Raw genomic sequence first — 128,816 nt, 5'->3', positions numbered from 1 at the left:
TCTTAGGATGATCTGGTTTTGCAGAATGAATGGGACAGAGACCAGATGAGAGTAGTTTGAAGAAGAAACACAAGAAGTGGTATTAGGTGCACTATGTATAGAAGATCATCTTGGGAAGCTTGTTTGTGGTGTTAGGAAATAGGGTGACACCTGGAGGAGAGTGTAGGTTAACATTGCCATGCATATTTTTCAAATGTTTTCTGAGCATCATTTTCAAAGAATAGCTGAATTTGAGTAAAACCTTTAATATTTCTTTACTGAGATATGATTAAAATATATTATTTAAAATGTAAAACATAGTGATTAGGTATAAATATACCTTGTGTAATGATTTCTACACATTACATAATCCACAGCTAATTAACACATTCATCAGCTGACATAGTTAACAGTTTCGTTTTTGTATGCATGCTGAGAACACTAAAGATTTACTCACATTTAAATCTTTAATCCACCTTGAGTTAATTTTTGTATGTGGTGAAAGGTAGGGGTCCAGTTTTATTCTTCTGCATATGGCTACTCAGCTATCCCAGCACCATTTATTGAATAGGGAGTCTTTTCCCTATTGCTTATTTTTGTCGACTTTGTAAAAGATCAGATGGCTGTAGGCATGTGGCTCTATTTATGAGTTCTCTATTTTGTTTCATTGGTCTATGTGTCTGTTTTTGGTTGCTGTCATCTTATAGTATAGTTTGAAGTCCAGTAACGTGATGCCTCTTGCTTTGTTCTTTTTGTTTAGAATTGCTTTAGTTATTTGGACTCTTTTTGGTTACATATGAATTTTAGAATAGTATTTTTCTAGTTTTGTGAAAATGACATTGGTCATTTGAATAGCACCAAATCTGTAGATTGCCTTGGGCAGTATGGCCATTTTAACAATATTGATTCTTCTAATCCATGAACATGGAATGTTTTTCCATTTGTTTGTCTCATCTATGATTTCTTTCAGCAGTGTTTTGTAGTTCTCCTTGCAAATATATTTCACCTCATTTATTAAATATATTCCTAGGTGTTTTATTTTTGTGTGGCTACATGGATTGCATTCTTGATTTGACTCTCAGCTTGAACATTATTGATGTCTAGAAATTCTACTGATTTTTGTACATTGATTTGTATCCTGTAACATTAGTGAAGTCGTTTATCAGCTTGAGGAGCCTTTTCGCAAAGTCTTTAGGGCTTTCTAGGTATAGGATTATATCTTCCACTCAGAGAGGTAGTTTGACTTCTTCCTTTCCTATGCCATTTCTTTCTTTCTCTTACCTGATTGCTCTAGCTAGAAGTTCTAGCACTATTTTGAATAGGAGTGGTGAGAGTGGACATCCTTGTCTTGCTCTAGTTCTCAAGGGGAATGCTTCCAGGTTTTGCCCATTCAGTTTGATGTTAGCTGTGGGTTTGTCATAGATGGCTCTTATTGTTTTGAGGAATGTTCCTTCGATGCCTAGTTTCTTGAGAGTTTTTAGCATGAAGGGATGGTGGATTCTATTGAAAATTTTTTCCATGTCTATTGAGGCTATTATATGGTTTTGCTTTTAATTCTATTTATGTGATGAATAACATTTATTAATTTCTGTATGTTGAACCAAATTTACTTCCCAGGAGCAAAGCCTACTTGATCATGCTGAATTAACTTGTTGATATACTGTTGAATTCGGTTTGCTAGTATTTTCTAGAGGATTTTTGCACCTATGTTCTTCAGGGATATTGGCCTGTTGTTTGTGTTTTTCACTGTCTTTGCCAGGTTTTGGTATTAGGGTGATGTTGGCTTCACAGAACGAATTAGGGAGGAGTCCCTCCTCTTATTTATTTATTTATTTATTTATTTTTGGGAAATAGTTTCACTAGAATTGGTACCACCTCTTCTTTGAATTTGGCTGTGAAGCCATCTGGTCTGGGGCTTTTTGTGGTTGGTAAGTTACTTTTTTTTTTTTTTCCTGTTGCCCAGGCTGGAGTGCAGTGGCACAATCTTGGCTTACTGCAACCTCCACCTCCCAGGTTCAAGTGATTCTCCTGCCTCAGCCTCCTGAGTAGCTGGTATTACAGTCATGCGCCACCATGCCCAGCTAATTTTTGTATTTTTAGTAGAGATGGGGTTTCACTATGTTGGCCAGGCTGGTCTCAAACTCCTGACCTCAGGAGATCCACCCGCCTTAGCCTCCCAAAGTGCTGGGATTACAGGTGTGAGCCACAATGCCCAGCCACATGTAGCTTTATAACACAGTGATTTATATTTTGGGGGGTATATATCTGGTAATGGGATTGCTGGGTCAAATGATCTTTCTGGTTCTAAATCTTTGAGGAATCGCCACACCATCTTCCACAATGGTTGAACTAATTTACATTCCCACCAACAGTGTAAAAGTGTTCCTATTTCTCTGCAACCTCACCAGCATCTCTTGTTTCTTGACTTTTTAATAATTGTCATTCTGACTGGTGTGAGATGGTATCTCATTTTGGTTTTGATTTGCATTTCTCTAAAGATCAGTGATGCTGAGCTTTTTTCATGTTTGTTGGCTGTATATATGTCTTATTTTGAGAAGTGTCTATTCATGTCTTTTGCCCACCTTTCAATGTGTTTCTTTTTTTTATTTTTCTTGTAAATTTGCTTAAGTTCCTTGAAGATTCTAGATATTAGACCTTTGTCAGATGGATTGATTGCAAACTTTTTCTCCCATTCTGTAGTTTGTCTGTTCACTCTGATGACAGTTTCTTTTGTGCAGAAGCTCTTTAATTTAATTAGATCCCATCTGTCAATTTTTGCTTTCCTTGCAATTGCTTTTGGCCAATTTCATCATAAAACCTTTGGCCATGCCTGTGTCCTGATTTTCTTCTAGGGTTTTTATAGTTTTGGGTTTTACATTTAAGTCTTTAATCCATCTTGAGTTAAATTTTGTGTAAGGTGTAAGGAAGAGGTTCAGTTTCAATTTTCTGCATATGGCTAGCTAGTTCTCCCAGCACCATTTGTTAAATAGGGATTCCTTTCCACATGGCTTATTTTTGTCAGGTTTGTCAAAGATCAGATGCTTTTAGATGTGTGGTTTTATTTCTGAGTTCTCTATTTTGTTCCATTGGTCTATGTACCTGTTTGTGTATCAATACTATGCTCTTTTGGTTACTGTAGCCTTATAGTATAGTTAGAAGTCAGGTAGCATGATGCCTCTGGCTTTGTTCTTTTTGCTTAGGATTGACCTGGCTATATGAGCTCTTTTTTGATTCCATATGAATTTTAAAATAGTTTTTTCTAATTCTGGAAGAATCTCAATGGTAATTTAATGGGAATAGCATTGGATCTATAAATTGCTTTGGTCAGTATGGCCATTTTCACGATATTGATTCTTCCTATCCATGAGCATGGAAATGTTTTTCCATCTGCTTGTGTCCTCTCTGATATCCTTGAGCAGTGGTTTGTAGTTCTCCTTGAAGAGGTTATTCACTTCCCTTGTTAGCTGTATTCCTAGGTATTTTATTCTCTTTGTAACAATTGTGAATGGCAGTTCATTCATGATTGCACTCTCTTCTTGTATGTTATTGGTGTAAAGAAATGCTTGTGATTTCTGCACATTGATTTTGTATCCTGAGACTTTGCTGAAGTTGCTTATCAGCTTAAGAAGCTTTTGGGCTGAGGTGACGTAATTTTCTAGATATAGGATCATGTCATCTGCAAACAAAGACAATTTGAGTTCCTCTCTTCCTATTTTAATACACTTCATTTTTTTTTTTATTGCCTGCTTGCCCTGGCTAGAACATCCAATACTATGTTGAATAAGAGCGGTGAGAGAGGGCATCCTTGTCTTGTGTTGGTTTTCAAGGGGAATGCTATAAGCTTTTGCCAATTCAGTATTATAGTGGCTGTGGGTTTATCATATTTGGCTCTTATTATTTTGAGATATGTTCCTTCAATTCCTAGTTTATTGAGAGTTTTTAACATGAAGTGATATTGAATTTTATCAAAGTCCTTTTCTGCATCTATTGAGATAATCATGTGGTTTTTGTCTTTAGTTCTGTTTATGTGATGAATTACATTTATTGATTTGAGTATGTTGAACCAGCCTTGCATCCCAGGGATATAGCCGACTTGATCGTGGAGGATAAGCTTTTTGATGTGCTTCTGGATTCAGTTTGCCAGTATTTTATTCCTCAGTATTTTTGCATTGATGTTCATCAGGGATATTGGCCTGAAGTTTTCTTTTTTGTTGTATCTCTGCCAGGTTTTGGTATCAGGATGGTGCTGGCCTCATAAAATGAGTTAGGGAGGAGTCTGTCCTTTTCAACTGTTTGGAAGAGTTTCAGAAGAAATGGTACCAGCTCCTCTTTGTACCTCTGGTAGAATTGATCTGTAAATCCATCTGGACCTGGGCTTTTTTTGGTTGGTAAGCTATGTATTACTGCCTCAATTTTTTAACTTTTTATTGGTCTTTTCAGGGATTCAACTTCTTCCTGGTTCAGTCTTAGGAGGGTGTATGTGCCCAGGAATTTATCCATTTCTTACAGATTTTCAAGTTTATTTGCACAGAGGTGTATGTAGTATTCTCTGATGGTTGTTTCTATTTTTGTGGGATCAGTGGTTGTATCCCCCTTATCATTTCTGATTGTGTTTATTTGAATCTTCTCTCTTTTCTTCTTTATTAGTGTAGACAGTGGTATATTTTATTGTATTTTTTTTGTTTTTTGTTTTTAAATCCAGCTCCTAGATTCATTGATTTTTTGAAGGGTTTTTCATGTCTCTAGCCCCTTCAGTTCTGCTCAGAGCTTGGTTATTTCTTGTCTCCTGCTAGCTCTGGAGTTTGTTTGTTCTTGGTTCTCTAGTTCTTTTCATCATGATATTAGGCTGTTGATTTGAGATATTTCTAGTTTTTTGATGTGGGCACTTAGTGCTAAAAATTTCTCTCTTAACACTGCTTTAGCTGTGTCCCAGATATTCTGGTACATTTTCTCTTTGTTCTCATTGGTTTCAAAGAACTTCTTGGTTTCTGCCTATATTTCATTATTTACCCAGAAGTCATTCAGAAGCAGGTTGTTTACTTTCCATGAAGTTGTGTTGTTTTGAGTGGGCTTCTCAATCTTGAGTTCTAATTTGATTGTGTTGTGGTCTGAGATAGTCTCTGTTAGGATTTCCGTTCTTTTGCATTTTCTGAGGAGTGTTTTACTTCCAATTATGTGATCAAATTTAGAGTAAGTACAATGTGGTGTCAATAAAAATGTATATTCTGTTGTTGTTCGGTGGAGAGTTCTGTAGATACCTATCAGGTCCACTTGATCCAAAGCTGAGTTCAAGTCCTGAATATCTTTGTTAATTTTCTGTCTCAGTGATCTGTCTAATACTGACAGTGAGGTATTAAAGTCTCTCGCTGTCATTGTGTGGGGATCTAAGTCTCTTTGTAGGTCTTTAAGAACTTGTTTTATGAATCTGGGTGCTTCTGCATTGGGTGCATATTTTTTAGGATAGTTAGCTCTTCAAGTTGAATTGTACCTTTTACAATTATATAATGCCCTTCTTTGTCTTTTCTGACCTTTGTTGGTTTAAGGTCTATTTTGTCAGAAACTAGGATTGCAACCCCTACTTTTTTCTGTTTTCCATTTGCTTGGTAAATTTTCCTCCATGCCTTTATTTTGAACTATTCGTGTCTTTGCATGTGAGATGTGTCTTCTGAATACAGCACAATGATGGGTCTTGTCTTTTTATCCAGCTTGCCATTCTGTGTCTTTTAATTGGGGTATTTATCCCATTTACATTTAAGGTTAACATTGTTATATCTGAATTTGATCCTGTCATCATAATGCTGGCTGGTTAATTTTGCAGACTTGTTAATGTAGTTGCTTCATAGTGTCATTGGTCTGTGTACTTCAGTGTGTTTTTGTAGTGGCTGGTTTTTCCTTTTCATGTTATTGCTTCCTTCAGGAAGTCAGTGCAAGTCAGGCCTGGTGGTGATGAAATTCCTCAGCATTTGCATGTCTAAAAGGAATTTATTTATCCTTTGTTTATAAAGCTTGTTTTGCTTGATTTGAAATTCTGGGTTGAAAATTATTTTCTTTATGAATGTGGAATATTGCCCCCTAATCTCTTCTGGCTTGTAGGGTTTCCACTGAGAAGTGTGCTGTTAGTCTGATGGGCTTCCCTTTGTAGATGACTTGGCCTTTCTCTCTGTCTGCCCTTAACACTTTTTCCATCATTTTGACCTTGATAAATTGATAATTATGTTTCTTCGAGTTGTTCTTCTTGTGGAGTATTTTATTGGGATTCTCTGGATGTCCTGAATTTGAATGTTGGCCTGTCTTGCTAGGTTGGGGAAGTTCTCCTGGATGATATCCTAAAGTGTGTTTTCCAACTTGGTTTTATTCTCCTCATCTCTTTCAGGTACTCCAATCAGTTGTAGGTTTGGACTTTTTACATAGTCCCATTGTTCTCAGAGATTTTGTCCATTTCTTTTCATTCTCTTTTCCCTAATCTTATCTGCCTGCCTTATTTCAGCAAGACAGGCTTCAAGCTCTAATATTACTTCTTCCACTTCTTGAATTTGGCTATCGATACTTGTATTTGCATCAGTACAGCTGCTTCCTGTTCCAGTGTGGTTCCTGGCTATTAATTTTCAACTGAAAGCAAATGTTGAGTGAAAGTTTTTGGTTTTGCAGAAACTTCCATACGAGAGACCTTTCTTTTTCTTCTCCTGGTGAATATTTTTTGGAAATGAGAGAATGCTCCCATTACAATGTAACCTTTGCTGTAGCAGAAAGGACAAAGAATGCAAGATCCATTTTACTCTGGAGGCTGTTAAAATATTTACAGAGGATGAGAGATACCTACTGGCCAAGATGACAAAGACATACTCCAAGTCTGTGGAGAGCAAGCTTTTCTGTTCTATGCAGTATGCTGTCTCCTTGCAGGTGATTTTTCTCCAGAGGTAAAAGGGGCTCTTTCTCAGAAAGAATTGACTCTATTGTTGGAAAAAGACTGTTTCCATGGCTTTTGTATTGTAGAAGGGGAAAACACTTCCAGCTTCAGGCAGGACATGTCTGTTGGGCAAAGAACAGCTATGTGGCGAAAGGGTGAGAATATGTCCCTTGCCTCCATCCTGTAGAGCCTCCCCGGACCTCCTGAATCATCCCTCCCTCTCTGTATTGTCCTAAACTAGGAATCAGCACAGCCTGCCAATCTGGGTGTAGAATTGCAAGGGAAATGAAGAAAAAATCTCCTGTTTGAAGGTACATTAGTTCTTTCTTAATAATGAGTCGCTAATTTTACAAATTTAATCCTTAGATTTTTACAAATTTATTCCTTAACTTTATAATTAGGAGAATATTCTCTGTCATTTTGAATAACGACTCAACTTGCATTCTTTCTACTTTTAGTAGTAAGAGAGAGCAGAGACATTTGCAAAGGGATCAGAGGATACAATTCTTGCAAATGTCAGCCAGCAGAGGTATCTATTTCGGTAGAATTTGGGAAGTTTAAAGTAATCTGCAAAATAATGTAATTCAAGAAGTTAATCAGGAAGTGTGTGTGTGTGTGTGTGTGTGTGTGTGTGTGTTAGAATTGCTGAAGTAGTAGGAAAGGGCCTCAATTTAGAAGGAATTTCACAAATCTTTGCTCAGTTATACACTCAACCTTTAGATTGCTCTTCGTAAGTGGGAGAGGAGAGGGATTGGAGAACTCAGTTATATTTTGCCACATATTTTTCACTTTCCTTTCTTTTTTCTCCCCAGTTTAAGAGCATAGAAAAACATTAAAAATTTTGAATTTACCTGGTCCCCTCTCTCTCTCTCCCTGTCTTAGTGATTGCTTAACACTTTTCAGATGTTACTATCTCTTCTATTCTTTTACTGATTTTTATGCTGCTAATTTCTCTAGTGTGGTTTTACTTTTTGTTGTTTCTAATGTTATGTTCAGTCAGCATAAATTATATTATATGGCTCTGCATTTTCATCTTACCCTGAAAAATCTCTTTAATCATATCCTGAGTTAATTTTTTGTGTATCCTAAAGTAATGGAGAACTGAAGCGAGGGGGTGGCAGAGTTGGCAGTGAGGGCTCTATCACAGGCTGCCCTGCACAGGTGCCTGGGAAGCACCCCTCAAGAGGGACACATGGAGCCTTGATTCTTTCCCTGGATCCCTTGGAGGAGTAACAAAGATCGTGGTGCAGCACTGGAGACACTGGGGCTTTGTCAGGTCAGGGAGTGAGTGAGAGTGTGAATGTGGCCATGCCTGAACTCTCCCTGCCTGCCAACCTCAGGACTGCAGAAGTCAAGGATGTCCCACTGGGCACAGAAACACTGAATAGAGGGGGTCCTGCCCACAGACTATACCCAATGAGCTGGTAAAGAATCCAGGAGCAAATCTATTCCTGTTTAGGCACTCTCATGTTTTAATTCTCCTAGGAGGAGACTGCACAAGGCTCAGGACTCTCATTTGTTCAAAAAAGCAGAGCCCACATGTAATATGAAGAAGTTGAAAGAACCAGCCACAGCTTGAGAACATGGAAGGAGAACAGAGACTGGAACAGCAACAGGTCCTCAGGAGATGGAACACTTCCAATGAGAGCACTAAGTCAACTGTTCAGATTATTCTAATTAGAGGGAGAGAAGATTGAAGTGGATGCTGAGAGCAGAGTTCTCCTATGGAGATGTGGCCAACATCAGCGTCCCAGGATGGATGACACTGATGCCACAGGAGCCTGTAGTGTACTGGAAAGGATGAGGTATTTGACTACCTGCTGCCTCTTGTGGTTTCTTCCTTGGAGCCAACAAGTCATTCCACTGCAGGGAAAATTTTTCATGCGGCCAATGCAATCAAAGGAAACTCTTAAATTCAGGTCTTGATACAGCTTCCCTTGAAAACAAAATAAATGAAATAATATTTGAGCAGAAGAGATACAGGTAGGTATTTGAATACATTTAGCAACAATTGGAGCAGAGCTTTCCCAGCAAGACAGATACTAGTAATGTGGGTATTTGGTGATCACAACTGCTAATGGCAGCAAAGACCATTATTAAAATTTATTTAACTCAATTGAAAATAGATCATTGGTGGCTCAATTCTTTTTTTTTTCCCAGTGGATGCCTTCTACACTTGGCTGGCACATTTAAAGTGCCTACTTTCCACTTCCTGAGGATTAGGTTCCAAAGAACATGTTTGGTAAAATAATAATGCTTTTATCATTTTATCAATTAGTGCTGATTTTAATGATATGTTTATTTCAATACTACAATTTTATTTTATGATTTTTAATAAGATGAGGTTATAAATTAAATAAAAACCACCATATTAGGTAGGTGGGCTGAGTTTGTCACTAAAGCCAGACTCATTGGTAAGCTGCCCTATAAAAGCATTCACTGCCTCTGTGCAGGAAATGGAAAATATTTTTCCATCTTGGTCATACAAAACATCTGGTGGCATGATGCCTCCAGCTGTTCTTTTTGCTCAGGATCATTTTTTCTATTCGAAGTCTTTTGTGGTTCCATACAAATTTTAATATATTGTTTACCATTTCTATGAAGAATCATTGGTATTTTCACAGGGATTGCATTGAATCTGTAGATTGCTTTGGGTAATATAGACATTTAATGATACTAATTCTTTCAATCCATGAGCACGGGATTTCTTTCCATTTGTTTGTATTTTTCTCAATTTCTTTCATTAGTGTTTTATAGTTTTCCTTGTAGAGCTCTTTAATCTTGTTGGTTAAATGTACTCCTAGGTATTTTATTGTATTTGCAGCTGTTGTCAATGGGATTGCCTTCTGGATTTCTTTTTTAGCTAGTTCGTTGCTTGTATATAGAAATGTGATGGCTTTTTGTATATTAATTTTGTATCTTGAAATTTTTCTGCATTAGTTTATCAGTTCTAAGAGTTTTTTGGTAGAGCCTTTAGGTTTTTCTACATATAAGAACATATTGTCTGCAAACAGAGACAATTTGACTTCCTCCTTTCCAGTTTGGATGCCCTGTGCTTGAGTCCCTGGCCTGAGAAACAACCCCATGGGCCACCCCTGGCAGACACATCCCCAGGATGGCTGAGCAGCTGTGTGACCATATCCCAGGCCTGAATTAATATTTGTGAAGATCTTAGAATAGTGTATCATTCATTGCAAGCATGCAATCTTGGTTTTTTTTTAATTTTTTTAATCTACTTTTTTTAAAAAAATCACAATTATTACTAGCCAGGTTAAGAGCAGAATCTTCTGGGATAATCTAATTCCCTCTCTTTTAACTGTAGATTTATGGAAGAAATTTTTTTATTGTCTTTCCTTGCCTGAGTAGATTTATTAACTTGGTAGAGCGTTCAGGCAAGGCTAATATCCATTACGCTGCCAGAGAGGATTGGAGTTATAACAACTGGGGTCTGATTGCCTGTCTCTTGGGAGGTAGTTGGTGTGACTCCTCCCTTTTCTCCTCAGAGCTGACCACATGTATGCATACAGTTAGATAGAAAAAAATAAGTTTTAATGTTAGATACCATGGTAGGGTGACTATAGTTAAAAACAATGTATCATATATTTAAAAAATAGCTAGAAGAGAGGAGTTGAAATGTTCCCAACATGAAGAAAGAATATAAATACTAAAAGTGATAGGTATCCTAAATACTCTGACTTGATCATTATATATCCTATGCATGTATTAAAATAGCACATATACCCCATAAATATGTACAAATATTATGTATTGGAAAAATAAAAAATACATATTATAATAAAAAGCAAAGGAATAAGTAATGTGGACTCAATGAAAGAAATGTCATGTAGCTGGTTTTGCAAAACTGAGGGCAGTTCATTGACCCAGGAGTTGCTCTTCTTGGAGCCTCTGGCAGAAGCTGCCATTTCCCTGCCTTTGTATACCTCAACATTGGCCTTCATTCTTCTTCTTTGCCAGAGCACCTACTCAATTTTGTTGCATTGAATTTTGCTAGCTTACACTTTGCAATTTCATCACTAGAAAGTCACTTCCCTCTTTCACTTTCATGACATTTGTACTTACATTTGTTTTCTTTTTGCTCACAAATAATGTCATGTTTTGCTTTTTAGGAAAGTTCAAATGAGAAACTAAAAATCTGAAATCTTGAAAAGTACAGAGAAAAACTATGTGGCTTATTTGCCTTTTAATTCTTTTTATTTGTGTTACTTCATCTTGAATTAGAATGTAATACAGAAAGAGTAAGACAAACTTTGCCCAGTAAGTAAATCATGTGAACAGAAATTATGCAAAAATTTAAAATGAAAAACCACAAATGAGTAAAGGAAAGAAGGCTATTTCTCCCTGACATAATAGCCTAGGCCTAACTGCCTTGCATTACCAGGGTGAGACAGAGTAACAAAGAACCCTAAGAGAATCATGCTGAGTGGATGAACAACTGAAAGTCACTAGTTTCTGTCATATTAGTTTCTATGAGAGACAAAATCATCATTGAATCCCCTGTGCCTAGCTCTGAAAGGTCAAATATAACAAGCATTCAGTAGTTTTAAGTATTGGATAATAAAAATAAGACTGGAGCAATAAAAGCTATACTTGGCAAAATACAAATTGTTTGCTTACTTGAGTAAAAATTATTGCAATTGAATAATTCTTCCACCTATTTAGACAAAACAAATTTTGCTATCAGCATCTGAGCACTGTGGACACATTTGATACCTAGGGATATGGGTTCAGGACAGGAGAAGGTAACCACTGAGAAGCAGAGTCCTTCACACAAACACTCTAGGGGAAAGGGCGAGGGTCTTAGAGGACTAATTATTTTGGCTCGAGGAAATAGGCCCCTCCTTAGTAAAAGAGTTCAAAAGTTGTCTGCCTGCCTCAGGAATGAGTTGGGAAGAGCTTGAGTTGAGGACATTGTCACTCTAGAGGAAAGGGTGTTACTGGATGTGATAAAAACTTTGTGAGTGAAGTGATGGTGGGAAAATACAATTATCTTAAAATTTGAATCTCCATATCCCCATGCACCTGGAAAAGACCAGGATTCTTGCTAGGGATATTGTTGGGAACAAGCCCCCCAAAATCTGGCCATAAACTGGCCCTAAAACTGGCCATAAACAAAATCTCTGCAGCACTGTGACATGTTCATGATGGCCATAACGCCTATGCTGGAAGGTTGTGGGTTTACCAGAATGAGGGAAAGGAACACCTGGCCCACCCAGGGCAGAAAACTGCTTAAAGGGATTCTTAAGCCACAAACAATAGCATGAGTGATCTGTGCCATAAGGACATGCTCCTCCTGCAGTTAACTAGCCCAACATATTCCTTTAATTCGGCGCATCCCTTCATTTCCCATAAGGGATACTTTTAGTTAATTTAATATCTATAGAAACAATGCTAATGACTGGCTTGCTGTAAAAATACGTGGGTAAATCTCTGTTCAAGGCTCTCAGCTCTGAATGCTGTGAGACCCCTGATTTCCCACTTCACACCTCTGTATTTCTGTGTGTGTGTCTTTAATTCCTCTAGTGCCCCTGGGTTAGGGTCTCCCTGACCGGGCTGGTCTTGGCAGGGTATTATCACAGCCTGAGGAGCACTGTAGACCTCCAGTAAGAACATTATGGGAAAAAAGGGCTATGTCTATAGTAATCTTGACCTGGTGGCCCCAGTGAGGTGTAATCATATGGACCCGCATGAATGTATTTTAGAAGAAAGAGAAACATGATCACAGCTTCTACTGTGAATAAAAGAGTTAACAAAACCCAATTATTGGCTTTAAAGAGCTTATTGTCACAGATGGTCTGGTAAATTGCCAACCAAATACAGAAACCTATCAGGTAGAGGGCGCCTGATTTCCTATGTAAAGCATGGAGAGTAAAATGTAGCTTAGGATCAGGGCAAAAGTTTTGCTCCTGACATAGAAGAGAATAATATTTATATATGAAAAAAAGTACGTGAGCATTTTCGTGTATGAGTATTCACATTTCTACATACACTTCAGTTTTCTAGGAAAAAAGATATTTCTAATTTAATTAATAAAAAAATCTGATATCAAATCCTCATCCCACGCACTCAATATATAATTACCCTGGTTTGCCTTTAGAAAGAATTATGTTCAGGTTAGCAAGGATCCCCCTACCTGATGTCTCCTTTTAGTGATTTTCTATCCACTGACCCCCTCATTCTGCTTGTTGGGTATAAACCCCAGGCTGCCTTTGCTGATTTTTGAGCTGAGCACCAACTGACCTCTCTCCCATATTGATATGGTTTGGGTCAGCATCTCCATCCAAATCTCACATGCAATTGTAATCCCGTGTTGAAGGTGGGGCCTGGTGGGAGGTGATTGGATCATGGGGTGGTTTCTCATGGTTTAACACCATCCCCCTGGTGGTGTCATGGTAAGAGTGAGTTATTGCAAGATCCGGTTGTTTAAAATTGTGCAGCACCTCCCCTGCTTCTCTCCTCCTGCTCCGGTCATGCAGGACATGCCTGCTTCCCTTTAGCCTTCTGCCATGATTGTAAGTGTCCTGAGGCCTCCCAAGCCATGCTTCCTGTAGAGTCTGCAGAATCGTGAACCAATTAAACCTCTTTTCTTTCTAAATTACCCAGCCTCAGGTTTTTCTGTATAGTAATGCAAGAACTAATACACCTATCATGATAGTTTTGACACCTGTTGCAATACTTTTAAATAAAGCCTTCCTTACTGTTATACCAAGTGTCAGCATAAATTTTTCTTTACCAGATCCTTAAATTAAGGCAGTACAATCAACCCTGCAGCATACTCTGGTGACCTACAACATAAAAGGCATCAACCAGCTGGCAAGTCAGGTGACTCAGGGTCTTTTGTCATCTCAGTCCTCATCCTCTAATGCCATGGACTCTCGTCATTTCTCCAGAAGTGTTTCCATTTCCACACCTTTAATAATCCCTTTAATTTAGGTAACCTTTCCAGGTGTGCTCTCCCTGAGCTCTGAGCCTTAGTTCATTGGTTTAGTTCTGATTTAGCTCATGTCTGTAGCCTGACAATGACTTGTTCTTTCTTAAATTTGTGCTACACAGGTGGAAATCTAAAGTATGGTGCATATTTGATTAAAAGAATAGTACTATGTAGAATTTCAAATGGATAGAAATATATAGGGTTTATGAATACATTTACTGAGGTGAACAACATGTTTTACAAATACACTCATGTTTATGGTAGGGTATCCTCAAGAAGACAAAACTAGAATATAACATATACACTCCTTTACCAGAAGTGTAAGTAAAGCGGGGCCCAATTTCATTGTAATGTTGGCATGAGCAAATGGGGCATTACAGTGAAGGAGACAAATGGAAACTGAAGAGAAAGACCCTTTCATTACGTAGGCAGGACTCTACTAGGAAAGGATTGACTGGTCTAGAAATCAGCTCTGGTTCTTATGGCCAGAAATATTTCCAGAGAGCATGTAAGAGCTAAGACTTCAGAGTTGAATTTTCTGCATCCAAACTGTAGCTCCACAACTTAATAGCTTCCTGTGCTTTCATTGTTTCTTTTGTAAATGGAGACAATAGTAAAATCTATCACTGTGTGCCTTCCTCAGTAATATCTCCAGTGAATAAATGGGGTTAGGGACATGGTAGATGTTCAGTAAATATGAAAAACAAAAGTATTCTTTATTGGCTAAGTGAGCATTAATTATGCAAGTGCTGAAAACAGTGTCTGACTGAAAATAAAGACTTTCTAGAGTTTAGATATCTCATTCCTCTTATTAATATTATCTTTATTATATAGCTCTATTAAGTTGGGGAAGTGTCCTTTGAAATTATCAACTCTCTTGTTTCTTATTAGAAATATAACAAGAAAAAAATTGACCTTTGGAGTGTACTTATCCACTAGTGGAGAGCTTGGTGCAATGAACACTTAACTATTTTCCAGAGAGAATATTGTACTTTCTAAAATCTGCCTTTCTTGTGTATAAACGCTTGCAGTTGGTGTGTTTGCAAGATGGGCCTCAGTAAATCTGAAAACACCCTGTGGACCAGGAGTAATTACTTTTCTTCCAGCCCATACTTATTTGCTACCTTTGACCTATATCCCTTCTGTGATTTTGCTTCTGTTCTTTCCCACCCCTTAACCTCCATCATGGCTGGGCTGAATGCAGCTAAGGTACATTTTGTCATTGTTTTTTCTTAGTGGGATATTACTTCCATTTACATTTTAATCACATTTAGATATACTTTTGTTTTCCTTTGGCCCCATTCATTAGGATGCAAAAAGTGACAACTTTTGCTTTTTATGAAAAGAGAAAGAAAGATATCACGTCTGGCATGCTATGGAAAACAACTGTACAAGTCATTTATGTTATAACATTTACATCTCATTATGAACATTTAGGACAAAGATGGTTTCCTTCAGTTTGATCAGAATCAACAAGGAACCTCTGAAGTTTCTTTGGAAATTTGAATTTTCATGCAAAAAAAGATGTTTTTAATCAAATTGAGGATATTTTTTCAATTGTGTATTCTCATTGCGTATGATGCTACTCCCAAGGGTGTAAAAGTGTAGTTCTTGAGAGTGGGAACAAATCTTACAGATTTAAATGGTTTGTGGCCCTTGAAAGTTCAACCCTATCTAACAAAATCTTACTCCTTAGTTTTTTTGTTTTCTCCCCATTGGGTTTTCTTGTGTATCACATGAGAAGCATTGACATTAAGTTCATGGAAGATACACAAAATGTATATAAGTTCAGTGTTACAAACCTATGGAAAATGGGTGACTGTGATTGCACTACTTTCCAAGGCTTACTAGATCTCAAAGTCATATCAAGAGATGTGTCCTCTGCATACATATGGTTTGTCACTGGCCCTCTTATAGATGTTGCTTATTTTTGATCCTTAGCATTTCTAACTGTGTTGTGGGCTTTGAGAATAATTTATATTTTATTAATTCTACAAAAGTTGTTCAGCATATCAATAATTAGGTCAAGCATTGAAGAAAAAAGTCTTGACAAGGTTTAGGTGACTAGCAGCTAGTGAAGTTAAAAAATTTCTCACATGCAACAAAATTAAAACTTAAGTACAACCCTGCTACAGAGGCCGGGAGAGGTGACTGGCCCTTTGTTGGTCTGTGAGAAATCAAACTTCCAACATGACAAGCAGGAAGCCTGCAGTTAAGGGAGTCCACATGTCACAATTACAAGCACGTGAGGTCTTTCCAGAGCATCATACCTCCTCCAGCCCCTGGAGCTACCTGCTTTCCTAAGTGGCTGTGGGAATTGGCCTGAGGTCCCAGATGCTGCCACTGTGCTGCTTCCTTCCACTCTCTCCAAGCAGAGCGCAAGTTCAGCCACCTTTGAAAGACACCCACCCCCTGGCCTGGGGATGCACAAGTTCAGAGCTTTGCAGGGAGTAACCATGGGCTATGGCTTCATGAAAATATCCCACTCACCAGTGCCTTTTTCACAGATGTGGATGTGGAGGCATGAGGGAGGGTAATTATTGGATTACCAAGGTGCTGCTAAGAGCAGAGGAGAAAACCCCCATTCCCAGTCATGTGTCTGGTGTGACATTTCACCAACCCATTTAAGTGCACAGGTCTCCAAATATCTACCTACTGAGTATGATGGTTTGGGCATTTTACACTTAAAATCACTGGCCTCATGTCAACTCAATCCTGACTGGCCAGTGTCTCAAAGTCACAGATGACCTGATCCCTCAGGAACAGATGGTGTTTCAGCTTTGTGGGAGTGACTGTCAAGGTATGGAGCACTTGGGGGGTCTTTGAAACCTGTCAGGTTTCACATCTCTGCTTTGGGTGAAAAGCTCATCACCCACAGTAGTCAGGAATGTGCCTATACTTGCTGGGGCTGATCTGTTGAAACTTTATGTGTAGACAATGGAAACATCTAGGAGCATTTCTGCTTTCATGTAGCCTCTTAATAATTGATGTCCCTGAAGTCCTGTGTCCTCAGGGACAGTTCCTCTGATTCCTGGATTGTACCGGTTTTCATGATGTTAAATCTAATCTGTAAAAATCTGAGCATTAACCTCCATGAAAATTAAACCTTGTTCTTTCTCATTTAAATGCCCCTTTTTTTCTTGTCTAATATTCTGAGTAGGATTTCCAGTACTGTGTTGAAAGAAGTAGTGAGAGTGGGCATCTTTATCTTATGATAAATCTCAGAAAAAGATTCCAACATTTCACCAGTGACTATAGTGTTAGCTAATGGTTTATCTTATAGCTAAGAAGGAATGTATTTCTTTATTGTGAGGTATATTCTTTCTATACCTAATTTGTTATAAATTGTATTAGAAATGGATTTTAAATTTTGTCAAAATAATTTTAGGCATGCATAAAAATAGTTATGTTTTTTCATCTTTTATTGTGTAAATAAGGAGTATGGCATTTATTGATTCCAACATATTAAAATATTCTTACATCCTAGGAATAAATCAAGCTAGATCATAATAAGTGATCCTTTTATAGTGCTTTTGAATTTCATTTGCAACTACTTTGTGGATGATTTTGCATCTGTGTTCATCAGGAATATTGGCTTGTAATTTTTTTTCTCTTGTAATGTCCATCTCTGGCTTTGGTATCAAGGTAATGCTGGCTTCATAAAATGATTTTGGAAGTATTCCTCCTGAATTTTTTCAAAGATTTGGTTCTATTTAAATGTTTGGTGAAATTCAGGAGTAATCAGATCTAAAAAAAAGTTCAGTACACTAAAAATAAATGGTAAAAATATTTTAAATTTTTAAGTGTTTATCACTTTCAAATAATTTTTAAGTATTCATTACTTATATAATGTTTATCTATAAACATTAGAAAATGTTTATAATTTGTTAATTTGCTTATGTAATTTAATACACTACAATTTATTTGTTTGCTTTCTGAAACAGAGTCTCACTCTGACACCCAGGCTGGAGTGCAGTGGCGTAATCTCGGCTCACTGCAACCTCCACCTCATGAGTTCAAGGAATTCTCTGCCTCGGCCTCTCGAGTAGCTGGGATTACAGGTGCACACAACCGTGCCTAGCTAATTTGTTTTTTTGTATTTTTTTTTTTTTTTTTTAGTTGAGATGTGGTTTCACCATCTTGGCCAGGCTGGTCTAGAACTCCTGACCTTGTGATCCACCCGCCTCGGCCTCCCAAAGTGCTGGGATTACAGGCGTGAGCCACTTGCCAGGCCTACAGTACAATTTATATCAGTAAATAAATTACATTGAAGTCCATAAGCAAATTTAGTTATAAAGTTAAGAAAAATTTGAATCGATTTTGAATTTAACTTTTAGCTTAAATTTTTCATTTGGTTATTTTTAAACCTGCATTGAATACAAAGATTAAACTTTGTACTTTTTGAGTATAGAGATATACATATAGCATATAAATAGATACATATTATATCTGTGTTATTAAATTTTCACGGTGGGTTCAATTAGGAAAAAGATATCTAAAAAGTCTCTGGGAACAAGATGGGGAAGACAATAATGAAAAACAAAACATTTGAGAAACACGGTTCTAAATTCATATAAAGTGTTCAAGAAGGAAAGCAAAAACAGAAATAGAAAGTGGCCCAGAAGCATTAAGAAAGTGGAAATCAGTAGGTTCCCTATTTAAGGCATTTGCAGGAAGCAAGGCCTTCAGAGAACCTAGAGCCCAAGGTTCAGAGTCACCCATCTCAGCAAGCCCAGAAGCATCTGCAATATCTACGATGGCCTCACCCTTTGCTTTACTGATGGCCCTGGTGGTGCTCAGCTGCAAGTCAAGCTGCTCTCTGGGCTGTGATCTGCCTGAGACCCACAGCCTGGATAACAGGAGGACCTTGATGCTCCTGGCACAAATGAGCAGAATCTCTCCTTCCTCCTGTCTGATGGACAGACTTGACTTTGGATTTCCCCAGGAGGAGTTTGATGGCAACCAGTTCCAGAAGGCTCCAGCCATCTCTGTCCTCCATGAGCTGATCCAGCAGATCTTCAACCTCTTTACCACAAAAGATTCATCTGCTGCTTGGGATGAGGACCTCCTAGACGAATTCTGCACTGAACTCTACCAGCAGCTGAATGACTTGGAAGCCTGTGTGATGCAGGAGGAGAGGGTGGGAGAAACTCCCCTGATAAATGCGGACTCCATCTTGGCTGTGAAGAAATACTTCCGAAGAATCACTCTCTATCTGACAGAGAAGAAATACAGCCCTTGTGCCTGGGAGGTTGTCAGAGCAGAAATTATGAGATCCCTCTCTTTATCAACAAACTTGCAAGAAAGATTAAGGAGGAAGGAATAACATCTGGTCCAACATGAAAACAATTCTTATTGACTCATACACCAGGTCACACTTTCATGAATTCTGTCATTTCAGAGACTCTCACCCCTGCTATAACTATGACCATGCTGATAAACTGATTTATCTATTTAAATATTTATTTAACTATTTATAAGATTTAAATTATTTTTGTTCATATAACGTCATGTGCACCTTTACACTGTGGTTAGTGTAATAAAACATGTTCCTTATATTTACTCAATCCATTATTTTGTGTTGTTCATTAAACTTTTACTATAGGAACTTCCTGTAGGTGTTCATTCTTTAATATGAAATTCCTAGCCTGACTGTGCAACCTGATTAGAGAATAAAGGGTATATTTTATTTACTTATCATTATTATATGCAAGATGTAGGTAAAAATGACCCTTCTCTAAACCAGGTTGTATGTTGTACTCAAGATATAAAGCTGAATACAATAAATGTACTTCCTACTCTCTTGCATATTTGATTTTTGTATGGAATAAAACTAAAAATGGTAATCATTCTTAATATCAGTTATCCTAAATACTATAAGAAGAAGAAGGAACAACTAATGATTTCTCTCAGCAGCAGGTAAACTGAGACAGGTGAGGAAATAAGTTGACTGGTAAACATCTAGTAGAAAATGTCTATTACCAGTTGGATATATGAGTTTGCAACTTACAAGGAATGCAATTGCTGGGGGTTCATACATGGCAAGCAAAATTCCAGAAATGGAAGTGCTCATGTGTTGAGAGAGTGTAGACAGAGAAAAGGACTTAAGCAGGATTTTGAGGACCTTCCACCTTTAAAGTGAGGGAAGAGAAGAAACACAAAGGAACCAGAGGTGGTGTCCCTTATATTAGACTAACAACAAGAGAGATTGGTGATTAATATGGTTTGGATCTGTGTCCCTGCCCAAATCTCATGTGGAATTGCAATCCCCAATGTTGGAGGTAGGGCCTGGTGTGGGATGACTGGGTCATGGCTATTTCTCATGGTTTAACACCATCCCCCTTGGTGCTGTCATGGTGATAGTGAGCTCTCCTGAGATCTAGTTGTTTAAAAGTGTATGGCACCTACCCCTACCCTTCCTCTTGCTCTCGCTTTACCTTCCTCCCTGAAGCCTCCCCAGAAGCAGATGCTGCCATGCTTCCTGTATAGCCTGCAGAATTGTGAGGCAATTAAACCTCTTTTCTTATAATTTACCCAGTCTCAGCTATTTCTTTGTAGCAGTGCAACAATGGACTGATACTGTGATAAAAGTGTATTTAAGAAGATAAATGTGCTGGGAAGATGAATCAGTAGATTTGCCCAAGATAGGGATTAAAACTGCCCAATATTTGGGAAATAGGTGGCATTGGCAATCTTAGTGAGAGAGCTGGTTTGGTGGAATTAATAAGTAGAAGTCATACTGGCGTAGGATCCAAGTAAGAGAAGTTAGTGACTCTGAAGTGAAGATGGAAATAGAATGGAATTTGAAAAGAATGTGGATTATTGTTTTTGTACACAGTTTTTTTTCTTTTTTGCAGTATATTTTTTCTGGATAGATTTCATGTAACTGATGTACTGGCAACCATATTGATATGTTTAGTATATTTATGTTAAATTAAAATATTTAATTACAATAATAATTTTTCATTTTTTAAATAAATACTACTTTGAATATCAGTAAGCTGCCTTAATTCTGTAGGTGGGAATAGATAACTAATTCAATCCGTCATCACAATATTTAATTAATACTGATAATATAATGCTTCCTGGACCTACTGGCTTTATTAAGTTACTTAACTTGCGTAATTCTAACACTGGTTTACTATAATTTTACTTCAGCTTTTAACACATTTTATTTTCTGGTAGAGCTCATATATTACTTCTTGGTAACTTTTCCTGATGTTATGAATATTACAATCTTATGCCAATCCAAAAATAACTAAATTACCATCAACATAAAGACTGAAAACTTCCTTCACAAATTAATAATGAAAAGGGGATCAACGAATCTCTGTCTCAATACTTAAGATAAAGAAAAAATTGGTCATAACCAGCTGAAAATACAGTATGAACCATGGAAATTCAGAGAGCAAGAAAGAGTTGTGTAGAATTTACAAGGAAAAAAAGATTTAACAATTATAACTGGGCCGAGTGCAGTGGGTCATGCCTGTATCCCAGCACTTTGGGAGGCTGAGGCAGGAGGATCACGAAGTCAGGAGATTGAGACCATCCTGGCTAACGCAGTGAAACCCCATCTCTACTAAAAAATACAAAAAATTAGCCGGGCGTGGTGGCAGGCACCTGTAGCCCCAGCTACTGGGGAGGCTGAGGCAAGAGAATGGCATGAATCCGGGAGGCAGAGCTTGCAGTGAGCCAAGATCATGCCACTGCACTCCATCCTGGGCGACAGAGCAAGAACGCTGTCTCAAAAAAAAAAAACAATTATAACTGAAACTCAGAATACAAAACTGACAAAAACACCCATAATTTACATTATATTACAAAGAATTTGACATTGAAATTTCATTCTGCTTACATGTACGTGTGGTGTTAAGAAACTCAATCTCTTTGAGCCTGAGTTTTCTCATAAATAAAATGGATTCAGAAAATTTATATAGTTGTGATCATAAAGGAACACATGCACTTTAAAGCACCTACCACAGTATCTTCCACCATGTTGCCTGGTCAACATGGTGAAACCCCATCTCTACTAAAAATACAAAAATTAGTTGGCCATGGTGGTGGGTGCCTGTAATCCCAGCTACTCAGGAGGCTTAGGCTGGAAAATTGCTTGAACCCAGGAGGTGGAGATTGCAGTAAGCTGAGATCACACCTTACTCAAGGAGTTAAACGATGATAAGTATTTTCCTCCTTTTCTTCATACAACTGTAGATGGGAATAGTATTTGTCTTTCTATAAAATTTTTAGGATCTGTGGTGTCATACCTTTCAGGAATTGACCTTCAAAGGAAGCGGCCTAAAAAAAAAATCCACAGATTCTGTCATAAACTGTCGAGAGGCTGAAAAATTGTCATTCCTCACTTCAAAGTGTCCTATTTATATTCAGTCAGGAAATGGTGGCTTGTATAAATACCTGAGACAGGAGAATAATCATGCAGATTGATATGCAGAAGACACATGATGTTTCTTGACTGATTATGGCACCTGGCACATTCTCTCTCTGGCTTTACTCCCTTCACCTTCCTGCCCATTCACACAGAGCTGTTTTCTGTTCTGTTGTGGTTTCAGCTTGATGGCTTCCCTAAAGATCAGAATGCCACAAGTGCTAAGCAGAAGTGAAATAAAATTTCTAGGTTTTGCAGAACCATCTGCAAGAGAGGATTTCCTGAATTTCCGTTAAGTATGATGTAATAGTAACTTAATGAAAAGGAAAGAGAAAGCAGAATGTAGTTTATGTGCAGTCTCCTGAAAACCTCTCAGGGGATCACAGGCCCTGGTAGCCAAAGGTGACAAGGGCAGCCACCAAGACTGGAGGGCCGATTTCTGATCTATGCAGAAACCCATCACTTCTGGGCATTTCTCTTTATGCTGCAAAAATTATACTTCTTGGCAAGAAAAGATGCTAATGCTGTCATAAGCCTGTTCCTTACCCTTGGTCTATTACAAAGAGAATCAGTTTCTAGCTTCCATCAGGGCATGCATTTTTTGGGATTGACAGTTATAGGGATATAGAGAGAGAGGTATTCCTTGCCTATAGACCACTGTGCAGACCAGCCTCTAGGAACACCCTCTCCACATACAACGTATGGGACTCCAGGGGACAGGCAGACCGACCAATCTTGACTGGAACTTAATAGTATTCAGAACAAGTTCGTGTTTAATAGTGCATTAAACAACTATTAATGGTACAATCTTAGTTTCACAGATCATTCCTATTATTAGACTTCAAACATTAACAAATAAAATAATATTCTCATTGTCACTTTGAATTATGATCTTGACAGTTCTTCCACTTAATAGTAAAAACTCTGTCTTGGTATCAAAAGAGAGAAGTCTCATAAGAGCTAACGAGTGTGAAAGAATAGTATTGTTACCAGAGAGCTAGTGAGGTTTATTCATTCAAAGTATATCAATTCTGGTATGATTTGAGGTGTATTTTTGTAATCAGCAACATATTTTCATTGAGATGTTCCAACAGGAAGTCTGTGTGAATTCTTGAGTGAGCAGCAAGGAAGAGCCTGAAATTGCAGAGGAGTCTCTTCATGTATCCCTCAGGCCACACATTGTGATATATATATATATATATGTACATATATACACACATATGTATATCACACATTGTGATATATATACACACATATATACACACATATGTATATATACAGTCATTTTCTTATTTTATAAATATATGGTTATTATTTCCTTAATTAATATATGTACATTAAAAAAGGGACTGGGTGCAGTGGCTCACGCCTGTAATCCCAGCACTTTGGAAGCCAAGGTGGGTGGATCACTTGAGTTCAAGAATTCAACACCAGCCTGGCCAACATTGTAAACCCCATCCCTACTAAAAATACAAAAATTAGCCAGGCGTGGTGATGGGTGCCTGTAATCCCAGCTATTTGGGAGGCTGACACAGGAGAATCTCTTGAACCCTGGAGACAGAGGTTGCAGTGAACTGAGATGGCGCCACTGCACTCCAGCCTGGGTGACAGAGTGAGACTCCGTCAAAAAAAAAAAAAAAAAAGAAAGAAAGAACAGAAAAGGGAATACTCTCCTAAATCTCCGTAACATATATAATATAAAAAGCAGAATTCTTGGAGTATTCTGGAGAAAACTGAAAAATAAGTCACCCTTCATACTGAAGATAAGTCTCATTTGTACATCAGTCAGGAAACAGTATCTTACAGAAAATTCTGGAAGAGTTTATTTTCTTAAACCTAAGTGAAATAGACATACTATTCATTTGCTGATTCCAATACCCAGCACAGTTCTCTCCTTCTTCCCCAGCTTTTCTGGATCTTATTCTTCACTCCTATTGAAGCTCGGAAAATAATACGCCAAAGTGAAGATCTGACACTGTTGGTGGGACTGTAAACTAGTTCAACCCTTGTGGAAGTCAGTGTGGCGATTCCTCAGGGATCTAGAACTAGAAATACCATTTGACCCAGCCATCCCATTACTGGGTATATACCCAAAGGACTATAAATCATGCTGCTATAAAGACACATGCACACGTATGTTTATTGCAGCATTATTCACAATAGCAAAGACTTGGAACCAACCCAAATGTCCAACAATGATAGACTGGATTAAGAAAATGTGGCACATATACACCATGGAATACTATGCAGCCATAAACAATGATGAGTTCATGTCCTTTGTAGGGACATGGATGAAATTGGAAATCATCATTCTCAGTAAACTATCACAAGAACAAAAAACCAAACACCGCATATTCTCACTCATAGGTGGGAATTGAACAATGAGAACACATGGACACAGGAAGGGGAACATCACACTCTGGGGACTGTTGTGGGGTTGGGGGAGGGGGGAGGGATAGCATTGGGAGATATACCTAATGCTAGATGACGAGTCAGTGGGTGCAGCACACCAGCATGGCACATGTATACATATGTAACTAACCTGCACATTGTGCACATGTACCCTAAAACCTAAAGTATAATAATAATTAAATAAATAAATAAATAAATAAATGATAAAAATAAAATAAAATAAAAGAAGCAGCCTCAGAAGCAAAGTTTCTCTCTGGCCTTCTCCTGCCCTCCTGTTTGTCACCCCTCATCTCCCGAGGCTAGCCATAAAAACTAGAAACTCCCTTTCCCAAGGCTGGTAATAGAAACCAGAGCCCTTTCTCCCCAAAGCCAGCCACAAAAATCTAAAAATATTACTTGAACTTTCCCTTACCTTTGTGTGTAAGAAGCGAACTGGCCATAAAGAAATTCTCTGACCTGCCTTGTTTGATTGTAGACACTAAGACCCCCATTCCAAAAACGGCTCTGCCACATACCCAAGAGGAAGGAATGGTGCATGGAGAGGCCAAGAAGTATCTGACCAGGAAGGCCTTGCTGGGTTTCCCCTACTCAGAATATTAGCATTAGATGATGCCCATTTTGTCTGATCACATTTCTGCACAGCTGCCCATTCCTCATGGAACATAAGCATAAAAATGGATAGTTTTTTCCTGTACTTTGGGTCTTCATTTTGAAGGCTTCCATAGTTATATAAAATGATGATTAAATAAACGTGTTATGCTTCTCTCTTGTTAACCTGCCTTGTTATAGGCGTGTCAGCTGTGACCCTTTTGATAGGAAGGAAAGAGATCACACTATTTCTGCCCCTATAGTTCTGATGATGAAGATGGGATGTCTGAAGCACCTGACTCACCTATTGATGAGGTCCTGGGACAACTGATAAAGAGCCGGCAAATAAAGGTAAGAATTTTTACCAAGGTGAGTTCTGAATCTCTGCCTGTAGTTTCTGGTCAAGAACTAAAGGTAAAAATTTACCTTTATTTTTTCAGTAACTTAAACTTTATTATTTTCAGTAAACTTAAACTTTTTTTAATTATAAACTTTCCAAATGCAGGTCAGCAGGAGACCATTTGTTTGAACTGTTGTCTTATGTAAATTTGGATTTCAGGGACCCATTTGTTATTGATCCTTTCCCTTCAACGAACAGCTGTCATTTTCCTGTTTTGTGTCTTGAGAACCCAACTTGGCTTGCTGCCTGTCAGGACACACTTTGGTGTGTGAAGGGGGCCAAACAAATGTTGGAGGCGCCCATTAAAAGCTTACATATTGCCTATTGCCAGCTCTCAAGGCATCTAAATCTTTCTTTCTTTTGGCTATTTGTGGGGGTAGCTCTGAATTTTGAGAGGGCTGCATCTTTGCATTTCTTTGAAGATGTCTCATGTATCCTTGGTTAAGTCATAAAAGACTTGATTTTGGTTCTGAGTCGCTTGGTAGGTATCTTTGTTTTAAAAGAACAGAAAAAAAAAGAAGAAAGTTTCCAACATTAGAAATATAGGTTGTTGTAGATATGTGGCATTATTTCTGACGGCTCTATTCTGTTCCTGTTTTGGTACCATCTATAGCTCTGTTTTGGTACCAGTACGATGCTGTTTTGGTTACTGTAGCCTTGTAGTATAGTTTGAAGTCAGGTAGTGTGATGCCTCCAGCTTTGTTCTTTTGGCTTAGGAATGACTTGGCGATGTGGGCTCTTTTTTGGTTCCATATGAACTTTAAAGTAGTTTTTTCCAATTCTGTGAAGAAAGTCATTGGTAACTTGATGGGGATGGCATTGAATCTGTAAATTACCTTGGGAAGGATGGCCATTTTCATGATATTGATTCTTCCTACCCATGAGCATGGAATGTTCTTCCATTTGTTTGTATCCTCTTTTATTTCCTTGAGCAGTGGTTTGTAGTTCTCCTTGAAGAGGTCCTTCACATCCCTTGTAAGTTGGATTCCTAGGTATTTTATTGTCTTTGAAGCAATTGTGAATGGGAGTTCACTCATGATTTGGCTCTCTGTTTGTCTGTTATTGATGTATAAGAATGCTTGTGATTTTTGTACATTGATTTTGTATCCTGAGACTTTGCTGAAGTTGCTTATCAGCTTAAGGAGATTTTGGGCTGAGACAATGGGGTTTTCTAGATATACTATCATGTCATCTGCAAACAGGGACAATTTGACTTCCTCTTTTCCTAATTGAATACCCTTTATTTCCTTCTCTTGCCTAATTGCCCTGGCCAGAACTTCCAACACTATGTTGAATAGAAGTGTTGAGAGAGGGCATCCCTGTCTTGTGCCAGTTTTCAAAGGGAATGCTTCCAGTTTTTGCCCATTCAGTATGATATTGGCTGTGGGTTTGTCATAAATAGCTCTTATTATTTTGAGATACGTCTCATCAATACCTAATTTATTGAGAGTTTTTAGCATGAAGGGTTGTTGAATTTTGTCAAAGGCCTTTTCTGCATCTATTGAGATAATCATGTGGTTTTTGTCTTTGGTTCTGTTTATATGCTGGATTACATTTATTGATTTGCGTATATTAAACCAGCCTTGCATCCCAGGGATGAAGCCCACTTGATCATGGTGGATAAGCTTTTTGATGTGCTGCTGGATTCTGTTTGCCAGTATTTTATTGAGGATTTTTGCATCAATGTTCATCAAGGATATTGGTCTAAAATTCTCTTTTTTTGTTGTGTCTCTGCCAGGCTTTGGTATCAGGATGATGCTGGCCTCATAAAATGAGTTAGGGAGGATTCCCTCTTTTTCTATTGATTGGAATAGTTTCAGAAGGAATGGTACCAGCTCCTCCTTGTACCTCTGGTAGAATTCGGCTGTGAACCCATCTGGTCCTGGACTTTTTTTGGTTGGTAAGCTATTGATTATTGCCACAATTTCAGCTCCTGTTATTGGTCTATTCAGAGATTCAACTTCTTCCTGGTTTAGTCTTGGGAGGGTGTATGTGTTGAGGAATTTATCCATTTCTTCTAGATTTTCTAGTTTATTTGCGTAGAGGTGTTTGTAATATTCTCTGATGGTAGTTTGTATTTCTGTGGGATCGGTGGTGATATCCCCTTTATCATTTTTTATTGCATCTATTTGATTCGTCTCTCTTTTTTTCTTTATTAATCTTGCAAGGATTCCCTATTTAATAAATGGTGCTGGGAAAACTGGCTAGCCATATGTAGAAAGCTGAAACTGGATCCCTTCCTTACACCTTATACAAAAATCAATTCAAGATGGATTAAAGACTTAAATGTTAGACCTAAAACCATAAAAACCCTAGAAGAAAACCTAGGCATTACCATTCAGGACATAGGCATGGGCAAGGACTTCATGTCTAAAACACCAAAAGCAATGGCAACAAAAGCCAAAATTGACAAATGGGATCTAATTAAACTAAAGAGCTTCTGCACAGCAAAGGAAACTACCATCAGAGTGAGCAGGCAACCTACAAAATGGGAGAAAATTTTCGCAACCTACTCATCTGACAAAGGGCTAATATCCAGAATCTACAATGAACTCCAACAAATTTACAAGAAAAAAACGAACAACCCCATCAAAAAGTGGGCACAGGACATGAACAGACACTTCTCAAAAGAAGACATTTATGCAGCCAAAAAACACATGAAAAAATGCTCACCATCACTGGCCATCAGAGAAATGCAAATCAAAACCACAATGAGATACCATCTCACACCAATTAGAATGGCAATCATTAAAAAGTCAGGAAACAACAGGTGCTAGAGAGGATGTGGAGAAATAGGAACACTTTTACACTGTTGGTGGGACTGTAAACTAGTTCAGCCCTTGTGGAAGTCAGTGTGGCGATTCCTCAGGGATCTAGAACTAGAAATTCCATTTGACCCAGCCATCCCATTACTGGGCATATACCCAAAGGACTATCAATCATGCTGCTATAAAGACACATGCACACGTATGTTTATTGCAGCATTATTCACAATAGCAAAGACTTGGAACCAACCCAAATGTCCAACAATGATAGACTGGATTAAGAAAATGTGGCACATATACACCATGGAATACTATGCAGCCATAAACAATGATGAGTTCATGTCCTTTGTAGGGACATGGATGAAATTGGAAATCATCATTCTCAGTAAACTATCGCAAGAACAAAAAACCAAACACCGCATATTCTCACTCATAGGTGGGAATTGAACAATGAGAACACATGGACACAGGAAGGGGAACATCACACTTCGGGGACTGTTGTGGGGTGGGGGGAGGGTGGAGGGATAGCATTGGGAGATATACCTAATGCTAGATGACGAGTTGGTGGGTGCAGCGCACCAGCATGGCACATGTATACATATGTAACTTACCTGCACGTTGCGCACATGTACCATAGAGCCTAAAGTATAATAATAATAATAATAATAATAATAATAATAAAAAGAAATATTCGTTGTTTTTTCTTGCTGAAATCTGATAAGGGATTTAAAAGTATTTTTTTAAAAGAGCTCTGTGGTCAAATAATAGCTTAATTTAAAGCTGATATCCAGGGTACCATTTTTTTGAGTCTTTCTGATTTTCTCCTTGGGCTCTTGATTATCCCATGGGAATTTTTTTCAGTAAACTTAAACTTTTTTAAATTATAAACTTGATTCCTCTGTTTGCTTCCTTTCTTGTAGGCATGACTTTTACCGGTAAAAAAAAAAAAAAAGTAAAACTTTACTGGCCTTTTTGGGAAGCTTAAGACCTCCCCAGTCTGGCTCCTCTAAGGCTTGTTCTTCCATTTACTTCTGCCCCTCTTTCCTTCTGCCACCTTCAATCTTCCATCTAGGTCTCTCTTATCATCGACAAGCCCCTGCCTCTGCATTTAGTGGTCAGTGGATGGAAAATTACTAAGCAGAAACGTCAGAGTTCCCTCTACAGAGGGATGTAGAGAAGACTTCTAGAAAGCCTGGGATTCCTTGAAGAATGAAAAAAAAAAAAGGTGCCACAGACCCCCCACTACATGGAGTCTTCTGTCTTCCTCAGGAGCCCCAAGAGTCGTGGGTGGGTCCTTCTTGCATCTGGAGCTCTGCTCTCTTTTGCCTTGAGTTCCCTGATCTCTTTGGCTTTTGGGGTATTGAGGGTAACTTCACACTGTGAGAGAGCCACGTACCTGCCAAGCCCAGAGACAGTGGGCAAGTTTGTTCTCTGTATAAGTCTGTCTCCTTCCACCAGCTTTTTCTTCAGTTCTAAAAGGAGGAAATTTCCTGGAAAGAACTGACTCAAACACTGGAATGAGCCCATTTCTTTAAATTTCATGTCTTAGAGAGGGGAGATACTCCCAGCTTCAGGCAGGACATGTCCTCTTTGGACAATGGGCAGCTCTGGGGAGAGAAAGGGGCAGGAGGTGTCCCTTGCCTCCAGCCTGTGCAGCCTCCCAGGACCTCCTGACTGGTCCCTCACTCTACTTACTGCAGGTCACATGGAGGTGAGAGTCACCCCATATGACTGTGGCACTTCAAGGGAAATCAGGAAAACTGTCCTGATTGAAGGTACATTAACTGTTTAGCGTAAGTTGTCAGTTTTACTAATTTATTCCTCCTATCAGATCATGCCCCTCGACTTTATAATTAAGAAAATTCTTACTTTCCCTTTGAATAAGGAATGAGCTTGCATCAGTTCCATCTTGATTCAATAGTTAGAGAGAGCACTGACATAAATAAAGTAACTTCAGAGAACATAGTGATTGCCACAGGTGTCAACAGGGTAGAATTGAGAGGCATCTTGGCAACATTGCAATTAAAGAAGTAGTCATGGTCAGTTGCTCAGGCAGCCGGGCAGGTGTTCAATTTAGCAGGGATCTCTCAACTCTCTGACTCAGGTTAGAAACCCAGCCATTAGATTTTTTCTCTTCTATTCATGGGTTAGAGGGCCCTAATTTACATGTTAAACCATTTTTCCTTTCCTCCTCCACCAATTGTAGGGAACCAGTTTAGTGTCAGGACAACATGAAAATTTTTTAATTCACTTGGTTCTGTCTTTTGTGATTGCCTAATTAGCCTTTCAAATATTAGAACCCCTTCCATTCTTGGGTAACTGCTTACATTTTAATGTAATTTTTTCCTTATGTTTATATTATACTTTATACTATATTTATATTATATGTAAAAGTTCTGATTTGGCTTCATATTGTCACCCTCCCCTGAAAAATCACAATAGCCATATCTCATTTCTTATCTCACAGTTTTCAACTTGTTATATATAATCTACAGTATTGGGGAACCCAGTAGCAGGTTTGGACGCACCTAGGCAGGGGGAGTGGTGGGGGCACTGAGTGCTGGGCCGCTGGCCCTGCCCTTCGTCCCACTGAGGAGACAGGTTTTACTGCTCCCAGGCCCACCTCCACCCAGGAACATCTAGTCCACCTGAGAAAAGGTGTGGAGAGGCAGGGATCAGTGCCCGGTGCCCACAGAGACATGGCGAGGTATCACCATGCAGCACCCTCTGGAGATAGTCCTGTTTTTCAAGCCCCAGAAGGAAGAGTGTGCATGTTGCCTCACTTCCACCCTTCCTGCCAGGTGAGTCATGAGCTGTAGGGGTGTAGACCCACTGATGTCCAGTCTGGCATCAAAATGCAGTAAATGAAGGGAGTCCCGCCTATACCTCTATGTCCAATGAGCTGATAAAGAATGCAGGAGCTCATCTGTGACTCTGTTTAGAAGCTTCCATGTTCTGAGTCCTTCAGGAAGAGACTGCACCAGGCACAGGACTCTCATTTGTTCAAACAATGAAAGCACACATCATGCGCTAGAGTAAGCTGGAAGAGCCAGCAGTAGCCTGAGAACGTGGAAGGAGGACAGAGATGTTTAAAGCATAGACATCAGTGTCAGGTACTCAGGAGATGGAATAATACCAACAAGCAGCATTAAGTCAACTGTTCAGATCATTCTTACCAGAAGGCGAGAAGATTGAAGTGGATTCTGAGAACACAGAGTTCTGTTGAGCTGTGGCCAACATTAGTGTCCATGGCATGGGTAACAGGGACACCACAGCAGCCTGCAGAGTGTTGGGAAGGAAGGGGGTTAGTCCATTCCCAGATGCAAACTTTTGATTTCTTCCTAGAACCCAGCAAGTCATCACAGTGCAGGGAAAATTATTCGTGGGGACAATGCAGTCCAAGGGATCTCTTAAATTCTGCTCATGATGCAGCCTCCTTTAAAGACCAACAATACGAAGACAATTCTTGAACAGAAGGGTCACAGGAAGACCCCCAGTAACGTCATTTCATTCTATGTTATTTCCTTGTAACATTGATGAGAGAAGAAACTGACTGCCCAGCAGGGCCTTGTCTGTGTGGAGTTCTCCCCACACCTGCATGAGTTTTCTCCAGGTACTTCAGTTTCCTCCTGCATCCCAAATATGTGCGCATTCAGTTAATTGGTTTGTCTAAATTTCTCCAGTCTCAGTGAGTGTGTGTGTGTGTGTTTGAATGTGCCCTGTGATTAAATAGCTTCCTGTCCAGTGGGGGTTTCCACCTTACACCCTGATCTGTGAGGATAAGTTCCTGCCACCCTTGACCCTGAAACGGAATAAGTGCATTGGAAAATGAATAAACGAATGAAGGAGTACAAATGATTGCAAAACAAAAATTCATAAAGCATATGATACTTATACAGATGCACAACACTGTATGAAAGTGCTCAGTGCGCCCACCATATTTGTTTCTGTTTGTTTTGGAACTGCTTGGTTATAAGAGGTGTTCCTCACCATTTTCACTTTGTAAACATTTATTTTTTGATGTAACCTTCTATTATTATGACTGGAAAATATCATCTATTGTAATGCCAACAATAGACAACCATACACAGCCAAAGACAACCATACTAAGCAATGTAGCTGAGTCTGTAGTTAAAGCCAGACCTTCCTTGGCAAGCAGCCCTTTAAAAGCATTCATTTTGTGTTGCAATTGTAGCAGTGAGACAGCAAAATGCCTAACATAACTAACTCCATTTTGTTTACGGGGCCTACACCCATTCCTGCATGTAGGTTGGGATAATTTTAGAGCAGAGATAACGTGCAAAAACAGCAATCATGTAATTTTTAAAACTAACTCTGAGATTAAAGGAGAAGAATGTAAACAACTAACTATGTTACCTTAAAGATTCATAGGAGCATTGTGACCTGACTAAGAACAAAGAATTTTTCAAATTCCTTGGACCTGTGCTGGTGCCCAGTTGTCTGCTATTGATGGTCACCTATTCATCCTGACCCCCTCCTTTTCTGCCTGCCCTAAACATAAAAAGAGCCTGAAATTTGTACTGTCTTAAGATGGTATTTGAAGATACTAGTCTACCGTCTTCTCAGTTTGCAGGCTTTCCTAATGCACCTGCTTTCCCCCTCAACAACTCTCTTCTCTTGAGTTTGGTTTTCGAGAGGTGAGCAGCTGAACCTGGGTTCAGTTTCACTATCAAGGAATACCTGAGGCTGAGTAATTTATAAAGAAAAAAATGTTTATTTGGCTCACAGTGCTGCTGGCTGGAAGACTGGGCATCTGGTGAAAGCCTCAGGCTACTTAGATGCTATACAGTTTAGATGGTTGGTGGAGACAACTGAGATTTCTATAGTTTACATGTTTGCTGGGGATAAACATCTAAGCATCACAATCTTGGTCATATGAATGATCTTTTCAGTACTCACAACTCAACCAATGGACCTAAAGAGACAGGGGAAGAGATTCTTCACTGGACACAATCAGGACACAAGATTAAGTCCTGAATGGGCTGGGGATAGACATATCCTTCTCCTTGGCAATAAGAGCAGCAGGCTGACCTGTGAGTCCTGAAGGAGGAGAAAGTCAGAGTCCATATGGCTGGGCTGTCCCAGAAATTATTAGTTGTTTTCTCTTTATTCTTAAATACACAAGAAAACTCAGGAGTAAAAAATAAATTGGCTTCCAGGAGTTTGCAGTTGATGGGTTAATAGAGTTGTTTTAGTATATTTTTGAAGAAATCGCTAATTAAATGTTATGATTTATTTTTTTAATTGGCAGACAAATCTACTTCATTTTACTACTTAAAAGATATTTTGTTGGCCAGGTGCAGAGGCTCACACCTGTAATCCTGGCACTTTGGGAGGCTGAGGCAGGCAGATCACTTAGGGCCAGGGGTTCAAGACCAGCCTGGCCAACATGGTAAAACCCTGTCTCTAATAAAAATACAAAAATTAGCCAGGTGTAGTGGTGTGCACTGATAGTCCCAGCTACTCCAGAGGCTGAGGCACGAGAATCACTTGAACCCAGGAGGTGGAGGTTGCAGTTAGCTGAGATTGCGCCACTGCACTCCAGCCTGGGTGACAAAGCAAGACTCTGTCTCAAAAAAAAAAAAAACGGAATATATTTCATCTACTTTTCCAGTGAACTTAAAGACAGTCAGTTCAATTCATTTACACTACACCCCCTGTTGCTCTGTAAAGCAATAGAGAGCAACCATTTGACATTCAAAATGCATCTCAGAATCCTAGTCATCTCACTCTCCCTGCTCCATTGATTTGATGTCCTCTTCTTTACTTTCTATGTTCATATCTATCCCCCACTTCCTTTAAAGGACCTTTCCAGAAAAGCTATTATATTGATTCTCCCTGAAGTTTTCACCTTGCACAATTGGTGTGGTCAGAATAGTTCATCCCTCCAGATTTATATTTCTCTCCAAACAGTTGTATAAAAGGGTGTAATCCAAATAGTGTTATTGAGAAGACGGAGTTAGTATTTTTAAAATATCTTAAAACAGCCTGGCATGGTGGCTGATGCCTGTAATCCCAGCACTTTGGAACACTGAGGCAGGATGATCGCTTGAGCCCAGGAGCACGGGACCAGCCTGGGCACATGTTGAAACCCTGTCTCTACAAAAAATTTGAAAAATTAGCCAAGCATGGTTGTGCATGCTTGTGGTCCCAGTTACTCAAGAGACTGAAGTAAAAGGACGGCTTGAGCCCAGGAGGTCAGGTTGCAGTGAACCGTGATCATACCACCGTACTCCAGCCTAGGTAACACAGTAAGACCCTGTCTCAAAAAAGAAAATCTTAAAACAGTGGATGGTTCCTATTAGGCATGCAATAAATGTTGGTGTTTTCATTTTTAATATTAGTATTATTATTAATATCATCATCCAGATTAAAATAGAAACTTTTAGGATCATCCAATTCTATTTCTATTAATTCCAGGTTTCTCAAGGCTCTCTTATCATTGCCTGGGTGAATTTATTAACTAGGTAGAGTCTTCAGACAAGCTTAATGTCTAATATCCTGCCAGAGAGCTTTGTTGGTGTTCTAGCAACTGCAGCCTGGTTGTCAATCTTTTGGGAGTTGGTTGGTGTGACTTCTGCCTTCTCTCCAGAGCTGATCACATGTGGATAAAGTGAAAGAAAGTCAAGTAGCTGATCTTTGAAAACTCTCTAGTCCCCAGTTTTTGCTGCATTGAAGTCTGCTAACTTACACTTTGCAGTTAGTAAGGGGAAAGTCACTCCCCTTATTTCACTTTCATGAGAATCAGAATTGCTTCTGTTTTCTTTCTCCCTACAAACAACTGTCAAGTAGTAGTTTCTACAAAAGTTGAAACGAGAAACAAGAAAAACACGAATTTTGGAAATTATAGAGAAAATCGGTGTAGCTCTTTTGCCTTTCTTTTACTTTCCTTTGTTTGTGTTACTTCATCATGAATTAGAATGTAATGTGGTAGCAGCAAGACAAACTTTGCCCAGTAAACCACTACGTTAAAAAGGTGTTCTAAAAATTCATTTGTTGTTGAGCTTTAAATTTAAAATGAAGAATCACAAATCAGTAAAGGAAAGATGGCTATGACTGTTTAATGTGATAGCATGGGGCTCACTGCCCTGCACCGTCAAAGTTTCATGTAGACAGAGATGTAAGAAACTTCAACAGATCACACCGAGCTAGTGAACAACTGAGGGTCACCAGTTTCTGTAATATAGCCTCTAAAGAGAGGCAGCAGCATCTTTGACTCTCCTGTGCATAGCTCAGAAATTTTAAGCATAAAAACTGTTCAATAGTTTAAAAGAATTAAAGATAGCAAAAGAGTTAAAGACAGAATAAAAGCTGTACTTGGTGAAGTAAAAATTATTTAACTACTGAAGATAAAATGATTACAACTGGATAATTCCTTTACCTACTTAGACAAAACAAACCTTTGTTATCAGCGTTCTAGGACTGTTGAGCCTTTGATACCTAGGGCATGGGTCAGAAGAAGAGGAGGTCACCACTGAGAACATATACTCCTTCACCCAAATATTCTAGGAGCAAGGGCAAAGGTCACAAAGGATTTATTGTTTTGGCAACAAAGAAGCAAGAACCTCCTTGGGAAAGGAGTTCTGAAGTCATCAGGATGTGGTGAGCCTGTACTTAGGGAATGACTTGATGTGATAAATACCTTGTGAGTCATCACTGCTGAGGAAATAACATTATTTTAAGATTAAAATTTCCACACCCATATGCACCTTAAAAAAGAAAAAAAAAACAAACCAACAGAATTTCTTTTAGGGGTATTGGCACAGCCTGAGGAGTGCTATATTTCTCCAGTAAGAAAATAATGCAAAAAAGGCAATGTTCATTGATCTAAGCTTGAGCCCCCAGGGAAGCATAACCACATGAACCTGAATGAATATATTCTAGAAGGAGGGAAGCACCAGAGAAGTTCTTTCACTAATAACCATCAACATCTTCTGTGAATCAAATATCAAACAAAGATAGTCCTAAAAAGTTTAATTTCCAGAGATAGGTAATTCCCTAACTGAATACAGAAACCCATAGGGCCCAGGGATCCTGATTTCCTATGCAAAATGGAGGGTAAAATTGGAGGCTAGGATCTGGACTAAAAGTATATACTTCTAACAGTAGCACAAAGATGTTTCTCATCTGATCGATCAATATCCATTTGGATTGATATATCTTAAGTTTACTGGGAATATTGAACTTCTATTGCAAAAATCAAGAGTGTAGAGTGATGACCTCCTTTTAGGTCATATAGAAGAAGGTTTTTCAACCCCCAACCATGGACCGGGGTACTGTCCTGGCCTGGTAGGAACAGGGCCGCACAGCAGGAGGCAAGCAGGCCAACCAACCAGCATTAACGCCTGAGCTCCGCCTCCTGTCAGATCAGCAGTGGCATTAGATTCTCAAAAGAGCAGGAACCCTATTGTGAAGTGCAGATGCGAAGGATCTAGGTTGTGGTCTCCTAATAAGAATCTAATGCCTCTAAAAACATTCCCTCCCTGACCCCATTTTTCGTGGAAAAATTATCTTCCACCAAACTGGTGGCCAAAAGGTTGTGGATGCTGATGTAGAAGACATGTAAATGAAAACAATAAGTGGAATTAAAAATTTAGAGAAATGCTCAGAAAAATGAAAACTGTTTGTGCTCCATTAAAGCCATGCATAGATAGAATGTCTTCATAGAACCTAGGATCCAAGGTTCTATGAAGACCTCAGCTCAGCCAGGCCAAAAGCATCCCGATTTCCCAATGTCTCCTCTTCCCTCTACTGGCAGCCCTAGAGGTGTGCAGCTGTGGCTTTTCTGGATCTCTAGGATGTGACCTGCCTCAGAACGATGGCCTGCTAGGCAGGAACACCTTGGTGCTTCTGGGCCAAATGAGGAGAATCTCTCCCTTCTTGTGTCTGAAGGACAGAAGTGATTTCAGATTCCCCCAGGAGATGGTGGAAGTCAGCCAGTTGCAGAAGGCCCAGGTTATGTCTTTCCTCTATGACGTGCTACAGCAGCTCTTCAGCTTCTCACACAGAGCGCTCCTCTGCTGCATTGAACATGACCTTCCTGGACCAACTCCACACTGTACGTCATCAGCAACTGGAACACCTGGAGACCTGCTTGGTGCAGGAGATGAGAGAGGGAGAAGCTGGGGCAGGGGGTGATTGAGGGCTCTACACTGGCCTTGAGGAGGTATTTCCGGGAATCCATCTCTACCTGAAAGAGAAGAAATAAAGATTGTGCCTGGGAAGTTGTCAGAGTGGAAATCATGAGATCCTTTTCATCCACAAGTTTGCAAGAAAGATTGAGAAGTAAGGATGAAGACCTGGGCTCATCATGAAATGATTCTCATTGACTAATCTGCCATATCACACTTGTACATGTGACTTTGGATATTCAAAAAGCTCATTTCTGTTTTATCAGAAATTATTGAATTAGTTTTAGCAAATACTTTATTAATAGCATAAAGCAAGTGTATGTCAAAAACATTCAGCCCCTGGGGCATCCATAACTCAGAGATAACTGCCCTGATGCTGTTTATTTATCTTCCTTCTTTTTTTTCATGCCTTGTATTTATGATATTTATATATTTTATATGTTCATCTTCACATTGAATTAAAAGTTATAAAACATTCACTTTTTCATATTAAGTTTGCATTTTGTTTTATTAAATTCATATCAAAGAATACTCTATAAATGTTTCTATTCTATAAACAATGTCTACTTTCTCTTTTGGTAAACCAAATTGAAAATATGGTAAAATGTATTAACTCATTCATTTCATTCCTATTATACGTATAAATTGAGTAAATGGAAAACTGTGGGATTTTCTTAAAGAAATACAGGTGAATAAAGCAAACACAGTTTCTCTCAGTCTAAGAGGGAAAGAGACGTAAAAACAGGACAAATATTTATATTATTTCAATTATGTTAAATGCTACAAAGAGAAGTAAAGAAAAGTGATGTTCTCACATCAGAAGCTTTAGGTATAAATGGTGCTTGGAAGGGAAAAATATTAGATATCCTTCCTAAGGTGCATGGGAGATACGTAAGTACATGTCTTATTGGCAGGTGGGAATTATGTGTCTAGAATGTCATGAGGGAAGGTGTTAATTTGGGATTCTTTATTTTATGTCTGATTATCAGGGTACAGGAATGGATGTAGTCACATAAATAGAGGCGACAATGTGATGAGGACATAAACTGTATCCTGCAGACCCTCAGCAGTTAAAGGAAGGGCTGAATAATAGAGTCTGCAAAACACCCTGAGGCCGATAGCCAGTGCAGTTAGAAGGCGAAATAGGGAAGAATCAGGGAAAGACTAATGAGGAAAGGACGGTGGTACTTTCAGGGAAGGAAGACCAAACTATCCTAGTGAATCTGAAAACAGAAGTCACTGGTGACCTTGACCGATGAGGGAATATATGGTTTAGTAGAATTAATGGAACAGAAATGAGAGATAAGAGTAGGTTGGAGAAGAAACACAAGAAGGGGAATTAGGTATACTGTGTATAAAAAATCACCCTGGGAAGGTTAGTCGGAGGAGTGGAGTTGGGAAATCAGGTGGTATCCGGAGGAAAATGTTGTTTACACACCCACGTATATTTTTTTCATGTGTTTTGAAAGCATTTTCAAAGAATAGATCAATTGAAACAAACCTTTTGACATTTTATATTGAGGTATGATTTACAGATTTAAAAATTTCTATTATTTAAAGTGTACAACATGGTGTTTTGGTGTAAGTATACCTTGTGTAATGATTCCCACAATCAAGCCAATTAACACATTCATCACCTAACATATTCATCATGTTGTGTGTGTGTGTGATGAGGACACTTAAGATCTACTACCTCAGCAAATTTCAAGTATATGTTATTATTAATTATATTTACCATACTGTACTGAAAATTTTTAACATTTGATTTATAAAAGCTATTACTTATTTAAATATTTGATTTAAAACTTTTCTTATTTGAAAACAGTAATTTATTAAAATTATAACTTATCATTATTGTAATTAATATTATTTTGTAGTAAATTTCAATAGTAACGTATTTACTTGCTAATTTCAGTTCTTTTTTCCTTCTTTCATTTGTTTTATCTGTTAACTTCATTTACTACAGTTTCTATGTTAGCCAACTTCTTTCTGTTTTTTTGTTTTGTTTTGAGACAGGGTCTTGTCTCTGTTGCCCAGGCTGGACTGCAGTGGGGTGATCTCAGCTCACTGCTACCTCCTCATCCAGGGCTCAAGTGATTCTTGTGCCTCAGCCTCCCAAGTAGCTAGGATACAGCAGTGTGCTACCACACCCGGCCAATTATTTTATTTTATTTTTGTAGAGATGGGGTGTCACCATGTTGTCCAAGCTGGTCTGGAACTCCTGGCCAAAAGTGATCTATCCACCTTGGCCTCCCAAAGTGCTGGGATTACAGGAATGAGCCACGTGCTCAGCCAATTATTTTATAATTTTTAATCATTGACATTTTAAATAGATTATAGCTAATTAGCTAATTCTTTTATGGACAGTTAATTTATTTTGTTTTTAATTGACAATAATTATATATATTTATGGGGTACACTGTGATGTTTTGGTACATGTATACATCACATAATGTCAACTCAGTAATTAGCATATTGATCACCTCAAATATTTATCAATACTTTCTGGTAAGAACATTGAAAATCATGTCTTCTAGCTATTTTAAGATATAAATAGTCATCTTACTATGCAATAGAACACCAGAATTTATTCCTCCTGTCTCACTGTAATTTTGCACCCATTGAACAGCTCTCTCTCTCTCTTTCTCTCTCTCTCTCCTCTACACTCCCCTGACTCTGGTACTCACTATTCCACTCTCTACTTCTATGAGATCAGCTTTTTTAGATTCTACATAGGAGTGAGATCATGTGGAATTTGTCTGTCTGTGCTTGGCTTATATCACTTAACATAATGTCCTCCTAGTTCATCCATGTTGCCACAAATGACAAGATTTTATGGTTTAGTGGTATTTAATTGTGTATACATACCACATTTTAAAATCCATTCATCTGTTGCTGGACACATAGGTTGATTCCATATCTTGGCTATTGTGAATACTGCTGCAATAAACATAAAAGTGTAGATATTTCTGTGACATATTGAATTCATTTCCTTTAGATATATATTATGGGCACTTTAAAAAACTTTATCCTGTGTACAATACCTGGACAGTTCCTTGTATTTTTCTGCAAGCATCATCTAAGATATAGAACTACACTTCTCCCTCGTCACATTTCTCTTTTGATTTGACAAATATTCACTTCCTTTTCTTGTAAATCTGATTTTACCTTTAATTTCTATATTGCATCAGGAATATTCCATCAGGATTTATTTATTCTATGATATGAAAATCTAGAGCATAAATAAGATGGCCGAATAGGAACAGCTCCAGTCTACAGCTCCCAGCATGAGCGACGCAGAAGATGGGTGATTTCTGCATTTCCAACTGAGGTACTGGGTTCATCTCACTGGGGCGTGTTGGACAGTGAGTACAGGACAGTGGGTACAGCCTACTGAGCAAGAGCCAAAGCAGGGTGAAGCATTGCCTCACCCAGGAAGTGCAAGGGGTCAGGGAATTCCCTTTCCTAGCCAAGGGAAGCCATGACAGACAGCACCTGGAAAATTGGGTCACTCTCACCCTAATACTGCGCTTTTCCAAGGGTCTTAGCAAATGGCACACCAGGAGATTATATCCCACACCTGGCTTGGAGGGTCTCACGCCCATGTAGCCTTGCTCATTGCTAGCATAGCAGTCTGAGATCTAACTGCAAGGCAGCAGTGAGGCTTGGGGAGGGGCACCCGCCATTGCTGATGCTTGAGTAGGTAAACAAAGCAGCTGGGAAGCTCGAACTGGGTGAAGCCCACCACAGCTCAAAGAGGGCTGCCTGCCTCTATAGACTCCACCTCTGCAGGCAGGGCATAGCCAAACAAAAGGCAGCAGAAACCTCTGCAGATTTAAATGTCCCTGTCTGACAGCTTTGAAGAGAGTAGTGGTTCCCCCAGCATGGAGTTTGAGATCTGAGAACGGACAGACTGCCTCCTCAAGTGGGTCCCTGACCCCCGAGTAGCCTAACTGGGAGGCATCCCCCAGTAGGGGCAGACTGACACCTCACACAGCCGGGTACCCCTCTGAGATGAAGCTTCCAGAGGAACGATCAGGCAGCAACATTCGCTGTTCAGCAATATTTGCTGTTCTGCAGCCTCTGCTGCTGATACCCAGGCAAACATGGTCTGGAGTGGACCTCCAGCAAACTCCAACAGACCTTCAGCTGAGGGTCCTGACTGTTAGAAGGAAAACTAACTAAGAGAAAGGACATCTACACCAAAACCCCATCTGTACATCACCATCATCAAAGACCAAAGGTAGATAAAACCACAAAGATGGGGAAAAAACAGAGCAGAAAAGCTGAAAATTCTAAAAATCAGAGCACCTCTCCCCATCCAAAGGAATGCAGCTCCTCACCAGCAATGAAAAAAAGCTGGATGGAGAATGACTTTGACAAGTTGAGAGAAGAAAGTTTCAGACGAACAAACTTCTCCGAGCTAAAGGAGGAAGTTCAAACCCATCACAAAGAAGCTAAAAACCTTGAAATAAGATTAGAGGAATGGCTAACTAGAATAAACAGTGTAGAGAAGTCCTTAAATGACCTGATGGAGCTGAAAACCATGGCACAAGAACTACGTGACAAATGCACAAGCTTCAGTAACTGATTCGATCAACTGGAAGAAAGGGTATCAGTGGTTGAAGACCAAACGAATGAAATGAAGTGAGAAGAGAAGTTTAGAGAAAAAAGAGTAAAAAGAAACAAACAAAGCCTCCAAGAAATATGGGACTATGTGAAAAGACCAAATCTACATTGGATTGGTGTACCTGAAAGTGACGGGGAGAATGGAACCAAGTTGGAAAATATTCTGCAGGATATTATCCAGGAGAACTTCCCCATCCTAGCAAGGCAGGCCAACATTCAAATTCAGGAAATACAGAGAACACCACAAAGATATTCCTCAAGAAGAGCAACTCCAAGACACATAATTGTCAGATTCACCAAAGTTGAAATGAAGGAAAAAATGTTAAGGGCAGCCAGAGAGAAAGGTTGGGTCACCTACAAAGTGAAGCCCATCAGACTAACAGCAGATATCTCAGCAGAAACTCTACAAGCCAGAAGAGAGTGGGGGACAATATTCACCATTCTTAAAGAAAAGAATTTTCAACCCAGAATTTCATATCCAGCCAAATTAAGCTTCATAAGTGAAGGTGAAATAAAATCCTTTACAGACAAGCAAATGCTGAGAGATTTTGTCACCAGCAGGCCTGCCCTACAAGAGCTCCTGAAGTAAGCACTAAACGTGGAAAGGAACAACTGGTACCAGCCACTGCAAAAACATGCCAAAATGTAAAGACCATTGATGCTAGGAAGAAACTGCATCAACTAACGAGCAAAATAACCAGCTAACACCATAATGACAGGATCAAGTTCACACAAAACAATATTAATCTTAAATGTAAATGGGCTAAATGCTTCAATTAAAAGACACAGACTGGCAAATTGGATAAAGAGTCAAGACCCATCAGTGTGCTGTATTCAGGAGACCCATCTCATGTGCAGAGACATACATAGGTTCAAAATGAAGGGATGGAGGAAGATCTACCAAGCAAATGGAAAACAAAAAAGGCAGGGCTTGCAATCCTAGTCTCTGATAAAACAGACTTCAAACCAACAAAGATCAAAAGAGACAAAGGAGGCCATTACATAATGGTAAAGGGATCAATTCAACAAGAAGAGCTAACTATCCTAAATATATACATACCCAATAAAAGAGCACACAGATTCATAAAGCAAGTCCTTAGAGACTTACAAAGATACTTAGACTCCCAGACAATAATCATGGGAGACTTTAATACCCCACTGTCAACATTAGACAGATCAATGAGACAGAAAGTTAACAAGGATATCCAGGACTTGAACTCATCTCTCCACCAAGCAGACCTAATAGATATCTACAGAACTCTCCACCCCAAATCAACAGAATATACATTCCTCTTGGCACCACATCATACTTATTCTAAAATTGACCACATAGTTGGAAGTAAAGCACTCCTCAGCAAATGTAAAAGAACAGAAATTATAACAAACTGTCTCTCAGACCACAGTGCAATCAAACTAGAACTCAGTATAAAGAGACTCACTCAAAACTGCCCAACTATATGGAAACTGAACAACCTGCTCCTGAGTGACTACTGGGTACATAATGAAATGAAGGCAGAAATAAAGATGTTCTTTGAAACCAATGAGAACAAAGACACAACATACCAGAATGTCTGCGACGCATTTAAAGCAGTGTGCAGGGGGAAATTTATAGCACTAAATGCCCACAAGAGAAAGCATGAAAGATCTAAGATCGACACCCTAACATCACAATTAAAAGAACTAGAGAAGCAAGAGCAAACAAATTCAAATGCTAGCAGAAGGCAGGAAATAACTAAGATCAGAGCAGAACTGAAGGAAATAGAGACACAAAAAACCCTTCAAAAAATCAATGAATCCAGAAGCTGGTTTTTTGAAAAGATCAACAAAATTGATAGATTGCTAGCAGACTAATAAAGAAGAAAAGAGAGAAGAATCAAATAGATGCAATCAAAAATGATAAAGGGGATAGCACCACTGATCCCACAGAAATACAAACTACCATCAGAGAATACTATAAACACCTCTATGCAAATAAACTACAGAATCTAGAAGACATGGATAAATTCCTGGACACATACACGCTCCCAAGACTAAACCAGGAAAAAGTTCAATCTCTGAACAGACCAATAACAGGCTCTGAAATTGAGGCAATAATTAATAGCCTACCAACCAAAAAAAGCCCAGGACCAGACGAATTGACAGCCAAATTCTACCAGAGGTACAAAAAGGGGCTGGTACCATTCCTTCTGAAACTATTCCAATCAATAGAAAAAGAGGGAATCCCCCCTAACTCATTTTATGAGGCCAGCATCATCCTGATACTAAAGCCTGGCAGAGACGCAAGAGAAAAAGAGAATTTTAGACCAATATCCCTGATGAACATCAATGCAAAAATTCCTCAATAAAATACTGGCAAACCGAATCCAGCAGCAAGCACATCAAAAAGCTTATCCACCAAGATCAAGTTGGCTTCACCCCTGGGATGCAAGGCTGGTTCAACATACACGAATCAATAAACGTAATCCATCATATAAATGGAACCAAAGACAAAAACTACATGATTATCTCAATAAATGCAGAAAAGGCCTTCAACAAAATTCAACAGCCTTTCATTCTAAAAACTCTCAATAAACTAGCTATTGATGGAACGTATCTCAAAATAATAAGAGCTATTTATGACAAACCCACAGCCGATATCTTAATGAATGGGCAAAAACTGGAAGCATTCCCTGTGAAAATTGGCACAAGACAGGGATGCCCTCTCTCACCATTCCTATTCAACACAGTATTGGAAGTTCTGGCCAGGGCAATCATGCAAGAGAAAGAAACAAAGGGTATTCAATAAGGAAAAGAGGAAGTCAAATTGTCCCTGTTTGCAGATGATGTGATTGTATATTTAGAAAACCCTATTGTCTCAGCCCAAAATCTCCTTAAGCTGATAAGCAACTTCAGCAAAGTCTCAGGATACAAAACCAATGTGCAAAAATCACAAGCATTCTTATACACCAATAACAGACAAACAGCCAAATCATGAGTGAACTCCCATTCACAGTTGCTACAGAGAGTAAAATGCCTAGGAATCCAACTTACAAGGGATGTGAAGGACCTCTTCAAGGAGAACTACAAACCACTGCTCAACGAAATAAAAGAGGACACAAACAAATGGAAGAACATTCCATGCTCATGGATAGGAAGAATCAATATCGTGAAAATGGCCATACTGCCCAAGGTAATTTATAGATTCAATGCCATCCCCATCAAGCTACCAATGACTTTCTTCACGGAATTGGAAAAAACTACTTTAAAGTTCATATGGAACCAAAAAAGAGCCCACTTTGCCAAGACAATCCTAAGCCAAAAGAACAAAGCTGGAGGCATCAGGCTACCTGACTTCAACTTATACTACAAAGATACAGTAACCAAAACAGCATGGTTCTGGTACCAAAACACAGATATAGACCAATGGAACAGAACAGAGGCCTCAGAAATAACACCACACATCTACGACCATCTGATCTTTGACAAACCTGACAAAGGCAAGAAATGGGGAAAGGATTCCTTATTTAATAAATGGTGCTGGGAAAACTGGCTAGCCATATGTAGAAAGCTGAAACTGGATGCCTTCCTTACACCTTATACAAAAATTAATTCAAGATGGATTAAAGACTTAAATGTTAGACCTAAAACCATAAAAACACTAGAAGAAAACCTAGTCAATACCATTCAGGACATAGGCATGGGCAAAGACTTCATGACTAAAATATCAAAAGCAATGGCAACAAAAGCCAAAATAGACAAATGGGATCTAATTAAACTAAAGAGCTTCTGCACAGCAAAAGAAACTACCATCAGAGTGAACAGGCAACCTACAGAATGGGAGAAAATTTTTGCAATATACCCATCTGACAAAGGGCTAATATCCAGAATCTATGAAGAACTTAAACAAATTTACAAGAAAAAATCAAACAACCCCATCAAAAAGTGGGCAAAGGATATGAACAGACACTTTTCAAAAGAAGGCATTTATGCAGCCAACAGACACATGAAAAAATGCTCGTCATCACTGGCCATCAGAGAAATGCAAATCAAAACCACAATGAGATACCATCTCACACCAGTTAGAATGGCAATCATTAAAAAGTCAGGAAACAACAGGTGCTGGAGAGGATGTGGAGAAATAGGAATGCTTTTACACTGTTGGTGGGAATTTAAACTAGTTCCACCATTGTGGAAGACAGTGAGGCAATTCCTCAAGAATCTAGAACTAGAAATACCATTTGACCCAGTGATCCCATTACTGGGTATATACCCAAAGGATTATAAATCATGCTCCTATAGACACATGCACATGTATGTTTATTGCGGCACTATTCACAATAGCAAAGACTTGGAATCAACCCAAATGTCCATCAATGATAGACTGGATTAAGAAAATGTGGCACATATATTCCATGGAATGCTATGTAGCCATAAAAAACAATGAGTTCATGTTCTTTGTAGCGACATGGATGAAGCTGGAAACCATCATTCTAAGCAAACTGTCACAAGGACAGAAAACCAAACACCGCATGTTCTCACTCATAGGTGGAAATTGACCAATGAGAACACTTGGACACAGGGCAGGGTACATTACACACCAGGGCCTGTTGTGGGGTGGGGGAATGGGGGAGGGATAGCATTAGGAGAAATACCTAATGTAAATGACGAGTTAATGGGTGCAGCAAACCAACATGGCACACGTATACATATGTAACAAACCTGCACGTTGTGCACATGTACCCTAGAACTTAAATTATAATAAAATGAAGAAATTTTTAAAATAAATAAATTTTTAAAATGCCTCTGCGATTTTGATAGGGATTGCATTAGATCTGTAGATCACTTTGGAGAATATGAAGATCTTAACAATGTTAAGTCTTCCAATACATGATGGATATAAATAAATCTTTCCATTTATTTTTGTCACGTTTAATTTTTTCAGCAGTATTTGATAGTTTCCAGTGTATATGTCTTTCACCTCCTAGGTTAAGTTTATTCCTGAATATTTTATGCTTTTTGATGCCATTGTAAATGAGAGTATTTTCTTAATTTCCTATTAGGATTATTCATTGTTAGTGTATAGAAATACGACTGATTTTTGTTTGTTGATTTTGTATCCTGAAATTTTGCTCTATTCATTTATAAGTTATCACTGTGTGTGTGTGTGTGTGTGTGTGTGTGTGTGATCTTTAGAATTTTTTACATATAAGACTATGTCCTCTGCCAACAGAAATCATTTTATTTCCTCCTTTACAATTTGGATGCTTATTATTTGTTTTTGTTGCCTAATGACTCTGGCTAGGACTTCAAATACTATGGATAAATAGAAGTGATGAGAATGGCATCCTTGCCTTTTTCCTGAGCTCAGAGGAAAACCTTTAAGGTTTTCACTATTGAGTATGATGTTAATGGAGGGATTTTCATATAATAGCCGTTACCGTGTTGAGGTAATTTCCTTCTATTCCTAGTTTATTGATCCTTTCTTTATATCATGAAAGGACACTAAATTTTGTCAAATGGGTTTTCACCATCAATTGAGGTGATCATGGTTTTTCCCCCTTCATTCTGTTTATTTAGTTTCTTACATTGATTTCTATATGTTGAACCATGTAGCCATGGTATATAATCCTTTTAATACGCTGTTGAATTTTGTTTGCAAGTATTTTGCTGAGGGTTTTTGCCTCAATATAGACTCATAAAATTAGTTTGGAAGTGTTCTCTCCTCTATGATCTTATGGAAGAATTTGAGAAGGATCATGTTAATTCTTTTTTGGATGTTTGGTAAAATTCTCCAGTGAAGCCATTTGGTCCTGGGCTTTTCTTTTTTCAGAGGTTTTTAATTATTGATTCAATATCCTTATAGTTCTATTGTGGTTTTTTATTTATTTATGATTCAGTCTTGGTAAGTGGTATGTTTCTAGGAATTCATCCATTTTTTCTAGGTTATAAAATTTGTTGGAGTATATGTGTTCATAGTTGTCTCTTATGATCTTTTTTATTTCTGTGGCATCAGTTGTAGTGTCTCCTCTTGTATTTCTTATTTTTGTTTTATGAGTCTTCTCTCTCTCTTTTTAAAATAATCCTAGTAAGGGTTTGTCAATTTGTTGAACTTTTTTTTTAAAAAAACCGACTCTTAGTTTCAGTGATTTTTAAAAATTGCTCTTCTATTCTCTATTTTATTTATCTTTGCTCCAGTTTTATTATTTCCTTTCTTCTGCTAGATTTGGGTTTTGTTTGTACTTTTCTTTAGTTACTTAAGGTGCAAAGTTCTATTGTTGACTTGAACTCTTTCTTTTTTTAGTGTCAGCTTTTACAGCTGTAAATTTCCCAGTTAGCATTGTTTTCACTGTCTTGCATGGGTTTTGTATATTTTCTTTTAATTTTCATTTATTAAAGATTTTCTAATTTCTATTGTGTTCCTTCTTAAATTCTAGTCTCATTTAGACACACATTGTTTTCTTTTTGTTTTCATGCATTGGGATATGAAATCAGACCACTTTTATTTTCTGGGAAAATGAAATGAGAAAGAAAGACACCGGGTATTGCCAACGCTATCTAGAAACAATGTACATTTCATTTGTTTTCATCATATTTACATTCCTTTATTGACATAAGCTGAAAATGAAAATGAAAAAAGTCCAGGAATGGCAAAACAAATTTGCACAGTACAATATCACATGAAAAGGCAATATACATATGACCCCAACTTGTTTCCTAGTTCACTTGGTCCAACAATCTGAGTGAACAAGGAAAAAAACATTTCATTCCCAGTGTTTGACAGACTAAGAAAAATAGCTTTGGCAGAATTATCCTGCATTTGAAAGATATGATAATTAGGTTGAACTCTAAAATCCAATAAAAATATGTTGACTGTATTAACGGATAAAAGTTCTTAATTTTGCAAAATATGTTTTTTAGAAAGAAAGCTCATTTACTATGGAAACTCTGGTCTCAATTTCAAAACTTTGAGCATTTTAATTGTTTAACAATATAAAGAGTTAAATCATTAATAATAATGAATACTAAAATTTACTGGGTTTATTTAAAAAACGGCTCCTTTCTGGTCTCTACCCTCATATAGACATGTTGATTTTATCATGGTATCATCTAAATGTCATCAAATGACATGAAACCTAGGTTTCTGAGTGATGGAAAATGAATTTACAGCTCACACACACACTCTGGGAAGTCGGCCTCACTTGACAAAGGCAAGAAAGGTGGAAAAATGATGATTTTGAGACACAGAACTACTACCTTCAAAAAGTAGTGTGTCTAATTACTGTGAGCTGTGTGAATCAGGGAGAGTTAGTTTAGACATGTGGCTCTATACATGACACCAGGCTGGTTAATTTCTATTATAAAAAAGTAGAGGGCAAACTAGAGATGAAGTCATAATACAGTTTAACATAGTACTATGCAAAAGCTGAAAATTATGTTGCTCTTGCATTTGAATTCCCAGCCATATATTTCTTAAAGGAACTAGATATCTAGCGCATTTGGCAAAAAACTCTAAGCATTATCGACACTCAGTAAGAGAAGAGTGGAAATATTAGCCATTGTCTATTATAATCCTAGCAAATATGGCCTTAATGAAGGAAAATAATGTGGTCACTCATGAACACCTTTTAGTACGAGGAGGAAATCTGAGAAATTGCTGTAGTAAAAATTATTTATTGAGTACATTAGACTTGGTGCTGAGGATAATGCAGTCAATAAGACAGAGTCCAGTTACTAAAGAGCTGATTTGCCAAAGGTGGTCCCATAAATACCATACAAAGAGAAAGAATCTAGAGGACAGAGGCAACTTAACTTCCTATGCAAAAATAAAAAAGTAAAACCAAGGCTCAGGATTGGAGCTATAAATTAATACTTCACACATGATACAGTTCAGATGTGTTCCCATCCAAATCTCATGTTGAATTGTAATCCCCAGTGTTGGATGTGGGACCTAGTGGGAGGTGATTGGATCATTGGGGCTGATTTTACATTAATAGTTTAGCACCATCCTCTTAGTGCTGTCCTCACAATAATGAGTGACTTCTCACGAGATTTAGTCATTTAAAAGTGTGCAGCACCTCCCCACTCACTCTCCTGCTCTGGCCATGTGATGTGCCTGCTCCCCCTTCCCTTTTGGCCATAATTGTAAGTTTCCTGAGGCCTCTCCAGAAGCTGAGCAGATGCCATCATGCTTCCTATACAGCCTGCAGAACCATGAGCCAATTAAATCTTATTTCTTTATAAATTATCCAGTTGTGGGTATTTCTTTATAGCAGTGTGAAAATGTCCTCATACTACATGATAATATTCAGTATTGATCCAGTTATAAGTTTAGGACAAATATGTGTTTTTGTTTTTGTTTAATAGTGTCAACTTGGTCTGGAATCTGTATTAGTGTATTTTTACACTGCTGATAAAGATACCCAAGACTGGGTAATTTACAAGAGAAAGAGGTTTAATGGACTTACACTTCCAAGTGGCTGGGGAGGCCTCATGATCATTCATGGCAGAAGACAAGGAGGAGCAAGTCACATCTTACATGGTTGGCAGCAGGCAGAGAGAGAGAGCTTGTGCAGGGAAACTCCACCTTATAAAGCCATCAGATCTCATGAGACTTATCCACTATCATGAGAACAGCATGGGAAAGACTTGCCCCCATGATTCAGTTATCTCCTACTGGGTCCCTCCCACAATATGTGGGAATTCAGGATGAGATTTGAGTGGGGACACAGCCAGACTATATCAGAATCTATAAACCCCCCTTATAAAACTATGAGACTTATTCACTATCAAGAGAACAGCACAGGAAAGATCCGCCCACATGATTCCATTACCTCCCACCAGTTCTCTCCCACAACACATGGGAATTGTGGGAGCTACAATTCAAGATGAGATTTGGATGGAGACACAGCCAAACCATTTCACCTTATTTATCTTTTTTGATCTTTGTTGGCTTAAAGTCCATTTTGTCTGAAATTAAAACAGCAATTTTTTAATTTCAGTTTTTTCTGTTTTCTGTTTGCTTGGTAGATTTTTCTTCAGCTCTTATTTTGAGCATACAGATGGCATTTGAGATGGGTCTCTTGAAGACACCCTACCATTGGGTCTTGCTTCTTTATCCAACTTGCCATAATGTGCCTTTTAAGTGGGGCATTTAGCCCATTTGCCTTCAAGGTTCATATTAATATATGTGGATTTCACCCTGTCATCATGCTGTTAATTGATTAGAATGCAGGCTTGTTTGTGCATTGCTTTATAGTGTCACTGATCTGTGTACTTAAGTGTGCTTTTGTAGTGGCTGGCAATGTTTTTTTCCTTTCCATATTTGGCATTCTTTTCAGGACCTCTTGTAAGGCAGGTCTGGTAGTAACAAACTCCCTTGGCATTTGCTTGTCTGAAAAGAATTTTATTTCTCTTTCACTTATGAAGCCTAGTTTGGCTGGATATGAAATTCTTGGTTGAAATTTTTTTTTCTTTAGAAATGCTACGTAAAGTTCCCCCATCTTTTCTCATTTGTAGAATTTCTGTGGAAAGGTCCACTGTTAGCCTTATGTGGTTCCCTTTGTAGATGACCTGCCCCTTCTCTCTAGCTGCCTTTCACATTTTTGTTTCATTTTGACCTTGGAGAATCTGATGATTACATATCTTGAGGATAGTGTGTAATATCTCGTGGGGGTTCTCTGTAATTCATGAATTTGAATGTTGGCCTCTCTAAGTGAGGTTGAGGAAGTTTTCATGGATGATATTCTGAAACATGTTTTCCAAGTTGATTGCTTTTTCCCTATTTCTTTCAGGGATGCCAATGAGTCATAGATTTCATCTCTTGCCATAATCCCATATTTCTTGGAGATTTTGTTTGTTCTTTTTTATTCATTTTTCTTTATTTTTGTCTGACTGAGTTATTTAGGAGAGCCAGTCTTTGAGCTCTGAGATTCTTTCCTCAGCTTGGAACTAGTGCAGTTGTTTGAAAAAAAAAAAAAGGAACTCTGGCTTTTTTGCTGGTTCTTTCTCATTTGTGTGGGCTGATGTTCCTTCAATCTTTGAAGTTGCTGTCCTTTTGATGGATATTTTCTTTTTTCTTTGATGCCCTTGGGGGTTTGATTATGGTATAAGTTGGGTTTAGTTGACAGGCTTCAATTTTAGTCTGCTCCTGGGTCTTGGAGGAACCCCCTCTGATTACTGCCTACATGCCTGTACTTCTTTTTTTGGGTGTTTTGATCCGCAGGACTCCCTTAGGCAGGGCCACCATTGGCAGACATGCTGTATCCATGCCAGGTCAGCCCTAATCTGCTGTCTGTGTGCTTTCTGGGGAAATACAGCGTTACACGTGTCCACAGAGTTCAGGTGGAAGTGGGACCGCTGGGTTGGAAGTTCTAGCAGGTGTAGGCCATCTGGCTATGAGAGGTGGGGGTTGGTGGGGCTACCCTCCCTGTCATGCAGGTGTTTCCAGGGCAACAGGAACCTGTGCCCCTTTGCAAATTCAGGCAGAAATAGAACCACCAATCTAGAAGTTCTAGTGGACATGGCTTGTCTGGCTACCAGTGGCAAGGGTGGATGGGAATGCCTGCCGTGCTGTCTGGATGCTTCCTGGGAAAACAGGAGGCTGCACCCACTGGTTAAGTTCCCACAGAATTAGGAACACTGGGTCAGAAGCTCTGGCAGCTGTTGACAGCCTGAGTGCCAGTGACCAGGGTGGGTGGGGTCACATGCTCTGTTCTCCTGGTGTTTTACTTGTTTTGCTTATAAAGGGAAATGTTCATTAAGATTCTACCTTTAGCTGGGTGTGGTGGCTCATGCCTGTAATCCCAGTACATTAGGAGGCCAAGGCAGGAGGATGCCTTGAGCCTAGGAGTTTGAGACAAGCTTGGGCAACATGGCCAAATTCCTTCTCTACAAAAAATAGAAAAGGCATGGTGGTGTACACCTGTAGTCCCAGCTACTTGAGAGGCTAAGATGGGAAGATCATCTGAGCCTGGGGAGGCTGAGGCTGCAGTGAGCTGTGATTGTGCCACTCCACTCCAGCCTGGGCAACACAACAAGATCCTGTCTTAAAAAAAAAAGAAAAAAAAAAAGATTCTACCTTGAAGCTGTTTTCCTGGAATGTATCTAAATGGGAGAGTTCAATTTGAACCAGTAGAGGGCAGAATAACATTTAGCATTCATCACTGGAATGTGTTTGCACATGAGGTGTATCAACAGTAAGGAAACAAAATAACTCTAGATATTCATGTGTCTTAGTAAGTACATTTGGTTAATTAACATAAGGCCATGTTATGTTCATCATTAATGAACCCAGCCAAGGCTTTTTTTTTAACCAACACTCAACTGCTTAAATGCCTTGCTCATCAAAGAGACACCAGAGAACAAAGCTGTTATAAAAAACAAGGATGGAAAAGCTTCCAAATATCCCTTAAAAAACAATTATATTGGAAGGTCTAATGGGGTCAGATTAGATAATAAATAACAATCTAGAACTAGTATTAGGCTAATATCACTGATTTTATGCTTACCTTTTAAAATTTTATTTTGTGTTATTTATTTATTCTAGATTCCCATAAATATATTTACCACTTAAATTGAAAGACCCATAGAAGACATTTTAAAAAATTATTTCCACACTAGTTTTTCCAATTGATAAGGTGATCAGTAACATAGATTTTTGATCCAACTACTGGGAACAATTTAAAACAATCTATTCATCAATATTGAATAAGAAAAATAAACTATCATGTCAAATATTTTGATGAGATATTTGCAAAGAAATTATATTCAGTCATAATTTCTAAAACTTCAAATTAATGAGAAACAGATATGTGCAAATGAGATCAGGCATGTTTCTTTTTAAACAAGTGAAATTATAAACAAAAATATTCTTCTAAAAAATTAGGTAAAAGGCAGCAATGTCTACTTTCCCCTGAAATATTTAATATTGTGGTGAAATAATAACAAATGTAAAACATTATGAAACAAGCAAGAGGAATTAAAGTTATAACATGAAGACAATTTGGTCCTGTAGGGTAAAAATAAGGCTCCTTTTGTTCCCTCTTAATGAACATCACATCATAAATCTAACCACTCTTGTATCCTCCTATTATCATAAATTGGTTTTTGAAGTTTCTGAACTTTCTATAAATGAAAACACATTTTAGCTTTTCTTTATATTTAGGTTTTTCACTCAATGTTATGTCTGTGAAATCATCCGTACTGTTCATGTATGTTGAGCGTGTTGTTTTTTCAAGTTTTATGAGCCACTTTGGTAGTCTCTTTTGTGAAATTCCTGTTCCAATCTTTGTTTTTGGTAAGTACTTTCTCCTTTTCTTATTGATATTGATTTCTCTTTTTATTTTAGTTATTTATATACATATCCTAGATACAACTACTTTGTTGGGTAAATGTATTGTAGATAACATCTTTCAGATTGAAGCTGATCTTTTTATTCACTTAAAGTTATTAATCTTAATGAAGACTAAGCTATCAAATTTTATTTGATGGTTACTTCACTTTTGTCCTATTTAAGGAAACACTGCTTACAGTAACCAAGTACATAAATATCATGTCATACAGACATGCTCTTATGTTTTCTTCTAGTATTTTTATATGTTTAGCTTTTGTATTTAGGTCTATGATGCATCTTTACTGTACATAGTGAGGTGGGAGTAACATGGATATTCAGTTGACACACAACATTTAAACCCTTCTAGGCTTATTGAATTGCAGTGACATATTAGTTACAAATCAGGTGACCATAAATGTGGCCTGTATTTTGGCTCTATGCTCTTCTACTGACCCACTTATTTTTTATCTTTGTCGCAGACAGACTAGCTTAGTATTACTCTTCTGGATTTGTTCTTTTCTTTAAAAATTGTCTAGCATAGGTCTTTTGTACTCCAGTGTAAATTTCAGAATTTTCTTGTCAATTTCCATAGAAAAATCTGTTACAATTTTATTGAGATTTTTTGAGAAATCAACATCTTAACAATATTGAAACCTCCAATCCATTAACATTGCATATCCTGTCTTCTTCAATCTGTGAGAAGCTTATTCTTTGCCCTTTGAATGTTGGTCATATAGTGGTCATTGGCTAGGACATAAAGAAGCGGGCTGATGCCTATCCTTGTTTTTCTATAGCCTCATCGCTATAGACAACATTCTGTCCACAAGCGAAGAATGAAGCCAGAAGCAAACAGGTGGAATCCTCAGGAGAGTCTTTTTGTAATAAGGAGAAAGATCTCATATTCGATTTTTACTTCTGACAGGCTTTCTGGTCCCATCCCACCTATTCCCCTACCCTACCATCTGTGAGACCAACAAGAGAGCTGGACTACACCCAACTTCTGTCTCCTCATACTTGTAAGAATTCCAAACCCCACAGACCCTGGTCTACTTGGGGGAACCTGACCACTGTCCCACCTCCTAACAGCATAAAGTTTCAAGCTATGCATACTACCTGACTCTTTCCCTTTAATCCCTGTTTAAAAAAAAAAAAAAGAAAAAGAAAAAAAAAAACAATAGCAGCAACAACAAAACCCAGTCTCTGGCAAAATCCAGATTCTGATCTAAGGAAAATATATTTAAAAAATTAAAAAAAAATTGTTCCAGTGCATGTGAGTAGTAAAATTTCAAACTTCATTGGTAGGCTAGTGGCACCATTGGTCTAAACATCCAATCATTGGTCAAGGGTTGATAATCTCTCCTAGGTGACCACAAAACACCTCCGTGTGCAGCAGATCCCTGAGAGAAGTTTTCTAATTATAACAGGAATAAGTTGCTTCACAATTCCTTTATACGATCTCCTAGAGCAGTGGTTTCCACTTTGGCTTCACTTTGGAGTTATCTGAAAAGTTTTAAAAAAACTGATGCTGAAGCCCCTGTTAATTTAGAATTAAAAGGAATTCTTAACAATTAAAAACAATTTTTGACAAGGGAAGTCAAAAATTAGAAAATCACCAAAATTATTTTTGAGACTAGTATAAAACTGATTATAGAAGAGGGTTGAAATAGAACAAAACAACAAAAAAAGTTACTACAGATAGAAAATTATCTATATATAGCTACAAGTAAAATATCAGAAAAATAATCCAGAGACAAGTTAATATTAAATCTTAATTGAGTATTGTTTTTCTAGAAATTCAAGAATTCTTAAAAAATCTATTACTATAACTCAGTGGATTAAGACACATGCTCAAAATAAAGAGCTATATGAAGTTCCTACCTGGAAACTCTTAATGGTGCAAAAACATTAATTGCACTCAGACTGGAGATATGATGTGAGAGAAAATGAGGAGTCAAGAATGACTATGTGAGAACCTATACATGTGAATTGCAACTAACAGAATTGGAAAAGAATAATCTTTTCCAGGAGATTGGTTTTGAATAACCTCACTTTGAGTTTAGGTCTAAAATGGAGGTGTCAAATGGAGAGCACTTGGATATGTAATTTTTTAACATGGGAATGACTTCCAGGCTAAACATATGCATTTGGATAAAATCAGCATGGGGCAAAGTTTAGGAAAGAGACCTATGCTAGGAGATGGGCTGTACCTTTTGCTCCACCTAGGGCATAGATCAGCACAAGATGATGCCTCTGCTTTCCTGGACCCATTCTTCCTCCCCCTATGTCCTTTCCTGGACCCATTCTTCCTGCCTCCTTTTCATTGTGAAAAACTCTATTGACTTTAAATTCTTTCTAGTTATTTTCTTTTCAATGCAATACATCATCATGATCACAAAGGCCAAGAATCAATCAGGAAAGCTCAATATATTCGTTAGAGAAAAGCTCCTGTAATCAGAAAGACTGTGAATACACCTTTATTGATCATTTCTGTTCCTATTGCTCATTAATAAATTTTGTCCCTTTTGTCTTTTCATTGTACATATATTCGTACAATACTTGTGTATAAGTTAATAAATGAAAGGAATGAATAAAAATTTTTCAAAAGTTATGATTTAGTCATGTTTTACTCAATTATGTGTATTATATTGTTTTAGTCAATAATTTCATTATAATAAATAATTTCATTTATACAAATTATTTATGTTAGGCAATGATGAACTTTTACAAAATTGTAACTTGCGTTAATTTAGAAAGCAGATTATATGCCTACTGAGCTTGTACCTCTAAGGGTAGAGGTTGAAAAACGATGTTAGTAGTAGGTGTGAAAAATTGTTGACTAAATTTGGCAAGTAACTTTAGAAAGATAAGAGTTCAAGAAAGTATTTTTCAGTACGCAAGCAGAGAGCTAAAAGGGAATCAAGGGAATTCAGAATCCTACAAGTAGGATATAAAAACTGCTGTGTTTCCCATTCATGGCAATTCTGAATGCATGTCTTTGTTGTGATCATTCTACATTCAGACTACACAGAGTCATATCCAGCTATTACGAAGAGGATTCCATATGACCCAAAGACTCTGAGCTTTGAGCTGGATGGAATTACTAGAAAATACTTTGACTTGGTCTCTTCAAGTTAGAATGAGTGTGCTGTACATGGGAGGCAAAGAGAAACATTAATATTTGGTGACCTGAAGGTCGATATGTAGCAAAGTCACTGCTGGTGAGCACCAAATCCAATTTATTTTCATTTTGGACACAGGGCTACACCCTGCTTTCCTTGTAGTTAGCCAAGGACATATGACTAAGTTTTTACCTATACAATATGGACAGATGTCATGGCCCTCTGATGGCTTGGCTCATGTAAATTTCTCATGGGTGATTCTCTTTTCTCACTTTCCATTCTATGGCAACCTTGGACACCACATATTGAAGAAAATGGAAAGGGCCTAGCATTTGAATGTACTTGATAGAGCCCATTCATCTCACCATTGGCCCACATAAATCTGACATAGGAATTACATTTGGAAACTGGCATAACATGCTTTGTCTACTAGAGATATCGCAGTCAATATCCTGAAAATCCAGGAAAAATACCCCACCCTTGAATTAATCTGGATATCCATTGCCCCTGCCAAGGTGTCACCAGGGGAAGAGGTTATTGAGGACACTGCTATTCCATACTATTCTATATCTTCCCTCCTCTCTTTCTCTGCTAATGATTGCTATCCAGCACCAGAAAGGCCTTTATCTCACATTCCTATGTGATAGGAATTGTGGTTATTCCTCTTCTTCCCCTTTCCTATGTATATTTAACTTCTCCTTCCCTAGGGAGAGGAGGGAGAGTGGGTTGGGAAAGAGAGTGAAGAGCTACCAAGGAAAAATCAGATTTCAAAGAATAGAAAATATATCAAGATATATTTCAAATATATTACTTCCAGTTAAAGCATAAATCCATTGGTAGAATTTATGCCTTTAAGCCAAAACTATGGGTTTTCTTCAGATCATAAGTGAAATGAAATGACTTTACCAAATGCTAATAAGTTGTGTCTACTCTTAAAAATGACACCAAATAAGCAAATACTTCAAGTAACATGCAAATAAGCTACAGATGTAAATAAGTTCCTTACCTTCTGAGCTTCCTGACCTCGTTAGTCTAAGAACATCACAATGGGCTTTGAGATTATTGGCATGGGACCATTCTTATTCATCCAAAATGCCTCCTTCTTAGAGGTCTGTTTTGGGTTCATAATCCCTACAAGTAGGAGATCTTTTCTGACTCTGTACCAAAGGACCTTTTCTCAATAACTTTCTTCTATAAGGTACATTCAAGCAGTTTTTTCCTTCATTTTAATTTAATCCAAGAGTGTGACTTCCTACTGAATAGAGATTCGTGGAGAGCTTGCTGTTGTAACTTATTCAGCAATTGCTGGATCAGCTAAAAATAAGTTTAGAGCAAGCTGTTGGGTTAAAGGAGCCTTTCTTAGTGCAAACTTTTGCTTTAAAGAGAAAATAAGTCAATATCACGAGGTGCAAAAACATAGCTCCAAGATCTAGAATGGTGCTAGAGAAAAACGTAAGAATGTGCTGTACTCATCCATAAATGACTATGAAAAAACCATATAGTAAAGAGGATATCAATTTCCAGGATTTGGAATTTTAATTATTTCTAAAGCTCTATCACTGTGTTTATTCATTAAATGAGAAACATATTAAAATTCTCATATTTACTTATTAGAAAATATGATTTTTATCCAATATTCTAACTGTTTCACCTTCACTTTTTAATAGTGGCCAGTGAAGTGGTCCCTCTACATTGTCCCCTGGTGATACCAAAGGCAGGTGTTATCTTCCAGTACCAACCATAGTAGAAACTAAGCTATGATAAATCTCCTTTGCTTCATGAAAATAGAAATGCTGGATACAATCTGAGTCAACTTAAATGGATAGTTAATAATTTAAAAAAGAGAAAATGAGATATTTAGTTTCCAGAAATTAAAAGAGAATTTTAAAATCTCATTTCTACCCTCTGTTTCCTCATCAATGTAATCACTCTTATTCCTTAACTTGTGTTTTCACTCAACACCATTCAACATACTATGAACAAGTTTGGATGTAAATGAATATTCTTTACCTAATTAGACTAATTGACTGTACAGTATTCTGTAATACAAAGGGACCATTGCTGACTTAGCCAATCCTCTATAATAGCATATTAATTTCACTACAACTGTCTTTTATATAAATAAGGCTTCAATAAATAAATCTGTATATATGTTTGAGCTGGCATATGGACAGTGTTTTTGTAATACAAATACCTAGGGCTGCATTTTCTGGGTCTGGTGGTTTGATAATTTTGGTAGATTTCACCAAATTAACTATAACTGTTTTTAAATTTTATACTTCTACTGTATCTACTCTTACCCCAACCATCACCAAGTAATCTTTTTGTTGTTAATCAGATCTTTCATTTATTTGAAATGAGAGGCATATTATCCACTCACAGCTATTTAGGCTTCTTGTAAACTGCATCTATATTTCTTACTCATATCTCTATCAGGTTCTTAAAATATTTGAACTTTTTATTTAAAATATTAATACTCACATATTTTAAGGGTTTTTTTCCATGTGATTTGAATTTTCTTTATGGCCCTTTGCTGGACAGATTATTTTTTCCATTTAATGTGTTAAAATGTATTTCTTTTTTCCATTGTGGCCATGGTTTTCATATTACTCAGAAAGAGCTTTCCTGTCTGAAGATTTAAAAATGTTTTACATACACATATTTCTAGTATTTAATAGGTTTGCATTTGTTTCCTATATTTTGGTATACTAGCTATAATGTTTTCTACTTATTGAGCATGCCAGGCATTATTCTGAAGTGTTTATAATTCAATTCATCCTCGTAACCATCCAATGATTTGGGCTGTTTTTATTATACTCAGGAGCTGAATGACCTGAGGCATAGAGAAGCAGAATAACATGCTCACTTCTCAGGAGGGAGGCTTCTTTTTGTTTCCTGTCTCTAATTCCTCTAGGTGTCCATCTACTGGTGAGGCCCAGTAAGAAATTTCTCTATCCAGGTTTCATCTCAACTAGCATGAGATCTCTGTGTCACAAAAGGCTTGAATATCTGCTGGTGCTATTCGTAGGGGACACAGTGGCATGATCTTTTGTCAGCAGGTAGCTATCTTCCATCAGCCCCTAAGGAAATCTGGATTCTTTCCTGTCTTCTAGTCATGACAGAGGCAAGATTCTCATACAGGCACTTGAAGATCTCATTCTTGTCCAGATTGTAACCTTGAGCCCAGTCAAGGGAGCAAGTGGGACTGGAGCAGATTTAATACTCCAGTAGGGGTATATCTATTTCTTCAAAAACATGATTTTATTGGATATAGGTTTCACAGCTCATTGGCTGTATATCCAGGATCTGATGACATCATATGAATTGTCTAAACATATTTATATAATGGATTATATTTTACATTTTTTCCCATGTACTGAACAACCTTAGCTTGAGCCTAAACTGTGCTGCCCTTGGACTTAGACCTGTCTGGACTTGCATCATGGTCTTAGGGTGGGTTTGTTGTTTATCCTAAAAAGGAACCCATTCTAAGGAAGAAAAGAGTTGTATCCATACCTGGTCCAGTCACAAAAACTCTGCTTAGCAGTAGAAGGCCAACTTTGACAAAGCCATGGGTGTAACACTAAAGTTACCCCTTGGCTCAATCTTCATAGCTATTTACCTGAGTGTTGAGCATGAGAAGGTCATTTAGTGTTTTTTATTCTTTTTGTTTGATTTTTAATATGTCAGGCATTATTAGTGGCAGAAGACAGTACATGGCAATCTAAAAAAGATGATTTAGGGAAAAAAAATCTTTTATCTCAAACTTTGCACTCTACTCTGTGTGTGTGTGTGTGTGTGTGTGTGTGTATGTTCAACATCACATATTGTGTTTTGTTTTTTCAGCCACCTTCTCCCACCCTCCCCAACATACATGCCCTGAAATCCTAAGCCCTATGGCTCCCACTGCCTGGTAACCCACCTTCCCTCCCTCCCCACCACACCATACTTGTTTTTTGTTTGTTTGGTTTTGTTTTCTTTTGTTTATGTTCAACCCCTCAGACAGTCCCAAGTGCTCCAAGGAAACTTTGTGCTAGAAATTACAACATGAACCTACTAGTGAAGTCTCTAAAATCCTTTCTTGATGAGACCCTTAATCTTGTGTCTTCAATTACAATTCCTGCAGAGTGCTGCAACATAAATGCTGAAATGTACAGAATCCTCTCTTTGCCTCTCTAATTTGAACCCATAGTAAGAACCCACTTAGCCAGAGGCATTTCAGGTACACTTTTATTATTTTAGTTATTTCTGCTCCTATCTCTATCCCATCCAGAGAGTGTATTATCTTTCTTCTCCCCCTCTACTAGGCACAAATGGGTCCTTCAAAGTATGTCTCCTCTAATCCCACCATTGAGTCTGGAAATATGCTTATTTCTTTCCAATTTCATCTAGCCTCTTTCTCCGGTACTCATTCCTCCATCTAAAGTAATGAGAGTGGATTAGGAACTATTACTTTTTTAAAAAGATCTGATACACTGCATAATACACCAGCTAAGAATTCAATTCTAAGTGCTTTCAAAATAAATTCACTTTGATCCCAAATGTTTTCATACAGATTGGTAACTGCATTGTTCATCTTAGAGTTAATTACTTAGAGTAATTAAATTTTCTCCAAGGATCTATATTTTATTTTGTGTAAGGCTTATATTGAAACATAACTTGGAATAAATTTCACTAAAACAATGTATGCTTACCTCTCTTATGTAGACTAAAGTTACATGATTTATTAGTCAACGGAATCCTGTCCTTTGTTCTATTTAAACCCCAATTCATCCTTTCCAAGAGATAAACATCTCTACCTAAATTGACTGAACAGCTTTTCACACCTCTAAGAAACTGGATTCTTTTTGCATTGAAGGCAAAATTCATTGGACTGTTATTGTGTTATGGTCCCTTCCTGCATACTTACTACATAACCTTAGCTACTTACCTCTAAACACTTACTACATGCTGGCTATCTTCTGCCTACTCATAATGCTTCATGTATAAAATCCAAAGAAATGAAGAAAATTGCCACCAAATCTTTATTAATAGCTAGTGGCCACCTATTCTGGACAACAAATAAGCGGCCTTTTGTCTAGAATAATGGGAAGAGTGTTATATTTTATAAAATTGTAAAATTGAGCCATTTATGCCATTGGCATGTACTGTTCTAATATTTTCATAATATTAAGTTTTTTTAATAAGCTGAGCAAAAAACAGATCCTTTTAGAACTGCTCAAGATGGTGCTAATGGTTTCTGTATTACCTGGCAGTTGAAGATATAACCAACCATCAACCCTGGCTGACTGGGAGGAAAGACACATTATAAGAGTGGGGTCGGCCCGGCACGGTGGTTCACACCTGTAATCTCAGCACTTTGGGAGGCTGAGGTGTGTGGATCACCTGAGGTCAGGAGTTCATGACCATACTGGCCAACATGGTGAAACCCTGTCTCTACTAAAAATACAAAAATTAGCTGGATTGGCGACAGGCACCTGTAATCCCAGCTACATGGGAGGCTGAGGCAGGAAACTCACTTGAACCCAGGAGGCGGAGGTTGCAGTAAGCCATGATCGTGCCATTGCACTCCAGCCTGGGCAACAAGTGTGAAACTCCGTCTCAAAAAAAAAAAAAAAAAAAAAAAAAGTAGTTCAGGAAAGCATTGTCTAAGACGATCAGAACAACTAGTTAGAAGAGAGGCTCCCATCTGGACTTCTGCCCTACACATTATGTTCTTATTTTATTGTGCCCTTGCTATATAAGTGTAAAACCCACCATTTCATCAGAGAAAGATGAATACTTCATTTTTCACTCTAAGAAGTAGCATATGTAAATGGTCCATCCAGGAATAATGGAGAGTCTCAAAAACAAACATAAGAACTTAACCTCTTAGCATACCACACAAACAAGAAAGACTTCATTTCTAGAAAGTCTCCTCATATGTGTAATTGGCCATGACAATATGGTACTGGTATCTCCCTTCTTTCCTTTAATGCTATATTTTAAAAAGTCTGCATTCATTCAATATTTAGAGTGTCCCTGTTAAATGTTGAATAATGTGCTAAAGAGTTAAGAAGCCATGTCCTTACTATAAAGTAGGTAATACTCTAGTTGGAAGAAAGAGAAGTAATCCATTACACTACAATGAGGTCAGTGACCTGGTAAGATTTGTGCTATGGGCAAGGCGCAAATAGGTTCAGACAAATCAGACTATAAAGGCTTTCCGTGAAGGGAAAAATTTTAAGTGAATCATGAATAACAGGAATGTTATTAACACATATAAGGGAAAGAATATGTAGCTAGCAAAAGAAACAGCTTATGAGCTTAGGTTTTCTGTGGCCCTAAATTGAAGGTCAGACAACAAATTCTGAGATGAGGATTCTCATGCAAGTTTATTGGAGAGAGCTATGGAATCACATTTGTGAGAAGAAAAGGCAGGACGATTAGGCAAGGGGAAAAGCTAACCTGCAGTGTAGTCACAAAATGGCCTTAGCCAATAACAGGAGGCTGGGGAGGGTGGTCTGAAGCTGGGATGACTCTTCACAGGTGGAGTAAGGGGCCTTCACACCCCCACATAGACCAGTCATTGAATACAAGCAGACCCTAGGGAGGAGTAGAAAACTTGGGCTAAATGACTTTAGCCAAAGGCAATTCCACAAATAGCCCCCAACTCTATTTACCAAACATTTATACTTCTCTATAGAGGAGATCACTGGATAAGTTTGCCATTTTTCACCTTGGAATGAATCCTCTGTCCTCCAGAGTTTGGTTTTGTGTCCACAACACATTCTTTGTCCAATCAGCATTGCTATCGTGGAAGTTTTGATTTTACTCAACTTCACGGTATGAGGACCAGAAACCTTAGAGAAAACAAAACAAAACAAAACTTGCTTTAGTCCATTTTCCTTAAAAGGCAGTTATTGTCATGGGATGCACCTAGGATATGACAGTTGCTACATACAGCTTCTTTAATAAGGAAAGTGTCTGATTTGCTGCTGTGAAAAGGTAGTGATAGAAAAAAAATATATCTTCATCAACTAACTCCTATCTAGGGTGCTCACTTTCCTCCAGATGTCATAAGAAATATGAGATCAGTAGCCTTAAAAAAACTATGACTTCATCTCTTAAAAACTTACCAAGGCTATCAAGAAGTAGGGGTATGTCTTACCACGTGTAGTCACAAGACCAGCAGCAACAGCACCATGTGAGAACTGTTAGAAATGGAATTACTCAGGCCATACCACAGACCTATTGAATCAGAAACAGTGGGATGGGACCATGCAATCAGGGTTTTAACAAATCCTCCAGGTGATTCTGATTCACGTTAGAGGTGGGACTTAACTTACAGCAGGTGCCCTTTACAAGAGTTCTTTTTAATTTTTAAAGTAGAGATGGGATCTCACCATGTTGCTTAGGCTGATCTCACACTCCTGGGCTCAAGCAATCTGCCTGCCTTGGCCTTCCGAAGTGCTGGGATTACAGGCATGAGCTACTGCACCCAGCCTGTTCTTTTTTTAAATTTCAAAAATATAATAATTTTATTTTTTTCCTGGTTCTAAAAGGAATCCTTATTCATGGGAGAAATATTTAATCCAAAAAGTTTAAGTGAATGTAAATTCTATCCCAAAGACAGTAGTACTATGAACATTTTCATGCATTTCTTTTCATATACTTTTCATGAATGTTTTATTTGTAGAAAATATGATGATGCTGTTATTATTATTATTTTGTAACCTGCTTTTGGATTTAATGATTTATTTAGCTCAATACATATAGATGTAACAAAAATATAACGCAGCCTGCAAGTACAAATGAAACTACTCATACTCCAAGCCTTTCCATGTGCTACTAAGCCAGGAGTCCAATCTTTTAATACGTCTCTCCTTCTCAATATTCCCAAGTTTAGAACTCTGGTTTTGGAGTTTTAAAAGGGCACACATATTTAAAAGTAACAATTTTTTATTTTGTGCTAGGCATTGAGGTGATTATACAACAGGATATCAACTTAATAAACCTAAATGTTTGGGAAAACATTACTATATAAAGTATTAGTTTAAACTTCTAAATATGAGTATTATTTTCTAAACGTTTCCATTTGACAGTTCCTCCACTCTGTTCTCAGTTCTTAAGGAAGCAATGTCAAGAGAAAGGGAAATATCTTTTCTTTAATTCAAGACTTCAGAGACCATTGTAAACTTGAATAAAGAAAGCTAGGAGAAAATTATTATTACTGTTATTATTATTTTGCAGTGATATTTCACAATGTTATTCAGGTTTGAGTTGTCAACAACACAGTGCAGGCTTTTGAGTCAGGCTGACTTGGGATAAGATCTTTGCTCTGGTATCTGCAAGCTCTGTGGCTTGCTACATTACTTTGAGCATGTTATTTCACCTTTACAGTCTTATTCTCACTTGAGAAAAAAAATAATTACAGAAGGCACTTTGTAAGGTCAAGTTGAAAATTGGATAATGTGTTAAATGAAGGATTTGGTTCTAAAAACTTCCTGGTTTAAAGAACAACAAAAAATTTTATAGACCATGAGAAGAAAAGCAACTTATATTCGCAGTCCCTTGTGGTATTTCTCCTTCCTCCACTTCACTACCTTTGTGTGAATTTGAAGGTAAACGGATCAACCCCTGGCTGCAATGTGAAGTCAGCAAAGACTTGCTTCTGATTGCCAGCCTCTGCTTCCTTACCCTTCTTCACTATTGCAGGTGACTGTCTCACTTTCAGGATCCTATTTGGTTCCTACTCTTCCCTTTCAAACCAAGTCTAAAGTGCAGCCATTACTTATTTGCACTAATTAAACTGAACTGGAGTATGCTTCATTCCTAAGTTTTTACATTTACTGCTGACTTTTACCTCCAATTATGCAATGCATCTGACGTAGAACATGACACATGGTAGTAGAACTAGCATCAGAGTTTTGGGCTGTGGCTCTGCTGCTTACAGTGGACGAAAGTGGGATAGCCACCAAGCCTCAGTGAACTTTAGTTTCTCTGCCCCCACATCGTTCCGTGGTGACTTCTGGGAGTTCCTGGCTAGAAGAGCTGGAATCCCTCCATCACTGGCATCTCCCAGGAGCAGGAACCCTCTCCCTTGGCACGGGTGTGCTTCTCTCCAGCCCTCCTCCAAGCAAACATCCCAACCAGGGGCAGGCTAACTCAGTCCCCTGTTCCTTTTGACCTTCACCAGCCAGACTCCCTCACGCATATTTCTGATAACTGTGACTTGTTAGATACATTTTAAATTGTTATCTTAATTTGTAATATTCACATGATTTAATATAAAAATTTTTAAAGGAGCTGTAAAATCTCTCCCATCCTAATCTCCTTCTTCAGTCTTCCTTCTTCCCCTAAATACAGGTAATCATTGTAATTTATTTCTTATTCTTTATTTATACACAGTAAGGACAAACATAAATTTTATTTAACATTTTCACCCCAAATGTAGCATTTTATGTAGACTGCTCTATATCTTGCCTATTTTCAACTTTTTTTTAAAAGAAATACCCTCTCATTTGTTTCTCCAGCTGAATAGTGTTCCTTTATATGAATATGCTTCAACTGTCTCTAATTAGGAAAATCGAGATGGTTTCTTGTCTTTTGGTATTACTAATAGTGCTGCAGAGAATAATATTTTTTGTTAAGTTATTTCACACGTGGGCAAGTTTTTTTTTTGTTTGTTTGTTTTGTTTTGTTTTGTTTTGAGATAGAGTCTCACTCTGTTGCCCAGGCTGGAGTGCAGTGGCATGATCTCGGCTCACTGCAACCTCCACCTCCCAGGTTCAAGTGATTCTCTTGCCTCAGCCTCCCGAGTAGCTGGGACTACAGGTGCCTGCCACCATGCCCAACTAATTTTTGTATTTTTAGTAGAGACAGGGTTTCACCATATTGGCCAGGCTGGTCTCGAACTCCTGACTTTGTGATCCACCCTCCTCAGCCTCCCAAAGTGCTGGGATTACAGGCGTGAGCCACCATGCCCAGCTGTGGGCAAGTATTTTCATAGGACACATTTCCAGGCCTAGAATTTATAGATGACAGGCTACATGCATCTGTAATTTTGACAGATATCACCTAATTGCCTCCATAGTGATTGTACTATAAATGGCATGCATGCTATTTAATTTGTATTTCTATTATCATGAGTGAGATTGAACCTCTTTTAGTATAGTTTTTTTCCTCTGCAAACTGTTCATGTCCTTTCACCATATTTCTATGGTGTCTCCTGTAATGTAAATATTCACTGTGTAATAATATTTTCAAATCTTACAATGCAAATTATTCCCAGTATTTCTCATTGTCTCTAGCAATTTCTGGCAAATAAGCAAATCATTGCAATGGAGTTCTATGTTAAGGAAAGTATTTTTACATTAGTGGTATATTTTGTTGTATCTACCCAGCCAGCCTGTATGAAAATACACCCATTTGAAGAATCAACCATATTAATGAATTCATTTTGACTTACAAACAATTTAAAATGGATAGAATATATAAAGCCACATTACAAAATAAAAACAATTGTGGTCAATATGCACAATCTTAAAACACAGATAAATATATATATATACACAAAATCAAAACAATGTGATTATACTATAAATTGTATTACCACTCTATGAAGAACAGAAATAATCATGTCTGGAGAAGTCCTCTAGTCCCTCCACCTACCTTGGGCTTCTAAACTCTGTAGTAAGCTCTTGCTTCATGTCGTTCAAGGGTCTGTTCCTTGTTTGCTCAGTTTTTCTGTGAGACTGAACACAAAGAACAGACACCGGTTGATTTCTACTTGGACAATGGCCCAGGCACAGCTGCTGTAGTCCTGGTTTTCCAGGTAATCACAGATCCTTCGGAAGTACATTTTAACTTGTAATGTAAGGTTATCACTACCCAAAGTACCACTTAGCTTCTCTGCTTCCAGTCCCATGAGTGCTTCTAGGTATTCTAGCTGTTGATGAAGTTGAATGAGGAATTTCTCCATGTGGTTTTCCTCCCAACCATCCAGAGAAATATTTGCCCTGAAGAGGCTGAAGATCTGCTGAAGCATCTCATGGAGAATGGCCAGAGTGTGTCTTTTTTGGTACTGCTGAGGACTCAAAGACTTCTGAGGAAGCAGAAAGTTTTTCCTGTGTGGTAGACACTGCTGAATTGATGAGGTTTGCAACTTATTCAAGAGTTTTAAACTTTCTTGATTCACTTGTCTTTGCTGGAAGATAATCAGTTTCAAATCTACAGAGAAGATAGTGGTAGAGGCCAGCAGCACCAACACAATTCCAAAGAAGTGCTTGATAATCATGGTGAAGGTCAAATACGCTACTTATCTCTGCATAGACTTAGGGAAATTCCAGCTCTAGTGAATGTTTGCCTTTCATGCATCTCAGATTATTTTGGAGAGTGTTCTCTTTTGTTGCTTTTGTTTTCTAATGTCATTTCTCCAAGTTTACACATTAGATTTTCAGGTTCCCTTTTCATGGTGTTCAGAGTACATTTTCTCCATTTCCCTATTGTGTTGGCTATTTTGAGGAAGTACCAAAATAACTTATTCATTGTATGCTTTCCTTGAGGCAATTACAGACTAGTCATCCAATATAATCTTTTATTATTCTATTCATTATATACAAAGTTTCACTGAACACAATGTGCTTTCTAAATATTTAGTCAAGCTTATTAAAGTTCTTTTATTGAGATTAAGTTTTTTTCAGTAATAGTCTTTCATGGAGTAAAACTTACCAAAGGCTTATCAGCACCTATAAAGAATTCAGGGGCAAAACTTAAAATACTTACAAACTACTAAATTTAAAACCTCAACTAGAACTGTAAATTGTCACAAATGCTTGAGCAAATTAATTTTAAAACATATAACAGCAATCTTAAATTATTTTATATCTTATCCTATCAGTTTAATATCTAAGATTCTAGCCTATAGAAGCAATGCAAAAAAAATTAGCAAAAGAAGAGTGTTATAATATTATTGCAATGGCAGAATATTAGAAACAACCTATAGGTTCAACAACAGGTGAATGATTACATATATGTTGGTACGCCCATATAATTAAATGATATATATCCATTATAGATGATAAAATTATATGTGAAGAGAGATTGGGGGCATTTGGTTAGTTTATATTCCCTAGAATAGTGATAGCTCTGGTAAACTAATGTGAACATCTCTACATTAACAATGTCCTTTGAATTACAAATACCCAGTTCCATATTCTAAGTTCCTCTTGAATAAGCCCCCAATCTACCTTTCCAATCTTATCCCACTGTTACTCTTAATATAGTGTGAAGGAATCTGAACTCCAGATAAAGTAAGTGATTTAGTATTCCCTTAATACAGCTAGCACTCGTGTGTGTGTGTGTGTTTATTGATGATGCTTTCTCTGAAACATCAACTGTTGCCTCCTTTACCTCAAGAACCTTTCTGTGCAAGGACTAAAGACTACTTGTACTTTAAGGCCCAGATCTCCCCCAAGGAGCCATAATCTTCTGGATCCCCACAACACTTTGTGCCTACCTTATTCTTGTTCTGTCTTACATTTGACTATGTACTTACATGATTAAAAGTCTCTTCAGAGTGTGAAATAAACACTGATTACTGATTTCTTTGCTGTCTATACAACTATAGTAGTTGCTTAATAAATATGTGTTGACTTGGCATAAATTAATATGTTCTACACAAAGTAATACAAGATGTTGAGTCTTATCTTTAATCATTTCTCTGCAGGCAGCTGGATGAATCCCTAAATGTCAAAAACAGGCATTCTGTAAACATGTATGGTCTCATTATATACCAGCTCAGCTGTATGTTTGGTCACTTAGTCTAGTATTAATAAGTTGAAATATACTCAGTCAGCATGCTCCACAGAGGGTCTTTTCCCTCCCTATCTGAGAGAGAGAGAGAGAGAGAAAGAGAGAAAAGACATATGATAATATATAATATATGAAAGGAATAACACTTGTTTCATAACATTATGCTCAATCTATCTGGACAGTAGAATTTTGACTAGTCTCAAAAAATCTTTAAATATTTAATGCTGAGCTTCGGGAAAACAATATAAAAATGAATTAAGAATATCAGAAGTGACTCCGTCTAATAACAACGAGCTCTGATCTATAAGGCTTTCTCATCATTTTCATTCAATTGACAAAAATGATCTAAATGTTGTTTAATTTCCAAATGATCAGGGATTTTCCAGATGCCTTTCTGTTACTGATTTCATATTTGAATCTGTTGTGGTTAAAGAATGTAGTGTAAATTTATTGAGACTTATTTTATGGCTCAGAATATGGTTTATCTTGGTGACAGTTCCTTGTGAACTTGAAATAATAACGTTCTACTTTTGTTGGTTGGACTGTTTTATAAATGTCAAATAGGTTAAGCTGATTGAAAGTGTTTGAAATTTTCTGTATCCTTTCTGACGGTCTATTTGTTCTATCAACTATCAAGACAGAAGAGCTGAAATCCCTAGTATAATTTTAGATTTGCCCATCTCCCATTTCAGTTCTATCAGTTTTTGCCTTATATATTTTAGAACTTTAGTATTAGGTGCATCATATTTAGGATTATTATGTTGTCTTGATGAATTGATCCCTCTATTTTAAAATGTCCCTCTGTATCCTTTGCATTATTCCTTACTCCTAAATCAACTTTCTCTGATAATCATTTATGTTTTCTTCAATTAGTGTTAGCATAATATGTCTTTTTTTGCATCTTTTAATTTTTTAACTTATTCATGTTATTATATTAAAGTGAGTTTCTTGTACAGAGCATATAGTTGGACCTTGTATTTTATTCTGTCTGACAATCTTTGCTTTATTAGAGTGTTTAGGTCATTAAATTTAATGTCATTGTCAGTATGGTTCGGTTTATATCTACCACTTTATTATTTGTTTTCTAACTGCCCATATGTTCTTTTTCTCACTTTTAAGCTTTTCCTTCTTTCTTTTGGATTGAATTTTTTGTTGTTGTTTTCTATTGCCCATTTTATCTCCATTATTGGCTTGTTAGTAATGCCACTTTGTTTTACTTTTTGTTTTCATAGCAGTTTCTCTAGGATTAAAAATATACATATTTATTTAACATATTACAGTTTACCTTCAAATAATATTACAATCCACTTAAAGTACAGTGTAGGGATATTATAACAGTATACTTATATTTCCTCTCTCTCATTCTTTACACTACTTTCATTAATATTTCTTATATTACACATCCCCTGGAAATAAACTCTCTTGGCTTTTGTCTGTCTGAAAAAGTATTGTGTCTTCTTTTTGAAATATATTTTTGATGGGTATAGAATTCTAAGTTGATATATTTTTTCTTTAAGTACTGTAAAGATGTTGCTCTACTCCATTCTGGCTTGCATAATTTCTGAAGAGAAGACTGTGGTCATTCTTAATTTTATTCCTCTGTGCATAATGTTTCTTCTTTTTCTCTGGCAGCTTTTAAGATTTGCTATCACTATTTTCTAGCAATTTGATAATAATGTGCTTTGGTGTGATTTTCTTCTTGTCTCTTTTACAAGGTTTTTTTTTTGAGCTTTGTGAATCCATGGTTTTATCATTTTCATCAAATTTGAAAAAGTTTCAGACTTTATTTCTTTTAACATTTTTCTATTACCATTCCCTCCTTCCTAATCTCTTCTGGGACTACATCTCTAGATGTGTTTGACTGTTTAATATTATCACACAGTTCCCTGAAGCTTTCCTCATTTACTTTTTAGTCTTTTCCTCTGTCTTATTTCTAATAGTTTCTATGTCTGCATTCAACCTTATTGGTATTTCCTTTGGTAGTATCTTATCTACAGTTAATCCAATCCCGTATATTTATCACTTCAGATATTATACTTTCATTTGTAGAAGTCGAATTTGTTTATTTTTCATATCTACATTTCTTTCCTCATCACATTCATCTTTTCCTCTACATTCTTGAGCATATGGGGTACATTTATAGTAGGTGTTTTATCTCCTTTTCTGATAATTCTATCATTTGTGTCATTTCTGAGTCTGGTCTTGTCAATTATATTTCTACTCTTTATGGGTCCTATTTTCCTATGTCTTTTGCATTTTGGTAACTTTTGAGTGGATTCTGAGCATTGTAAATTTTACTTTAATGGGAGCTGGATTTGTTAAGTCCTTTACGTATAGTTGAACTTTGTTTTAGGGTATAGTTGAGTTACCTGGAATTGGATTCCTCTGACATTGGATTTGTTAGCATGAGTGAAGCAGACTTTATAATTTAGGGCAATGCCTTTGCAACCAAGAATATAGTCTTTTGAGGACTCTACTTAATGATCTCTGAATTTGGAGAATTTTGCCCTCTTGCTGCTGGAAACACGAAATATCCCCAGCCTTGTGTTAGCACTGGGGACAGCCTGTGCTGCCTGCTCCTTTCTGGGTGTTCTTTTCCTAATCTTGGGTAACTCTTTTACATACATACATAAACCACACATTAGCTAAAGACTCCTGAAGACATTTTTACAGATCTTCGTAGCTCTCATTCATTCTTCCCCAATTTCCCTCTGTGCAGCAATATCTTCTCCAATATTTTGCTGCCTCCCTGAACTCTAAACTATGACATATCAACTCAGTGAGAACACTGGTCTGTTGGAGTTTCCTCCTCTTTGTGCTGCCGCCTGCCAATTTTCTACCCAGCATTAAGCTGGAGCAATTGTAGGGCTTACTGTATTTCTTTCCTTCCTCTCAAAGATCATTATCTTATGCTGTCTGTTATCCAATGTCTAAAAACTATTTTTCACATATTTTACTCAGTATTCTAGTTGTTTAAAGTGAGATGATAAATCTAGTTGTCCCTCATGACTAGAAGTGGAGGTTTTCTCATCATAAATAATCTAAAGTGGGAGTTGGCAAACTGTAGCCTATGGACCAAATCTGGCCTACCACCTGCTTCTTTTTTTTTTTTTTTTTTTGAGATGGAGTTTTGCTCTGTCGTCCAGGCTGGAGTGTGCAGTGGCGCGATCTCGGCTAACCACAAGCTCCGCCTCCCAGGTTCACGCCATTCTCCTGCCTCAGCCTCCCGAGTAGCTGGGACTACAGGCACCCACCACCACACCCAGCTAATTTTTTATATTTTTAGTAGAGATGGGGTTTCACTGTTTTAGCCAGGATGGTCTCGATCTCCTGACCTCGTGATCTGCCCGCCTCGGCCTCCCAAAGTGCTGGAATTACAGGCGTGAGCCACTGCATCCGGCCTACCACCTACTTTTGTAAATAAAGTTTTATTAGAACACAATGATGCTCATTTGTTTACAAAGTGTATATGGCACTTTCATGCTGTAATAGCAAGTCTGAATAGTTGTGATAGGAACTATATGGTCTACAAAACCTAAAATATTTACTCTCTGGTCTTTTACAGAAAGGTTTGCTGAATCCTGATCTAAAAGATTAAAAACAAAATATAATTGTATTCAAAGTCTAGAAATTTTGAAAATATTTTCACAAAAAAATGTAATCTAAAGTAAATGTTAAAAATATTACATATTTTGTATTTTCAAAAAACATGAAATATTTTATACAATGTTATCTATCAAAATTAAAAGACAACATGTGTAGCATAATTAATATCAAATTTAAACTGACAGTATTTAAATAAAGTATATACTTAACCTTTTAATTAAAAAAGTATTAAACATTAAAAATGTTTATAAAAGTAAAATTACATGCAATTCTATCTTACAAGGTTCATATGGATGACAATGTAAAAAAAATGTATTACACTTCCAGCATATGTCTAGACCAACATAAATTAAGATTTAAGAGTAAAATAAATTGATTAATATTGAGAAATATTTTCCAGCCTCCATGTACAACTATTGCCAATGTCCATCATAATTTATGAGTCCCTCCTGAATCACTAATTGTTACGTAAAGACAAGCAAGAGAATGGACACTGGGTACTATTGGTATTTCATTTTGTAAGAATCTATTGCATTCCTGCTGTCCTGAGGAAGGGTTTACTAGGCAATTAATGTGTCTTCTCTTTCCTCTGCAGCTCAAATCCCCTACATTCCAAGGCAACGTCTCCTTCGTGTCATCAGGTACAGTCACTTTTTTGTAGGGGACTGAAAGCAAGAGATGTGGAGAAATATTTCCCTGGGTACCAAATGGAATTACTAATGAGTATGTATATTTAGAGTTATTGGGCCATATGTGAGCACTGAGTACCAGATCCTAAGTGATGTGGGTACTAGATGCTTTTTAAAAATGTTGTGTGTGTCTATGCATGTGTGTGTATGTGCAATTCCGTGTGTGCATACACTTGTGTTGTATAAATTGAATCATGTCTGATATTCAGGTTTCTCAAAAGGGCAAGACCTAGAGTAGAGCATAGGTCACTCTTGTCCAAATCTAAGGATGGCATTAAGGAAATTCACTGCATGCTTACATTGCTTAGAGAAAATGGAAAAGTGTCATGATGATGAAAAAAAGGGCTAAATCTTAAGTATCAGTGAGTATGACGAAGTCTCTGAAATAAATTAAACAAATGACTGGTAGTTCATCTTTAGCTAGAATGGGCTTTTCAATGACTTTTAAATTTATTACATAAGTATCAAGTTTTATTTATTCGCTTGTCTCCATAAATTATTTATCATTACTGTCAATCTAAAAAATGTAATTAAAATTGTGATACCCTCTGTTTAAAATATACAAAAATAGTTCCAGTTAGTAAATGAGGCATTTTAAATTCAACCAAAGGATGGCAGCATAATATCAATTACTTAGAGCGTGGGATAAACTTCGCTGTTGGTAAGATATCACAAATTAATGGTATCTAGTGGTCTAATAATGTATGATCAGCAATACATTACTCAGACCAGGTGTATTGTTCCCATAACACATTAGATCACTAGTCTGTCTAATCCATATTAAGATACTTGCTGGTTAGTATTGTTATATTTCCCTTTTTTGCCTTGACCACTGTAATGGACATGCCTTGCTTTCTGGCCATCCACTACCTCCTCTCCATTTCTGGAGGTCGGGGGGTGGGGGCGTCTGTAAACATATTCTGACTTCTCTGACCACTCTGGGATCTTGTGCTCTGGCCAGACTCCCCAGCATGCCACACACAGGGTGCCACATCTAGCCCTATCCCAAGCTACTCAGTGCCTCCCTTTGCTCTGGCCTCAGTTATTATTTCAGATATGGTTATTTTTCCCAGTGATATTGACACAGCTCTACTCCATTTTCTGAGCACAAACTTTCAAATATTTGACCATATTAATTTATCTATCATAGAATTCTGGAGCTGGAATTGATCTTAAATTGATATCTAATCTCTGCTTCTCTTTCCCTTTTTGAAAAATTCAGTCCTAAAGACAACAGATGGACAAAACAATGTAAGCATTTTGCTGGAAAGGGCAGGAAGCCACACTGCTGGAGCTCAGACAGGCAAAGGTGACTGTTTATGTGGAGAGAGAACCTGGCATGGGTGTCACAGCCTAAGAGTGATTATAGCATCTGTGGAGTGGGGCTGCTGTGGGGAGTCATAATCTGAGTGGAGTGAGGAGAAATATTCTGTAAAACAATTGCCCTGTAATCATTCAAGGTCATGAAAACCAACAAAGACCCAGCAACTGCTCCAGACTATAAGAGACTAAAGAATATAGCAACTGAATGCATAGCATGATTCTGAACGGGATCCATTTGCTACTAGGAATATTATAGGGTCCAAGCACAGTGGCTCACGCCTGTAATCCCAGCACTTTTGGAGGCTGAGGCGGGTGTATCACCTGAGGTCAGGAGTTTGAAACCAGACTGGCCAACATGGTATAACCCCATCTCTACCAAAAATACAAAAATTAGCTGGGTGTGGTGGCGGGTGCCTGTAATCCCAGCACTTTGGGAGGTGGAGGTGGGTGTATCACCTGAGGTCAGGAGCTTGAGACCAGCCTGGCCAACATGGTGTAACCCCATCTGTACCAAAAATACAAAAATTAGCCAGGCATGGTGGCAGGTGCCTGTAATCCCAGCTACTTGGGAGGCTGAGGCAGGAGAATAGCTTGAACCTGGGAGGTGGAGAGTGCCGTAAACTGAGATTATGCCACTGCACTCCAGCCTGGGTGACAGAACAAGACTCCATTTCAAAACAAAAAAATATATATATTATTGGGACAACTGGACTACAAATCTAAATACGAAGACTGAGTATCATATGGTGCTAACATAACAATGCTAATTTCTGAATTTTGTTGTGGTTATGCAGGGAAAATATCTCTGTTGGTAGGAAACACACATTAAAGTATTTGACAGTATTGGTGCATCAGCTTGGCAACTTAAATTATTTCAAAAACAAGATTCTCTCTCCTGTATTTTCAACTTTCGTGATTATTTCAAAGGATAAAAAGTGTGTGTGTATTTTTTAACTAAATAATCCACATCTGAGACATGATGACTGAGGTCTAACAGAGCAGAATAGCCTTCTTTTTGTACACTATCATCAACTATACTGTTCTCCCTTTCCCTCTTCATAATTTAGGCCAAGAATGGCAAAAGCACAGTAGAAAGGAAAAGACCACCACTTCTCATGAAAATTGTATAACATGATACTCAGCACATGGGCTTTAATGTGAGACAGAATAGGTTTAAACCCCAACTCTACTACTTGCTTGCTGTGTGGTTTTTAGCAAGCTATTAACTTCTCTGTGTCTCAGTTTCATCAATGTTAAGACAAGTATAATAATGGTGTCTCTTGGAGTTGTTGTGAAAGCTAATTGAGATAATCCACCTAATATGTTTAGTATAGTGCATGGCATGTGATCCATGCATAATAAATGTTATTATTTATGTTATTATTAAAATGTTATTATGTTATTATTAAAATATCATTTATGTTAAAATGATATTATTAATAGATAACGGTGCTCTGTTCCATCAAGCTCTAGGTAAGTACTTTCAAAATGCTCTGAGGGCAGCCCCCATTAATCAGTCACAGCTGGAAATAAGATGAAGCCCATTTTCTATTAACTGCTTTTTCAACAAATGTCAGTTAATTCAAAGAAAGAAGAACCAAGTGTGTGCATACTCTAGAAGCACTTAGATGACATGTATTGGTCCTCATGTTATTAATTCATTCAAAAAATGTTTATTGATTGCTTATTGTGGTCCTAGCATTGCTCCAGGCCCTGTTCAGTTAAACAGAGATAAAGATCCCTGGAACGGAGTTTGATTGGATTAGGTAGGGTAAAGGGGGGGAAATAGTAGAGTATAAGCAAATGATAAAGCACAGCAGTCCCCAACCTTTCTGGCACCAGGTACCTGTTTTGTGGAAGATAATTTTTTCCATGGACCAGGGTAGGGGAATGGTTTCAGGATGATTCAAGCACATCACATTTATTGTGCACTTTATTTCTATTACTATTATATTGTAATGTATACTAAAAATAATTATACAACTCACGATAATGTAGAACCAGTGGGAGCCCTGAGCTTGTTTTCCTGCAACTATCTTTCTCATTTGGAGGGAAACTATATTTCCCATCTGGAGGTGATGGGAGACAGTGACAGATCATCAGGTACTAGATTCTCACAGGGAGCACGCAACCTGTATCCCTCCTATGCCTAGTTCACAACAGGGTTCACACTCCTATGAGAATCTAGTGCTGCCACTGATCTGACAGAAGGCAGAGCTCAAGAGGTAATGTGAGCAGTGGGGAGTTGCTATAAATAGAGATGAAGCTTTGCGCACTCACCCGCTGCTCACCTCCTGCTGTGTGGCCCTGGTTCCTAACAGGCCATGGAGCAGTACCGGACTGTGGCCTGGGGATTGGTGACCCCTGTTATAGCATTCTATAATGCAGATGTATACCAGAGTAAAATCAATTAGGAGCATCTCTTTTTTTCTAAAGTTATTGACCTTCTGTATACAGAATGATACAAACAAATTGCTCAAGATCAATCCCCAAGAAACACCATCATTTAAGGAATGAGTAGAAGAGAAGACCAAAAAGTGAAATAAACAATGTCTAGGCCAGGTGCAGTGGCTCACACCTGTAATCTCAGCACTTTAGGAGGCTGAGGCGAGTGGAACACCTGAGGTCAGGAGTTCGAGACCAGCCTGGCCAACATGGTGAAACCCTGTCTCTACTGAAAATACAAAAATTAGCCAGGCATGGTGGTGGGTGCCTGTAATCCCAGCTATTCAGGAGGCTGAGGCAAGAGAATCGCATGAACTCAGGAGGCATAGGTTGAAGTGAGCCGAGATTGTGCTATCGCACTGCAGCCTGGGGGACAAGAGCAAGACTTCGTCTCAAAAAAAAAAAGAGTGTCTAGATCAGAAGGAAAACCAGTTTTCAAGAACAAAGGATTGTCTAACAGTGTCACACACCACTAAGTGGGCAAGAAAAGTAAGTACTTGAAAACATATGTTGAAGTTAATTACATGGACATTATCAGTGACTTTGTCAAATGGAATTTTCAATGGAGTATTAGGGTGGAAGCCAGATTTCAATTCTTATAAGAGGAAATGGAAATAAACAACAAAATGATATAGGCTATGCCCACAAAAATTTGATCACTACATCGAAGAGAAAAATTAAGTGAAAATAGGAGTGGGAGGTTCAGTCTTGGAAAGTTTTGTTTTTTATCTTGTTTTGTTTTTTAAAGTGAGAAATACTCTCTGTTGATTAGAAGAAACCAGTAGAGGGGGGAAGAAATGGAACCAGAGCCTCATGTTGGGCTTGGTCTGTAACAGGAAGGAGAAAAGAATAGGATCAACACAGGTTTCGGTGCAGGTTTAGAAGAGGAAGCTCAGTGTTTCATTCTGGTGATTTCTATTTTTTTTCTTGGTGAAGTGGAAGACTAGAGCACGTGATGGACCATCTATGAGATTAACATGTGCCCTGGCACATTCTATTTGCTTTGCTTTGAAACCTGTCTTGTCTCCCAATTCAACTCCTCTTCACCCAGCTGACATGCTCTTACACGTGGGCTTATAGCTGCATTCATAGCTATCATTATAGTCTATAAGATTTGTGACCATTTGACTAATTTCTCTCTCTCCCTTCAGAGGGTCCTATCCATTTCTGTATTTTGCTTACAGTGCAGCCACACAGTGTAGCACACTACATTCCAGCCCAAAATACAGTAGACACCCAATAAATATCCCATAAATATTGAATGAATAAATGAACTTATTCAATAGAGGAGAAAGAGGTATTCTAAACTTGAAGGGAGAGGGCAAATTTTAGGGTTGTGATAGAAAGAATGTGAGGGAGAGTTGACAAAGACAGGAGGGCAATATTGAGTATCTGCTTACATAGATTGGTGAACTAAATTAATAGAGGCACCAATTTGTCTTGATTTAAATAAGCAGAGAAGGTTCACAGTCCATCCAAGGTTGGGACTTTGGCAGGTGAGAGTCAATTGAATGACAATGAAACAAGGGATTCTAGGATATTGGTAAGAGAGCTGTAGAAGTATTAGACCCCACGATCTACAACACATAAGTTTGAATTGTACATAGATTATCAAATTCAGGGGCAACGTAGTCCTCCCCAAACCCTCTGCTCATGTTTAAGTCTTAATATTAGTCTTTAGTCTTAACACTTTACACACAATGTAATATTTAATACACAAGTCACACTGTTAGATGTACAGTGTCACTTGTGTGTCCACTCAAATGGTGATATCAAAATAACAGCCATTACTTACTGAGTATATATTATGTATAAGACACTTCTTGAAGAGCTTTATGTATTTGGTCCTCGTCATCTAATTCTTTTCTTTCCCTCTTAATCCTCAGCAGGATTCTCTGGTAAAATATAGTAAAGAAACAGAGACTCTGTTAGCATAGCAACACATCAAAGTTACAAGAAGTGGCCTAGTTATCAAGAGAAAAATTTATCCTATAGATGCTCCATTGTGACAAAATTTAAAAACCTAAGCTTTTTAAAGGTAAATGTTAAAAGGTACATGAACACTCTAAAAAAGATGTAGGTAAGTATGATCATCATGATTCTGAGAATGTTTCATCATGTGTCCAAGAGTGAACCAAAAACATGAGCAGAAAAGGGAGGAGAGATTAAGACAGAGGGAAAATGGAGGAGGGGAGATGAGAGATATGAAACCCTGGACAACCATCTGAGATGGATCTCTGTGGACTGAAAAACATCTCATTAAAAGAAGTTAAGAGATAGTTTGAATGTTCTCTAACTCTAGGTGTGTTCACTGTTGATTAACCATGAGATTGTTTTATTTCTGGGAGTAGACAACACACCCTTGGCTGTCCAAAATTATTTTATTGACACTTAATACTCTTACTATGTGCTAGGCATTTGTCTAAAGGAATCACAAATATTATTAATAATTTATTTAATCCACAAAACTATCTTATGAAGTACTATTATTATCCCCATTGCACAAATAAGGAAACTGAGCTACTGACATATTACATCCAAATGTTGTGTGCATTATTGAGAGAATAAATATAACGTTATTTCTAATCTTTATAATATTCTTGAGAGGCAGGTCTTACGATAATAAGATCATTTTAAAAATGAAAATAAAAGAAACCTATGATTTAGAAAAGTTAACATTTCCAAACATAGTCAGCTGGGATTTCTACTTCTGGTCATGAGGGACTGACAGGGTCAAGAATTACCCTCCCTCTACAAACAATTTAAAAACTAAGCAAAATATAGAAAACAACTATTTTCAGTCATTGAAGAATAGCCAATCCAGGACTGTGATCCCTGAGAGATGAGAAACAAATGAGGCTTTTTGCCTGGGGGCAATTTTTAGACTGTGTTGCAGGGAGGAGGACCCTTTCTGAGCAATCTCTCTGAGTTCAGGAGACAGAGATAAAAGTCTGAGGAAGCCAAAGCATATGAAATTTGCAAGACAGAGTACCCAAAAGAAGTGAGCTACCCGGAGAAAGAGTTCTAGAATTTTTTTATAAGGGTCCCCTTGAGTCTTTGGTAAGTGCTAATGTGTACATGCACTGGGTAAAGCCCCATGAGGCCCAGCAAGTACAACCTCCAAAGAAAGAATAATTGCTGGGGAGCTTTAAGCCAAACAACTTAAGCGCACATTCAAGACTGAAAATTGTTCAAGTTCCCACCAGCCACAGGGCAAAAGACCCTAAAAGGGCTAAAACTTAAATGTGGAGCTAAATTAGCCCTAAAGTAAAGACTACCCCAGATCTGTCTTAAAAGAACATAAAAACAAGACTTTAATCAAACTAATCCACAATTACCATAGCTGCCTACTAAAACAAAATCCAACCTGTTTAAAGGAATACAACAAAATCCATCACACAAAAACATACAATTGCAATAACTGGCATTCAATTAAAAAAACTACCAGACATAGGAAATAAGAATATATAACCTATAATCAGGAGAAAAATTAATAGAAAATAAATGAGATGATAGAATTAGCAAAAATATTAAACTGCTATCATAAATAGGCTCCATGTATTCAAAGATATACAAGAAATTAAGTACAAAAATAAATGAAAACTTGAAACAAATGTTCAAGATAAAAAATACAATATCTGTAAAGTTCATTAGATAGCGAAACACAACAAACAAAGACAATCGATAGTAAATAGAATTAAAAGTCAGCTCCACGTGACTCTAAGGTATTATCGTTTTCCATGGTGCATTCCATTGTATGGTGCTCTGTAAAAAGCCACAGCTAAGAACAAAAGCATGCATGTCACCCCAAACAGAGGGACCATGAGTAGAGGGACAAATGGCTAAGACACAAGGAAAAGAACAGTTTTAGAATCAAAATAGACAGAGGCTCAAATTCTAGCTCTGTAACTTATCAACTAGGTAAACCTACATGAATCTTCGGAAACTCTGAGTTTATTCCTTCATCTGTTAAATCAACATAGAAAGGCCTACTTCATACAAAGCAATAATTGATACTACAGGTAAGAAAATATTACCATGTTGCTTGACACGTAGGCACATAAATCTTTTTCCATAGCTGATAGAGAAAAACCCTAAAATTCTCATGTATATTCAAGAAACTAAACAAATACTGCTGATTAGAAGGCCTGACCCAGGCTCAGGAAAAGTTATGGTGTGGTGTGGTGTGTGTGTGTCTGAGTGTGTGTGTGTGTGTGTGTGGGGTGGGGGGGTGGTCCTGGGTGGGTCAGATGATATCAATGAACATATTTTTCTCTGAATAGCATGCAAAGTCTTAATGAATACTGCTCTTCTGACCTAAAAAAGGTAACAGGCATTCTAGGTGGAAATCATCACAGAAAAGGATCTGCCAATATAATTTAGGAAATATAGCAAGTCAACTTTACCTTGGAATTAATGCTCTGTTTTTCTCTTGGAAGAAACAACATACTGGAAGTGTCAGTGTTTTACACTAAGATAATACTAGCTCTGAAATCCAGCCTACCAAATGTACAGTGCTTGGGAAGAGAGTTAACTTTTTAGTAAGGTTTCATTTCTGTAAAAGAGGAATGCTGATAATTAACTTGCAGAGTAATTATAAGGACTAAAGAAGATAACATGTATAAATTGCCTAGTAAAGACATTAGTAATTTAATATTTATTTATTCTCTGCCCCTTTGAAGTCCTGCCCCAGCCCCTCAATTCATATTTATCTCTTGGTACCAAGAAATCCTCCTTTTGTGGGAACTGAACTAAGATTCCATTCCACTGGTCCTCTGATGTCAACTTCTTCAGTTTAGACCTGTCACTTCTTCCTTTCCTGAAGAAATATTTGAGAGATTAAAAGAGACAAACACCAGAGAAGTCATTGTAAGCTCACAGAGTTTTTGTCACATTTGGAATTCATTAATCTGAGTTTTGAGAAGAACACAGTTGACTTCACTTCTTGGTAGAGCAAAGAGAAAAATAAACGAGAAGACTATATAATATTAAAGAACTGGAACCTTTGCCCTTTGCCTTCTTAATCTGGCCTACATTTCTCAAGGCTCTAAGCAATTACCAAATGACGGAGTTGTCTAAAATCAATACTGCTTACTTTGTGTGACTACCAAAAATCAGATATGAAGACTGGTGCCTGACCTGGTCCAGAGATTAATGAGTTTGCTGAGCAACGAAGTCTAACTACCTGATTACACATTTTTCTTGGCACAGTCAACAGCCAGGACCAAAAGGATGTGTGATGGCTACAGTCTAAAATGGTTACAGGAAATACTGAGATTAGTGCAAGTGGTATCAAAAGACCAGATGGGAGGCTATCCAAATGACCTATAGAATGCTATGCCAGAAACCCAAGTTCATCTGCATGCCAGGTAAAAATACGCTTGTGGGCTAACATAAGAATTGCCATCTCAAACAAGGTACTCTCTAAATAAGTCAGCTAAAACTAAGACAAGATATTGCTACTTAAAAAAATCTTAATTAAAAGTGTAATATTAGATCTGTAAAGCTCATTATAAAGACTAAAACTGGTGTGCCTGGGGTACAAAGAGGGAAGAGTGTTAGACAGATGTACTTAGATACAATTTCAATTTTTTCTGGGCTTAATTACACTTAAATATTGGGCCAATTAATCTTCCTGACTAACTTCCTGAGGGCACCCTAGCTTGACCCCATCTCTCGGTGTCAAACTTCACTTTGACTAACCTAGGAAGCTGGGAAACCCAATCTGAGCCACCTTTGGTCACATATAAATGCAAAATGAAAGAGGTCATTCTAAAGTCGTGAAACTGAGAGACTGCTGCTCAGAGTGGCTTCTCTTGAAATTCAAGAGAAGATGGCTTGGAAGTGGTAACACACACCCAACAACAGGTAGCAACTGGGGCACAGGTGAAGCAGGCTGGAAAGATGTCAGTGTCTTTGATAAGCATCCTGTGTGGTGACAGTTCAACAGTTCTCCTGTTTGGGGCAGGAATAAAGGTTCTTAAAAACATCTTAACACACAGAAACAAATGTCCTCTTTGTCACTGAGTTTGTGCTGTAGATACAGTCAGGTCATATAATGAAACCATTCATTTGCCTTGGGAAAATGAACTGAGCTTCTTCCTACTCATCTCATCCATTCTGAAGGTCAGGACAAGATTAAGATCTCCCTGAAATGAATCAACTCCTGGCTAGAGGTGCACTGATAATTTTCAAAATGGTTTAATTACTTCAGTTTCTGGGGCCCTCAGAGTTGTTTTTTTCTTTCTGAACCATCAGCATACATATTTATGTACCAAACAGAAAAAAGCATTTTAAAAAACAAATTCTATTATGGAAGGCAGAAAACAGACACTATGAAATAGTTGCCAGACAGCTATTATTTGGGATTGAGTGCCTAGATACCAAGTATTATGGTACTTCAAGACTTTGAGGTTGCATCACATGGACTTTTAAAAGGGTGTAATTTTGAATCATAACTCCACATTATTTTGGCTTTCACATCACCATCCCAGACAGTAAAAAAACAGTGATTATTTTCTTAAATATAAGACTGAACACTATAGTGTTTAAGTTTAGATTAGTAAAATTGAACTTTTCCACTTCTAATTAATGTCTATTTCTCATTAACATATCTGGTTATAACTAGAAAATTACATACTGATGTGAAAGGAAAATGTACATATGTGCATGGTACAGGATAAGTGTGGTAGGAAGCCAAGGGCATTAAAAGAGAGGCAATAGGTACAGAGCATTTTATAATTTTTTGAGATATAAATACAGACACAAACACTTTCTTAAAATAAAAAAGCAGTGATACATTTTCTGAGTCTAAAAAATTTTACATTAGACTTTACAATAGATTAATTTGTCATTTTGTTTAATTATCAGGAGGTAAATCACTAAGATCATTGGTTCTCAGATTTAATGGAACAAATATTTTGCAAGTTGAAGCTAGGTGCTTTACTGCTAAAATTAAATAAAAGCAGGCATTTTCCAATTCATACACAAGTTAATGGATACAGCTTTCTAAATTATAAGCATTTTTTTCTCATAAATTTGTCTTAAGCCATTAGTGCAGGCAATTGTTTATCTTGTCTTCTCAAGGTGGTATCTGATTTGCCTATAATATACAATTAAGGTTGTCATAGCAATACTTCGTCGTGTTCTGTTAAAAGCACCATGACTCCTAGATGTTCTTTCCCTTAAAGAAGTTAGAAGACAACAGACTAATACTATTGATCTATTGGCAGATGGGTAATTTCAAGCTGTGAAATAAAGAGAAAGACCAGGCATGCTTCCCCTGGGCCTCAAACAGAAATGAGGACACTGGATGTGGTCCCTGGAAATGTAGGGCATTGCATGCAAGGCAATGTGGATGTCGTTGGCTGTCTTTTCAAAGGATGACATTCTAGTGAGTGATACACAATTAACTTCGAGACTTTTCTGGAAGTCAGTGCTGTCATTAGTTGTGCCTTATGTTTCTCCAAAAAGAAACTTGATTTTTACATACTTGCTTTGCCTTTGAAACCTAGATTGTAAGGGTTTGAAATGATCATAAATTCTATTCACTTAATAAAAATTCTGTCTGTCATTTTAACAAATATTTACTGAGTGCCTACCAATGATGGCACTGAAACCTAGATATTCCACATTTGATTCCTTAGAGATTGGTTTTAATATTTCATTATATCGTTTTTCTTGGCTTTCCTGAGAAGAACAAGAAGTTGCTAGTTTTTAGATTCAATTGTAATTTTGCCGTGTCCTAACAGCTGCAGAAAAAAACACACATACCAAAACATATTAACAAAGAATTACAAATATTAGCTAAAGGCAAGAGAAATGCCATGGAAGACTGCATTATCAGCATGCTGCTTGATTACTACTTTTAAAAACAGTCCATTAATGTTTAAAAAATTAAAGAAGAGTAGGATAAAGGAATGCTAAACTGATTCTGGGTACAGCCGTAAAAGGTTGTTTTCAGGAGCACATGAAGAAAAGCAAAAGATGAGATTAAATTAGAAACAGGATATTCATGCTATAGCTATAAAATGATTTACTGAGATATTTGGTATTACATAACTTAGGAATGAAATCAAAGTTGAAAAATCTTGGAAATTTCACAGACTATTAGACTGGATGACTTTAATCTAGAAAATCCTTTTTATTTTCATGGCTTCTCTAACTTCTTCAGTCAGCAAATCACTGAACATAAAATCCATTTGTGGTCTAAGTGTCAAAAGAACTTGACCTAAAGTCGAGCACAAAGTGAAGAGACTCAGCCTCACATCTTCTCCAGAGTTCATCTAAAATTATTGGAAGCAATAAAATAAGAGATAGTTAAAGAGAGGGCAAACACGAAATGTTGGGAATTTATATGGGCTCTATTTAGAAAAGGTGAGGAAGAATAGAGAAAAAGAATCTTTAAAGTTTAAGACTTTTTCGAATGTTAGCAATCCTAAATCTTGTAAGTGTGTGGCTTGAAGGACAAGGCACATTATGAAAAAGAGAGAATCAATAATTGGTGTCATAATTTTTTAAATCAATACCACTATTTTAGTGTTTGTGGAAGTTCTGTTAAGATATGAGAGTAGGAAAATAATTCAAAATTTTTAAGTGTACTTAGATATATAAATACTTCTATCCAGTGATGGCATTTGGTGAGTGTAGGCAGAAAAGGCTCACATCCCTTATGAAGAGGAAATACCCCGTTCATAATTCCTTTGACTGAGCCAGCCACGTTGTATAGCAGCCTGGAGGTGGTTGGACCAGAGGTGGTATATATGACCAAAGGGCTGCCTATGCGAGAAACCTATAATGAAGCCTGGTCCAAAAGGAGAACTTGGCCCATCAGGTTCTCTCTTGGGAACTGGAACTGGGATAGGTAAAGACTCTGCTACAATTAACGGTGGGAGGTGAAGCTGAAAGGTCATGAAGTAGAGACAGGTGATGGTACCCATACGATTCTCTCTAAGACAAGTCTATGGTAAGAGAAAAACGAGTAAAAAAAGATAAAGTGAAAAAGACTCTCAGAGGGTAGCAGGGAAGCATTGAGCATAGTCATAAAGAAAATGACAGGTAAGGAAAAGAGCATACCCTTAAAGCTGCTTTGGTTCCTGACATCATCTGGTCCCAAGCCTTATAAATTCTTACACTGGACCCCTTCTCCTTGAGGTAGCCAGGGAAAGCATCTGATCCATAAAATAGAGCTAACCAGAATAGTTTATATAATAAAGCACTGCTGGAAAGCCTGAGCAGAGAAATGTGTCCTCATTTATTGAAAGCAACTGCAGCATTGTGTGTGTGTGTGTGTGTGTGTGTGTGTGTGTCTCTGTGTGTGTGTTTACACCTTAAAAGCTGACTCCTTAGAAGTACTTTGTGTATGAAACAGAACAAATGATAATTGCTATGACAGATATTCAACAAATGTGTTATATGTGCAAGGTTTTGTACTAGATACTGTGAAGATATAAATATACAGAGAAGACATGCACTCTATCTTCAAACAATACTTAGAGGAGGATCTCTTTTTTCTCTCTCACAACCACGAATAAGCTGAAGAATAAATTCTGCCCTTCAAACACGGCAGGTGCACAATGATGTTTTACAGAAACAAATGCTTTATATGATTGAATCACATACAAAATGCTTTTGGGACACATAGGAAAAAAGCAATTTTATTTAAGAGGATCAGGGAAGATTTCATCAAAGAAATGTAATTTTCACTGGGCATTATGGGATGGGCAGTTCTTCAGTAAAAATAGAAACATGGAAAAATACACAAAATGGCATGACGATGTAAATGTGTGTTAGATTTTTAGAACAGTCTGCTTTGGTTAGGGCACAGGTACCTGGGAGATGCAAGAGGAAAAATGGTTTGGTGCAAATTTGTGGAGCACACTAATTATAAGGCTAAGGAGTTATGACTTTATTCAGTAAAACAGCAAGACACTAAGATCATCAAATGTATGTTTTAGGAGGATAACTCTAGCAGACATGGAAAACAGGTTCAGATTGGGAGAAGGGCAGGAAATAGAGGCTGGGAGATGAATTAGAAGATTTTAAGCTGGCTGCTTGTGAGCTGGGTATGAACAAAGGCAATGGCAGCAGTAATGGGAAGCAGTGACTACCTGAGAGACACTGCAGAGATGTAATCAACAGGATTTGACACATGATTAGATGGGGGGAGGAGGTGTGAGAGTAGGTGAGAAAAAAATGAAAGGTAACATTCAGGTTCCCAATGTGAATGAGTGGCAAAGCTTTTAACCAAGATAAGACAAGAAGCCATTTAGATTGCAGTAGGATTCTGGTTTTCTAAGGATTGAGTTTGTGGTACAAATGGCATAGCCATTTGGGGGGACTTAAAAAGCAGCTAGAAAATGCAAAACTGGAGTAAAGCAGAGAAGTCTGGACTAAAAATGTTACGTAGGACATCTTCAGTGTTTGTAAGAGCTGAAAACCAAATGGTAGATACAGATGCCCCACGAAGAAAGAGAAATCAAGATTTAAAAGATTGGAAAACTATTGAAAATCTGCTTTAAGAGGAAGGGTGAATTCGGTGACTCATCAGAGAGAAGACTGAGAGACAGTTGTTAGAAATGTGATGAATAAGAGTAGTGTCATGAACATCAAAAAGGGAGCCTTAGGGGAACTAATGGTCAACAATGCGAGTGACTACTGGGTTCGCTGATGATTCAGTCATGAACACCTCACCTTTGGAAGCAGCAGTTCCAATCTAATTATGAGAACAGAGGATAGATTGCAATGGGTCATGAAGAAACAGATGCAATAAATATTAGCTCTTTTTGCTAGAAGTTAGGGCACAAAGAGAATGTGATGGATGGACCAGTAACAAAAAGGAGTGACAGCATCCAGGGAAGTTTAATTTTTAGATACATGAGAGGGCAGAAGTGAATAAACCTGTGGAGAGAATGTGAATATCCCAGAAAAAAGTTTTGTTTCATGAGGCAGTGACATTAAATCCTTCATCTAACTTATGATATTACTTGTACTTTTCATCTATTACTTGTCCCCTCATCTAACTTATGATATTACTTGTACTTTTCATAAGGCTTAGGAGACCTGTGTTGGGCCCCATCCGTGTATTGCACACCCCATTTCCTCTTTTCACCACTATTCTCAACACTCCAGACATGTCAGTTGTTGATGTGCCAAAATTTCTAGCTTCACGGCTCTCACATATGCTGTCTGGGATACTCTTCCCCTGCCCCGCGACCTTTTTTTTTTTTTTTTTGCCTGAACTTAAATAATATTCCTTCCTTAAAGTGGTTTTCCTTTACCACTTCCTGTCTAAATTAGGTGTCTTTGTTATGTTTCCATACACAAACAAGAAAGTCCTTCACCATAATAATCAAACTTGCAATGGTTACCTTTTTTCTTAGACTGCAAGTCATGGAAAGGTACGGACTATGTATGGTACATGGGAGGTGCTTAATAATTACTGAATGATGAATAAATAACTGAAAAAATCTAGGTCATGGCACAGGAAGTCAGGAAAAGGCTTTCTGTGCTTCTAATAAAACTGCTAGAACTTTTATATTCAATTCAGGTAATGATGCAAAGAAGAGTTATCTAATTCAAAATAATTATAAGCACCATGTAATAACTTTGAATGTGTTACATTTAGGGAAATATTCATCTATAGACTCTAATATTTCAATTTTAATATGTGGGCTTTCTCTTATTATTGGATTTGTGACCTTACCGCCAATTATATTTGCTTCCTTTGTTTTTTATTTTACCTCTTTTTCATTCTCAAGTACTGATTGTTTTTTCAAGTACATTACACCTGGATCTCCTTCCCAAGATAACCTCTGTCTCTCCACGATCCCGCAATAGCTCAACACAATTTTTTATGACAAGTCTCCAAAGTCCAATATTTGAGTTTCTTATACACGCTTTACAAATCAGGAAAGGTTTGCAAGAAGAAAGGCAGGTGAGAAAACACAGGCAGGGATCATTCTGGGTCACACAAATTCCATGAATGCTCTTCTATAAAAACTTTCAATGGCCAAGTAATTAACTTGGAATCAGCAAGTCAAATCACTCATTTTTTTGCAAAGTTAAGCAATTAGATAGAACATATTTCCAAAGAATGCAAACCACGAAGGTGGCTTGCTTCCAAGTAACTACATCATTTTCCTGTAATGCCATCCCAGTTTGTTTCCTCATGCATGCTTGATGGTTCTCCTCACTATGGATCTTTTTGGACTTCCAGATTTTGACTCCTAAACTTATCAAATTAACTTTATTGACAGAAAGGGTTTCTGCTTTTGTTGGATACATGTAGATTATGTGCCTGCTCTGACAGTGTAAACTGCCACTCTTTGGTAATCTTATCTTCAAAAAAGGACACACACCTGCCCTGATACTTACTCAAATACTTACTCAGATTGACTAATGAACTTATAATGAACTTTCTTATCATTTACCAACTGGGCTTTGCTCTCAAGGACATAAAAACTATGATCTTTACATCTGGGACATATCAGTAATTCTTAACAGTAAAAATATATGACCATGTATGCAGTTCATGGGCAAAGTCCATTAACACTCACTTAAAACTAGTATTTTCTTCATCCAAGAGTAATAACTAAACATACTTCTTAAACTGAACCATGCATTCAAGAAACCTTAGGTAACATCTAACGTGTTATCTATAAAGTCTTCCCCAGCTATGTGACAGGAGGATCTTGCTTACCCACATTCCTATTAGATTTCCCAAAGTTTGGCTACTTGAGCAGCACTTTCACAATTTTTGTCATATTCCTTGACTATAAATGCCTTAACATTTTATTTAAATTAATTTTAAAAACATTAAAACAAATTTACTTTTAAAAGGAGATGCTGTGTATTTTTCTAATGTATATTAATATACAAAACATTTATATAGAAATAAGAACATCATCTAGGTTTCAGTGAAAACTAAAAGTACTTTGGTTTTAATGCTTTGGTTTTGTTTTACAAGACAGGGTCTTGCTATGTTACTCAGGCTGGCCTTAATTCCTGGGATGCAGCCATCCTCCCACCTCAGCCTCCCGAGTAGCTGGGATTATAGGTGCATGCCACTGTTCCTCGCTTTAATGTGGTTTTGAGACAAGTATTGATTCAGTAGGAAATCCATTGTAGTGGATCCAACCAGCCTGCCCTACCTTTCTGCTTCTGCATTCCTAGATGAGACAGCTGAAAGGGGATGGACTCAACAAAACAAATCTCCTATCAGTCTAGCTGCTACAAATATAATGGTAAACGATTAAAATCCTACAAATTAAAACAGTATAGTATAGCCAGGCTTAGAATAAAATATTTTAATTTTTTAAAAATTTTAATCATTTCAAAAGCAAACTTTTGTAGGAGTGATAGGAAAAATGGAGGGTTGAAAAGAATTTATAAGCCATATCTTAAAACTTTTATTTGTATAACTTCTTACCATTCTCAAAGCAGTTTTATATACCTTACCAGATTTGAATCTCATAATAAGCCAATGACAAAAAAAGCAAGTATATGAGTCATAGAATAATTATCATTTTATTTCTAGGCTTTTAAATAGAGTAAGAGAAGCAGGATCTTTCCTCAAGATAAAACTAAAATACCACATTTCTTCTGTTTTTGACTGGAATTATTTAGCAAATAAGTGCTTCAGGTTGGATGAGAACAAAGGTTATCTGCCTTCTATCCAGAACTCTGCTTTTTTTCTCACATTTAAGTTAGACAAAAACAACATAAAACAATAAAACACTAAAATAAATTTAAATACAATTACAAAAAAACCCCAACTTTTTAAATAAATTGTCTTCCAATTTGCTTACATAGTTTTCACAGCTGTATTTTGCTTTTCCCTCTTTTCTTTCTAATACACCATATAATCTCTTCTACTACTACCCCCAATTTACAAATAAGAAAACAGATTAAACGATCTGCCCCAACTCATGTACATGGTTACAAAATGGCAGAACTGGGACTAGGACCCAGATCTTTGTGCATTTCATTCTGACACTCCTTCTACTATACTACACTACCTCATAAAGGAAAAGACATATCAATTTTTTAAAATCTGCAAAAATAATAGCTCAAGATATGATCCGTTAGTTTACAGAAAGACTTACCACAGTAAGAGTCCTAAAAATCTTGAAAATTCCCCTTCTGCATAATTAGACCTAGTCTGTAGCCGAAAACAGCTCATATATCATTTACAATTTGACACAAATCCTAGAGAAAGAATATTTAGAGGTAAAGGATTTGGGTCAGTATCGAGGCAATCAGAAAAGAAAAGAAAACATCTTGAAAATTATAATATGAGCCAATGGAGAAAAAAAGCATTGAAGTTAAAAACAACTCTGTGGAAGCGTATCACCATCACCCCATACATGGTGCAGTGAGTGCTCCTGTGAATAGTTATAAGGCTGTTTATGTAAGAAACCTCAGAGTAAGAAGGACAATTACAAAGCCTTTTTCCAGTTTTTCATAAGCACAGATACAGTGGGAAAGCAGGCTGCATTTAAGACCACGACCAACTTCTATATTGGGAATTGTATAAGACTTAGGACAGTATATATATCTCTATCTATCTATCTATCTATCTATCTATCATCTATCTATCTATCTATCTATCTATCTATCTATCTATCTATGTATACATATTCTCGAGATGGAGTCTCGCTCTGTCACCCAGGCTAGAGTGCAGTGGCGTGATCTCAGCTCACCGCAACCTCCACCTCCCTGGCTCAAGCGATTCTCCTGCCTCAGCCTCCCGAGTAGCTGGGATTACAGGCGCATGCCATTGCACCTGGCTAATTTTTCTATTTTTAGTAGAGACGGGGTTTCACTGTGTTGGTCAGGCTGGTCTCGAACTCCTGACCTCAGGTGATCCACCTGCCTCGGCCTCCCAAAGTGCTGGGATTACAGGTGTGAGCCACCACACCCGGCCTCAAAGCATAGTTGTCAAGCTGGATCAGAATCAATAGGAGGATGCTTATTAAAAATGAAGATTTGAAGTCTCAGTCAAGATGCATTAAATAGATGTCTAGGGAATGGTTTGGGAATCTGCATTTTTAAACAAGCTCTCTAGGTGATAATACAACAATGAAGTTTAAAACCACTGACTTCAAGAAGTTATTGGACACTTTAGAATATTATTTTAGTCTCTTACACTGATGTTCCTAAGTCTGAAGTTTTAGGGGTTTGGGTTTCTCCCCGCAAACATTGTTCACTTGGAATCAAAAAAGAAGCTACAGGTGTTTAGTAATTAGAGTAAAACACATTCAGATGTGGAGGATGGCGCTTGGCAAGCGAGGTTCATTTCCACACATGGAACCCAGCTCATCAACTACATTGAGGTCAAGGGGACACTGGATATGTCTGTAACTGATGTAGATGAGGGTACATGGAACTCTGCAAAAGGCAAAAGAAGCCCAAATAAACGGATGAAACAAGTTTTTAAAACTAAGTTATAGGTAAAATAAATAAACCAGTTCTTGTAATAAACTGTATGTCCTGGCCAATTGACCCTGCAACAAAATATCTTTACTATTAATATACAGAATGGATAAGGCACTGTGAATCTAATTTTCAGCTAAAGCTGTTTTGTGAGTTCTTAAAAGACTTCATAGGCAAGACCAGCTTGTACAATGATGTCTTTAAACAAATTATCCTTATATAAAGAGATGCTTATAAAAGTTGTAGACTAAAACTACCTCACTTTTGTGCTACACATTTTTGTTAAAATAGCAGCTTAGTTTAATATACTCCAAGAGGCATGAAATGAAGGTATAATGTGATCTTTCTGTATGTTTTAATACCCTGAGTAATAATAAATAATGACAATTGAGAATAGTGATTGCCACTTTATTTCTTGGAAAAGCATTAAAATTAACAGGAAATTTTATTTATTAAAAGCAAAGCTTTTTATTAAAACTTCAATGCTTAAAAACATGAAACATCAAACAGTATTTATTAAACATCAGTATTTATTAAACATTAAAATAGAATTGTATTTATTGAACATTCTTACTCTTTACAGTGAATGTGTAAAAACCACTTTTAAAAGAGATCTACAGATAATGAGTAACTCCAGAAACAAAGGAAGATGAGGAATGTGAACTAACCAGGAGAAGAACTTGAGATCCTCGACAATTAACTCCTTGGTCTCTCAAGATTTCTGTCTTTACAAAGAATTCTACATGTACTATACTTCTGGCATAGAATTTCCACACATTTCACATAAAATCCCTTGTCTCTAACTAAAGAAAACTTTTTTCTTAGTAGTGAAATAATTAAATGTGTTGAGTGTCTACTGGTATGCATATATCAAGAATTTTAGAGACACTAAATTTTTAGACATGTGATAAGAATCATCTGACTAAAACACCTTATTTCCTTATCTCGAGGGTCCTATGGAGCCACTATTATTATTCTCATTTTACATTTGTGTAAACTGTGGCTCAGAGGTTAAGTGACTTAAGAATGCACCAGTAATGAGATTTGATCATAAGTTTTACTTTGAAGCTCATGCTTTTCCCAATAAAATATGCTGACTTCCACAAGTCTGTGGACCCAATGGCACATTTACTGTGACTGCTTTAAAGAGTTAGGTTTGCAGGCCCAGAACTCAACATTATCTGTTTGTTTCTTTATTATTAGTTTTGTGCCAGGGATTTCACCAAAGACATTTATAATGCAAAAACTATAATTATATGATATCTCTTTTGCATCAGGGTACAGTTTCAAAAATATGTATTGAGAACCTACTATGTGTCACACTCTAAGGATACACTGGTTATCCCTAACAAGGTCCCCAACCCTCAAGAAGCTTACATGGTAATGCAGGAGAAAAGACACTAAGCAAGTAAACAAATATGTTTCAGGGAGCACCAATGTTTCTGAAAAAGCAGAGTAGTGGGATAAAGGGTGACTGAAGTGCTGGAGTATTTTAGATAGCATGGTCACAGAAGGCTTCTCTGAGGAGATGATGTCCTCGCTGAGGCCCAAATGATGAGAGAAAGGTAGGCAAGCTAAGAGGCAAGAACATCCTAGGTGTGTCCAAGGAATAGCCATACAGGCCAATGTGGCTAGCATGGAGTGAATTCATGGTAGGACACAATGCATAGCAGGACAGGAAGTAAGGGAGGTGAGAAAGGCCATGTCATGGAAATCCACATCCAAGGAAGGGCGCACATACACAGCAATACATGAAGGACCGGCATGCAGGTGGCCATGGCTGCTGTCAGACAGGAAAGATGGCAATATGTTGGCATAGCAGGTTCCCAGTTCAACAGCTATGCCAGCATCTTGCCTCCTCTCCAGTTCCAAGTTACAGGAGAATACTATGCCTCTTCAGTGTTTTACTTTTCCAAAATTTTTCCTTTCACCTGAGGGAGGGAAAACACACTCATTAATTGAAAGCGCAAACTTATTTCTGATCATAACAACATAGTCTTCCTTAGAGTGTCCACTTTTGAAGATGTAGTTAGGCACTGGAGGTTTGTGGGTAGTTCCATTTCTTAATAGTCTTTGATCTAAAATGAACCTCAAGAATGTTTATGGACTACTTGTGAAACAACAGGGATGAAATTGTGACAAAAATTTTATTAAATCAATAATGTCTAAAGTTGATGACAGTTAATTATAGGCTATTACCACCATATTTATAGTTCACAAAATATCCCAGTGACTCTCAGTATAATTTTATTTTTACTCTAATAACTTTACTTGGTCAATTTCTGCCACTCAGATATATTTAAACAATAACAAACTGTGGCTCAGCAGTGTGTAGTTAGTTCACTGCTTCATGTGCTCTTAAAAATAATGTTATTTTTGGATTTTTTTAAAGATTCTTGCTCTGTCATCCAGGGTAGAGTGCAGTGGTGCGACCATAGTTCACTGCAGCCTCAATCTCCCAGGCTCAGGTGAATCCTCCCACCGTAGCCTCCCAAGCAACTGGGACTACAGGTGTGTGCCATCACTCCTTTTTTTTTTTTTTTTTTTTTTTTTTTTGTATTTTTAGTAGAGACAAGGTCTTGCTATGTTGCCCAGGCTGGTCTCAAACCCTTAAACTCAAGCCATACTCCTGCCTCCACCTCCCAAAGTGTTTGGATTACAGGCATGAGCCACCATGCCCTGCCAAAAATAATGCTCTTTTGAGCCAAAAATTCCCAGCTAGGAACTTATTTCACAAGTACATTTGCAAAAGTACCACTAAGTTCTAGGTCCAAGGATGTTCACTGCAACACTGTTTTTAATAGTAAAAGACTGGAGACAACTTGAACACTCATCAGTATGATTGATACAGGCTAAATAAATAATATAGTTATACAACAGAGTATTTGGTGGTCCTTACAAAACAGTAAGGCATAAGAATAATGACATTATGTATAACTTTTGTGCAAGTGAAAATGTATACACAGACACATACCTGGAGGGCATACATATATATTTTTTATTAAAGGATAAATGAGCAATTTATTATTCTAAATAAAAAAATTGGATAGCATTATAAATTATGTTTGCTTTCCTCTTTATATGTCTCTACTAAAAACTAGTAAGTAATACGTATTATTTACCCAAAATAGAGTGTAAGGTCAACCTATAAAGGTAAAACATTTTGTTATATAGTGCTACCAAGGTATAGATAAGGAAGAAGCATACTCTTTTAAATATGATTCTAGTATCAATTGCCTTTGCCGGAAACAAAAGTCCAGCATTACCTAAGCCTGGTACTAGATATACACATATGCAGTCACTCACGCATATACAGTATGTGGTGTCTGTTTCTTGTGAGGGCAGGAACTTACGAGTGTTCTATTGCACAAGAGCCTGTAACATCTTGTCCTGAGGCTAGGTAACTTGTGGAAGAGGTACTAATTGACTTCCTAGGATACAATTCAACTTAATTGCATGATCTATTAATGTAAGGGTATTTAGGAATTTGGAGATCATTAAGTACAGAGCATTGAATCAAAATTAATGGCATATGCAAAACAGATTAGGTAACAAAATTCTGAATTAAGAAGATTTAACTGAATAAAGCTTCTCCAATAAATTTATTATTTTAAAAAATATTACTAATATCTGATATTCATAATTAAGAGGCAGGTACAGGCTGCATCATTTTAGAAGGTATATGGTACCTATTTGAAAACAATAATTTCTTGTGACTTTTTTCAGTTCCATTTTACACATAAAAATTTCAGATTCAAGGCCAGGCATGGTCTTGAATACATCTCAGCACTTTTGAAGGCCAAGGTGGAAGGATCATTTCAGGCCAGGAGATAAAGACCAGCCAGAGAAACATAGCAAGATTCCATCTCTACTAAAAATAAAAATAAATTAGCCAGCTGTGGTGGCATGCACCTGTAGTCCTAGCTACTTGGGAGGATGAGACATGAGGATTGCTTGAGCACAGGAGTTTGAGGCTGTAGTACTGTACTCCAGCATGGATGACAGCATGAGGCTCTGTCTCAAAAAAAAATTCAGATTCATTTTGCAAAGAAAATTGAATAACAGCAACGATCTGATTTACCAGTCAGATGTAGCAGATACCTGAATATTTAAAAGGAGGAAGAAAACTTACTTTTTAGGTTATCAAATAATTTCTCAATGTGTAATAGAAAAGTCTACAAAAAAACTGTACTCTTTTGAAGAAGCTGTTGCTGTTGAAACTGAGGTGCTTTCTTTAATTTCTCTAATATATCCTGAGAATCATGGCTTTCACCAGGTTACTGGTAAAACCCACACCCTCACGACATATACCTCAAACAAATTTCTTGCAAAAATTTAACCTAACCAGGAATTGTTACAATGGGAAAACAAATCAGGTGTATTTACTATACACCTGAGTGTATATATACTATATATATATAGTGTATATATACTATACACTATAGTGTATGATATACACTATATATATATAGTATGCATACTATATATGCATACTATATATATATAGTATGCATATACTATATATATAGTATATGCAGGTGTGTATATATTATATATATATGTTATATATGCAGGTGTGTATATATTATATATAATATATATACAGGTGTGTATATATTATATATAATATATATACAGGTGTGTATATATTATATATATATTATATATACAGGTGTGTATATATTATATATATTATATATACAGGTGTATATATTATATATATATTATATATACAGGTGTATATATAATATATATGTATTATATATACAGGTGTATATATAATATATATGTATTATATATACAGGTGTATATATAATATATATGTATTATATATACAGGTGGGTATATAATATATATGTATTATATATACAGGTGGGTATATAATATATATGTATTATATATACAGGTGTGTATATATTATATATGTATTATATATACAGGTGTGTATATATTATATATATGTATTATATATACAGGTGTGTATATATTATATATATGTATTATATATACAGGTGTGTATATATTATATATATATTATACATACAGGTGTATATATATTATATATACAGGTGTATATATATTATATATATTATATATACAGGTGTATATATATTATATATATTATATATACAGGTGTATATATATTATATATATTATATATACAGGTGTATATTACATATATGTTATATATACAGGTGTGTATATATATATAAATATGTATATACAGGTGTATATATTATATATATATACACACATGTGTATACACACACATATATACACACATGTGTATACACACATATATACACAGGTGTATATATATGCACATATATACATATATATACAGGTGTATACATATATACACATATATACAGGTGTATATATATATACACATATATACACATATATACACCTGTATATACACATATATATACATATATACACCTATATACATATATAGGTGTATCTATATATACACCTGTATATATACATATATAGGTGTATCTATATATACACCTGTATATATACATATATGTGTATATATAGATACACCTGTATCTATACATATATGTGTACACACACCTGTATCTATACATGTGTACACACACCTGTATCTATACATGTGTACACACACCTGTATCTATATATGTGTATATACACCTGTATCTATATATGTGTATATACACCTGTATCTATATATGTGTATATACACCTGTATATCTATATATATATACACCTGTATATCTATATATATATATACACCTGTATATCTATATATATATATACACCTGTATATCTATATATATATACACCTGTATATCTATATATATATATACACCTGTATATCTATATATATATATACACCTGTATATATATATATATACACGTGTATATATATATATAGATATACAGGTGTATATATATATATATATATACACCTGTATATCTATATATATATATACACCTGTGTGTATATATATATATATACACCTGTATATATATATATACACACCTGTATATCTATATATATATATATATATATATACACCAGTGTATATACACCTGTGTGTGTATATATATATACACCTGATTATAGCCCTTAGCAGTTAAGGTTAAACCTTGAAAAATGGTGACAAAAAAATGCCCTGGAGAGAATGCAGGGCCCATTTATAATTTTTTTCCTAAAAGAAGAAATTGTCTTTTACATTTCAAACTTTTAGTATTGTAACTAACAAAATAAAGTTCAAAGTCTAGGATTCTTCATATTATTCTAACTTTAAATTCATTTAAAATTAATAATCTGACTTTAGTTCTAAATAACTGATATAAAACTATTCTGGCAGCAAATCTAGCATGTTCCAGATATATGAAGGGCGGGGGGGAGTTAGCTATACCAACCCCAATTAATACACAGACATAAAGAATAAGAACGCAATCACAGTAACTGAAAAAAATGGAGTAACTAACACTCACTGTGTCTTTTCAGAGCTGAAATACAATCTACTTAACGCCTCATTTTTAAAAAAGCGTTTTCTACTTCCTTACACCTTATACAAAAATCAATTCAAGATGGATTAAAGACTTAAATGTTAGACCTAAAACCATAAAAACCCTAGAAGAAAACCTAGGCATTACCATTCAGGACATAGGCATGGGCAAGGACTTCATGTCTAAAACACCAAAAGCAATGGCAACAAAAGCCAAAATTGACAAATGGGATCTAATTAAACTAAAGAGCTTCTGCACAGCAAAAGAAACTACCATCAGAGTGAACAGGCAACCTACAAAATGGGAGACAATTTTCGCAACCTACTCATCTGACAAAGGGCTAATATCCAGAATCTACAATGAACTCCAACAAATTTACAAGAAAAAAACAAACAACCCCATCAAAAAGTGGGCAAAGGACATGAACAGACACTTCTCAAAAGAAGACATTTATGCAGCCAAAAAACACATGAAAAAATGCTCACCATCCCTGGCCATCGGAGAAATGCAAATCAAAACCACAATGAGATACCATCTCACACCAGTTAGAATGGCAATCATTAAAAAGTCACGAAACAACAGGTGCTGGAGAGGATGTGGAGAAATAGGAACACTTTTACACTGTTGGTGGGACTGTAAACTAGTTCAACCCTTGTGGAAGTCAGTGTGGCGATTCCTCAGGGATCTAGAACTAGAAATACCATTTGACCCAGGCATCCCATTACTGGGTATATACCCAAAGGACTATAAATCATGCTGCTATAAAGACACATGCACACGTATGTTTATTGCGGCATTATTCACAATAGCAAAGACTTGGAACCAACCCAAATGTCCAACAATGATAGAGTGGATTAAGAAAATGTGGCACATATACACCATGGAATACTATGCAGCCATAAAAAATGATGAGTTCATGTCCTTTGTAGGGACATGGATGAAACTGGAAATCATCATTCTCAGTAAACTATCGCAAGAACAAAAAACCAAACACTGCATATTCTCACTCATAGGTGGGAATTGAACAATGAGAACACATGGACACAGGAAGGGGAACATCACACTCTGGGGACTGTTGTGGGGTGGGGGGAGGGGGGAGGGATAGCACTGGGAGATATACCTAATGCTAAATGACGAGTTAGTGGGTGCAGTGCACCAGCATGGCACATGTATACATATGTAACTAACCTGCACATTGCGCACATGTACCCTAAAACCTAAAGTATAATAATAATTTTTAAAAAAAAAAAGCATTTTCTAAAAAGGGGTTGGGGTAGGGGTTGATTATGTATAAAAAGTTAGAATGTCCTATTTTTCAAGTACAGTATTATGAAAAACTTTGTGGTCCAATCAAGAATGTAACTGTAGGAAAAAATAACATTCACTGAATGTGTTGGTATTGCCTTTGGGAATAGACAATTTAATAGGATGTGCTCAAAGCTACTCCCTAAATTGATAGAAGCCATATGTGTCTCTGCCTTACATCTGTGGGTGGTGGTTTGCAGGAAGAAAGGAGTACAATTATATATACATATATTCAAAATATATATATATATTCAAGTGAATGAATAAATACAATCTCTTATAAATTGGCAAAGACAACATTATGGCCACTGGAGGGACTCAAAACCTATGCAGGGTTCCATGTATTAATGCCATTCATTGTACACTTGATCACCATCCATATCACACAAAAATGTACCAATGAGGGAAAAAACAATTACAATAAAAAGATATTTTATTTATTCGTGCTTAAACAGTCATCTATAGTATTATTGAGGAGAAATACTGAAATAATTACAGATACTTTTAGAGTAAAAAAAGGCAACTTATAGGAATGGCTAAGAAAAGAATTTATAAAATCAAAGATTTTTAAAGTGTCTTTACATTAGCAAGCCTGCATATGTATACATGTGTGTGTATACACATATATAGCATACGTAATTTTAATTTTTATATAATATTTTTATGGAAGAACACCACCAAAGACAAAATATAACTCTTTTAAATTTAGGAATACTAATAAAATACAACTGAATATCTCTACCAGGTATCAGAAACGATCCCCAGGGCAACTACAAAGTATAGAAAAACTGACAAAAAGGAGTTAGGTTTTTATTCTCTGCCCCACCAGCCCTGTCTTGCCTGCTGAAAGACCTCACACTCTCTTCCCTCTGCCTATCCAACTCCCCACACCCCCCAATATACAGACACACCACAGTACCTACACCAGGCTTGTCCTCCCACAAAATGCCCTATTTCCCAAATTTCCACTCCACTACCCTTCTAAATTCCCGTTTCCTCTTCACATATGTTGTCTATAGGAATGAGGAAGAGGAAATCTACCCCTACATTATAAGGATTCAAGACAAACTGCAAATTGTTAATAAGCTTAAACATCCAAAGGGATCCCAATTTTTAGGAGACAAGTATTACACTAAACTAGTAATTAGTAGAAAATATGGAAGCCATTTTGAATTCAGAGCTCTCTATTCTATAACCCCTTGCTTAAAATGCGCCAAAATTAAAACATTTCCTATTTTCCAAAATTCATAAAAACCCACTGAAAAGCGAAGGTGGGGGAGGAGGGGAGAAGTAACTATCTTTTTTGAGTAAGCAGTATATACTTTTACATCTTTCCCATACTTAATCCTCAGAAAACTGGCAGTGGTAGATATTATTATCGCCTATTTATAAATGACTAAGCTGAGGCTGAAAGAGTTTATCTAGAGTAAACATCTCAAAGTCATCAACCTACTAATAATTCCATTAATTTAACATTTGTTGGTCTTCTATTATATGCCAGGCATCGTGCTGAAGACAGGGCCTTTACCTATAATGGGTTTCCAAGTGGGAGGTGACAGTATGTATTTCCACATAATTTGGTAAATCCTATGATCAAGTTATACACAAGGTATAATAAGAACAAATACAGCATCATGATGGATTACAATGATGGCTGAATTCTCCCTGAATCCAAATCCTGGCCATGTGACTTTGCAGTACATATTCTGACTCTGGAGTTAGCTGTATAATTTGTCTTGGTCAGCTTGTGATGTGAGCAAGATATGATGCAAACAGAGCTTAAAAAGCACTGGTGAGACTAGGCCTGCCTGCTCTCTCTTGATCCTTTGTCATCATTATGAGAGCATACCCAGATTACTCTACTAAAGAATAAGGCACAAAGAACATGGCCAAGTCTCCCTAGTTATCCCCCCAGCCAAGGCCCATCTAGATCGGCCAAAAGCAAGCCAACCCCAACATGTGAGCAAAGCCAACCAAAATTAATAGAGTTGCTTAGGTGACACACCCCACATGTGTAAGCAGTAAACACTGCTGAACTTATTTGAGGTTTTTTAGTTGTTTGCTATGCAGTATTATTGTAGAAAATAACTGATATAAGTATAATGATTAAAACCGCATGTTTTGGATTTAGGCTAACCGGTCAAAATTGTCATTAGAACAGCAAATAGGCCATGTGTATTCAAGTCACCCATTTCATTACATGCACAACAAAGTCACCAACTCCTTATTCTGCACTGTGCTGGTAAATGATAGGATTTCAATGAACATTTATAGATAAATGAGTAAACATTGATTAATTGTTTTGCTAGACTATAGGTTCCTTAAGAGTAGGAGGAAAACCTTACTTATCTCTGTGCACCCAGCATACACTGTGATGAAAGAGACTTATAGAGAGATCAGTCAGTATTGGTTAAATAAGAAAGTACTATGAATTTGGATTACCTTATTAAGATGGATGGGAAACCACTAAAGGGCTGTAAGGAAGCCAAACAAGATTTGTGTTTGACAAGATTACTTTGGCTGCTCTATAGGGGTAAACGGACAGGAGGGGCCAGAGTGGATGCACAGAAACCATCTAGGAGCTACCAAGGCTGTCTGTGCAGAGATGGTGTAACCTTCGATTAGAAAAAAAAAAAAAGCACATAGATTCAAGATATATTTGGAAAGTAGAAGAGAAAAATTTGCTTGAGGCTTGAGGGCCTAAGAAAATGGAAGAACCAAGAAAAAAAAAAAGTTTTCTGCCCTATGCTCCTACATGAGCAGTGGTGACTTTCACTGATAGGGAGCTCAAAAACACAACAGATACTTCAAAAAGGCAGACTCAGAGAGACTCTGAGTTAATCCTAGTCTAAGGCCACCACTGGGAACATCTATTCAAAGAATCTGTGACATCAATTTATGTGAAGAATGATATTCCTTGAAGACTAAATCATTCCCTGTTGCACTTGAAAAGTTCATTTGCTTTATGTAGCCGAAGTGACCTGAAGGAAGGCTGTGCTGAACCTTTGCTAGATGGCAAAATACAGCCCCACTGTGAAAACTTCTTGAACTATATTGAACCTTCTAAGGAAACTAAGCTTAAGAAGGAAAGAGTATACATCCCTAATTTAAAATCAGCTTTAGAGACTGAGGATGAGTTCTTTCCTGCTTCACGAATTTTCCATGAATCTAAAAATTGAGCTAGACTTTAGAACATGTACCTCATCACATTAGTTAATTCAAATGTTTATTCTCTACTAGAGCCATTTCTGTCTTTACGTATGAGCCATTCTACTTTCTCTGGATTTCATGGCCATGGACTGCCACCCAAATCCTAGTCAGTCACCTAAAAAATGTGTGCTGTTGACATTAAAGGAACAAGGGTGGTGAAAGTAGGGATAGATCCATGCAAACCCATCAACACTTCTGGAAAGAAACCAAAGCATTCTGAAAATGGGTGAACAACGTTTTCATGTGTGGAAATGTAGAGAATTTGGGACCATTATGAGTGACATGAAGAGCTCAGTGATTTACCAGTATTTATATGGTGCTTCCTAAGGCCCAGGCAAGCACTTTTTCATCAAAAAAAGACATTTCAAAAGGACTTTTTCATTACTGTATAGCCACCACCCATAAAGATTTAGTACAGTGCTGCTTTAGTTTGAAAAATGGTGCCCCTCCAAAATTTATGTTAAGACAATCCCCAACGCAACAGGATTAAGAGGCGTGGCCTCTGAAAGGTGATTAGGTCATGAGGATTCCACCCTCATGGATGAGATTCGAATCCTTATAAAAGGGCTGGAGGTTGAAGGGAGCACTCTCTTGCCCTTCCACCTTCTGGCCATGTGACTACATAGTGTCCATCCTCTCAGGAGGAGGCAGCAAAAAGGCACCATCTTGGAAGTGAAGACCTGGCCCTTAGCAAACACCAAACCTGCCAGTGCCTTGATCTCCCTGCCTCCAGTACTGTGAAAAAGAAATTTCTCTTATTTATAAATTACCTAGCCTGTGGTATTTTGTTACAGCAGCACAAATGGACTATGACATGTGCATATCTTTAAAAAATAAAATATTTGTAATGGTTGATTTACACATTAAATTCATATTCTATATCCTCCGAAGTCTGAACCAAAGGTAAGATGTATTTAGAATATATTGTCAAGAGCTGTACATCTATTCTTTTATTAAATGCTAACTCCAAACTGAAAAGCTGTTGAAGAATTTTTTTCCATTTTATACTATATAGCTGAGAAAACTAAACCTCAGAAAGGTTAAGTCATTAGTTCACAATCACAGTGCTAGTTAATGTTAGAATCTGAACTCAGCATGTCTTCCCTCAGAGTCTGCATTCTATCTGTGCCCCCAAACTAACTTCCAACATTACCACCCTTATTTTCTATGGACCAACAGGGCTTTTCCTTGGGGCTGGAATCATCTCCTCACTACCCCCTGGCATACTATTCCCACTTTGTTCCTGCCATTTCTTCTGCCCCTGAAATATTCCTCCAAATGCTCATTCTGCTTCATCATTCCAAAAGGAAGCATTCTGAGCCCAAAACAAAACAAAACAAAACAATGATTCACCATGTTGATTCACAACAAAACTATAAATGACTCCATTTTCCGGTTTGTCAATAAGCTTCAGAATACTGTCAAAACACATAAAATACAAAACATTTATATTATCAGGCTAATGGTTGCCTGTGACCCAACTAAGACCAAAGTCAGACTTAATGCACACATTTCAGAGGAATTTCCCAACTAATCCAAAAGTCAAGGGCTTCCAGATATTTCTATCACCCACAAGTGGCATTCCCTTAGAATGCTAAGTCTTGAGCCCTTTGCGAGTGTTGTTCCCTAACTCTGTAACACTCCCTGAACATGCCACTTGGTCTACCTGGCAAACCAGAATTAATCCTTTAAGACAATGGTTAGGTAGTGCCCCCTTCTTTGCTTGTGTCTCTCCACTTCCACCACACACCTTGATGTAGTCCCTATTCTCATTGTACACATACCTCTTCCACTAGCTTTTGAGCTCTTTGTGGGCATGGACCATGTCTTCTTACACTTTTTATCCCAAGGCCCACCAAAGAACCTGCACATATGTTAAGCCTAATAAATGCTGAATGGGCACACTCATGACCTACAGATATTGGCACTGTGATTGAAAAACTTCTGGATTCAGGAATGGGGTGTGTTTATTTTTATAATATCCAGCCAAATATCAAAGGTCTAGAGAAGCTCCTCCAGGCATATCTTGGAGATATTGTGGGTCTGTTCCAGACCACCACAATAAAGTGAATATCACAATACAGCAAGTGACACAAATTTGCTTTCCAGTGCATATAGAAGTTATATTACACTGTAGTCTATAAACTGTACACTAGCATTATGTCTAAATAAAAGTATATATCTTATTTTTAAAATATTGCTAAAAAATGCTAATGATCAGCTGAGCTTCCAGCAAGTTGTAACCTTTTTACTGGTGGAAGGTCTTATCTTGATCTTGATGGCTACTGGCTGATCACACAGTGGTGTCAGCTGAAGGCCGGAGTGACTTTGGCAATTTTTTTTTTCTCACTGTTTTTTTTTAACATTTATTTTAAGCTCAGGAGTATATGTGCAGCTTTGTTATATTGGTAAACTTGTGTCATGGGGGTTTGTTGTACATATTATTTAGTCACCAAAGTATTAAGCCTAGTACTCATTAGTTATGTTTCCTGATCTTCTCCCTCCTCCCAACCTTCACCCTCTTGTAAGCCCCAGTGTCTGTTGTTCCCTTCTATGTGTCCATGTGCTCTCATCATTTAGCTCCCACTTATAAGTGAAAATACCTGGTAGTTGGTTTTCTGTTCCTGTGTCAGTTTGCTAAGGATAAATGGCCTCCAGCTCCATCCATGTTCCTACGTGTTCTTTTTTATGGCTACATAGTATTCTAGGATGTATCTGTATCACATTTTCTTTATCCAGTCTATCACTGATGTACATTTTGGTTAATTCCATGTCTTTGCTATTGTGAATAGTGCCACAGTGAACATACATGTGCATGTGTCTTTATGACAGAATGACTTATATTCCTTTATAACAGCATGGTTTATATTCCTTTATGACAGAATGATTTATATCCTAGTAATGGGATTGCTGGGTTGAATGGTGTTTCTGTTTTTAGGTTTTTGAGGTATCTGTCTTCCACAATGGTTGAACAAATTTACATTCCTACCAACAGTGAATAAGCATTCCTTTTTCTCCACAACCTTGCCAGCATCTGTTATTTCTTGAATTTTTAATAAAAGCCACTCTGACTGGTGTGAGACAGTATCTCATTGTTTTGATTTGTATTTCTCTAATGATCAGTGATGTTCAGCTTTTTTTCATATGCCTGTTGGCTGTGTGTATGTCTCCTTTTGAAAAGTGTCTGTTCACATCATTTACCCACTTTTTTTTTTAAGTTACAGGGCACATGTGCAGGATGCACAGGTTTGTTACATAAATGTGTGTCGTATTAAGCTTAGCATGCATTAGCTATTTTTCCTGATGGCTCCCTCCTCCTGACCTCACCTTGATAGGCCACAGTGTGTGTTGTTCCCCTCCATTTCCATGCGTTCTCCTTGTTCAGCTCCCACTTATGATAAGATCATGTGGTGTTTGGTTTTCTGTTCCTGCGTTAGTTTGCTGAGGATAAGGGCTTCCAGCTCCATCCATGTCCCTGCAAAGGACAGGCACTCATTCCTTTTTATCCTTTGCCCACTTTTTAATGGGGTTGTTTTTTTCTTGTAAATTGGTTTAAGTTCCTTATAGATGCTGGATATTACACCTTTCTCAGAAGCATAGTTTGCAAAATTTTTCTCCCATTCTGTAGGCTGTCTGTTTACTCTGTTGATAGTTTCTTTTGCTGCACAGAAACTCTTTAATTAGACCCCATTTGCCAATTTTTGCTTTTGTTGAAATTGCTTTTGGTGTCTTCATCATAAAATCTTTGCCTATGTCCAAAATGGAATTGCTTAGGTTGTCTTACAGGGTTTTTATAGTTTTGGGTTTTACATTTAGTCTTTAATCCATCTTTAGGTGATTTCTGTATATGGTATAAGGAAGGGGTCCAGTTTCAGTCTTCTGCATATGGCTAGCCAGTTATCCCAGCACCATTTATTGAATATGGAGTCCTTTCCCCATTGCTTATTCTTGTCAACTTCGTCAAAGGTCAGATAGTTGTAGGTGCAAGGCCTTATTTCTGGGCTCTCTATTCTGTTCCAATGGTTTATGTGTCTGTTTTTGTACCAGCACAATGCTGTTTTGGTTATTATAGCCCTAGAGTATGGTCTGAAGTCAGGTAGCATGATGCCCTCAGCTTTGTTCTTTTCGCTTAGGATCTTCTTGCGTTTTGGACTCTTTTTTGGTTCCATATGAATTTTTAAATAGTTTTTTTTTCTAGTTCTGTGAAGAATGTCATTGGTAATTTGATAGGAATAACACTGAATCTATAAATTGCTTTGAGCAGTATGGCCATTTTGACAATATTGATTCTTCCTATCCGTTAGCATGGAATATTTTTCCATTTGTTTGTGTTACCTCTGATTTCTTTGAAAAGTGTTTTGTAGTCCTCCTTGTAGAGAGCTTTCACCACCCTGGTTAGCTGTATTCCTAGGTACTTTATTCTTTTGTAGCAATTGTGAATGGGATTGTGCTCTTGATTTGGCTCTTGGCCAAATTGGTGTAAAGCATTTCTAGTTTAGTTAATGTTGTTGGTCTAAAGTAATGCTAGTGATTTTTGTACCCTGATTTTGTATCCTCGGACTCTGAAGTTGTTTATCAGCTGAAGGAGCTTTTGAACCAAGAATATGAGGTTTTCTAGATTTAGGATCATGTTGTCTGCAAACAGAAATAGTTTTACTTCCTCTCTTCCTATTTGGATGCCCTTTATTTCTCTTGTCTATTGCTCTGGACAGGACATCCAATACTATGTTGACTAGGAGGTGTGAGAGACAGCATCCTTGTCATGTGTCCGTTTTCAAGAGAGATGGTTCCAGCTTTTGCCCACTCAGTATGATGTTGGCTGTCGGTTTGCTATAGATGGCTCTCATTATTTTGAGGTGTGTTCCTTCAATACCTAGTTTATTGAAAGATTTTAACATGCAGGGGTGTTGAATTTTATCAAAAGCCTTTTCTGTATCTATTGAGATAATCATATGGTTTTTGTCTTTAGCTCCATTTATGTGATGAATCACATTTATTGATTTGTGTATGTTGAACCAACTTGTATACCAGGGATAAAGCCTACTTGATTGTGGTGGATAAGCTTTTTGATGTGCTGCTGGATTTGGTTTACCAGTATTTTGTTGAGGATTTTTGCACTGATATTCATCAAGGATACTGGCCTCAAGTTTTTTTGTTGTTGTTGTGTCTCTGCCAGGTTTTGTTATCAGAATGATGTTAGCCTCATAGGATGAGTTAGGGAGGAGTCCCTCCTCAATTTTTGGAATAGTTTCAGTAGGAATGGTACTAGCTCTTCTTTGTACATATGGTAGAATTTGGCTCTGATTCTGTTTGGTAGGTAGGCTATTTATTACTAATTCAATTTTGGAGCTCATTATTGGTCTGTTCAGGGATTCAATTTCTTCTTGGCTCAGTCTTGGGAGGATGTATGTCTCCAGGAATTTATCCATTTCTTTGAGATTTTCTAGTTTATGTGCATAATGTTCTCTGATGGTTATCTGTATTTCTGTAGGGTCAGCAGTAATATCCTCTTTGACATTTCTAATTGTGTTTATTTGGATTTTCTAGTTTTTCTTATTAGTCTAGATAGCAGTCTACCTATTTTAGTAATTTTTTTAAAAACCCACTCCCGAATTCACTGATCTTTTGAATGTTTTTTTCATGTCTCAATCTCAGTTCAGCTCTGATTTTGGGTATTTCTTGCCTTCTGCTAACTTTGGGGTTTGTTTGCTATTGGTTCTCTAGTCCTTTTGGTTGTGATGTCAGGTTGTTAAACTGAGGTATTTCTAACTTTTGATGTGAGCATTTAGTGCTATAAATTTCCTGCTTAACACTGCCTTAGCTGTGTCCCACAGATTCTGGTATGTTGCATCTTTTTTTTTTTCTCACATGCTCAGCTCTCCAAGGTTGGCTTCCCCACTGCACACTCGAGTGGCATGTTGCATCTTTGTTCTCAATAGTTTCAAAGAACTTGATTTCTGCCTTAATTTTACTATTTACCCAAAAGTCATTCAGGAGTAGGTTATTCTATTTCCATTTAAATATATGGTTTTAAGTGGATTTCTTAGTCTTGTTTTCTAATTTGATTGTGGTGTGGTCTGAGAGGGTGGTTATTATAATGAGCCTAGTACTCATTATACAGCATTTGCTGAGGAATGTTTTGTGTCCGATTATGTCATTGATTTTAGAGTATGTACCATGTGGCAGTGAGAATAATGTATACTCTGTTGCTTTTGGATGGAGATGTCTGCAGATGTCTATCAGGTACATTTGGTCCAGTGCTGAGTTCAGGTCCTGAATATCCTTGTTAATTTTCTGCCTTGATGATCTGTCTAATATTGTCAGTGTGATGTTGAAGTCTCTCACTATTATTTTGTGGTTATCTAAGTCTCTTCATAGGTCTCTAAGAACTTGCTTTATGAATCTGGATGCTCCTCTGTTGGGTGCATATATATTTGGATTAGTTAGGTCTTCTTGTTGAATTGAAGCCTTTACCATTATGTGATATCCTTTTTTTAATCTTTGCTGGTTTAAAGTCTCTTTTGTCTGAAATTAGGATTTTTCTGTTTTCTGTTTGCTTGGTAGATTTTTCTCTGGCCCTTTATTTTGGGCCTATGAGTCTCACTGCACGTGAGATGGGTCTCTTGAAGACAACATACCAATGAGTCTTGGTTCCTAATCCAGCTTGCCACTATGTGCCTCTTAATTGGGGCATTTCACCCATTTTTTAAAATCTTTTTTGTGTTAAATATTTCTTATTCCTTTTATTTTTTACTTTTAACTTCAGAAGTACACGGGCAGGTTTGTTACATAGGTAAACTTGTATCATGGGGTTTTGTTGTACAGATTATTTCATCACACTGGTATTAAAACTAGTATTCATTAGTTATTTTTCCTGATCCTCTATTTCCTCATACCCTCCATCCTCCAATAGGTCCAAGTGTGACTTGTTCCCCTCTGTGTGTCCATGTGTTCTCACCATTCAGCTCCAATTTATAAGTGAGAATATGCAGTATTTGGTTTTCTGTTCCTGTGTTAGTTTGCTACGGATAATGGTCTCAGCTCCATCCACATTTTTGCAAAGGACATGATTTCATTCTTTTTTATGGCTGCATAGTATTCCATGGTGTGTATGTACCACATTTTCTCTATCGAGTCTATTATTGATGGACATTTAGGTTGATTCCATGTCTTTGCTATTGTGAATAGTGCTGCAATGAACACACATATGCCTGTGTCTTTTTGACAGAATTATTTATATTCCTTCCGGTATATACCTGGTAATGGGATTGCTGGGTCAAATGGTATTTGGTTTTAGGTCTTTGAGGAATCGCCACACTCTCTTCCACAATGGTTGAACTAATTTATAGACCCATCAACAGTGGATAAGCATTCCTTTGTCTCCACTACCTTGCCAGCATCTGTTATTTTTTTGACATTTTAATAATAGTCATTCTGATTGAGAATTATATCTCACTGTGGTTTTGATTTGCATTTTCCTAATGATCAGTGATGTTCAGCATTTTTCATGATTGTGGGCTGTATGTATGTCTCGTTTTGAAAAGTGTTTGTTCATGTCCTTTGCCCACTTTTTAATGGGGTTGTTTTTTTCTTGCAAATTTGTTTAAATTCCTTATAGATGCTGGATATTAGACCTTTGTCAAATGCATAGTTTACAGAAATTTTCTCCCATTCTGTAGGCTGTCTGTTTACTCTGTTGATAGTTTCTTGTGCTGTGCAGAAGCTCTTTCATTTTATTAGATCCCATCTGTGAATTTTTTATTTTGTTGCAATTGCTTTAGGCATGAAATCTTTGCCCATGCCTATGTCCTGAATGGTACTGCCTAGGTTGTCTTCCAGGGTTTTTACAGTTTTTGATTTTACATTTAATCTATCTTTTCTATATGGTATAAGGAGGGGGATCCAGTTTTAACCTTCTGCAAATGCATTTAGGCCATTTACATTCAAGGTTAGTATTTATATGTGTGGGTTTGATCCTGTCATTATGATGTTAGCTGGTTATCATACAGACTTGTTTGTGTGGTTGCTTTATAGCGTCACTGGTCTGTGTACTTCCATGTGTTTTTTAGTGGCTGGTAACAGTTTTTCCATATTTAGAGCTTCCTTGAGAAGCTCTTGTAAGGCAGATCGGGAGGTAATGAATTCCATCAGCATTTGCTTGATTGGAAAGGATCTTATTTCTCCTTTGCTTATGAAGACTAGTTTGACAAGATATGAAATTCTGGGTTAGAATTTTTTTAGGAATGTTGAATATTGGTCCCCAATCTCTTTTGGCTTGTAGGGTTTCTGCTGAGAGGTCTGCTCTTAGTCTGATAGGCTTCCCTATGTAGGTGACCTGACCTTTCTTTCTAGCTGCCTTTAACATTTGTTCTTTCATTTTGACCTTGGAGAATCTGATAATTATGTGTCTTGGGGATGAACTTCTTGTGAAGTACCTTACTAGGGTTCTCTGCACTTCCTGAATTTGAATGTTGGCTTCCCTACCTAGGTTGGAAGTGTTTCCATGGATGATACCCTGAAATACATTTTACAAGTTGCTTATACTCTCCTCATCTCTTTCAGGGACATCAATGGGTCACAGATTTGGTCTCTTTACAGAACTCCATATTTTTCAGAGGTTTTTTTCATTCATTTCTATTCTTTATTCTCTATTCTTGTCTGACTGTCTTATGTCAGAAAGCCAGTCTTCAAGCTCTGAGATTCTTTCCTTCTCTTGTTCTGCTCTGCTATTAATAATTGTGACTGCACTATGAGATTCTTGTAGTGTGTTTTTCAGCTCTATTGGGGTGGTTATGTTCTTTTCTACACTGGCCATTGTGTCTGTCAGCTCCTGCACTGTTTTATTGTGATTCTTAGCTTCCTTGGATTGGGTTTCAATGTGCCCTGAAGCCCAGTGATCTTTGTTCCTATCCATATTTTGAATTTTATTTCTGTCATTTCAGCTATCTCAGCCCAGTTCAGAACACTTGCAGTTGTTTATAGGAAAGAAGGTACTCTGGCTTTTGAGTTGTCAGTGTTCTTGTGCTGGTTCTCATTTTTATGAGCTGGTGTTTCTTCAGTCTTTGAAGTTGCTGACTGTTGGATGTTTTTATTTTCCTTTTATCTTACCTGATGACCTTGAGAGTTTGTGGTATAAGGTGGATTTAGTCTACTGGTTTGTTTCTGGAAGGTTTTAGGGGGCCAAGACTCAGCTCCCAACCTCAGGACTGTGTGCTCGTAGTGCAGTGGCAGCAGCATTCTTCCTCATTTGCATATGCCAGCAGCAGTGACAGCGCAGCAGGGTACATGCTCATCAGCTGTTACAGGGTACCAGTGGGTTACTGGGTGCCTGCCTCCGTCAGGTGTTCACCACAGTGCTGGAGACAGCAGGGTTCCAGAGGTTGGGGACCCCTGCTGGTGATTATTACACATGATTGTGCTGTCTTGGGGATGCATAGGGGCAGGGTGCTGGTGGGCACAGGTCTGTATGCATTCTCTGTGAACTGCATGAAGGGGTGGTTTCTCAGGGTAGGGGAGGGTCTGCTGTTCTCTGTGCCTAGTTTCACTTCTGTGGCAGTGTTGGTGCAAGGGTGTGGTGCTAGTGGGAGTGGGGCTGATTTTCCATGGGTCCACCAAGACTCTGACTGCAATGGTGGTCTGGCAGGGGAAGAAAGAGCAGAGTGCACTCCCACTGCAGCAGTGGCAGAGGAGGGTGCATGCACACAGGCACACTTGACAGAACAAAGGCGGCAAAAGCTGCTCCCATACACACGTGCTGGCAAAGCAATGTGGGAGGTTGCTTTGGGCCCTGGGAAAGTGGCTGTGCGGGGAGGGTGTGGGTGGGCTGGTGTGTGGCTGTGGGGGTTGCTCTGCTGGAGCTCTCCACTAGTCAGGCAGGGTCCACCAGTGCAGAAGCTATGATGTGGGCCCCCAGGGCACCCGAGGCTGCCCTGCAAGTAGGTGTGGCCAGGCTGGGACCTAGGAGAGGCCAGCACACCAAGTGGTGCTCAGATCAGACTGGCGCCATATGGTGGGTAAGACCACCCTGCAGAGTTCAGGTCCAACAGTTCCGCTAGGGCTAAGGTCTCCTATGGGAGCAAGTCAAGCCTAGGGAGATGGGCTTCCCTGGCAGTGCTCTGCTACAGACACTCCCACACCAAGAGCTCTGGGCTCCACTTCAGCTGGCATGATGCCCCTACCATTTCTCTAAGCAGCCAGAGGCCCGTGGTGAAAGTGGCTTGCTCCTTGCCAGTTCAACTCACCAGTTCCCCTGGAGTCTTTAAGGGCCAGGAATGAGTCCCGGTGCATGGTAATCCTGTGAAGAATTCCAAGCTTCCTCCCACTTCAGCCCAGCTTCTGTATCTTCCTTCCATCTACTCTCGGTGCCTTCCCTCTGAATATCTGTTGGGAGTGTGCGCCAGTGTCTTGGTCCATCAGTGGTAGCTGTTCTTCCTGGGTCCATCTGGTTGGCCATCTTGCCCTCTCCCTGCAATTTCTTAACTAAAACAGCATTAATCAACTCTCCTTTAAAGAAATAGCATGGGATGCTATTTAGCATTTTGCCCATAGTAAGATTTCCTTCAAAACTGGAGTCAATCTTCTCGAACACTGCAACTGCTTTATCAACTAAGTTTACGGAATATTCTAAATCCTTTATTGTCATTCCAACAATATTCATGGCATCTTCACAGGGAGTTATTCCACCTCAAGAAACCACTTTCTTGGTCACCTGTAAGAATCAACTCCTTATCTACTAAAGTTTTATTATACGATTGCAGCAATTCAGTCACATCTTCAGGCTCCACTTCTAATTTAAATTTTGCTGTTCACACCACATCTGCAGTTACTTCTTCCACTGAAGTAATGACTCAAAGTCATCCATAAGGGCTGGAATAAACTTTTTCCAAACTCCTGTTAATGCTGATATTTTGACCCTCCCCCATGAATCATAAATGTTCTTAATGACATCTAGAATGATAAGTCCTTTCCAGATGTCTTTCTATTTATGCAACCCAGATCCACCAGAGAAGTCACTACCTATGGCATCTATAGCCTTATAAACTGTAGTTCTTAAATAGCAACACTTGAAAGTCAAAATTAAACATTGATCCACGGGCTACAGCAAGGGTGTTGTGTTGGCAGCCAGGAAAACAACATTCATCTCCTAGTACATCTCCATCGGAGCTCTTGGGTGATCAGGTACATTATCAATGAGCAGTAGTATTTTAAAAGAAATCTTTTTTTCTGAGCAGCTCTCAACAGTGGGCTTAAAATACTCAGTAAATGATGCTGTAAACAGATGTGCTGTTATCCAGACACATTGTTGTTCCATTGATAGAGCACAGGCAGAGTCAACTTAGCATATTTAAGGGCCCTAGGATTTCAGAATGGTAAATGAGCACTGGCTTCAACTTAAAGTTACTGGCTGTATTAGCCCCTAACAAAAGAATCACCTTGTCCTTTGAAACTTTGAAACCACGTATTGACTTCTCCTCTCTAGCTATGAAATTCCTGGACGGCATCCTCTTCCAATAGAAGGCTGTTTTGTCTACACTGAAAATCTGCTGTTTAGTGCATCCACCTTCATAAATTATCTTAGCTATATCTTCTAGATAACTTACTGCAGCTTCTACACAAGCACCTGCTGCTTCACCACGCACTTTTACATTAGTCTCCTTCTCATGAAGCAACCTCTGCTAGCTTCAAACTTTTCTCCTGCAGCTTCCTTACGTCTAAGACTTGATAGAATTGAAGAGAGTTAGGGCCTTGTTCTGGATTAGGCTTTGGCATAAGGGAATGTTATGGCTGGTCTGATCTATCCAGACCCCTAAAACTTTCTACATATCACAATAAAGCTGTTTTGCTTTCTTATCATTTGTATGTTCACTGGAGTAGCAATTTTAATTTACTTCAAGAACTTTTTCTTTATACTAAAAGCTTGATTATTTGGTACAAGAGGCCCAGCTTTCAGCCTGTCTTAGTGTTAGAGATGCCCTCCTCACTAAGCTTAATCATTTCTACCTTTTGATTTAAAGTGACAGATGTGTGACTTTTTCTTCTACTTGAACACTTAAGAGGCCACTGTTGGGTTAGTAATTGGCCCAACTTCAATATCCTTGTGTGTCAAAGAATAGGGAGGTCCAAGGAGAGGAAGAAGACAGGGAAAGAGGTGGTCAGTGGCATAGTGAGAACACACACATTTGTCAATTAAGTCCCCTGTCTTATATGGGTATGGTTCATGGCACCCAAAACAACTGCAATAGTAACATCAAAGATTACAGATCACCATAACAGATACAATAATAATAATAAAGTATGAAATACTGTGAGAATTAACAAAATGCGATAGAGATACCCAGTGAGCACATGCTGTTGGGAAAATGGTTCTGATAAATTTACTGGATGCAAGGTTGCCACAAACTTGCAATTTGTAGAAAGCACAATATCTGTGAAGTGCAATAAAGTGAAGCACAATAAAATAAAGTGTGCCTGTACGTTTATTCACAGCTAAGCCTATTTTCAAGGAAGATGATGGTCAGCACTCACTAGAAAGGCTGTGCTAATACAGCTCTCTTGCTATACAAACCATTGTGGCAGGGTATACTAAATTCTACACAGGCAGCAGAACCTTCTGTAGAAACTACGGGAGGATGTGAAACAGAAAAGAAAGAAAGCAAAAAATCTCAAGTGGTGAATCCACAAAAAAAAATTAAGGTAGCACAAATCAAAAATGAGAAACCAAATGGAGACTTGGGGCCCTGTGGAAATAACATTATGATGACGAATTCTTCTGTGTCTAAACCTTTGTGGATTTCTGGCTAGGATTATTTCTAATAGCAATACTTTGTGTTCTCATTCCTTTCTTCTTTTCATCTACTCAAAAATAGTACATCAAATTATTAAGCAAAGAATAAAGTTAAAAATATGTTGTTTTTTAAATCTAATAAACAAGCTATTTGACAATTCAGGAACATGAAGTTGACCATTATCAATGTAATTACATTAACCTTGTGCCAACTGAGTCTCCTCCACCTTCCCTTATTTCTCTCTTCATAGCGATCAGAGCTTTCCCTAGTATTTTTTTAGTGTGTGACCTACATCTGAGTTTCTCAATTTGTTTTGGTGGAGGGAATCAAAAAGTCAGTTTCTACATCCAATAAAATCTACCACTGAGATTTTGAATATGATATAAAATTGAGAGAAAGAAAAAAGTGGAGGTGGTTTTGTGGCTGCCTTGGAGAGGTTCAATTAATATCTTGGCAGAGATTCCCCGCTATCCTGGAACTTTTCCCTACCTTGCGAGTCTTGGTAAAATGCTATACAGGTAACTCCCCTCAGAGGCTGGACTGGAGAGGTGATTTAAGCCAACTGGGAGTCAACTACGAACCCTAGATTGGAGAATAAAGTCAAACAGCTATAAATACATAAGGTCTCTACCCTAGATGAACCAAAGTCATCCCACCCCTCTTCAGTGTCTTCATAATAATTCTGTGATGTGGTGGTTTAGAGTACAGGCTGAATGACAGAAGACATATTCTCATCTCAGCCCTTATACATACTTGCACAATGTATAATAACCAAATTACTTAATTTACCTGAGTCTTGCTTTTCTATCTACCAAATGGGGAAAATAATACCTACTTCATAGGGTTGTGAGAATAAAATGATGTAAGAATTAAACAAAATAATGTACGTACAAGTTTGCCACAGCAGCTAGCATCTAGCAGATCTTCAATACAACCTAAAATGCAATCTATTTTATCCTTTTCCGTTCTTTTGAATGACAAAAGTCATCAAATAAATGATAATGATGATAAATATGATCATTTTGGACTGGATGTGTATGTCTCCCCAAAATCAACATTTTGAGGCCCTAACCCCAAGTATTTCTGTATTTACAGATGAGGCCTCTAAGGAAGTGATTAGGGTTAAATAAGCTCATAAGGGTGGGACCCTGGCTCTAATAAGATTGGTGGCCTTATAAGAACAGACACCAGAGAGCTTCTCCTCTCTCTCCTTCCACATGCACACACTGAGGATAGGCAATGTGAGGACACAGTAAGAAAGTGGTCATCTGCAAGCCAGGACAGGAGAAACCAAATCAGCTGGCACCTTGCTTTAGGTGCCATGAGGAAATAAATTAATGTTGCTTAAGCCACCTTTGGAACCATGAGAAAATAAATTAATGTTGCTTAAGCCACCCAGTTTATACTATTTTGTGACAGCATTCCAAACATACAAATGAAGATGATGACAAATGCCTTATTCCAACAAAGGAATAGACTAGATAAGGAATGATAAATTATATTTACTGGATGTTTGTTTTTTGTTTGTTCCTCAATTTTCCCTTGTAGGTCATTTTGGTGTTGCTGATGAAGGCACATTAGCAAACTGGGCCCAATCACTGTATATTTTTGCAGAGGCTATTGTTCTAATTAAAATCTAATGCCCTGAGCCACTAATGATGACAGGACAGTTTTCAGATCCAAGACCACTAAGGCTCCAAGAAGAGCTAGATATTAGAGGGAGTTTCAGGAAGAAATATTGTCTGACTACATTAAGGAGCCAAGTCAAAGTCAGAGTGCACAGGTTACAAGTAATCTAGGGTTGGGAGTGGAGGGATGGACAGTCTGGAGGAGAAAACAGAAGTTGTAAGAACAACAACAACAGTGACAGCTGTCAGTGTTTCTGCTCCACGCAGGCATTACTGAATTATTTCCAAACCTCCCTGAAGCACTGCAAGGTAAGCATCTTCATTCTCATTTTATTCTCTTTATATAGAATGTACAGAAATGATACTTCATAACCCAAATCTAATACAGATTCTGATTCATAACCCAAATCTGATTCATGAAAGGGAATCCTCTGTTGTTCAAAAACAAAATAATACCAAGTTTTTTCATTTGTACCTGCTCCAGTTGTGCTCCCCTTTCACTAAATGTATCTCCAAAGTCCTACCTAGGGATAAAATATCAATACATGTTAAACAAGAATTAAAGTAAAAGTGTGCATTTTTAGATATTTCCTCTAAACAGCTAAGCTGCTCTGGAAATACCTCTTAAAGTTTATAAATCATTTCCCTAAAAACACCCAGAAGCAGCTCAAATAACTCAAGAAACAGGAGAGAGGAAACAAGAAGACTGAAAGAAGACTTGAAAACCTAAAAGCCCCAAGCCCAACTTCAGCGAAGAGAAGTAAAGTCCAAACAACAATGTGAATTGGCAGGGTGTTGACATGGCTGCCCTCTGGGCCGCAGTAGCAATCTCATACTCAAATTGTCATCACTAGCCTTTTATGTTAATCTTTCTACCAGCATTTGGTAATCTGATATAATCACAAGGAAAAAGTGCTTATTCCCCCATATGGTGAGGAAGTCCCTGCCCTTTGGAATTTTGTCTGCCATAGAACTGAACATATTATCACAAATGTGTTTTTCTTACAGTGAAGAGCCATTTATATATTCTTAGTTTGTTTCTGCCTGTATTGAGAGGAATTATCTTTTACCAAGAAGCCCAAAAGAAAAACTATTTCATTTCCTAATGATAGACATTAACACATGGCATTCTAAGACAAATAAACATGTTACACTTTTACAACAGAAATAGAGAAAAAATCCTTTCCTAATTAATTTATAATTAGTTTTCTCTTCTGGAGCTCTAACTTGTACTGGACTTTGAGCAAGAAAAAAAATCCTTAAAAAGTAACAGAAAAGTTCAACTTTGGTTCTATCAGGTTTGATATCCAGAAGAAAATGCAAACTTCCATTGATTACACCGTAAAACATCTACTACTCTAAAGACAATGGCTGTTTAAACGCCTGAAATAAAGAATCAAGAGTGGACCACACTTGAAGAAGCTAATAAGTAGTAAGGCACTTTTCAAACACAATGGGATGGTTAACATAAAATTAAGAATGCACAGATTTCATAACTATTGCTGGTAAAAAGAAAATGTAAACAAAAAAAAGAACTTACTGCTCATTTATTTAAAACATGAAGTAACAAATTATAGAAATGTCTTCATGTAATAGTTTCATATTTAAACCGTCACAATATTTATTTATAAGGGGAAAATTTATATTTTTAGAAATACTACTCTCTTTAAATGATGCCCAGAAATCCTACTAAAAATTTACTCTGTAACTTAATTCTACTGAGCCATTTTAGAAATATTAAAAATATGACCACCCCTAGTTAAAATGTATATTTCCCCCAAAAAACTTCAATTTTAAGAACTACATTTATTTTTGTACAAGCAACACACACACACACACATACACACACACACAGTAATCACTTAAAGTGTATGACGGGATATCAATGGATGAATCTGGAGAAATAGGACTCTTTATCTCCAATCACATATTGTCAGCATGGATATTGGCCTCTCACTAGAGTTTTATTACTCAGATTATTTCTGATACATAAAATGTCTTAAAAAAAACATAACTGGGATCAATTTAGTCCCAATTTCCGTGTCATAAAATCAGACTCCAATCCTTCTTCAATACAAGAAGCTTACTTTTCATTTACCCCTAAATTCACGATCAGTGACCGCAGGGTTGAGACGGAATTGCTGAGAGGATAAGCTGCTGCCTGGGGTTGGAAGTAAGTAAACTTTTCTTCTTTCTGGGAATACTAATGCTTGCTAGAACTCTGCCAAAACACGGGTTCTCAGCCCTTGCTGCTTCCTAGAACCCCTTCAGCTTCTAAAACCTACTGATGCTTGGACCCTGACACCACAGCTTAACAAATCAGAATCTCTAGAAATAGGGCCTGAGCATTGTTATGTTTATAAAAGCTTCCCACAGAATTCTAATGTGCTGCTGGGGAAGAGACCACACATATAAGGCTTTGAGATGGATGGATGTCACATATAGTCAGCTTATTATTGTTAACAAGGTGGTGAACCAACAGTGTTCAGTGGAAGAAAAATGAGGGGAAGTTTCCGTGATGAATTGATAACTACTGGAGAAGGCTCCATCTATAGATACAAGAAGATGGAGTCAATAGTCAGGAGACTGTAAGTCCTGGGGATGACTTCATCACCAGCAAGCTGTATGAGTTCAGGCAAATCATCTAAGTCCCCGGGGCACAGAACTGAGGGAGAAAGGAGGGGGGAGGGCTCACCACTCCCAACCAAGGCAGCCATACCTGTATTTGTTTTATATGTTAGGCTTCTGCGTGAAACTTCACTTCATGAAAGAATTCTGTGGCCAAAACCAGTTTGAATACAGCCGATCTAGATGTTCTTTAAGGTCTCTTCTGAGATAATTTTACAACATCCCATAAATATCAGGAACTGGCCCACCAGGCCTACAAAGAAAAGAACTTAAGATAATCACAATGATGCTTGCTCTCCGCAGTTACTCTTCCCACTGGTTTATTTTGTGGGCAAAAGGCTTTTATCCAAGGTCCGCCTACAAACGCAGTGGCTCTTCCCTCTCCTTTTATCTGTCAGGTACTCAATAACTCCCGTGATTTTTCCCTCTTAACACTGCACCTGACTACACCCCCTTACAGGTCAATTCTGATTACCTGTAAAGTAAATATCAACTCACATTGAGATTACAGAGTACATTTGAGGCTCTAAAACATTTTTCTGGAGACACATTTTCACTATGGAATAAAGAGGATAAATGTGTGCCAGCTCTCTGTTGAGTTTACTCATCCAAATGAACCCTCCACCATGGGAGGCTGACTTGCAGGGGATGACAGAAGCAGATTCCCCAGTCCTCTGACTTCCCATCAGGGCCAGCAAGGAGGAGCCCTGATAGGAAACCAGAGGACAGGAAAGGAGGGAAGCTGGTATACCCATTTTCTGGGCTTACTCCTGGTGGGGCTGCCACAGATTGACTGTGACCTTCAACTGGAATTCTCCATTCTTCTCAAAGTGGCTGTCTCCTTGCAGGTTGCAGTAACCACTCCCCCCATCACATTTATGCCAACTGGTGAAAACCATCTTGGCTTTTATCAGGGTTGCTCACACTCTACTCTTTGCTTTTAAATAGTTCCTTTATTGAACCTTCCATGAATTATCCTAATTTTAATGAGCCATTTTCTGATAGACTCCTGACACCTGACACATATTTGTTCATCAAGGATTTCTACTTCTAGGTATTTAAAGAAATAACGAGATGCACGCAAAATTTCAGGGGTGTTATTAACGATTTTGGACAGATATATCACAATCAGGACTAATAGGAAAGGATGCCACCTATACCACCTGCTATGTGCCCTTAGCTTACTGGATCATCAGCAGTCCAGGAGAGGGAGACGGGGAAACACAGGATATGACTGTTTTCTCATCAATATGGAAATATTTCAGTATTTTAACAACCAGTATGGCTAAACTGGCTGATAGTCAATTCTACAAATAATAATCCTTATGCAGAATGACATAACAGCAAACAAAACTGGAAAAAATATATTTCAATAATAAATTATTATTTATTATAAACCGTAAAGGTTCATATCATAGAATGCAATGAAGCATAAAAAAAGTCTTGGACAAGTATTTACTGATTTGTGAAGATACAAACTACTTAGCAAAAAGCAGAGCAGTTACAAAATATCATAGGCTGTACAATCTCAATTTTATTTAAATATGTATGTATATATATATTTACATCTTTAAGTAAATAGACTGAGGAACTATATCAAAATGCTAATACTAACGTTTATGAGTAGTGGAATAATAATTTAATTTTCTTCTTTACAAATGTATGTTTTCCAAAATTTCTGCCATTAAACTGATGTATTTTATAGCAAAGATAACATTACTTTTTAAAAATGGAGCACAGTAAAAAAAAAGCTGCTACATTTTAAACTGAATCTTAAAAATCTTTTAGTTATTGTGGTAAAGCATTTTCACTTCATCAGAACAAAGATTTACTACTTTACCTTGATATATCAGGGAATAGAGAACAGAGATGAACTTGATGCAGTTCGGCATCACGGACCCGACAACCAAGTGGAGATGGTTGTCAGATAAAAAAATAATGTATCACTACGATACAAGCAAAACCAGAAATATCTAAAGATACAAAAATACAGGGAAAAGACATATAAATTTTTTTTCTGGAAGGAGGTCATGGAAAGCTTCACAGAGGAAGTGATGACTGAGCAGGATTCTGAAGGCTAAACAGGAGTTCAAAAACCAGATATGGCAGGATGAAGCTTTTCTAGGAAAGAAACACCCCCATGCAAATGTTCTCAAGCATGAAACAGCCAGGAACTAAACAGAATTAGCTCTGCTTTCTTTCTCCTAAAATAGAAACTTGCAAGGATCTTGACTTTGACTGGAAGGAATAAGCATTTATGAAAAACATTCTAAGTGACAAAAATTGAGCTAGTGTTTTGTTTTGTTTTGTCTTTAATGGAGGAAATGAGAAAACTGAGGCTCCGGTTAGTAAGAACCCTCTTAGATATTCCTGGAATTTACACCCTGATGGGTGGTTAGTTACTTTATCTACATAGTATTCTCATGTATATATACTATTATCGTATTCTATCAGTTGTTCTCATTACATAGAAAGGATTAAGATAAATTGCTGGTGTTCAAGGTTTTGGATTTACCTACTAGCACACTTCCTCATTGCCGCAGGAGTTAAATATTAACTCATGCTGATACCTGTCCAACATGTATGTACATGTGTGGGTGGGTGGGTTTAGGCGCAGGTGGAAATGGAATATTGCAAAAATATCAGCAGTTTGGTGAGCAATTAATCAGGAAATAATGAGTGCTATACTGGAATAATCACCTTAAAAGTAAAACCTTCAATGAAAGCAAATCTTTCAGAAGTTCAATATGGGAATTAAATTACTTTAAAATTATAGAATGTTCTAAACTTTTGCATTTATTGTTTTGAAAATATTTTTCAATGGTAGGCATTTTCAATCATTTATTTTATTACAAGGGGTTAATTCTGGGATTATTTTTTGCTACTTCTCAAGTTAAGTATGAAAACCATAATTCTTTTTTTATCTTCTGGTTGGGTTTAATTATGACAATGTCAGTAATATGGTTTAGTTGTGTCCCCACCCAAATCTCATCTTGAATTTCCACATGTTATGGGAAGAACCTGGTGGGAGGTAATTGAATCATGGGGGCAGGTCTTTCTCGTGCTATTCCTGTGATTGTGAATAGGTCTCACGAGATCTCATGGTTTTAAGAAGGGGAGTTTCCCTGCACAAGCTCTCTTCTCTTGTCTGCTGCCATGTCAGACTTGCCTTTCTTTCACCTTCTGCCATGATTGTGAGGCTTCCCTAGCCATGTGGAACTGTAAGTCCATTAAACCTCTTTCTTTCGTAAATTGTCCAGTCTCAGGTATGTCTTTATCAGCGGCATGAAAACAGACTTATACAATCAGTGATGGCATAATTGGGAAGTTAAGTATCATTAACTTGGTAAGGTTATTATTCATGTTTCAATGATAAAGAATTTACCATTTCAGATGAACTCACCTAGTTTCCTTTTCTTCTTTTCTTTTTTTTTTTATTTCAATAGCTTTTAAGGTACAAGTGGTTTTTGGTACATGGATGAATTGTATAGTGGTGAAGTGTGAGATTTTAGTGCACTGTCATCAGAGCAGTATACATTATACCCGATATGGACTTTTTAAATCTCTCACCCCCCACTGCCTCCCACTCCCTCTTGAGCCTCCAAAGTCCATTATACCACTCTGTATGCCACTGTGTACACATAGCTTAGTTCTCCCTTATAAGTGAGAATATACAATATTTGGTTTTCCATTTCTGAGTTATTTCACTTAGAATAACGTCCTCAAAATCCATCCACATTGCTGCAAAAGACATTATTTCATTCTTTTTTATGGCTGAGTAGTATTCCATGGTGTATATATATCACACTGAAAAATGTAATTTTTTAATATGTCTATGTGAGCCAAAATCTACAAATGGTTAATGCAGATATTAGGTCAAGTGTCACTCTACAGTCTCCTGAATAGTACAGAAATCAAATTTAAACCCAGTGCAATTTTTTCACCATTAAGAAATTTTATTTGGCCATGAATTTATTTGGCCAAGACAATAAATTCAGTTTTTCTTCAGCATGAACCAAATTACTTCCTTAGATGCACATTACTTTACTCCAGTTAGATCTCTGTTTTTTGAATCCCAGGCATCCTAAAAGAATATTTTGTTAATTCTACTATAGCTCAATCTTATACCACTTGACTTCAATGGGCCACTATGAAAAAGGAAGCTGAGTTGAGCTCCTTTAAAGTCTTAAAAAGTAAATTAACATTGACCAAGCACTTTGAGGATAAAATAAAATGTCAAGAGTAATAATTATTCTTAAAATGAAAATAAAATCACAAGAAGTTGCCATTCTATAATTTTTTTGTGATATTCATTTTTTTTTATCTAATATCCCCCAAAGTCAGGAGGCAGTGTAGATGTACGAATATTGTCTGTATTTTCTTTCAAGTAAATGCAAAGCCAAACAAACAAGCAAACAAAACACAAATGCACTTTTCACACCACGTTTTGCTCTCCACAACTTTTAGGCTCTAAGTACATACAAGCATGTATGAAAAAACAAATGCACTTATTTTCACACCACATTTTGCTCTTCACAACTTTTAGGACCTAAGTACATCATGCATGTTTTAAATGCATGAAAGAAGCACTGCATTTAAAAGCAGTGAGACAGAAATGGACCAGATAGGCTTGGTGTGATAGTGACCACAATTCCAATAACTATAAAGGAGAGGAGAGGTGGACTACATCCTCTAAGCGGACTCTACTGAGCTTCAACACTATCTGTGCTACCCAAAATAACCAAGTGTTGGAAATCAGCTCTTTTATTCTATCATCAAAAAGCATGATTCAGATTGACAATGGAAATTTGATTAATTATATAATTATTAACAATTTTAAAAACTTTAAATAGTAAATCTCTCAAAAGACAAAATCCTTGGTGCATCTAGTAGTGAGAACTTAATTCTAAGAATTTAGAAGAACCTAGTGATTTCCTTGCTGGAAATTATAACCCACGGTTAAGCCTGAGGTTAGATGCCCACCCACCCCACACCCCCATTATTTCTGCCTACTAATAAGCATTTGTACTGTGTGGCCTTTCCTTAAAGCACTTTTTTTTTTTTTACATTTTCAAGTGAATACATGGTATGTGTACTTGGGGGTTGGAGCACCTGAAGACAAAGTGAGAAGCATTGTTGAGACAACATATCAGAAAATTCTTGCCTCTAGACAATCACTTAGGGGCTCGGCTTCTGGAGAAAAATGGCATTCAGTTTGTGAAATCCTTGACACACTTTTAATTTAGTAATTTTATTAGCATAATATGCCTACTAGCAAAAGAAGAAACGCAATTGTTTAAATTTTCCCTCATTCTGATAATGAATGTCAAACATTTTTTTAAAACATTTTAAAGGATGAGCCAACAACTTTAAAATAAATTAAAACATCATTAATTTTTAGTAGGTCTATTTAAAGAATAATTTTGATTTTTGCATACTATTATTTATTTAGTCTTTTCTGTATCTTGCAGGGTATTACTAAATTTATAATCTAGTGTCCAAAGATTTAATGAAAGCTCATTGCTTATAACAATCTGAGAAAAATAATATTAACAGTATAAAGGCAGAACACAGCTGGCTAATTTAAGTGAATACAATTTTTAAAAGCATTTACTCCATTAGGACTCATAATTACAGTATTTTGCCAGTAAATCTGTAAACATTTCATATCATATGTATTAAAAGATCATGCTTCTGAATTAGTAACTCTTAAAAGGTAAAATTAAATATTCATAAATTTCAATAATTTGAAACACCGCAGTTTGAAATTAATTGATAAAAGTATCCCCAAGTCCAGGAAGATAATAAAATTGCTATCTTTTGTGTTACTGAAATATAATTTGTGTTATTCCTCAATTAGTAACCCCTACAATTTTAACTGTGGTGATAAAGTGTTCTACAATATGCAAGGTGGCAATTTCAAAACCTTCCCCTAAAATCAGTATTCTCAAGTCTTTTAAACTCATAACTAACCAAGCAGAAAACTTTCATATAAAAAGTCCAGCAAAGCTATGAGTGGTTAGACAGGTTAACACCAACCTACAGAGGAATGGAACAGAAAATACACATCAAAATCATTCAGGGATCAAGGGCAGCAAACTCTTGAAATGGTTAGAGAAATCACGGTGTGGCATATTTCTCTTAGCCAAGTAGGGTCATTTCTGAGTTGGTCCTTCTCAGTAACCCAAATGAATGAATGCTCTTTTAAAGTGCCCATTAACTGAGGTGCATTTTTCTGGCTGTTTTTATAAAGTACATGCCATAACAGGTACTTGTTTGGACAAAGATAACATCACTTTGTGTTCACATGCAAGTATGGCTTGTCACTTGGCACTTTGTGAATTACTTCTCAAAAAGAAGTCCTACTTTCAGCAATTCTTGAGGAAACACACAAGGGACCTCCCTACAGCCACTGATTTTAGGAGGTAGGGATTAAAAGTGTCAGGAATAGAGCATCTATTTTTGCTTATGTTCTAACTGGAAGTATAGTTACCACTCAAGCCAACTGGAAGCAGGAAAGCCTTCAAGATAATACATTAGAAGAAAAGTTAAGAGGGACACTGGAGATCACAATCCAATTGAAGAAAGAACCATTGAGTCATAGGATATGAAAATTTGGATGGAACCTTTATTAAACTAGACAGGATAGTCTAATAGCTTCATTTAACCAATTCAGAAAAGTATAAAAACAAGTCTTCAGTGAGACCTCTCACCCTACAAGAAATACAAAATCTATAATAAAGATCAAGTAATAAAATAGGGCTTGCAGTTCCTAACCGTTCACAGTGGACATGCTCCCAATACCTGCAATATACATACATTTTTACTTTCTATGTTTAATGCTGTTTCTACAAAGTCTGCCACGTGTATATGATCATCTGGTCATGC

General features: G+C 37.4%; 2 protein-coding genes, 1 non-coding gene and 1 pseudogene across 3 annotated transcripts; 2 read left to right on the top strand and 2 right to left on the bottom strand.

Moving 5' to 3' along the window:
* Positions 1–8,334: 8,334 nt before the first annotated feature.
* Positions 8,335–69,487, bottom strand: IFNE (interferon epsilon). The gene is made up of 7 exons (XM_063714182.1): positions 68,247–69,487; positions 64,312–64,435; positions 64,041–64,178; positions 40,404–40,475; positions 35,805–37,594; positions 31,560–31,662; positions 8,335–8,822 (listed from the first exon to the last, which is right to left on the bottom strand). The coding sequence occupies exon 1, from the start codon at positions 68,869–68,871 to the stop codon at positions 68,290–68,292; it is 582 nt and encodes a 193-aa protein (XP_063570252.1). The 5' UTR covers positions 68,872–69,487; the 3' UTR covers positions 8,335–8,822; positions 31,560–31,662; positions 35,805–37,594; positions 40,404–40,475; positions 64,041–64,178; positions 64,312–64,435; positions 68,247–68,289.
* LOC100432153 (interferon alpha-1/13) lies at positions 18,523–19,400 on the top strand. The gene has a single exon (XM_002819740.5). It carries the CDS (start codon positions 18,592–18,594, stop codon positions 19,159–19,161), a length of 570 nt encoding a protein of 189 aa, XP_002819786.1. The 5' UTR covers positions 18,523–18,591; the 3' UTR covers positions 19,162–19,400.
* Positions 31,083–37,779, top strand: LOC100431786 (interferon omega-1-like; annotated as a pseudogene).
* Positions 69,488–110,752: 41,265 nt separating the features above from the next.
* Positions 110,753–110,828, bottom strand: LOC112135033 (small nucleolar RNA SNORD55/SNORD39). The gene has a single exon (XR_002916349.1). It is a non-coding gene; the product is annotated as a small nucleolar RNA SNORD55/SNORD39 (small nucleolar RNA).
* Between the last annotated feature and the right edge of the window lie 17,988 nt (positions 110,829–128,816).

This window comes from Pongo abelii, chromosome 13 (assembly GCF_028885655.2).
Source record: "Pongo abelii isolate AG06213 chromosome 13, NHGRI_mPonAbe1-v2.0_pri, whole genome shotgun sequence".
In the NCBI taxonomy this organism is placed as follows: domain Eukaryota; kingdom Metazoa; phylum Chordata; class Mammalia; order Primates; family Hominidae; genus Pongo; species Pongo abelii.
The sequence above is the reverse complement of the archived record's forward strand: the minus strand, read 5'-3'. Positions and strand labels throughout refer to the sequence as shown.

Bases quoted from the DNA above. Each gene is read 5' to 3' on its own strand.
- LOC100432153 (XM_002819740.5), top strand. From the start codon at position 18,592: ATGGCCTCACCCTTTGCTTTACTGATGGCCCTGGTGGTGCTCAGCTGC.
- IFNE (XM_063714182.1), bottom strand. From the start codon at position 68,871: ATGATTATCAAGCACTTCTTTGGAATTGTGTTGGTGCTGCTGGCCTCT.